General features: G+C 47.8%; 5 protein-coding genes and 1 pseudogene across 10 annotated transcripts; 3 read left to right on the forward strand and 3 right to left on the reverse strand.

Annotated features, from left to right (window-relative positions):
• Positions 1 to 29,445: 29,445 nt before the first annotated feature.
• CERS4 (ceramide synthase 4) lies at positions 29,446 to 57,607 on the forward strand. Of its 3 annotated transcripts, none has more exons than XM_081090723.1 (12): positions 29,446 to 29,655; positions 48,495 to 48,588; positions 48,677 to 48,850; positions 50,867 to 50,984; positions 51,797 to 51,915; positions 52,005 to 52,062; positions 52,720 to 52,770; positions 53,092 to 53,184; positions 53,379 to 53,507; positions 53,911 to 54,017; positions 55,635 to 55,791; positions 55,870 to 57,607. In XM_081090723.1, the coding sequence occupies exons 3-12, from the start codon at positions 48,678 to 48,680 to the stop codon at positions 56,035 to 56,037; spliced, it is 1,173 nt and encodes a 390-aa protein (XP_080946849.1). In that variant the 5' UTR covers positions 29,446 to 29,655; positions 48,495 to 48,588; position 48,677; the 3' UTR covers positions 56,038 to 57,607. The 3 variants fall into 3 exon arrangements, 2 of the variants coding, with proteins under 2 accessions (XP_080946849.1, XP_080946848.1); XM_081090722.1 differs by having other exon boundaries at positions 29,571 to 30,145; XR_013995967.1 differs by lacking the exon at positions 29,446 to 29,655 and adding an exon at positions 29,804 to 30,145 and having other exon boundaries at positions 53,379 to 53,596.
• Positions 57,608 to 72,347: 14,740 nt separating this feature from the next.
• Positions 72,348 to 86,858, forward strand: LOC308519332 (ras-related protein Rab-11A-like; annotated as a pseudogene). Its single transcript has 2 exons — positions 72,348 to 72,357; positions 86,226 to 86,858. The product of its transcript is annotated as a ras-related protein Rab-11A-like (transcript).
• Positions 86,859 to 90,307: 3,449 nt separating this feature from the next.
• Positions 90,308 to 94,587, reverse strand: CD320 (CD320 molecule). Of its 2 annotated transcripts, none has more exons than XM_081093190.1 (5): positions 93,869 to 94,587; positions 91,847 to 91,954; positions 91,358 to 91,591; positions 90,917 to 91,066; positions 90,308 to 90,741 (listed from the first exon to the last, which is right to left on the reverse strand). In XM_081093190.1, exons 1-5 carry the CDS (start codon positions 93,885 to 93,887, stop codon positions 90,614 to 90,616), a joined length of 639 nt encoding a protein of 212 aa, XP_080949316.1. In that variant the 5' UTR covers positions 93,888 to 94,587; the 3' UTR covers positions 90,308 to 90,613. The 2 variants fall into 2 exon arrangements, with proteins under 2 accessions (XP_080949316.1, XP_080949315.1); XM_081093189.1 differs by having other exon boundaries at positions 94,396 to 94,581.
• A 2,973-nt stretch (positions 94,588 to 97,560) lies between these two features.
• Positions 97,561 to 104,839, reverse strand: NDUFA7 (NADH:ubiquinone oxidoreductase subunit A7). The gene is made up of 4 exons (XM_081090629.1): positions 104,751 to 104,839; positions 104,314 to 104,363; positions 99,520 to 99,669; positions 97,561 to 98,233 (listed from the first exon to the last, which is right to left on the reverse strand). Exons 1-4 carry the CDS (start codon positions 104,799 to 104,801, stop codon positions 98,143 to 98,145), a joined length of 342 nt encoding a protein of 113 aa, XP_080946755.1. The 5' UTR covers positions 104,802 to 104,839; the 3' UTR covers positions 97,561 to 98,142.
• Positions 104,840 to 104,918: 79 nt separating this feature from the next.
• RPS28 (ribosomal protein S28) lies at positions 104,919 to 105,946 on the forward strand. The gene is made up of 4 exons (XM_081090630.1): positions 104,919 to 104,999; positions 105,086 to 105,133; positions 105,545 to 105,678; positions 105,869 to 105,946. The coding sequence occupies exons 1-3, from the start codon at positions 104,961 to 104,963 to the stop codon at positions 105,665 to 105,667; spliced, it is 210 nt and encodes a 69-aa protein (XP_080946756.1). The 5' UTR covers positions 104,919 to 104,960; the 3' UTR covers positions 105,668 to 105,678; positions 105,869 to 105,946.
• A 161-nt stretch (positions 105,947 to 106,107) lies between these two features.
• Positions 106,108 to 116,165, reverse strand: KANK3 (KN motif and ankyrin repeat domains 3). 2 transcript variants are annotated; one of them, XM_081090679.1, is made up of 12 exons: positions 116,128 to 116,165; positions 113,745 to 113,810; positions 112,862 to 112,923; positions 110,905 to 112,173; positions 110,726 to 110,825; positions 110,354 to 110,551; positions 110,168 to 110,252; positions 109,542 to 109,758; positions 107,414 to 107,553; positions 107,123 to 107,323; positions 106,943 to 107,041; positions 106,108 to 106,270 (listed from the first exon to the last, which is right to left on the reverse strand). In XM_081090679.1, the coding sequence occupies exons 3-12, from the start codon at positions 112,893 to 112,895 to the stop codon at positions 106,193 to 106,195; spliced, it is 2,421 nt and encodes an 806-aa protein (XP_080946805.1). In that variant the 5' UTR covers positions 112,896 to 112,923; positions 113,745 to 113,810; positions 116,128 to 116,165; the 3' UTR covers positions 106,108 to 106,192. The 2 variants fall into 2 exon arrangements, with proteins under 2 accessions (XP_080946805.1, XP_080946804.1); XM_081090678.1 differs by lacking the exon at positions 113,745 to 113,810 and having other exon boundaries at positions 116,128 to 116,159.
• Positions 116,166 to 127,348: the final 11,183 nt, after the last annotated feature.

Below are 127,348 nucleotides of genomic sequence, written 5' to 3' on the forward strand. Positions count from 1 at the left end.
TCCTTGTCCCGACTCTCCAGGTAACTATGTTTTGGGTGCTATTAATTATAGGAAATTGGGGAGGGGGAAGCAGGGGAACAGGTGGTCAGTGAAGGTGGAGTCTGCCATGTTCCAGCCAAGACAGAAAAGGCAGGGGTAAGCTTGAGTCCTTCATTCTCTATTCTAACTTTCCTGCTTCAATAACAATGTGTCAATGTAGGGTCACGGATTGTAACAAATGCACCACTCTGGTGGCGATGTGGTTAGTGGGGAGGCTGTTGTACTGGTAGGGCAGGAGGGGTATGAGAAATCTCAGCACTTTCTGCTCAGCTTTGCTGTGAACCTACAACTGCTCTAATAAAGTCTATTGAAAAAGTAAAATCCTGTTGCCCTTATGCTGAATGAGGCTACACACTGTGTGATTCCATTTATGCGAGTCTCAGAAAGACTAGACCAGTGGTCGGCAAACTGCGGCTCGCAAGCCACCTGCGGCTCTTTGGCCCCTTGAGTGTGGCTCTTCCACAAAATACCACGTGCGGGCGTACAGTGCGATTGAAACTTCGTGGCCCGTGCGCAGCAGTCGGTTTTCGGCCTGGGTGAGTCTATTTTGAAGAAGTGGCGTTAGAAGGAGTGGGGGGTGTCGGTCGGTCGGTCGGTTGGTCGATGGGAGGCAGGCCGCAGGAGACGCAGTGGGGGCGGGCGGGGGGGGGAGGGGGTACATTGTTTTGAGGTACGTTCGCTGAGGTCGACCCCTTCCAACTCTCCCATCCACACTCGTCTATCTGAAACAAGTATACAAGACGCGTGTGGATGGGAGAGTTGGAAGGAAGGGGTCGACCTCAGCGAACGTACCTCAATCAGATTGAGGACGTTTTTAGCAAAGGCCAGCTTAGGAGTACCCTAATTAAGTTAATAACAATGTACCTACCTATATAGTTAAAGTTTAAAAAATTTGGCTCTCAAAAGAAATTTCAATCGTTGTACTGTTGATATTTGGCTCTGTTGACTAATGAGTTTGCCGACCACTGGACTAGACTCCAGAGACAGAGGACAGAGTTGCCAGGGGAGGGAGTGGGGTGAGATGATAAAGGTATAGTGTGAGGGAGTTTTGGGGGGGTTGATGGAACTGTTCTATATCCATTGTCATGATTACATGAATCTATGCATATGTTAAAATTCACAGAGCTACATAACAAAGGTAAAATGTTAATTTTACTTTATGATATACTTTTTTTGGAGGGGGAGGAGAGTAATTCTCGCCCGAGGATATTTTCTCCATTGATTATTTTAGGGAGAGTGGAAGGGAGGGAGGAAAGAGAGAGAGACATTGATGTGAGAGAGACACATTATTGGTTGTTTCCTGCACATGCCCCGACCTGGGCTGGGGATCAAACCTGCAACCCAGGTACATACCCTTGACAGGGAATCGAACCTGCAACCCTTTGGTCCAGGGGTCTACACTCTAACCACTGAGCCAAACCGGCCATGGCGGATATACTTTTTAAAATTTTAATGTAAAAAAGAAAATTCTGTTGCCAGATCCTCAGCTAGTCCACAGGACCCTGTTGGGTTTTGTGCTCTGAATCAAGGATTGGCATGTCTGGACCTGCAGTAAGCTGCAGATGCTCAGAACACACACACAAAGTTGCACATCTTGCTAACGATGTCTGGGGTCTTCAGACCACCCAGGCGCCCTTCCCTACAAGCCCTACTTTGTCCTTGGCACCCCAGGACAAATTCTAGTGACTCCTCAGATCCACCAACACCTCCCTCATCTGCAGGCCCTCCCATGATCCCACCAGAGCATGGCCCCATCAGTCACCTGGCACGTAGAATCATTCTCCAGTCCTTCCTCTCTCTCTCCTCCAGTCAGTCACCCAAGTCTGCTGACCTTACCTCCTGAATACCTCCCCAAATCTCTTCCAAAAGGTCTTCTATAGAAATCTCTGGCAAAACACTTTGCCCAGCATATATAAGGAGTTCCTACAAATCAAAAAGAAAAAGGCAGAAACCCCACAGAAAAAAAATGGGCTTTTTATAAAAAGAGATCTCCAAATGGCCATTAAATGAAAATGCCTGATATCATGACTCATAGTGGAAACTCAAATTAAAACCAAAATGCCATGGCACTCTACACCTACCAGAATGGCTAACAGGAGAACAACAATATCAAGTCATGCTGTGCTGCTGGTAGAAGTGTACAATGGCACATTGCTTTTGAAAACTGTTTGCAGTATTCATAAAGTTGAACAAACACCTACACTATGACTCTGAGGAATAAACTAAAAGGAAATGCATATTTATGTTCATAAAAATTCTATAAAAATTTTCATAACACCTCTCCTTGTAATACCCCAAAATTGGAAACAATTTAAATACCCGACAAAAAAGATGGGTCAATAAGTGCAGTGACATCACAAAATGGAATACTTTATAGCAGTGATTCTCAACCAGGGGTGATTCCCAACCTAAGGGGACATTTGTGGGTGTCATAATGTGGAGGGTGTGCTACTGTCATCTCATGGGGACAATGCTTAACATCTTACAATGCATAGGACAGACACACAAAGAATTATCCAGCCCCAGATGTCATTAGTGATTGAGCAGCCCTGCTGTACAACAATGACAAAAAACACTTATCCAATCTAGAACAATTTGGATAATGCTCACCAGCCTAACGCTGTGCAAAGGAAGCCAGACATGAAAGAGAAAATGATTCTATGCTGTTGAAAGTCAAGTTAGTGGTTCCCATGGGTGGGAATGAATGAAAGGAGGCACAGTGGAGACTTCCGGGGGCTGGTGAAGGTATGTCGTTGTCCTGGGTGCTGGCCACACAAGCATGCTCACATTGTGAAAACTTTGTACTGTACCGTTGTGACTTGTGCGCTTTTTCTGTTTGTGTGCTATATTTGAATAAAAGGTTCTAAAGTTAAAAACTCTCCCCCTTCCCTCCACCCCTTTGCCCTGTTCGGGCCTTATCAACTTTGCACTGAGCAACTACCCTCACCTCTCCCCTGCTTGTCCTCCAGACAGCAGCCAGGGGATCTCTAGGATCCCTTCCTGCTCTAAAACCTTTCATGGCTCCCTATTGTCCCCAAGATCGGATCCAAGTCTTTAAAGACTTCCTTGGTGCTTCTTTTGCAGTTTCATCTCTACCTACCCTCTCTGCTCCTTGCACCATGAAATTAACCTTCATCCCAGAACACACTGCTTGAAACCTCCAGTCCTTTGCACCTGCTGTCCTCTTTGCCTGACTGCCCAGACACACTCTTGCCCTTTTAGGTTCAGCTCCAGTGTCCCTGCGCTGGAACTCACCCGCCCACCTTTCCTCTGCCCCAGCTCAGATCTCCAGACAAGAAGCTTTGGGATCATAGCTGATTTTCTTATAGTCAACACTCTCTCTCTCTCTCTCTCTCTCTCTCTCTCTCTCTCTCTCTCTCTCTCTCTCTCTTTTGCAAAATGCAAGAGAAAGTATTGAGTAATATGCAAAAGTTTAGCCACTCACCCTAGGATCCTTTCTTTCAGGACCCCCACCACCACCACCACCACCAGCCTCTGCCTAAAGACTGCGCCCTACCCCAGTGGGGGAGGACAAGGCAGAGATTCCAAAGGTCCTGAGCTTGAACACTGCCCCTCTGCTTTCCTGACAGGCCCTTCCTGTGTCCCCCAACCCCACATCTCCAGGCCCCTCCCCCAGCTCTGCCTATCCATCCCTGGCTACCTCCTCCCACCTCTCGAATTCCAGAGAATTCTCCCCCTTCTCCCCCCACCTCCCCAGCTTGCAGCTGTTGCTAACGGGGAAGAGGTTGGGAAGGAGGTTCCAGGGAAGTGGGGTTAGGTTGGTCCCCCCTCCAGCTCACACCCCCAGTGACAGGCTTCAATCAGAGCCAAACTTTGCCCAGAAAATGGGCTCCGTCAGTCCACCTTCCACTGACTCACTGCCAGTAGAGCAGAAACACAGCCCAGGGATTCACTTCCAGCTCAGCTGCTCTGTGACCTTGGGACAGTGCCCTAACCTCTCTATGTGTCTGGTTCCTCAGCTAAAAAAAAAAAAAAATACCCACCTCACAGGGCTATTGAGAGATTGTATTTAAAATAGTGTCTGGATGCTCCCAGGAACAAGCTGGAATTACAAATGAAATATGGAAAGGCTTCCTGAATAATCAATGGAAAACGCACAGGAGAGAACCCTGATACCCAAGGACCGAAGATGAAAACAGCATAGAGACTGGTAAGAGGGGCAGAGGTGTGAAAGGGCTGGCAAGGTGTCCACAGATGGCAACTGAAGTCCTGGAGAGGTATCTCAGCTGTTGGGGGGGGGGGGGGTGCCACTGAGAACTCTGGGATCTAATACCCAAGCTGGGCTCCCCAGCAGAGAGCACTAAATCTGAGGAGGGTACCCAGATAACATCTAGCTGTGAAAAGCAGTGGGGTGCTATCTGCTAGGGAGTGGCAGCTAAAAGTTCAGACACCCTCTTGAAGGGCCAATGCACAAAAATTCCATGTGGAACCACCCACCATGTGCTCTGGCAGAGGGAGGGTGAAGTAGACTGGAGCTGTGAGAGCAGAACCCAGGACTGGGGACTCGGCACATAGAGTTCAGAAGGTAGATACCCCAAGTTTCCTGGGATAAGTCGTTCCCTCACGCAGCAAAGGACATCTTTCCCACATAGACATTTGCCCTGCCTGGGGAGAAGACAGTCAGCACACCCTATTGGAAAACACCTTGCCTGGAGGCCACTTAAGAGATTAAAAGTAACAATTAGCCTCCAGGCTGAAGCAACTGCCCCACCCTGTTGAAAAAACTCTCACTACACCTGAGGATGATTGCTTGGGGGGCAATTTAAGTCAGAATCATATTATTCTGTAGACAGAGGTGGTCTCTGGAGGCTTTGAGTCTTTGCCTGATCCAATTAGTTAGAAACAGCCTTTAAAACCATCCTGCACTAGAGATTGAGAGGTGTAGAGGACCTACCAAAACATAGTCACAAACCCAAACAGACAACCAAAATGAGAAGACAAAGAAACAACCCCCATGTGGGAAACCGTTTATTGTCTTCACTAGCTGATAAGTGTAGACAGAGACCCCCCCCCCCCCTCCCCAAGGTTGGGTGCCTTTGAAGCCCTAGCAAAGGTTGGAGCTAGGTGCCACCTCTGTTTGTCCAGACAGTGGTAGCTGAAACAACATCCCCATTTATTATTATGTAAATCCTTGCTGATGGGCTAGTCTTCCTGTTGCCAGGGGTCGCCTGCCTGAGGGCTATGCTATGGGTGTATCCCAGATCAATAAAAGCTTGGTGAGGCCTGAGCACCTGGGGAAGTCCTTCCTCCTGAGTTGGACTTACTCGCCTGGTCCCCCAATATTTCCAAATTATCTCTTGTCTTTTCTCTTTCATTTGTTTGCGGCTCCACTTCCAGGTCCTGAACCCTGATCCACACGAGATGTGGGAAGGAAACACTCAACACCCACAAATGAAAGAACAAGAGAATTCTCCAGAAGAGATAAATGAAGCAGAGACAAGAAATTTATCTGAGCCCTGGCTGGTTTTGCTCAGTGGATAGAGCATCGGCCTGCAGACTGAAAGGCCCCAGGTTCGATTCCAGTCAAGGGTATGTACCATGGTTGCAGGCACATCCCCAGTAGGGAGTGTGCAGGAGGCAGCTGATCGATGTTTCTCTCTCATTGATGTTTCTAACTCTCTATCCCTCTCCCTTCCTCTCTGTAAAATATCAATAAAAATATATTTTTTTAAAAAAGAAATTAAAAAAAAAAGAAATTTATCTGAAACAGAGTTCAGAGTAATGATGGTAAAAATGCTCAACAGGATGAAAAAAGATATAGTAACTATGAAAAAAGAACAGTCTGAGATAAAGAATGACATAACACAAATAAAGAAAACATTGGAAGAAACACAGCAGATTAGGGGAAGCTGAGGATTGAATCAGTGAATTAGAAGACAGAGTTGAAAATATCACTCAATCAGAGAACCAAAAAGAAAAAAACAATTAAAAAACAGAAGGACTTAATGGGGCTGTGGGACAACGTGAAACATAACAATATTAGAATAGCAGGTGTGCCAGAAGAGGCAGAAAGGGAGAAAGAAATAGAGAAAGTGTTTGAAGAAATAATGGCAGAAAACTTCCCTAACCTGGTAAAGGAAAAAGTCACACAGTTCAGGAGGCACAGAGAACCCTAAACAAGAACCACGCCTACACACATCATAATTAAAATGCCAAAAATTAAAGACAAAGAGAGAATCTTAAAGGCAGCAAGAGAAAAGAAAACTGTTACCTACAAAGGAGCACCATAAGGCTGACACTGGATTTCTCATCAGAAACTCTACAGGCCAGAAGGGAATGCATGAAGTACTCAAGGTAATGGAAAGCAAGGATCAGAGACCAAGCTTACTATATCCAGCAAGGCTCTCATTCAAAATTCAAAATAGATGGTCAAATAAAGAGTTTCTCAGACAAAAAAAAAAAAAAAAGCTAAAGGAATTCATCACCACCAAGCCGGCATTACAAGAAATGCTAAAGGGATTGCTGTAAGGGACTGCTGAGAAGAAACAGAGAGAGAAACCTAGCCATACAGGATTAAAATGGCTATAAATAAGTACCTCTCAATAATAACCCTAAATGTAAATGGATTAAATGCTCCAATCAAAAGGCAAAGGGTAGCTGAATGGATACAAAAACATGACCCAACTATATGCTATGTACAAGAGACACACCTCAAAACAAAAGACACACACAGGATGAAAGTGAAGGGATGGAAAAATATTTTCCATGCAAATGGAAAACAAAAAAAAAAATCTGGAGTAGCAATAGTCATATCCGACAAAATAGATCTCAAAATGAAGGCCATCATAAGAGACAACAAAGGTCACTACATAATACTAAAGGGATTGATCCAACAAGAGGATATAACCCTGGTAAGCATATATGCACCCAATATACTGGTAGGTGCACCTAAATATATTTTAAAACTTCTAGAGGACTTTAATGGAGAGATTGACAACAATACAGTCATAGTAGGGGACTTTAACACCTCTCTGACTTCACTGGATGGATATTCCAGACAAAAACTTAACAAGAAAACAGAGACTCTAAAGGATACACTGGACCAGATGGACTTAATAGACATTTATAGAACATTTCACCCCAAAGTTGCAGAATATACATTCTTCTCAAGTGTACATGGGTCATTCTCAAAGATAGACCACATATTAGGACACAACACAAGTCTCTACAAGTTCAAGAAGACTGAAATCATATCAAGCATCTTCTCAGATCACAGTGGAATGAAATTAGAAATCAACTACAGTAAAAACACCCCAAAATATTCAAACACATGGAGGCTAAATAGCCTGTTATTAAACAATGAATGGGTTACCAATGAGATCAAGAAAGAAAGAAAAAACTTCCTGGAAACAAATGAAAATGAACACACAACAACCCCAAATCCCTGGGACAAACTTATAGCCAACATCATACTCAATTGGCAAAAACTAAAACCATTTCCTCTGAGAACAGGAACAAGACAGGGATGCCTACTTTCACCACTCCTGTTCGACATAGTACTGGAAGTGCTAGCCATAGTGATCAGACAATAAGAAGAAATAATAGGCACCCAAATTGGAAAAGAATAAGTAAAACTGTCATTATTCGCAGATGACATGATATTGTACATAGAAAACTCCAAAGATTCCATCAAAAAACTACTAGACTTGTCCTAGCCGGTTTGGCTCAGTGGTAGAGCATTGACCTGTGGACCAAAGGGTCCCAGGTTCGATTACGGTCAAGGGCACATGCCCGGGTTGCGGGCTTGGTCCCCAGTGGGGAGCGTGCAGGAGGCAGCTTATCGATGACTCTCTCTCATCATTGATGTTTCTATCTCTCTCTCCCTCTTCCATCCTCTCTGAAATAATAAAAAAAAATACTACTAGACTTAATAAATGAATTTGGCAATGTAGCAGGATACAAAATTAACACCCAGAAATCTGAGGCTTTTTTATACACCAATAATGAACTCACAGAAAGAGAAACAAACAAACAAACAAAAAACAACAACAAAAAACCCCAAAACAATCCCATTAACCATTGCACCAAAAAAATTAAGATACCTAGGAATAAACTTAACTAAGAAGGTAAAAGACCTATACTCAGAAAACGACAGGACATTGAAAAAAACAGATAGAGGAAGACATAAATAAATGGAAGAATATACCATGTTCATGGATTGGTAGAATCAACATCATTAAAATGTCCATATTACCCAAACCAATTTATAGATTCAATGCAATCCCCATTAAGACACCAATGGAATATTCACAGACCTAGAACAAACTCTCCAGAAATTCATCTGGAATAAAAAAGACCCCGAATAGCTGCAGCAATCCTGAGAAAGAAGAACAAAGTTGGAGGGACCATAATACCAGATATCAAGCTATATTAAAAAGCCACTGTTCTCAAAACGGCCTGGTATTGGCTCAAGAACAGACATATAGACCAATGGGACAGAACAGAGAACCCAAAAATTGACCCAAGCCATTATGCTCAATTGTTATTTGACAAAGGAGGCATGAGCATACAATGGAGTCAAGTTAGTCTCTTCAATAAATGATGTTGGGAAAATTGGACAGATACATGCAAAAAAAATGAAGTTAGACTACCAACTGACACCATACACAAGAAAAACTCAAAGTGCATAAAGGACTTAAACGTAAGACAGAAAATCATAAAAATCTTAGAAAAAGCCATAGGCAGCAAAATATCAGATATATGTCATAGCAATATCTTTATTGATACAGCTCCTAGGGCAATGGAAACTAAAGAGAAAATAAACAAATGGGACTACATCAAAATAAAAAGCTGCACAGCAAAAGAAACCATCAATAAAACAACAACAAAAAAAACACTGCATGCCGAAACCGGTTTGGCTCAGTGGATAGAGTGTCGGCCTGTGGACTGAAAGGTCCCAGGTTCGATTCCGGTCAGGGGCATGTACCTGGGTTGCGGGCACTTCCCCAGTGGGCGATGTGCAGGAGGCAGCTGATCGATGTTTCTCTCTCATCGATGTTTCTAACTCTCTATCTCTCTCCCTTCTTCTCTGTAAAAAATCAATAAAATATAAAACAAAACAAACAAAAAAAAAAACAACACTGCACAGGAGAACATATTTGCCAATGTTATCTCTGATAAGGGTTTAATCTCCAAAATTTACAGGGAACTCATACAACTTAACAAAAGAAAGATAAACAACCCAATCAAAAAAAGGGCAAAGGACTTAGACACTTTTCAAAAGAGGACATACAGAAGGTCAAGAGACATATGAAAACATGCTCAAAGTCACTAATCATCCGAGAGATACAAATCAAAACGACAATGAGGTACCATCTCACACCTGTCAGAATGGCTATCATCAACAAATCGACAAATGACAAGGGCTGGCGAGGATGCGGGGAAAAGGGAACCCTTCTGCACTGCTGGTGGCAATGCAAACTGGTGCAGCCACTGTGGCGAACAGTATGGAGTTTCCTCAAAAAACTAAAAATGGAACTCCCATTTGACCCAGTGATCCCACTTTTAGGAATATATCCCAAGAAATCAGAAACCCCAAGCAGGAAGAATATATGCACCCCTATGTTCATAGCAGCACAATTTACAATAGCTAAGATTTGGAAACAGCCTAAGTGCCCATCAGCAAATGAGTGAATTAAAAAACTGTGGTGCATCTACACAATGGAATACTATGCTGCTGTAAAAAAGGAGTTCTTACCATTTGCAACAGCATGAATGGAACTGGAGAGCATTATGTTAAGTGAAATAAGCCAGTCAGAGAAAGATAAATATCACATGATCTCACTCACTTGTGGAATATAATGAACAACATAAACTGATGAACAAAAGTAGAGCCAGGAGAAAAAAAATATTTTAGACAATAATAGAAGTAATCCTGTTATTTGCAGATTTTTAATATTTCCTAAAACTTTTGTGATATCATACTATGTTAGTACAGTTTTGGTAATATTATTATACTTAAAATCCTTTTTTTCTTGAAATATTAATGTTTATTGCATGTAATATTATTATATTTAAGATCGTTTTTCTTGAATAATTGGTGTTTATTGCATGTAACATTATTATATTTAAAATAGTTTTTCTTGAGATATTAATGTTTATCGCATGTAACATTATATTTAAAGTCGTTTTTCTTGAAATATTAATGTTTTTTCCATGTAACTTTATTATATTTAAAGTCATTTTTCTTGAAATATAAAAATAAAATAGTGTCTGGCACATGAGCACCCTGTGACAATTGTCCCTGTTGTTATTTTTACTGGGCAAGAGGTTAGGATACGCCCTGTGTTTGGTAAATGGTCAGTAAATGCAATAAGTGCTACTTCCCCCCATCCTGCTCCTCCTTTCTGATTGTCTCCATGCAGCTCCTGCCCCATGGTGGTCTGGAGTTCCAAGTTCAAGGTCTTGAAACCAGGCAACCATGGGATCCGGGTTGCCTGTCACTACCAGAGCCAATTAAGCAGAGACAGAGTTGAATCACATAGGAGCATTTACTCCAGTAATGCTGGCAGTTCTGCCTCTCCCCATAAACTAGCTGCTTATATTGTGTAGAAGGAAAAAGATTACACAGGAAAGTAGGAATTACAGGCATGGGGGAGTAGGTCCGGTATACTGGCTACAGGTTACAGGCAATGTGGGTTGGGGGGTGGGTCGCAGAGGGTGCCTCCAAGGCCAGACGGTTTCCGCAATGAGGTTGTTAATCTTTCCGTGAAGATAGGCAGTTCTTGGAAAAGGAGGAGGGACTGCATTCCAGGGTTAACTCCCATGTCCCAGGGCGTACAACTCTCAGCCAAGTTAGAATGTGCTTTCTTTGATCAGAACAGAATAAGCATGGTTAACGGAGCATAATTAATATTTCTTATAACTATAGCTAGTTCCCATTATTCTATTTCTGCCCCTAACAGTCTGGATTGGTCTTCCAGTCTCATCTGCCCAGCAAAGCTGCTGGGTGGCCTCCTCTGCCTGGATGCTGAGGGTGGCCCTGCAGCCGGCATGAGGAGGACGTGGGGACAAGCACCAGGCAGACGTCCCCCTTGCAGTTAGGCCGAGCCTCCCCCATACTCCTTCCTCTTGGCCTCGCCCACAGAGGCTGCCACCCATGGGCACTGCATTTCCAGCTCAAACAGACACAGTGGGCTTCCAGCTCATGTCTTCCAGGACATCTGGGCCCCTCCCATCCAGCCTAGCACCTGCCTCCAAATCTGCTGGCACCCTGTGCTGCCCACCAGTCAGCACAGCCAGAGAGGGACATCGTGCTAAGTGCACAGTCCAGCCGCGCACGTGAGACCTCCCTCCCACCTCCCTCTCCTGCTTCCCCTGGTCCTACCAGTGCCAAGGGCCCTCGTTGTGGAGACAGGGCTTGGGCCTTTCTGTTCCCCCTGACACCTCCCACAATGTGGCCCTGTGACCCCTGTGATTGCAAACCAGAGCATGGCACTCTCTGTAAAAACCTGATAGTGGTCCCATGAAGTCTGAGCCTGGATCCCAGAGGCCTGAGTGGACAGTCTGCTTCACACGGCCCTCAGGTCACACTGGGCTTTCTGCTTCAATGGAGCCCTGTCTCCCTGGCACCCCCATCCCTGCCCAACTGCCCCTTCAGCTGAGGGGCATTCCATCCTTGAGAAGGTCACCCCTACCTCATACCCACGTCCTGAACATTCTGTTCCCCACACCCCCCCATCACTCACCCAGCAGCACACTGACACGGAATGACAAACGGGCCTCCTCGTGACCTTTGGATCACTGGTCGCAGAGAAAAGGCGCTCCAAAACACAGGCACCAAACCCAGAGGAGAAAATGAGAGGCTCGGTTGGAAGGAGCTATGTCTTTCAAAAACAGTGTCCAAATTATGCCAAAGAATTCATTCCGCTTTATAGTGACCAAGATGAAGGCTAGAATGGAAATTACAGGCTAATTCTCTAAACAAAAAAGGAAATGAATTCACTGGGTTTTTTGCCCCTAAAATTTTATATTTAATTATTCAGATGCTATATTTCAATAGGGTTCTGACACCACACAGTCATTTAGGGGGAGAGGAACAGATGCACACACACAAAGAAAATAAACAAAAAGTGCTTGGAAGGTATTTTAGATCAAATGATGTCCCCTCGAAAGATCAGTTAAAATCCTGATGCCTAGTATTTTGCCTAGTATTTGGAAATGTGATCATATTTGGAAATACAGCAGGTCCTTGAATAAAGTCGTGTCAGTCATTTTGTTATAACCTTGATGAGAATGGAACTCTTGCTTATATCAATTAGCTTTTGATAAAATTAGTTTTGTTATAAATCATTTTGCTTAAAGTCATAGAACTTATTGCATTGAGGAGTTTACTATAGGGTCTTTGCAGATGGAAGCAAGTTAAGAAGAGGTCCCCTGGAGTAGAATGGGCCCGAACCAAATGGCTGGTGACCTTATAAGATAAATTTGGACACAGAGATGGAAGATGGCCATGTGGATATAGACCTAGAAATCGGTGGGGTGTGTTTTAGAAGCCAAAGAATGCCAAGGAGTGCCAGCAGCACCAGAAGCTGGAAAGGGGCAGGAAAGTCTTCCCTAGAGCCTTTGGAGGGAGCATGGACCTGCCAACTCCTTGATTTTGAATTTTGAACTCTCAGAACTGGGAGAGAATAAATTTCTGTTGTTAAGCCACCCAATTTGTGGGACTTGGTTCCGGTGGCTCCGGAAACCATACATATGTCCTGGTCTGACTCATGTGATGTTCTGGTCTCTCCTCCTGGAGCACCCCCTCCTTCTTCACCAGTGGCCATTCTCCCCATGATCAATTATTCTTTGGACTGACCACCAAGCCTTCCTTTGTCAATAACTCATAGGCATTTTCATTTCCTCTCCACAGTCACTTCCTTCCATCACATAAAATCCCACCAAGTTGCAAGATTTGTCCTATCATTGTGTCAACATTATTTTTATGGATTATCTACAGCATCCCACAACCAGAGAACAGCTGATTAAAAAAAATCGCATGCCGGGGGTGCAGTTGGCACTGTAAAACTTGGAGGACTGTTCTTCTTAATCATCAATGTAGTAGTAAGCAGTTTCCATGTTGTAAAACCCTAATTTCTCTCCACACTCAGAACTACCCTCCTTGCAGCTGTGACATCCCTAGGGACCTTCCCAAAACTGCACATCAAAAAGATGAATGATGCAATAAATGCTTTTGGGACAACTAGGGAAGTAAAAGGGAAATCCATAGCTCACAATTGATCTCAGTATAAGTTTCTGACAGATCAAAGTATCACATGTGCAAAATAAAATCATAAAAGTGCTAGGGGAAAAAAACCACATGGGGGCCTTTTAAAAATAACAATTTGAGCCCTGACCAATGTGGCTCAGTTAGTTGAAGTGTTGTCCCATGCACCGAAGGATCAAGGGTTCGATTCCCAGTCAGGGCACATATCCAGGTTGTGGGTTAGATCTCCCGTGGGGAGCATATAGGAGGCAACTGATCAATGTTTCTCTCTCTCCCTTTCCCTTCCTCCCTCTACACTCAATTTTTTTAAAAAGAGCTTCTCTGTGTATTTTACCATCGTTTTTTAAAAAGAGCCTCTATAAATAAATGTTGAGAAGTCTGACAGCTAAAAAAAATTTCCCAGGAAAATAATAGCAATCATCTTTTTTTAAAGAGTGAGAGATGCTCAGCTTCATCCTGTTGTGCAAAGAGCCAAGGTCCAGAAGGCTTCAGTGTATAGTGGAACCTCGGTTCTCAAACTTAGTTCGTTTGGAAGGCTGTTCAAAAACCAAATCACTTTTCCCCATTAGAAATAATATACATTTAATTAATCCATTCCAGACTCTCAAATGATTCCCTGTTCTAACCTTTCTTATGCATGGTACATGTCTAATGTACTGTTTAATCTGTAAATAAACACTTTAACAAAAAGGATGTGAAATGAAATTTTAACAAAAAGGAAATGAAATATATGGTAAAAAATGAAAATTTAATAATAATAAGCAGCAACCAAAGCAAAAAAAACCACAAAAATATTCACAGCACAATTTTCTGATGTTAACAATGTGGGGTTTAGTGGTAAACTAACTCATACTGGCACATTCTCTCCTTTGTTCGTTGCCTGAGAGACACATGACTGGTCATACAGGTATCAGCATAAAAGTGTTGTCGGGTTGAGAAGTGAATTGTTCAAGATGGGAGACAGTAGAGAACTGAGGTTTGACTGTTATTTCTTGATGATAAAAAAACAAAAACAAAAAACAACAACAAAAAAAAAAACCTCAGAGGACTGGCTGCGAAAGACATGAGTTTATTAGGACCTACATGCACAGGAGGGGAGGGGAGGGCAGCCTACTGGTGAAGTCTCTGCAACACAGACTTTCTCGCTACAGGATTATATAGAGTACAAAAAACAAAGTGACCAGAGTAATAATGTTTACAATCCAGGCTCACATCCAGAAAGTTTCTTTTTGGTGATTTCTTGAATGAGGAGCTGGCCAGGCTCCCAAGGTTCCACAGGACACTCACAGACGGCCTTCATTATTCAGCACGCCCAAAGGGTGGGCGGGGGAGTTGGAACCTGGGAAAGGGCTTATGTTCTCACATATTCACATATCACATACTCCATCCCAACATGGGTACCATTCTTCTCCACTCCATATAACCTGCCCATTACCTCTTCCACAAACCTTGGAGAGGGACAAAAATGGGTGAGGCATTGTATCTATATACCACAGCAACAATATACAGCAAAAGAATAACAGAATTATACATATCAGTATCAGAGTATATAAAGCTGATCATCAGCCCCCAAACAAGTTTCCAAACCATGTTGAGATAGGATCACTGACTGGATTTGTTTTCCAAAACAGCCCAGCAGTAGAGGAGGGGGGGAATCTCCAAATATACCCAAAAATCCAAAACATTGGACCGGAGATCCTCTTCTTCAACCCATCTCACAAAGCTGTCAGCCCGCACTAAACTAAGGAGAATAAGACAAATGCTTAGCAGGCGTCAACAGAGGCATGTCAGCACCAGCGGGCAGTACAAAGACTGTTGCTCTGTCCTATTTATCCTTGTTCAGGTGGTCTCCCTGGTCTCCTACACCCTAACTTTTACTGGTGACATCCCCTGGCCTAGAGTGCGAGCTGTGAGAGGAAAAGTCTGAATCTGCCAGATGGAAATAATTAAGGTACCGACTCAAATAAGTTTCTTAGGGTTATTTACTTGAATAGTAGTTGGCCATTTACCAGTTACGGTAGGTTGTATAAGCAAGTCCTGGGGAAGACTCTCCCCCCATGGGGTTGCGAGAGTGCACCAAAGGGTCCAAGTTTGAGTTTCCCAAGGCCAGGCTAATACATTAGCTCCATAGTGTATGTCCTGGGTGCTGGCACAACAGGTTATTCTTCATTCCCCAGGAAGGTCTTACCTCAGGATCCATTATTCAAACTTGCACTTTCAATAGAGATGCCCATGTCTACTGTAGCATCTGGAATGCTACAGGTCAATCTGGTAGGGCCTTTTTATTTACTTATGTTAATCCTCACCCAACGATATTTTCCCATTGATTTTTAGAGAGACTGATAGGGAGGGAGAGAGACAGAGAAAAAAACATTGATGTGAGAGAGACACATCAATTGGTGGGTGGCCTCATGCATGCTCCATGACCAGGGCTGAGGACCAAGGTTGAGATTTGAGCCTGCAACCAAGGTACACTGTGGAGGTCAGTTCTTTCAGGCAGACAATTGCTATCCTGGTGGTATTTGGCTTGGGATAAGACAGTTGACTCACCCTATTGGAAAACACCTTGCACCTTGGTGTGGAGTTGGTGAGGCCCATTAAGAGACTGATAATAACAATTAGCCTCCAGGCAGAAGCAACTGCCCCACCCTATTCAAAAAACTCTCGCCACACCTGTGGAAAATTACCTGAAGGCTATTCAAGACTAAATCCAGCTCAGCCCACATGGCACAGTGGTTGAGCATCAACCCCTGAACCAGGAGATCATGGTTCAATTCCCAGTTAGGGAACATGCCTGGGTTGTGGGCTCGTCCACAGTGTGGGGCATACAAGTGGCAGCTGATCAGTGCTTCTCTCTCATCATTGGTGTTTCTATCTCTCCCTCTTCCTTCCTTTTTGATATCAATAACAATTTATTTTTTTTAAAAAAGAAAAAAAGACTGAATCCAACCAGTCTTCAGGCAGAGGCAGATCTCTGGACACTTGGAGTCTTTGCCTGATCTAATTAGTCCAAAACATCTTTTGCCACTATCCTGCACTAGATATTGAGAGGTGCAGATCTACCTAATACATAGTCACAAACCCTAACAGGCAGCCAAAATGAGGAGACAAAAAAACATCCCCAAATGAAAGAACAAGAGAATTCTCCAGAAGAGAAGATAAATGAAATGGAGATAAGAAATTTATCTGATATAGCATTCAGAATAATGATAGTAAACATGTGCAACAGCATGAGAAAAGGTATAGTAACTATGAAAACAGAACAGTCAAAAATAAAGAATTACATAGCACAAATAAAGTAATACATAGCAGATTATGAGATTAAAGGATTTAATCAGTGACTTAGAAGACAGGGTAGAAAAAAATTAGTTGATCATGGAACCATAAAGAAAAACCAATTAAAAAACAGGAGGACAGGTTAAGAAAGTTGTGGGACAACATGAAATATAACAATATTTGCATAGTAAGTGTACCAGAAGAGGAAGAAAGGTAGAAAGAGATAGAGAAAGTTTTTGAAGAAATTATTGCAGAAAACTTCCTTAACCTGATGAAAGAAAACGTCACACAAGTTCAGGATGTACAGAGAACCCCAAGCAAGATGAACCTAAAGAGGCCCACTCCCACACACATCATAATTAAAATGCCAAAAATTAAATACAAAGAAAGAATCTTAAAGGAAGCAAGAGAAAAGCAAATCGTTAATTACATAGGAGCTTCCATAAGGCTGACACAGGATTTCTCATCAGAAACTCAAAAAGCCAGAATGGAATGGCATGAAGTATTTAAGGTAATGGAAAGCAAGGATATGAGACCAAGATTACTATATCTAGCAAGGCTGTCATTCAAAATAGACAGTGAAATAAGACAGTGAAAAAAAGGCTAAAGAAGTTCATCACTTGAGAGTATGAGTGGGGGGGAGGCATTATGGGGGGATGAGGTCACATATGTAATACCTTAATCAATAAAGAAATTAAAGATTGGAAAAAAAAAGAAGTTCATCACTGCCAAGCCAGTACTACAAGAAATGCTAAAGGGAATGCTGTAATGAGAAGAAAAAATAGAGAAAAAATGTAGGCATACAGAATTAAAATGGCAATAAACAAGTACCTATCAATAATAACCTTAAATGTAAATGGATTAAATGCTCTAATCAATAGACATAGGGTAGCTGAATGGATACAAAAACATGACCCAACTATATGCTGTCTACAAGAGACCCACCTCAGAACAAAAGACACACACAGGATGAGAGTGAAAGGGTGGAAAATGTTTCTATGTAAATGGAAAAGAAAAAACAGCTGGGGTAGCAATACTCATATCCAACAAAATAGGCCATCACAAGAGACAACAAAGGTCACTACATAAAGGGATCAATCCAACAAGAGGCTACCACCCTGGTAAATATATATGCATCCAATATAGGAGCACCTAAGTATATAAAAAATACTTCAAGTGACTTTGAGAGATTGACAACAATACAGTCATAGTAGGGGACTTTAACACCCTGCTAACTGCACTGGATAGATCTTCCAGACAAAAATTTAACAAGTAAACTGTGACTCTAAAAGACACACTGGATTAAATGGATTTAATTGACATTTATAGAACATTTCACCCCAAAGCTGCAGAATATACATTCTTCTCAAGTGCACATGGGTCATTCTCAAAAATAGATCACATGTTAGGACACAAAACAAGTCTCTACAAATTCAAGAAAATTGAAATCATATCAAACATCTTCTCAAATCACAGTAGAATGAAATTAGAAATCAACTACAGTAAAAAGACACCCAAAAACATTCAAATACCTGGAAGCAAAATAGCATGTCACTACTGGTAAACAATGAATGGGTTACCAATGAGATCAAGAAAGAAATAAAAAAAACTTCCTAGAAACAAATGAACACAAAACAACCTCAAATCTCTGGGACACAGCAAAAGCAGTCCTGAGAGGGAAGTTCATAGCACTATAGGCATACCTCAAAAAACAAGAAAAATTAATAATGAACTATTTAACCTTACAACTTAAAGAATTAGAAAGAGAACAATAAGAAAAGCCCAGAGTAAGTAGAAGGAAGGAAATAAAGATTACAGCAGAAATAAATGACAGAGACTTTAAAAAATACAATACAATAAAATAAATGAAACTAAGAGCTGGTTTTTTGAAAGGATAAACAAGATTGATGAACCATTAGCCACACTCATCAAGAGTGACTTGTCAACAAGTATGTGGAGCAGCCTCCCCTGCAGACAGAGATGCAGATCTTTGTGAAGACCCTGACTAGCAAGACCATCATCCTTGAGGTTGAGCTTAGTGACACCATTGAGAATGTCAACGCTAAAATCAAAGACAAGGATGGCATCCTGGCTGACCAATACCATCTGATTTTTGTGAGCAAACAGCTAGAGGATGGCCACACTCTCTCAGACTACAATATTCAGAAAGAGTCCACCTGCACTAGGTGCTTCATCTGAGGGGTGGCATCATCAAACCCTCCCTCCACCAGCTCAAACAAAAGTACAACTGCAGGATCTGGAACCAAGATGGCGGCATAGGTTAACGCCGGAGTTTGCTGCCTTGAACAACTACTTCAAAAGTGAAACTAAAAGACGGAACGGACATCACCCAGAACCACAGGAACGCTGGCTGAGTGGAAGTCCTACAACTAGGAGGAAAGAGAAACGCATACAGACACTCAGAGGAGGCGCAGTGCTGAAGTCAAATTCTGAGGTGCAGAGTGCGCAGAGCGGGCTGGCGGCGGAGGGCGCGGTTGGCACTTTCAATCCGGAGGGAGTCGCAGACTCTGAGCTCCAGATATGGGCGAGCCTTTAGGGACCCAGACTCAAACGGGAGAAGCGGGACTGTCTGGCTTCAGTCAGAGCGAGTGCAGCTTTCTCTCCAAGGTTTGCAGCGGTCGCTGGGACTCAGAGAGGCAGAGCCCCTGGGGACAGGACTGAGAGCCGCCATAACTGCTCTCTCCGGCCCACCCTGTTGATCCTGTGCGACCCGCCCCGCCCAAGCCCTGCACAGAGGCATTTGCCAGATAGCCTCAGGCAAAAGCTAGATTAGCACCTCCCTAGAGGACAGAAGTTCTCTCACTGCAGACAGCTGATTCTCACAGCCACTTGGCCTGGAGGTCAAACCCTCCCTGGTATTAGCTTCAACAATCAAGGCTTAACTACAAGACTGCACACAAAGACCACTAGGGGGTGCACCAAGAAAGCATAACAAAATGCGGAGACAAAGAAACAGGACAAAATTGTCAATGGAAGATATAGAGTTCAGAACCACACTTTTAAGGTCTCTCAAGAACTGTTTAGAAGCCGCCGATAAACTTAATGAGATCTAAAAGAAAACTAATGAGACCCTCGATGTTATGTTGGGGAACCAACTAGAAATTAAGCATACACGGACTGAAACAACGAATATTATACAGACTCCCGACAGCAGACCAGAGGAGCGCAAGAATCAAGTCAATGATCTGAAATGCGAGGAAGCAAAAAACACCCAACCGGAGGGGCGGAATGAAAAAAGAATTCAAAAATGCGAGGATAGTGTAAGGAGCCTCTGGGACAGCTGCAAGCGTACCAACATCAGAATTATAGGGGTGCCAGAAGATGAGAGAGAGCAAGATATTGAAAACCTATTTGAAGAAATAATGGCAGAAAACTTCCCCCACCTGGTGAAAGAAATGGACTTACAGGTCCAAGAAGCACGGAGAACCCCAAACAAAAGGAATCCAAAGAGGACCACACCAAGACACATCATAATTAAAATGCCAAGAGCAAAAGACAAAGAGAGAATCTTAAAAACAGCAAGAGAAAGAAACTCAGTTACCTACAAAGGAATACCCATACGACTGTCAGCTGATTTCTCAACAGAAACTTTGCAGGCCAGAAGGGAGTGGCAAGAAATATTCAAAGTGATGAAGACCAAGAACCTACAACCAAGATTACTTTATCCAGCAAAGCTATCATTCAGAATTGAAGGTCAGATAAAGAGCTTCACAGATAAGGAAAAGCTAAAGGAGTTCATCACCACCAAACCAGGATTATATGAAATGCTGAAAGGTATCCTTTAAGAAGAGGAAGAGGAAGAAAAAGGTAAAGATACAAATTATGAACAACAAATATGCATCTATCAACAAGTGAATCTAAGAATCAAGTGAATAAATAATCTGATGAACAGAATGAACTGGTGATTATAATAAAATCAGGGACATAGAAAGGGGATGGACTGACTATTCTTGGGGGGGAGAGGGGTGTGGGAGATGGGGGAAGAGACTGGACAAAAATCGTGCACCTATGGATGAGGACAGTGGGTGGGGAGTGAGGGTGGAGGGTGGGGCGGGAACTGGGAGGAGGGGAGTTATGGGGGGGAAAAAGAGGAGCAAATGTAATAATCTGAACAATAAAGATTTAATTAAATAAAAAGTACAACTGCAACAAGATGATCTTCCACAAGTGTTACACCCACCAGCACCCCCACACTGTCAACTGCCTCAAGAAGAAGTGCGGCCACACCAACAACCTGCACCCCAAGAAGAAGGTTAAATAAAGCCCCTCCACTAACTCCTTGGGTCCACAGGGCAGCCTGAACCTATCTGAACCTTGTGACCCTGGGGCCTCAATAAAGTTTCTCTTTTGTTGACTGGAGCAGTAGAAGAAGAAGAAGAAGAAAAAGAAGAAGAAGAAGAAGAAGAAGAAGAAGAAGAAGAAGAAGAAGAAGGAGGAGGAGGAGGAGGAGGAGGAGGAGGAGGAGGAGGAGGAGGAGGAGGAGGAGGAAGGAGAAGGAGGAGGAGAAGGAGGAGGAGGAGGAGGAGGAGGAGGAGGAGGAGGAGGAGGAGGAGGAGGAGAATTAGAAGAAGAAGAAAAAAAGAAACAAAGTGAGAGGACCCAAATAAATAAAATAAGAAATGAAGGCAGAGAAGTAACCACTGACACCACAAAAATATAAAGGACTGTAAGAAAATACTATGAAAAACTATATGCCAACAAGCTGGACAATGTGGATAAAATGGACAAATTCCTAGAAAAATACAATCTCCCAAAACTAAATCAGGAAGAATCAGAAAACCTGAATAAGCTTATAACAACTGTGGAAATAGAAGCAGTGACTAAAAAAACAACAAACAAACAAAAACAAAACAAAACAAACAAAAAAATACCTCCCAGCAAACAAAAGCTCGGGTCTGGATGGCTTCACAGGGGAGTTTTACCAAACATTCAAAGAAGAACTAACACCTATATCCTCAAACTATTACAAAAAATCTAAGAGGAAAAAACACTTCTAAGTTCTTTTTATGAGGCCAGCATTATCTTAATTCCAAAACCAGATATAGACACTACAAAGAAAGAGAATTACAGGCCAATATCCCTGATGAACATAGTTGCTAAAATCCTCAACAAAATATTAGCAAATCACATCCAGCAATATATTGAAAGGGGTGCAGGATCGTTCACCATGTCCAAGTGAGATTTATTCCAGGCTCATGGCTGGTGAACACAGTGGCAGTGGCAGGAGCCTCTCCCACCTCAGCAGTAGCAGCGCTAAGGATGTCCACCTACCGGCTTATGCCATCAGTTAGACATCCCCCAAGGGCTCCCGAACTAGGAGAGGGCACAGGCCAGGCTGAGGAACCCTCCCCCCAGTGCCTGAATTTCGTGCACCAGGCCTCTAGTATCAAAATTAAAAGCTTCTGCACAACAACAACAAAAATCAACAAAATGAAAAAGAATGCCACTAAATAGGAGAACATATTTGGCAATGATACATCTGATAAGGGGTTAATAACCAAAATATATAAGACTAGAGGCCCGGTGCATGAAATTTGTGCAGGGGGGGCTGTCCCTCAGCCCAGCCTGCACCCTCTCCAATCTGGGACCCCTCAAGGGATATCTGACTGCCCATTTACTCTCACAGTCCAGGACTGCTGGCTCCCAACCGCTTGCCTGTCTGCCTGATCACCACCTAACCACTCCTCTGCCAGCCTGATCAATGCCTAACTGCCCCCCTGTTGGCCCGATTGCCCCTAACTGCCCTTCCCTGCTGGCCTTGCCACCCCTAACTGCCCTCCCATGCCAGCCTGGTTGTCCCTAACTGTTCTCCCCTGCAGGCCTGGTCTCCCCCAACTGCCCTCCCCTGCCAGCCTGGTCACCCCCCAACTGCCCTCCCCTGCAGGCCTGGGTCCCCCCCCCAACTGCCCTCCCCTGCTGGTCTGACTGCCCACAACTGTGCTCCCCTACTGACCATCTTGTGTCCACATGGGAGCGGCCATCTTGTGTGTTAGAATGATGGTCAATTTGCATATTACCTCTTTATTATATAGGATATTCATACAACTTAACAAAAGGAAGACAAACAATCCAATCAAAAAATGGGCAAAAGGCCCTGGCCAGTTTGGCTCAGTGGATAGAGCATCGGCCTGTGGACTCAAGGGTCCCAGGTTCGATTCCAGTCAAGGTCATGTACCTTGGTTGCGGGCACATCCCCAGTGGGGAGTGTGCAGGAGGTGGCTGATCGATGTTTCTCTCTCATCGATGTTTCTAACTCTCTATCCCTCTCCCTTCCTCTCTGTAAAAAAATCAATAAAATATATATATATTTTTAAATGGGCAAAAGGCCTAAATAGATACCTCTCCAAAGTGGACATACAGATGGCCAAGAGACATGAAAAAATGCTCAAAGTCATTGATAATCAGAGAGATGCAAATTAAAATGATAATGAGGTATCACTTCATACCTATCAGAATGGCTACCATCAATAAATCAACAAATGACAAGTGCTGGTGAGGATGTGGAGAAAAGGGAACCCTAGTACACTGCTGGTGGGAATGCAGACTGGTGCAGTTATTATGGGAAACAGTATGGAGTTTCCTAAAAAAACTAAATATGAAACTGCCATTTGACCCCATGATCATACTTCTAGGAATATCTCCTAAGAAACCCAACACACCAATCAGAATGAATGTATGCACCCCTATGTTCATAGCAGCATGATTGACAATTGCTAAGATCTGGAAACAGCCCAAGTGTCCATCAGTAGATGAGTGAATAAAAGAGCTGTGGTACATTTATACCAAGGAACACTATGCAGCAGTAAAAGTTAACAATTTGTTACCCTTTGAGACAGCATGGAGGGACCTGGAGAGTATCATGCTAAGTGAAATAAGTCAGTCAAGCAAGACAAGTATTACATGATCACACTCATATGTGGAATCTAATTAACAAAATAAACTGATGATGGGAGTGGATCCAGAGACATGGATGCATGGAACAGAATGAGGAATCTCAGAGGGAAGGCAGGGAAGGAAAGTGGGAGGGAGGGGATCAACCAAAGAACTTGTATGCATATATGTGTAACCCACAGACAATAAGGGTGGTGAAGGTCTGAGGCCGAGGGGGAGGAGTGCAGGAGCAGGCTAGAGAGGGTTATTGGGGGGGAGGGGGGAAGAGGACATATGCAATACTTTCAACAATAAAGATTTTTTTAAAAAAAGAACAGAGACATGAGCTGAACCAATGGTGCAAAATATCTGGACACTAGTCCTATTTCTGGGCCTGATGAAGACAAGATAGGACTCTTGTCACATTGGCGAGAGACAGACCAACAAACACACAAAGAAAAGAGATACCCTAATCCCGTGGTCGGAAAACTGCGGCTCTCGAGCCACATGCAGCTTTTTGGCCCCTTGAGTGTGGCTCTTCTTAAGCCTTAGGAGTACCCTAATTAAGTTAATAACAATGTACCTACCTATATAGTTTAAGTTTAAAAAATTTGGCTCTCAAAAGAAATTTCAATCGTTGTACTGTTGATATTTGGCTCTGTTGACTAATGAGTTTGCCGACCACTGCCCTAACCGGTTTGGCTCACTGATAGAGCGTTGGCCTGCAGACGGAAGGGTTCCAGGTTCGATTCCAGTCAAGAGCATGTACCTTGGTTGCGGGCACATCCCCAGTAGTGGGTGTGCAGGAGGCAGCTGATCGATGTTTCTCTCTCATCAATGTTTCTAACTCTCTATCCCTCTCCTTTCCTCTCTGTAAAAAAATCAATAAAATATATTTTTAAAAAAAGAAAAAGAAAAGAAGAGGCATACAGATAGACACACAGGGATACTCCAGAGTCAGGCAGACACTTCCATACACAGGCACACATGCACCTAGAATAGATACACACCCAGACAATTACAGAGACATAAAGACACAGAATACAGAGAAACACACAGAGACCCAGCAGGCAGACAGACACATAGACACTCAGCAAGCCCTCTTTCTGAAACCTTTTTCCAACAATCCCTATTTCTTGTCTTGTCTATCTCATCGTCTCTGCCCCTAATAGATATTTACGAAGCACCCACTGTGCAGTGGGCCCTGTTCTAGGTGTTAGCATCACAGGCAATCAAAGCAGAGACCCTGCCCTTGGGGGACAGACACTGTCCAGGGAGGCTGCCAGTGCAAGGATCAATACTGAGCAAGAGGGTCCTGGCCAGGTTTTCTCAGTGGTTGCAGTTGCAGGTTCAATTCCTGGTTAAGGGCATATACCTGGGTTGCAGGTTTGATCCCTGACCCAGGTTGGGGACGCATGTGGATGGCAACCAATCAACGTGTCTCTCTCACATCGATGTTTCTCTCTCTCTCTCTCTCTCTCTCCCTCTCTCTCTCTCTCTCTCTCTCTCTCTCCCTCCTTCCCTCCCTCCCTCCTTCCCTTCTACTCTCGCTAAATAAATCAATAGGAAAAATATCCTCATGTGAGGGTTAGGGTTAAGTAAACAAATTTTAAAAAATACTGAACAAGAGGCAGGAGGACTGGGGAGCCATCATGGGGATGGCAAGATGGAGGAGCTGGGGGCCTTTGACTAAAGGCCCAAGGAAGTGAGTGAGGGGACTTTGCAGGCATGCAGGAAGAGCGTTCCAGGCCGAGGGAACAGCCAGTGCCGAGGCCTTTCCAGTCCCCATTCTTTCCCTCTAATCCCCTCCCCTAGTTTCTACTCAGGCCATTTAGAAGGGGAAGGGACAGGACAGGCAAATGGAGAAAGTGATCCCTCCAGGTGTCAGCCCCCTGGTGGGCCTGGTCACCTTCCATTCCACAGATGGAACACCACAGGCTCAGAGAGGCTGTGTGACACACTTGAGGTCACAGCACAAATGGGGCCCAGGTCTATCCGAACTGGGGGCCTCTGACTTCAGGGAGTAGATTCACCCCTATTGAGGGCAGGAATTTTTTTTTCCAATTACAGTTGACATTCAATATTATATTAGTTTCAGGTGTACATCATAGTGGTTAGACATTTATATAACTTACAAAGTGATCCCCCAATAAGTCTAGTACCCACCTGGCACCATAAATTGTTATTATGATATTATTGACTATATTTCCTATGCTATATATTATATTCCTATGAGTATTTTTAACTACTAATTTATACTCTTTAATCTCTTTACCTTTTTCACCCAGTCCCCAGTCCCCCACCCATCTGGCAACCATCAAACTGTTTTCTGTATCTGTGAGTTTGTTTCTGTTCTGTTTGTTCATTTATTTTACTCTTTAGATTCCAAGGGCAGGAATCTTGATTGGCAAAGTCTGGGATAGACAGGATAGGCCATGGGACAGCAGACACTTGCCCTGCATGATGCACTGGAGTGTGAGTTACTTAACTGGATAGATACTGCAGGGCCCAGAGAGGCAGTAACAGACAGACATTCAGGGCTTCAGTCCCCAACCCTCCAGAACAGGAGAGCATCAGCCCTGGAGAGGGGGCCAGCCCAGAGCGGTGATAATTTGGAAAATGAGTCAACTTGGGAAGGGAGAGGGGTCTGATAGTAGAAGCAGGACTGTGAATAGGGGCCTCAGCTTCTGTATGAGTCTCCTATGGCTACAATAACAATCATCACAATGTGTTATCTAATAGTTCTAGAGATCAGAGGTTCAACAGGGGTCTCACTGAGATAAAAATCAAGCTGTCTGCAGGCTTTGGTCCTTCTGGCGGCTCGAGGGGAGAACAGTCTGTGCCTCTTGCAGCTTCTAGAGCAGTGGTTCTCAACCTTCCTAATGCCGCGGCCCTTTCAAACAGCTCCTCATGTTGTGACCCAACCATAAAATTATTTTCATTGCTACTTCATAACTGTAATTTTGCTACTGTTATGAATCGTAATGTAAATATCTGATATGCAGGATGTATTTTCATTGTTACAAACTGAACATAATTAAAGCATAGTGATTAATCACAAAAACAATATGTAATTATATATGTGTCTTCTGATGGTCTTAGGTGACCCCTGTGAAAGGGTCGTTCGACTCCCCATAGGGGTCTCGACCCACAGGTTGAGAACCGCTGTTCTAGAGGCTTCCTGCATGCCGTGGCTCATGGTCCCTTCCTTCATTTTCAAAGTCAGCAGCATAGCATCTTCTAGTCTCTCTAACCCTCCTGCCTCTCTGTCATAGGACATGGGCCCATCTGGATAATCCAAGATCATCTCCCCATCTCCAGATCCTTAAAATCAAATCTGCAAAGACCCTTTTGCCATATAAGGTCACATAGTCACAGGTTCCAGGCATTAGGACTCATGGACATCACTGGGTAGCTATTTTCCACCTATCATAGGGTCGGAGTCCACAGTCCAGCTTCCAGGCCTGGCCATGATGGCCCCAGGGTCTGAAAATGGACCATGTGGCTGGGACAAGCGGACTGACAAGCAGTAGGGACAAGGAGATCTTCTGGGAGCCACCTGGATCCAGGCCATCAGCCTCCTCCATCCCCCCTCCTTGTTCCTGTGAAGCCCTGGGAGGGAGGAAGAGGAGGCAAGGAGCTCATTCTCTCCCCTCAGGTCTGAGCTCTGGGCTTTCCTAGGTCCCCTCCCACAACACCCCACACTGAGCTGGCCGGGCCAGCTTAGAAACAGCCCCATTTCCCCATTCCCACTAACCAGGCCCTGGCCTTCCCTGAATTCCCCCAAACCCTGACCATTTTATCTTTAAATCCCTCTGGCGTCCCTCCTTTCATTCTGTCTGCAACCTCCATATCAGGCCCCAGCTGCTCTCACTGCCCACTCATTTTAAATCTGACCTGCCTGAGTCTAATTTTAAATTGTGCCTCGCCCTAGCCAATTTGACTCAGCGGTTCTCAACCTGTGGGTCGCGAACAATGAAAATACATCCTGCATATCAGATATTTACATTACGATTCATAACAGTAGCAAAATTACAGTTATGAAGTAGCAACAAAAATAATTTTATGGTTGGGGGTCACCATAACATGAGGAACTGTATTAAAGGGTCGCGGCATGAGGAAGGTTGAGAACCACTGACCCTCCAATCCAGCTTCTCTCAGAGAGTCGGCCTGCGGACTGAAAGGTCCCGGGTTTGATTCCAGTCAAGGGCACATGCCTGGGTTGCAAGCTTGATCCCCAGTAGGGGGCGTGCAGGAGGCAGCCAGTCAATGGTTCTCTCTCATCATTGATGTTTCTATCTCTATCTCCCTGTCCCTTCCTCTCTGAAATCAATAAAAATATGTTAAATAAATAAATAAATTGTGCCTCTCCAGAGAGAGCCTTTGAGGGCCTTTCAACACTGGCCCCAGCCTACTGTCCTCTCCTCATTCACTTCCAGACCCTGACTCAGCTTAATCCCTACCTACTCATTTCTCTGAGGTCACCTCCTCCTCCAGGAAGCACGCTCATGGAAGGGGGATGGGGGACCAGGAAAAGGAGAGTACCTCCCACCTGAAATCTTCCCCTGGCTCTGGCTCACCCCATCCTCTTTGGAGGGCCTCTCGCTGCACTTCACCCAGAATCTGCCACTTGTCCCCATTCAGGGGAGTCATCCACATGACCGTCCTGTTCTGAGCAGCCCTGTGCAAGGCATGTGGTACAGGACAGTTCCTAGGGGCCACAACTGAGAACAGTTTCCTTGCAAAGACGTTCTTGGCTGGAGGGGAAGAGAATGAGTGCAAGTGGAGGGTGGGGCAGAAGTGGAGGTGGGGGGTCTTTGGAGGGGACTGAGGCCTGAGGGGGATAGTGAAGGGGGCAGCAAATGCAAGGCCAGAAGCTGGATTGGAGGGCCGGGTTCTTCCAAGGCCTCTGCACCACCCCCCTCCACTTTCTATGTGTGGAAATCAAATATCAGCGACCCAAAGCAACTTGCCTAGGGGCCCCACAGCCCAGAAAATGAGGATTCCCCCCCACCTCCCGGGATCTGCTTCAGGGAGAGGCTTTTGTCCAAAGGTGAGGCTACTTCCCCAGATAACGCGGGCTGGCCAGCGGCTCTGGAACCCCCTGGCCTCCAACTGGCAACAGCTGGACCCTGAGTGCCAGGTGAGCCTCAGGTGTGCAGAGAAAACTGGATTGTCCTCCATTCACACTTTAGCTTCCAGCTGCCAAGAGGGGGCCCAGCACCTTCCTCTGTTGCCCTCTGCTGGGCTACCTGACCCTTACACCCCACCCAACCGCGACCTTTTATTTTTTTCTCAAACTTCTTAAATTTATTGAGACTTGTTTTGTGTCCTAACATGTGGTCTATCCTAGAAAATGTTCCGTGTGCACTTGAAAAGAATGTATATTCTCCTGCTTTGGGGTGGAATGCTCTGCCGATATCAGTTTAGTCCATCTGATCTAGTGTGTTATTTAAGGCTGCTGGTTCCTTGCTGAGTTTATGTCTGGAAGATCTATCCACTGAGGGCAATGGGGTGATCAAATCTCCTACTGTGACTCCAACCCGTAGACTTTGCCCGGCTGCCCTCCACGCCTCCCAGCCTCTAGAATGGCCTCTGGGCGCGCCTGGGCCGCACGCGCCACGAACTGGACCCACATGGCCTGCGAGCTGGGACAGGACCCTAGACTCCAGGTACCGAGGCGGCCTCTGAGGCCGGAGGCGGCGTCTGGGCCTCCTCTGCAGCGCCCAGTCGCGCGCTTCGGCAGATCAGGGCGCCTCCGAGTGTTGGCAGGTGCACGGGTCAGAGCCGGGCCAGAGCGGGCTCCGGCGGGGGCCGGGGTACGAGTGGCGGACGCAGGAGAAGCAGGGGGCCAGGCTGAGCGCGCGGCGTACTGGGCCGTATTCAGAGGCGAGCGGCAGGTTCCGGCGAGAAATCTGAGGCTGGACCGCAGCCAAGAAAGCCTCGGGGCGGGGCCGGCGGCGGGGAGGGTCTGCGGCCGCCCGCGGGCGGGAGGGAAGTGGCCGGTTGCCGAGAGGGAGCCGAGCGCCGCCAGGATCCAGCGTCCCGCCGCCCCCGCCCCCAGCCCCGCCCTTCCAGGCCCCGCCCCGCACCCCCTCCAGCCTTTTCCCGCGGCCCCAGCCGGCGCCGTGCCGAGTCCGGCTACCTGGTGCTCCCTGCGTGTTTCTCTGTTTGGCGTGCGGACCCCAACCCGGTGAGCTCGGCCGCCCGCCCCCCAGGTAAGCGAACCTCCCGCGCCCAGAACGCCGTCCCAAACGCCACCCTCGCGGCCAGCGCCCGCCCCTCCTCCACAGCCATGGCGGCCCCGGCCCGGCCCCCACGTGACTCAGTTCGGCCCCCCAGCGCCCTGCCCGGACGGCCTCTTGGGGCTTCCCATCTGGTCCCAGGCCCGGGCTGCCTCCCCGAGAGAGCCCTGCTCCCTGGAGGGCCCCGGCGCCGCGCGCTCCCGGGGATGCGGCTGCGACGCGGGCGGGAAGGACTGGGGCAGCCTGGCACCGTGACGCCAGGGAATCGCTGTGGACGCGGGGAGCGCTGCGCGAGTGTCGGTCCCTCCCCCGCGAACCCATCCGGAGCGACTCCCGGGTGCCCCCGACGTGCCCGAGTTGGGGGTGCAGCCGGGGCCGCAGAGGCTGCTAGGAGCCGCGTAAACAGATACCGACCGTTCTGGCCCCTGCTGAGTGCGGGGAAGACTACGCATCAGGCGATGGGGTAAGTCAGGTCAGGGAGGGCTTCTCGGAGCAGGTACCGTCCGGGCCGGAGCAACCAGCCACGAGGGCTTCTTGGGCCCAGGAAACGGCAAGATTCTGAGGTAGGGCCCAGCCTGGTGTGTCTGCAGGGCGGAACAGAGCCAGCGTGGCTGAAGCGCGGGGATTGCAAGTGGGAGAGGTTGGCCCGGGCCTCGAAGATGGGTGGCAGGAGTGTGTGGTTTCCATTTTCAAGCCTGTGGGGTCCCCAGAAGGCTTAGAACAAAGTGGGTGCGGTAGTCTTAAGAAGATCCAGCAGCTGCTGTGGGCAGAACAGAGGGGAGGAGGCTGCTGCTTGCGGCCGGGCTGGCAGGGTGGTGGAAACTAGGTGAATTGGGGGTTAATTTTGTCAGAACATCATTATCTCCTCCCTGCTCAGAAGTGGGGCATGAAGGAAAGTGCCCAGAGGAGATTGCTGGCTTGGGCAGCTGGGAGTGCGGAGGGGCCTTTCATGGCTGGGATGGGGAAACTGAGGGGAAAACGTGTGTGGGGGTGGAGGAGGGGCCTGTTTTGGCCAAGGCTGATTTGCAAAACCTATGAGAATGCCACCTGATGGGGGAGCCCAGGCAAGGTCCCAAGCAACTGAGCCCCAGCTGGCCCCATGGAGGCGGCCTGGATCTGTTGCATGGGGCCATCTGAGTTAGAAATTCTAGAGGATGGGGCTGTCTTTGAAGCTCCTTGCATCCCCACCTCAACTCAGTCCCCTTCCAAGAGCAGCTGCTGTGAATAAACCAGTGAGTGCCCTAGAGCCTCACTCAACACACCTGGGTACCACAGGCCTGGGCAGACTGCAGGGAGGAGGCTCTCAGGACCTTCCTTGCCTGCCCTCCTAGCTCCCAGCAAAGACATCTTAGTGGAGAGGGAAGAGGCAGTGAAAATAAGCTGGGAGCCTTGGTCCTTGAACTGGCCTTTTGGCCACAGGGAAAGTTTCTGAGCTTCAGTTTGCCCATCTGCAAAATGGGTCAGCAGTTCCTATCCCTGGGAGGGTCGGAGGTCAAAGGAAGCCTTGGCTAGGAAAGGGCTTGGCCATCCCAGTGGCAGCCTCATGACTAGGGGGAGATGGGGAAGACTCCAGTGCCAGTGGAAGTTCACAGCCCTATGAGCCTCCATTTCTTGTTCTGAGAAATGGGAGTGGGAGTTCGTAACTGCACCCATCTCCAGACCCAGGGCCATTTGCAGATTGAGTCAGGCATGCAAAGTGTTTAGTTGGCCCAGTGCCTGGCATGGAGTGAACACTGGCACAGGAGCTGCTAGGATGACTGTAGTTGGTGGGGGTGGGGGGTTGGGGGAGCAGGCCTTGGTTCACTCCTCCCACCTCCCACTACCCCTGGGACACCCACAGGAAAGCAGGCATGGGGTGGCGAGGCAAGGTTCTCTCTTATCCAGGCACTGCAGGCTGTCCCCTTTCCTGCTGTGGTTGTCTGGAAGTTGCCACAGACCAGGTCCTGCCAGTTTGAGGTCAATGCCCTCAGGCTAGTGACTTCACTTCCTTTGTGCTTCAGTTTCTTCCTTGCAAAATGGGAATAATAACAATCATCACTTCAGAGATGAGCACATTGTCCAGCTCATAGGCCATAAGCATCTGATAAAATAGAATGCCTGGGGGTAGGGGACCAGAGGAGTGAGCTGATTCAGCCTGGGGAGGGGTCAGGAAAGGCTTCTTGGAGGAGGTGGCTGTTGGACTCATTAGTAAGGATGATTAAGAGTTAATGGGAAGAGCCGAACCGGTTTGGCTCAGTGGATAGAGCATCGGCCTGGGCCTTCGGACTCAAAGGTCCCGGGTTCGATTCCGGTCAAGGGCATGTACCCTGGTTGCAGGCACATCCCCAGTGGGGGGCGTGCAGGAGGCAGCTGATCAATCTCTCTCATCAATGTTTCTAACTCTGTCCCTCTCCCTTCTTCTCTGTAAAAAAATCAATAAAATATATTTAAAAAAAAAAAAGAGAGTTAATGGGAAGAGGGAGAGAAAAAAAAAGAAGAGTTAATGGGCAGAGACCAGTGAGCTAAGTTGTGGAGGGGAGGAACTGCAGGGTACATGGGAGTTGCTGCCTGCAGGAGCCAGCATGGAGGCAGGCACGCTGCACTGGTCCAGATCATGATGGAGCTGGACCAGGTGGAAGCGTGGCTGTGTGAGAAGTAAGTGGGTGGGTCCAGGGCAGATTTGCAGTTGGATAGGATGCAGAAGCTGCTGCGTGGGAAGCAGGTTCAGGTACAAGTTAGCAATCTGTTTCTGTGGTGCTACTGGCGGTCCAGGTGGAGGTGAGATGCGGCTGGGTGCAGGCAGGCTTTGGAGAAGCAAGCCTGGAGCTTGGGACACATACCCACCTTGGGTGGGGGCGTGGAGTTTGGGGAGAGGGTGGAAGGAAATCAGGAGTGGGTGACAAGTCAAAAGCCAAAGGAGCCCTCGCTGGTTTGGCTCAGTGGATAGAGCGTCAGCCTGTGGGCACATGCCCGGGGTGCGGGCTCGATCCCCAGTAGGGGCCTGCAGCAGGCAGCCAATCAATGATTCTCTCTCATCACTGATGTTTCTATCTCTCTCCCTCTCCCTTCTTCTCTGAAATCAATAAAAATATATTTAAAAAATAAAGCCGAAGGAGCAAGGGCTTCAAAAAGGAGAACGAGCCGGCCGGTGTGGCTCAGTGGTTGAGCATTGAGTAGGAGTTCACAGTTGGATTCCCGGTTAGGGCACGTACCGGGTTTTCTGGCTGGATCCAGTGGGGGCGTGTGGGAGGCAGCCGATTAGCGATTTCATCATTGCTGTTTCTCTCTCTCTCTCTCCCTTCCTCTCTCTGAAATCACTAAAAAAAAATTTTTTTAAAGGACGAAGCCATGTTTCTCAATCCCCTGCTTCTAATCCCTCCCTTGGCAGGGTCTTACTCCCTTATTTGTTTGCCTTTTTTACCCCCTCCCCCCCCCCCCAAGCCTTTCAGAATGGGCTTTTTATTGCCACCCTTGAAGCTGCACCTGAATCTGCACCTCAGACCCAATCTCTCTCTGACCGCAGTGGCAAAGAGGAGGCCTTGCCCCTCCCTATCTTGATTTTATACCCTTGTTATATGATGCCCTCACACCAGTTCAGTGCGGACTGAACCAGCAGGAGTTTGGCTTTTTCCCCGCCCTCCTGGGCTTTCAAAACCATATTTTGGCCCAAGTCCTAGTATGTGTATCTGAGTACGGGTCCCCTGCCAGCCATGCCTGGCTTTCTCCCCCTCCCACCTTCATTCAGCCTATACTTCGAAAGTCCCTGCACTGGGAGACAGTGGAGACTAGTAGTGAACAAAGTAAAATCTCCCCCCTCCCATGGAACTGATGTTCTGGGAGGACGGAAGGAGGAAGATGGTAAGAAGAGACCTGAAGGATGAGAAGGAGCCAGTCAGATTGGGGATGGGTGGGCATCTGAAGGAAGAGCATTCAGGCAGAGGGACCAGCATGGTCAAAGTTCCGAGGCAGGACCAGGCCTGGCATGTTAGAGGTAGTGAGGGGGCTGGTGTGGCCGGAGCAGAGTGAGCGAGGGGGAGAGTGGAGCAGATGAAGAGACAGGCTCTCGGGTGCAACAGCAGACCCTGGAGTGTCCTTGCTCCAGGACTGCTTTGCGGTTTGCAGGGAGGGGGTATTGCTTTGGTACTTTGTCCCTTGTGTGCACTGGTCATTCTGCTCTGAAGTCCTGGAACCCTGCAGGCTGAGGGGACTGACAGGAGGGAAGCCCACCCCCTTCTCCCTGCACTTGTGGGGCTCAGCTGACCTGGGAGACCCTGGAGGGGCTAGAGGGAGTGGAGGAAAGTAGCCAGGGGAGGGTAATGATGGGGGACGTGGGGGGCTGGGGCGCCGGCACTGGTGGCTGGCCTGCAGGCCAGGCGGGTTGTACAGGGCTCAGAGCTGGGTGTTAAGGTAGGATGCTCTCAAAAAGGTGATCAGAGCCCTAAGGGACACAGGGATGACAGGCAGGGGTCTGACTGCGCCTTCAGGACAAGCAGCAAAAACCGAGGCAGGCCCTGAGGATGGCCCTGCCACCAGCCCAATCACTCCCTTTCCAGGTTGAGGAAAAGGGCACCCTTCCCCCCCTCAACCCACACTCACACACAGACCCTATGAAAGGCCTGGTCATCTGGGCCTGGTGACCCTCCACACTCCCATCCGTCACCCAGATATTCCCCAAACCCCTCCGGCTTCAGAGGCTTTGGACACATGGACCCTGGAACCTTAATCGGAGCCAAGACACACCATGGTTGGGACTATTCCCTCCACCACCCCCATCACCCTCCAAAATGGGGATGGGTGCACCTAAGAGCAGCTCCCTTGGGCCCTGGCTCAGCCATGGCAGTGATCCTGGCAGGTGCCATGGGACCACAGTTGGGGCAAGGAGGTCAGGCTAAACTATTGAGATGGCAGGGTACAGGGAGCTTGAGTGACAGGAGAGAGCAGGCAGGACAAGCTCTGGAGATGTCTGCCTCTGAGTCTCATTTCTCCATCTGAGATATTGCTTAGATATTGGCTGTCACTTCCCTACCTTCACCTCGCCTCTTCCCCTTCTCTCCTCTGTTCCAGCCCCATCACTCAGGGCCTTTGCACAAGCTGTTCTAGCTGCCTAGAATGTTCTGTCCCCGTGGCTTCCTTCCTCGCCTCTTTCGTTCAAATATCTTGTCAGAGAGGCCTTCCTGACCTTCCTGTTTAACATTGCAGCCCTTACTGATCAACTCCTGGTCCTTTTTCCTTCCTTATTTTTCTCTCTACTACCTGACATCATGAAACAAATTAATAAAATATATGTTGTTTGCCATCTCCACTCCCACCCTTTAGAGCTGAGGTTCTGGATGTGGTGGGAATCCTGTGGTAGTCAGTACCCTGCTGGCCCCCCAGTGTACAGCCAGCACCTGGCACACAGTCCGCACCCAGTACATGTTTGTGAAAGGATGACAGGCCTCCCGGGTACCTCCTGAGAGGCTTGGCTTGGAAGGGGAGGGACTCGGGGGAGGGTGCGTAGGGTGTCAGGCTCTGGAGACAGGTGGGCTTAGATTCAAATCCCAGCTTTCCACTTTCCAGCCTGTGTCTCAGTTTCCCCATCTGCAAAATACACACTACAGAAACTCCTGGCACTGGACACCTGCTGTAGCTCTCTGGGGTCCTGGCTGGAGATTGGAAAAAGCTGGGGGCAAGTCAGACCAGGGAGAGGACACTTCATACATTCCCACATAGTCCTAGGATTTTCAAGACATGTGTTGAGAGTAGGGGGGTTACTTTAGGTAGTCTGAGCCTCTCTGAGGAGGTCATATGTATGTTGTTGTTGTTTTCTCTTCATAGATTGTTTATCTTTTGCTTTTGGATACAAAGGAAACGTTTCATAGACCATTTTCCAGGACAAATGCATGGACCTTTAGGATGTGAGATAGCAGTACCATTTTCCAAATGGCTTATTTCTGATGATCAAGTCCAGTTTCCCCTCCACTGTGGAGTGCCCGGTTTTCTCAGGCGCTAAGAGCCTCTGGACTGCAAGATCATATGGTGGTTCTTGGAGGAGGGGTCAGGTTGCTCACACACATGCCTCCTCGGTGTAGTTCTTCTCGTTGCCAAAGTAGCCATTCTGAATTTTGAAACTTGCCCTTTTTCACACCACAAAATTCACATGACTCTATAGAAGTATTCAAATTGGTGGAGTAGTATGTGTTTATTGGATCTAAGAGCCTTATCTCAGTAACACAGAAAAAGACCTCTTCCTTGCGGCCTGGGTTGTTCCTGGATTTAAAGCTGGCTCTGAGGGTTCAGGGTTTCCAGAACATTCTCCAGGGATACAGGAAGAGTATTGATGCAATAAGAGAGATGCTTGCAGTGATGTCTGCATTGAGACAGGAGTGAGACAGAAGGGCTGTAACTGTTCACCTGGGTCAACCATATTCATCCAGGACTCAAGTGAGCATAGCCCATTGAAATTTTAGAAATAGGTATAAAAACTATGCCTCAGGACCTTCAGAATTTAGCCAGGAATGAATGTCATCTTGTTTTCACTATGTTTTATGCCCACTGTCTGCACATGACACTACGGCTGGCTTTCTCTTAGCGTGTGTGGGGCAATCTGAAAATGAATGTACTTGAAGAAAAAAGTGAGCCTTTGGGGCCCTGGCTGGTGTACTCAGTGGTTAGAGCATCAGGCCATGGACCAAAGGGTTGCAGGTTCAATTTCCGGTCAAGAGCACGTGCCTGGGTTGCGGGTTCAACCCCCTATCCCAGTCAGAGTGTGTGGGAGGCAACCAATCGATGTGTCTCTCCCCTCTCCCTCTCCACTCTCTCTAAAAACAAATGGAATTAGGAAAAAAAAGTGAGCCTTTGGAAGGAGATTGGTGGGTGTGTAATCACACAGGTGGGGCAGGGATGGGAGAAGTGGGGAGGATTGAGACGAGCTAAGTTGCGTTCCAAGGCCCGGGGGGCTGCAACCAGTCAGCGTCTCAGCTTAGCCTTTTTTCTTTCAGTCTTTGGTGGCCAGCTTCTGGGCACCTGTCCTGTGTCAGGTGCTGGGGACATGGAGAGGTCAGGCCCCATCACCAGGCTACTGGGGAAGAGACAGAGTTGCCCCAAAATTTCTGAGAAAGGTGGTAGGAGAAGCCACGGTAACGGCCCCTAGCCCAGTGTGAGGGCATCTGGCAGGCTTCCTGGAAGACGTGTGTAGAACATTCTTGAAGAACCAGAGGGATTTGGCAGGCAGAAAGGGAGGGCATTATTGATGGGGGAGATGGGAACCCATACTACTCCACCAATCTGAGTACTCCTATAGAGTCATGTGAATTTTGTGGTGTGAAAAAGGCAACAGTTTCAAAATTCAGAATGACGACTTTGGCAACTAGAAGAACTACACTCATTCATGCAAAGGCCTAAAGATGTGCCTGAGTGCATAAAGCCAGGTCGGTGGGAGCACTTTCAGGGTTTAAAGCTGAGGGGGTCTGGTATGCATGGTAGAAGGATGGCATGGATGCTGACGGAGGGTGGTGGCTGAGGCCAAACCCTAGGCGGGGAGAGCTGGGCAGAGGCCACAGTGATTGCGATGGAGAGAGGCGGCCTCAGCAGGGCAGGGACTTCCTCAACAGTAACTAGGGGCGTGGGTACAACTGCAGGCCTTGAGTAGCTGAGTGTCCGGGGGGTGTGGAGGGGCCTGGGCTGGAAGGTGGGATCTTGGCCAAGAAGCTTCAGGGGAAAGAAAGCATGTTCAGTGGGTGGGGAACGACTTGAGTGTGACAGAGCTAAAAGCCCACACGCAACTGTATTTCAAATATTGTATTTTTCAGTTTTAGAATTTCTGTTGGTTCATTTTTATAGTTTCTGCTTCTCTGCTGAGGTGTCTTATTTGCTCATTCATTAGGAGGTCATTTTTCTTCACATCCTTGACTATACTAAGTATAATAGCTGCTTCGAAGTCCTTATTTGCTCATTACAACATCTGGGTTACCTCAGGGTCAGTCCCCGTTGATTTTCTTCTTTCTTGAGTATGGGTCATGTTTTCCTGTTTCTTCATGTGGCAAGGATTTTGGATTGTATTCTGGACATTGTGAAAGATATGTTGCTGAGACTCTGGATTCTGTTGTTCCTCTGAAGACCATTGATTTTTTTTTTTTAATTTTATCAGGCAATTAACCTATCTGGATTCAAGCTCCAAAGTCTGTTTTGACACGGTGGTGACAGGTGAAATTTCACCCTTTCTTTTTAGCCTCAGTTGGGCTGGTTGGAGTCTGCCCGGTACATGTATGGTTCAGGTTTTACAGTTTTTGTACAGAACCTGGAGCTGCTTTTTTTTTTTTTGTCTCATTTTTTTACATATTCCATCTATTGTTGAGCTGTCATGGTCTCTGTGGGCTCTGTCTTCTCATTTTTCAAGCCAGTTTCTATTTCCAGTAAATAACAATAAAAAATAGGAAACTCATCCCATACTGTTCCCTTGTTCCAGGTATGGACTCCCATCCACCTTCTCCGTTAATGGTGAGCAGTGCTGCTCAGTAGGATTGTGTGCACGATGAGAATGTTCCGTTTGCACTGCCCATGGAGTAGACATGTTTCTGGTGCAACTGAGGAACTGAATTTTAAATTATATTTAATTTTTAATTTTAATTAATTGAAATGTAAATAGTCACATATTAAGGCTAGTGGCTCCCACATTGGACATTGCAGCACCAGAGCATTCGGGTACAGTAAGTCCTCACTTAACATTGATCGGTTCTGTGACTTTAAGTGAAATGACGAATACCAAAGCCAATTTACCAAAGCCTAATTGATGTAAACAGAGTTAAGTTCCTACAGCATTTCATCAACATTATACTGAAATGACGTTATTTGAGGACTTGCTATCGTTGTTTTTTAATATTTAGTCCAGCATTTGTCATCTCTAAGAGGACTGGTCTGATGTGGCTAACTCCACTGTTACCAGAAGCAGAAGTCTTGGTGGTTGTCCATTTCATAATCTATGTGTCAGGCCATCAGTGTGTCTCTGCTTTTATTTTTTTAGTTCGATGATCTCCCAAGTCAGTGAACATAGCTTGTCCTCTTCTTTCCCCCTCCCTTGATAATTTTTTTAAATTACAAAATGTTTTTAATTGTGGTAAAAAAAAATAACAAAAATTGACCATCTTGGCCATGTTTAAGTGCACAGTTCAGTATTGTTGAGATGTTCACATTGTTATGCAACCTATCTCCACAACTTTTTTATCTTGCAAAACTGAAACTCTTATTACATTAAACAATAACTTCCCATTGCTTTGACTCCCCTAAGGACCTCCTGTGTGGTGTCCTGTAGTATTTGTCATTTTGTGATTGGCTTATTGTCCTCAAGGTTCATAATGTCCTCAAGGTTCATCCATGTGTCTTCACTCTTTTTAACGCATACCTAATATTTCATCGTGTGGAGTGCTGAGGCTCCTGATTCCCAAATGTTGGACATCAAAGTTCCTTCCAGTTTTCACTGGAAGGGCAAGATGGAGGCCTCTGAAGGGGCACAAGGAAACTTAGGAAGTGATGGTGACCCTTGAACAATACAGAGTCAGGGACCCTAACCCCATTTGACAATATGTCATATATATATATATATATATATATATATATATATATATATATATATATATATATATAAATTGATTTCAGAGAGGAAGGAGGGAGAGGGAGAGAGAGACAGAAACATCAATGATGAGAATCATTGATCGGATGCCTCCTGCACGCCCCCTACTGGGGATCAAGCCTGCAACCCGGCCATGTGCCCTTGACAGGAATTGAACCTGGGATCCTTCCATCCACAGGCTGATGCTCTATCCCAGTGATTCTCAACCTTCTGGCCCTTTAAATACAGTTCCTCATGTTGTGACCCAACCATGAAATTATTTTCATTGCTACTTCATAACTGTAATGTTGCTACTGTTATGAATCGTAATGTAAATATCTGATATGCAGGATGGTCTTAGGCGACCCTTGAAAGGGTCATTCAACCGCCAAAGGGGTCGCAACCCACAGGTTGAGAACCGCTGCATTGAGCCAAACCAGCTAGGGCTGTCTTTAACTTTTGACTTCCCCAAAACTTAACTACTAATAGCCTACTATTGACTGGAAATCTTTCTGATAACATAAACAGTTGACAAATGCATACTGTGTTTTTACAGTAAACTAAGCTAAATAAAAGATAATGGTATGAAGAAAATCATTAAGAAGAGAATGCATTTTTAGTACTCTATATGTTTATCAATATGTAAGCTTGTCATCTGTTTACAAGATTTGAAAAATCTGCATATAGTGTGGACCAACGTAGATCAAACCCGTATTGTTTAAGGGTCAGTTGTATTCAATATCTTGATTGAAGTGATGATTTCATGGTTGTGCGTATATGTCAAAATACATTGGATCACATACTTTAAACATGCCATTTCTTACATGTCAATGATCCTCAATGAAGCTATGTTGTTATTTTAATTGTAGTCCTGTAGGGCTGCCTTATACCCTCACCTGTATTCCTGACCCCACCCTGGGCAGGTATCCATCAGATCCTGCTGCCCCACCTCTGCCTGCCTTTGAGGCTGGGGACTGCTCATTTCCCCCCTCAAACCTCCAGAGACCTGATCCTCCCTCAGTCCTTGAAAGCTCCCTGACTGACCCCCAACACATACCCACACTAGGTGATGCTGGGGACCCCAGACATCTCTTTCCCTGTTGCTCACTGTTGAGGGAGACTCAGAGCTACCTAGCTCTCTAAGCTCCATGGGGTCTGGCCAGGGCCAAAACACAGTTCTTCAGAAAGGCTTGAGGCCCTAGTGCAGTGGTTCTCAACCTTCCTAATGCCATGACCCTTTAATACATTTCCTCATGTTGTGGTGACCTCCAACCATAAAATTATTTTCGTTGCTACTTCATAACTGTAATTTTGCTACTGTTATGAATCGTAATGTAAATATCTGATATGCAGGATGTATTTTCATTGTTACACATTGAACATAATTAAAGCATAGTGATTAATCACAAAAACAATATGTAATTATATATGTGTTTTCCGATGGTCTTAGGCGACCTCTGTGAAAGGGTTGTTCAACCCCCAAAGGGGTCGCGACCCACAGGCTGAGAACCTCTGCCCTAGTGGGTTTGGCTCAGTGGCTAGAGCATCGGCCTGTGGACCCAAAGGTCCAGGCCGGGGTTTGATTCCGGTCAAGGGCACGTACCTCAGTCGCCGGCTCCTCCCTGGCCTGGGCCCTAACTGGGCCTTGTACAGGAGGCAATCAAGTGTTTCTCTCACATCGATGTTTCTCTCATCTTTCCCTCTCTCCGCCACTCTCTCTAAAAATCAATGGGAAAATATCCTCAGGTGAGGATTGAAAAGAAAGAAAGAAAGAAAGAAAGAAGGAAGGAAGGAAGGAAGGAAGGAAGGAAGGAAGGAAGGAAGAAAGAAAAGGCTTGAGGAGGGGGTTCTGCTGAGAGTGGGAAGGGCAGAGAAGGGAAGTTAATCTGATCGGGTCTTGAAAGGCTAGCAGGAACTGGCCCAGTGAAGGGGGTGGAAGCATTTCTGGCAAAAGGCTCATAAAGACCCTGGAGGCTGGACCACCAGGGGAAGCCCTTGAGCATCCTAGGACCTGGGTGTTGTTGGGGGGTGGGGTACTGGATGGAGCTGTTGGAGGGAGGGAGCAGTGCTAGGAGAGCAGGCCTGCCAGGCAGCTGTAGAGCAGCAACTTTATGGCCCCACTGTTGGTTGTTTGATTGGGGGGGTGGGGGGCCACCAGGGGTGTGGGTGGGATGGATGAGGTCATGAAGGGTGGCTAGTGGGCTGGGGATACCAGGGTACCTGACTCAGCTCACCCAGGCCCCTGAGCTTGCCAGGAAACCTTGATAAGCAGAAGCAGGACTGTAGAGGCCTCCACAGGGTCCTGTGAGTCCTGATCCCCCTGAGGGAGTTTCCAACCCTGGCTTCCTCCTTTGCTGGCTGGGTGACCTATTTCTAGTAGCTTCTGGCTTTGAGCCTCAGGCTTCCCAGTTTATAGGGAGACAGTACACCTACTTAGTGGGGATCAAGCTGACCTTGCCTGTTATAGAAAGTGGCATATTTTTCTAGGAAGTTTGAGCACCTGACATGAAGTCTTCATGTCCACCCACTTGTCAATGTGTCTGTTCTGTCCACTCATTCATCTACTCATTAGATGGTACCTAATGTGCCAGGCCCTTTCTGAGGAAAATGCAGTGACTAAAACAACATCCATGCCTTCATGAGGCTTATGCCTTGTATTGAGGCAGACAAACAAGTGAATAAAAAAACAGATCAACTGAGATGACGGGGCTAAAGGAACGAAACAGGGTAAAGAGATGGACTAATAACGTAGCTTTGTTGGTAGCCTGAGAAGGCTTCTCTGAGGAGGTGATGGGTGAGCTGAGAAGAATGATGGATGAAGGCAGCCCTGGCTGGTGTCGCTCAGTTGGTTGGGCGTCATTCTGGGCACCGAAAGGTTTTGCTCAGGTTGTGGGCTCAATCCCCGGTAGGGGGCGTGTAGGATGCAGCTGATCGATGTTCTACTCACACATCCATGGTTCCCTTTCTCCTTCTCCCTTCCTCTCTCTCTAAAAGGCAATAAAAATATTTTTAAAAAATAAAATAGGCTGGGGCAATGTAGAACCCTGGGCTTGGGGGCCCTTCTTTAGATCTTTGCAGGGAGCAATATGGTAGTGTCTCCTGGACTGGCTGCATCATTGGTTATTAGCACCCCTCGGACACCCTGTTCAGAGAGGTCCAGAGTGGGGGAGCCAGGGCCATCTGGAGGGCACAGCCAGGGCCCAGTACAGGGGCAACTATAGTTATCGACAAACAATCCCCACTTAGCACATCATGTGTTCTTTGCCAGGGCCTCCAGCTGGAGGAGTCAGGTGACTCCAGGCAGCAGGCCAGCTATAGGGGCTGGGTGATTGTGTGTGTGTGCGTGTCTGTGTCTGTCGTGTGTCTGTCTTTCCCTGGGCTGGACCTGGATATCTGGAGTCTGAATTGATTTCCTATTTCAATTAGAAAACTCAGGCTGGTCCTATTTCCAGTCAGATTGAAAATAAGACAAACTTGTGTGCACAGTCCTGCTCTGGTGGGACATTTGAGGGTTCAGGGGAATAATAGGACTAGGCGAGGTCTTTCAGACCCCTGAGGCAGACCAGGGATCCTCTGCTCTCCTGCCCCCTCCTCATGTCAGCGCAAGCCCTAATCTCTCTCCCCGTCCCCCAATCTGGGGATATTTTTAGCCACTAAGAAGGATTATCAGAGTCTAGCTCCAGGTGGCAGAGGCAGGGCTGGGAATAAGGCCAAAGAGGCTTCAAAATGCAGCCGGACTGATGGTGATGGAGATGAAGGCTCAGGCTGGCCCCGCCACCCACATGGTCATTCTCCAAATGACCCCTCTGTGGCCCTGGCTGAGCCCAGCCTGAGTTCATTAGGTACAGCTTTAAGGTCAGAGCCTGTTCTGGAAGAACCACCTAGAACCTGCCACCCCTCCTTTCCAGAACATTCTCCAGCCCACCCCTCTCCACTGCTGACAATTGTGCCCACTCCTCTCCTGGTGTCTTTCCAGCTACCTCATGTGAAAGGGCCTGTGGTTACTCCATTTTATAGATGAGGAAATGGAGGCATAGAGCAGCCAGGTCAGTAGCCCGAGGAAATGGGTGAGGCAGGAGCGCAGTGTGTGGCAATACCGGCATGCAGGGTGTGTGGTAAAGCAGGAGACCTGACTGTACGCATTTCTCAGACAGGGTAGCGGATGCCCAAGGAGGCAGAGGGTCACAGTGCAGGCGTCCAAAAGAGGAAAGGTGAAGACTGAGGAGGAGTGCCACCCAGCACCCCACTTCCTCCCGTCCTTGGGGAAGAGGGCATCCGGGGGGGGGGGGGGATCGGGAGTGAAAGAGAAGTTCAGGCCTTGCTCACTATAGATGCTTGTTCACAGCCGCCCCTGAGCCCACCCTGTGTGTCAGGCACCTGGCCCACCAAAGGTGGGTGAGGAAATGGAGGCCCCTGGACTGGGAGCAGTGGACCTGGGACTTGGCCGCTTTGCTGGGCTCCGGACCCTGTTCTCTTCCCAAACTGATGTCTCTTCTCTATCGAGAGGGTGAGGGAGGGGGTGGGGGGACGACAAACATTGGGGTTAGGAGAGGTGGGACTTCCAGGGCCGAGACCTCTGCAGTCAGGTAGGGTATGAAGCCACCTCGGAGCGCTCTCTGGTTTGGAACGTACTTTTTCAAAATGGCTCTGGGGCCAGAACGGGCTGGGCCTGCTTCACCTGAGGGGATGGGTTTAAGGCTGGTTCTCCTTCTTCACCTCTCACCGCCTCTGAAAGACTGCCTGGCTAGCTCCCAACACCACAGTGAGCCAGGCAGGGCTTGGCGAGGTTCTTTAAGTGGATCCAAGGTTGGGGTAGTCGGGCGGTGCCTCCAGGAGGAAGTGACAACTAAACAACCTGCAAGGACAGAGACCTTGCCCTCTTTCCCCACCGTTTTATGTCCTCAGCACCCAGCCTGGGGCAATAAACATTCTATGGGCCTTCCAGGCAGAGGGCAGCATTTGTAAAGCTGGGTGTGTGGAATTTTACAGTGTGATGGGAGCAAAGGGTCAGGCAGTGAGTGGTGGACTTTGAGGCCGCACACATCAGCAGAGGCCTGAGGTTATGAGATGCCGTTGTTGTGTGCTTTCCCTTATCTCTGAAGCACCCTGGCTTCCGTGGACCCCATCTGGCCCCCTTGGGTGGGGGAAGAACATGGGGCTGGGGACCTGGACTCCTAGCCCACTCCCATCTGCTCTTGGTGGGGGGTGTCTTATCGGATGGTTGTGACAGCTCCTGAGGAAGAGGCTGGAGATGTCCTGCAGTGGATGTGTGAGGCCAGGAAGTCCAGGAAGGGTGTGTGCCCTGTGCCCCAGTGGGTACATGGGATCAGCCAGCTTTCCTGCTAGTGAAGATGGTTTCTTTGCTAGAGATCAACCACCTGGACTAGGGGTCCTCAAACTACAGCCCGCGGGCCACATGCAAATACAAATATTGTATTTGTTCCCATTTTGTTTTTTTACTTCAAAATAAGATATGTGCAGTGTGCATAGGAATTTGTTCATAGTTTTTTTTTAAACTATAGTCCAGCCCTCCAACGGTCTGAGGGACAGTGAACTGGCCCCCTGTTTAAAAAGTTTGAGGACCCCTGACCTGGACAAAAGTCCTTGCAGGTGCCTTTCCGTCTGTCTGTCCTGTCTGGATTATCTGAGGCTCGTGGGTCGGAACTGTCACTGCGCCCAGCGGCGTGGCTCAGTGACTGAGCATCGACCTATGAACCAGGAAGTCGTGGTTCGATTCCATGCCCAGGTTGTGGGCTCGATCCCCAATAGGGGTCGTGCAGGAGGCAGCCAACCATTGATTCTCATCATTGATGTTTCTCACTCTCCCTCTCCCTTCCTCTCTGAAATAAAAAATATATTAAAAATAAAAAAATAATAAATAAAATGCAAGTTTCAGGAAGGTAATTCTAAAAAATAATAGTAAAAAACAAACTAGTCAGTGCCACACATCCTTGGTTGTTTTCCAGGCGACTGCCTTCTAGCACCCCTCCCCCACCAGCATCCAGTGGCAGTGGTCACTGCTAATCCCTCGCTGAAGACTGAATGCTGGGTGCCTCGGTGTGGTCGGGGCTGCTCCTTATCCACACCCTGTCTCGCACACGTGCAATTCCTTCCATGCCCATAGATTTAAACATCGGCCACGCACTCATGAGTCCTGCCTGGCCTTCTCCCACCCCTACCCAGCTTGTCTTCACACTGAACCCAACTACCCCCAAATCCTCTCACCCATCCTGGTTCACTCACTTCCTCAGGCTCTTAAGAATTTTTATTTTTTCTGTATTTCACTTGTGAGACTGTGATTAATAATAATAAATACAAATTTGGTCTTTGTCACCAGTCCTGGCACAGAGCTCCTAACACTGTGGGAATTGACATGGATAAAGTTATCTTATTATGTTAACGAGGTGACTTTTGGAAAGCCCCTTAGTCACCTAAGGATGGGGGCTGGTTGTCAGGGGACCCAACTATGTGTCAGTCCCACCCCAGGACCTCCCAGGAGGGGAGAGAGGCTAAAGGTTGAATCAATCACCAATAGCCAATGAGTTAATCAATCATGCCTGTGTAGTAAAGATTCCATTAAAAAAAAAAAAACAATAGGACAGGGTTCAGAGAGCTTCCAGGCTGTGAACAAATGGAGATTTGGGGGTGGTGATGCCTGGAGGGGGCATGGAACTCTGTGCCCTTTCCCCATACCTGGCCCCACACATCTCTTCCATCTGGCTGCCCCTGAGCTATATCCTTTACAAACCAGTGATCTAGCAAGTAAACTGTCTCTCTGAGTTCTGTGAGCCATTCTAGCAAATACATCAAACCCGAGAATGGGATGGTGGCAACCTCTGATATGTAGTCCCTTGTCAGTCAGAAGCCCAGGTGAAGTCAGGAGAGGCAGTCTTGCAGGACAGAGTCCATACCTGTGGGATCTGACATTGTCTCCAGTTAGGTGGTGTCAGATTTGCTTGCTGGTGGGGGTAGAAAACCCACATGTCAGACCTAAAATCAGATTTGTAGACTTTTTAAATATATCTACACTAATAAAAGACAAAGACGCTAATTGACCATACCTTCGCTACACCCAAGCCACATCCACCAGCCAATCAGAGCGACTATATGCAAATTAACCCAACCAAAATGGCGGCCGGCAGCCACGGAGCTAGAACAAGCTGGAGGCTTGGTTGCCCTGGCGATGGAGGAAGCCAAGCTTCCTGCCTGCCCTGGCCGGCTGAGGCCTCCGCTCAAGGCAACAAAGTTTCAATTATAGAAGATAAATAAATACCAGAGACCTGCTTCCAGCCAGCCTCCACTGGGAGCTTGGGTGGCTGGGGGCTGTGGCCAGCCTGCAAACAGCCATCAGCCCCTCACCCAGGATGGCCACACCCTCATGGGGTGAGGGTCCCTGTTAGGGGGCTTGGCCAGCCTGCAAACAGCCATCAGCCCCTCACCCAGGCTAGCCACACACTCATGGGGTGAGGGTCCCTGCTGGGGGCCTTGGCCAGCCTGCAAACAGCCATCAGCCCCTCACCCAGGCTGGCCAGGCACCCCAGCAGGACCACATCCCCCCCCCCCCCTCCCTGAAGGGGGTGTGGCCAGTCTGAAAACAGCCCTTAGCCCCTCACCCAGGCTGGCCAGGCACCCCAGCAGGACCCCCACCCTGATCTGGGACACCCTTCAGGGCAAACCAGCTGGCTCCCACCCATGCACCAGGCCTCTGTCCTATATAATAAAGGGGTAATATGCAAATTGACCCTACCAGCAGATCGACTGGGAATCACTGGTCACTATGACACACACTGGCCACCAGGGGCAGACACTCAATGCAGGAGCTGCCCCCTGGTGGTCAGTGTGCTCCCACAGGGGGAGCTCTGCTCAGCCAGAAGCCAGGCTGATGGCTGCCAGTGCAGCGGTGGTGGTGGGAGCCTCTCCCGCCCCCTCAGCAGTGCTAAGGATGTCCGATTGCAGCTAGGCCTGCTCCCCGCTGGCAAGTGGACATCCCCTGAGGGCTCCCTGGCTGCTAGAGGGATGTCTGACTGCCAGCTTAGACCCAATCCCCCAGGGAGCAGGCCTAAGCCAGCAGGTGGTCATCCCCCCGAGGGGTCCCAGACTGCAAGAGGGCACAGGCCAGGCTGAGGGACCCTCCCGAGTGCACAAATTTTTGTGCACCGGGCCTTTAGTGTATATATAATTTTTTATTTCAGAGATGAAGGGATAGGGAGAAAAAGATAGAAACATCAATGATGAGAGAGAATCATTGACTGGCTGCTTCCCATACACCCCCTACTGGGGATCAAACCGGCAACCTGGGCATGTGCCCTGGCTGGAAATCAAACCATGACCTCCTGGTTCATAGGTTGACTCTCAACCATTGAGCCACGCCAGGTGGGCAGAACTGTATGGACTTTTAAAATACAAGTGTTTTCATTTGCATAGAGAAAAGGGCCGACATCATACACGCACAGCTCAGTGAATTTTCTTAACTGAGGGCTGAACCTTCCAGCTCTCTGCAGGCCCCTCTGGTCACTACCTGTCCCTAAGAGCCACCACTCTCCTGATGGCCGGCTATGTGGCTGGCAGAACAGCACCCCTTGAAGATGTCCATGTCCTAATCCCTAGACCTGGGAGCATGTTACCTCACATAGCAAAGGGGAGTTAGTTTGCAGAAGGAATTAAGGTTACTAACAGGCTAACCTTGAGATGAGAGATGACCCTGGACTCCCTATGGGTCCCAAAGTAACCTCAGGGGTCCTTACAAGAGGGAGGCAGGAGGATCTTGAGAAAGGGAGAAACTGTGAGCTATTCAAGATGGCGGGGTTTGCAGATGGGGCTGGTCCCGTGATAGCCCCTGGTGGAAAGCTGACTCACCTTAGTTACTGCTCCGTTAACCCAGGAAGCTCGGTCTTGCTGTTGGTTCTCTCGCCCAGCTGCCACCGTAGTTTGGGATAGCGAATGAGACAGTGACATTCATACCTCATGGGGAGTCCACATTGGGAAGGGAAGCCAGCGAGGGAGTTACAGATTTCCTTAAATTTTTGGTGTTTGGGCTGCATCCAAAACACTTTTCCGGGCATTTGACAACATGAGGTCGTGACCCTACTTCCTTAACTTCTGGCCATCATCGTCTTGTCTGTCAAGTGCAGAATAATAACTGCTGTCATGAGCCGTGTTGTTAAAGGTCAGGAGGCGCCAGGCTGAGCACTTTGTGTACCTAACCAGGCCCAGCTGAGAGGTGGGTATTACTGTCCCTGTTTTACAGATGAACTTGAGGTTCGGAGAGATCGAGTCATTTGTCTGAAGACGCACAGACCAAGTTACTCCTAACACTGGCTGTAATAAACTCCGGACTGCAGGTGCTGGGGGCATGAGGGTCGGGTGATGGGCCTTCCAGCTTCACCCACCCTACCGGTGAGCTCCCCCTAACCTACCGTCTGTCCGCAGGATGTGGTCTAGTCTGAACGAGTGGCTGTGGCAGGACCGCTTCTGGCTACCTCCCAATAACTCATGGGCTGACCTAGAGGACCGGGATGGCCTGGTCTATGCCCACCCCCAGGACTTGCTGGCAGCCCTGCCCCTGGCACTGGTCCTGGTAGTCATGCGCTTCGCCTTTGAGAGGTGAGTGTCTTGTGGTCCTGTGCTACCACCCTGTGCGGGGCTTTGTCCTGAAGTGTCTCTGGCTTTGAACCAAATTGCCCCTTACTCCATCCTGCCCCTGGCTGCCACCACTCACGTTTCTTCTGGTCTCTGATGGCTGTTTTGTCGCAATACTGACTGCAGCTCTAGTCTGGCTATGCCAGCATCTTCAGAAAACGGGTGGGCATATGCCCAACTTGCTGACCAAGGACACGTCTGCAGAGGCCAGACAGTCAGAGAAACCCCTGTCCACTCCCTCCTCCTCTTCCTCTGTAGGCAAGCCAGTCCCTCACCCTGACCAGTTCTCTCTGGTTCCCCATTGCTCCTTCTATCACCCCTCCCCCTACTCCCCTTTTTAGCCAAAGGAAGGAGCGTGGGCCTCCCCTGGCCTCCCCTGGCCTCCCCTTTGGGATTCCCTCCACTCACCCCCAGTCTCCTGCAGCCGGCACTAGCCCCTCCCGGTTGCCAAACCCTGTAGATTTTCAGTCATCTCTCAGATGACCCAGACGCTGCTCAGAATTGGGTTTCTTCCTCTTTCCCTGGGTGTCCTTCTCCTGGGCTCCCTCCCCCTATCCCAGGTGGTCCCGCCCTTTCCCGTGTGACCAGTGCTGTGATCACAACTAGACCTGCCTTGCCAGGGGAGGGTCCCTCTCTCCCCTTTCTCCACATGCACTTGCTCCACTTCTCACACCCATTCCTGGTTTGCACACACTCCTTTGCAGTTCCTTTAAGGCTGGGTCCCAAGGAAGTCTGCCCTGCCCCTCCCACCACAGAGCCCTAACTCCCTTCAGCCACTCTGGTCTCCACCTCTGTCTAGCCCTGACCACAGGGACATGGAGACATCCTGCATCTCGCTTTCTCTCTTCTACGCATAAGGAGCTTCCTGGATACGGGCTTCTTGGACACGGGGGACCCACTGATGCATTTATCTTACAGGCACCCTTTGAGCACTTACTCTGTGCCAACCGCTGCTCTAAGCAGTTGTGTCTTAACCCACTTTGCCCTCAATGCAGCCCTGAGAGGTGGTACTGTTATTATCATCCCCATCTTACAGAAGAAATGGAGGCACAGAGAGGTCAGGTGACCTGCTTGAGGTCACACAGTGGGTTGGCCAGTGGAGACTGAGGCTCCACCTGAGGGATTCTGGGAGGCACAATTAGCCAGTCCTTGATGGGTGGTCTGCTTTCCCACAGGGGTGGGAAGTGCCGGAGGGGTGTGCCCAGGTTCGCTACTGGACCCCAAGGGAGGTTTGCATATTTAACTGAGGGCCCCAACTGAGGTGAAAGTGTTATCCCCGTCCCAAAGGCGTCAATTGCTGCCAAAGGGCAGTTGGAGTGGGGGGAAGGCAGGCTTTTCCCCTTCAGTAAGGGAAGGTGAGCCCTGGATTTGAATTCCAGGTGTTCCACCCACTGTGTCACCTCAGCACATTTCCGACCTCTCTGAGCCTTTGTCCATCAGGACACAGGATGACGACAATAGGGTTAAGTGCGTGTGCTTGGCAGATCGTAAGCACTCAGCACATGGCAGCCCTTGCAGGGCTGCTCTGAGCCTGTTTCCTCAATGAAGCCTCGATATTAGAATGATAGGTATGAAATTCAGTCCCGACTCCTGGCTTAGGAGCCCCTTTGTGGGCAATGTGATGATTGATGAGAGTCCAGCTCCTCCAAGTGTCCACCCTGGAGTGGGAGAGGGGGGATAGCCCCAGCCTGGTGGGGGCCAGACCAGGATGAGGCCACCATGAGACAGGCAGTGAGGGGACTCTGACCCCTGGTTTGGGGTTAGATTGAATGAAGGTGATTTGGTACCCCCAAAATTGACCACACCCCGATTCTGAAGACCAGTCCAGCTACTTTTCTTATGTTCAGTTTAATGCAGCAGCCAAGCTATCCTCCAGGGTCCCAGGGGAAGACCTGCCCCTTCCGAGCCTCAGTTTCCCTGCCTGTAGCATGTATATCCCTTCTCACCTGGACTGACAAGCCCTGTGTCCCCTGCACCCAGACTCATCGGCCTGCCCTTGAGCCGGTGGCTGGGAGTGCGGCATCAGGCCAGGAGGCCAGTAGAACCCAACGCCACACTGGAGAAACACTTCCTCATGGAAGGATGGAGACCCGACAAGGTGAGGACCCCTGATACCCTCTTCCGTCCCCATCTGCCTGGGTGGCTGCAGTGTGGATGGGGCTAGGAATGGTATGTAGCCCACTTCTTGGGGACAGAAAGCCCAGGGCAGCCCCGCCCGCCCCCCCACCCCAGTGCCTCACCTACTCCCACTCCATCCAGTCCCTTATCAGTGAGCTCAGCTGACCAGTGGGCAGCTCCTGGGCCTGGAGAGGGTGAGGGGAGGGGAGTTTCTCTCTTGTTCTGGGGAAGAGTGGAAGGGCTGACTGTTCTGGGGGTTCTGCAGTCATGACTCTTCCTCAGTTCCTGCCCATGGCATAGCTGCCCCTGGACAGGGTCTGGGCTGGGTCCTGAGGGGGAAGAGGGAAGGGAGAGGTCTTCCTACCCTGGGGGGAGGAGGGGGTTCAGCTCCTGCAGAATAGAGAGCCTTGTGACCCCAGCCCCCCTCTGCACGTAGGGGTCAGGACTAGGTCTTAACTGCCCGCCTGGAGTAGGGCTGAGAACGCTCTCTTCTATAGGGAGGGGTACAGGAAAACCTCTGTGGAGAGCTGCTCTCATACCCCAGCCCCTTCCTTAATCCCAGTCCCCATCCGTCATCTGCCTGTCCTGTGAGCAGGGCTGGGTTCTCATAGGCCTGACTGTTTGGGGGGCCCTACCCCATACCCCACAACTCCCGTATCTCCATAGGTAGACAGCCCCACAGGTGAGGTCTGGAGCTGCAGGGGAGGGAATAGCAAAGCTGGATCCCACCTTTCCTGGGACAGGAATGGGACGCCATCTCTCTGACCCTGGCCCCCATCACCCCTTTCCCAGCCTCGGATGGCTGTCCTGGCCACGCAGTGTGGCCTCACGCTTCGGCAGACCCAACGCTGGTTCCGAAAACGCCGAAACCAGGACCGACCTTGCCTGACCAAGAAGTTCTGTGAAGCCAGGTCAGCCCGGGGTAGGGCTTGGGGGGTTTGGGGGAGGGGGGGGTCTGCTGTGTCAGCAGCTGCCTCAGGGGCTTCCTGTCTGTCTGCAGCTGGAGGTTTCTCTTCTATCTGTGCTCCTTCATTGGTGGCCTCTCCGTCCTCTACCACGTGAGTGTTCTGACTGCTTCCTGTCCCTCCACCTGTCCCACAAGCACCTACTGTGCACTGGGCCTGGCCTGGGGGTGAGGGGGTGTGGAGGGGTGTGAGCAGTGGGGAAGGCTTGTGCACAGGAGAGGGAGGGAGAACTTGGCTCACATCATGGTAGATGTTCCCTCAACAGGAGTCTGTTGGGACCTACTGTGGTTGGGGCTGGGATCCGGCAGTGAGTGAGGCCCTGGTTTAGAGTGAGAGCAGAGAGGTAGCCAGGTGGGAAAGATCAGAGCTGAGTAGCCTGGCTGGGGTTGCTCGCTGGTTGGGCATCGTTCCATGCACCAAGGGTTTGTTGGTTTGACTCCGGTCAGGGCACATGCCTAGGTTGCAGGCTCAATTCCCTGCAGGAGGTGTGTGTGCAGGAAGCAGCCAGCCAACCCCATGTTCCACTTTCACATCAATGTTTCTCTTTCTCTTCCCCCTCTTGTCTCTAAAAGTCAATAAAAATATTTTTTTTAAAAGAAAAAAAGATCAGAGCTGAGTGACAGCAGTATCTCAAGGGCCAAGGAGGTCCCAGGCCTGGGGTGGTGAGCTGGGGTCTGATCTTTGGGCAGCTTCAGATGTCTGTGTGTGTGTCTCTCCCCACCCCCACCCGCCCCCTTCCCCACCTCCCAGGAGTCATGGCTGTGGAGGCCAGCAATGTGCTGGGACAATTACCCAAACCAGGTGAGTGGCAGGGGTGCCTGGGGGCTGGAGAGGGGATTGGGGTAGTCAGAGTCCCTGTGGCCAAAGGCAGCAGAACCACACCTGGACACGACAGTACGCTCCCCCTCCAAGCCTGTCTGTCTATTTCTGCCTCCCCTGCAGAATGCAGAGGGGCTAGGAGGCAGGAAACTTGGAGCAGGAGGTGCCCTTGGTTATCTCCAGGGATACGGATCTCACACCTCTTCGCTCATTGGGATTCAAGGGTCCTGGTTTTGAGCAAATTGGGGAGGGCCCTGAGGGCGTTCTCCCTCAGCTAACCCTGTCCCACTCACCCTGCCTCAGCCCCTGAAGCCAGCCCTGTACTGTTGGTACCTCCTCGAGCTGAGTTTCTACATCTCACTGCTGATGACATTGCCCTTCGACATCAGGCGCAAGGTGAGGGCCGGCCAAGGTTCCCGCTGGGGAAGCGAAGTCCTGGGGGAACCGGGATCCAGCTCAGTTGGGGGGATGGCCTCCCCCGACCTGGAGACCCTCTGGTACCTCAGGCAGGAAGCATGGTGCCAACCAGTCCCCGAGAGGGCCCTCTGGCCACCCAGCCTTGTCCCAGGGTCACCCACTGTCTCTCGTAGGATTTCAAGGAACAGGTGGCGCACCACCTCGTGACCATCATCCTCATCACCTTCTCCTACAGCGCAAACCTGCTGCGCATTGGCTCTCTGGTGCTGCTGCTGCATGACTCCGCAGACTACCTGCTGGAGGTGGGCCCAGCCCACCCCTCTCAGCAGTCCTTCCCCACCCTCCCAGGTGCCCCTGGAGATGGGGCCCTGCCCCTCAGCCTTCCGGCGAGGTGAGGCCCCGCCCCCTCAGCTTTCCGGGGAGAGGAGACCCCGCCCTACCCAGGCTTCCTCGGAATCGTGTCCCTGACCCTCTCTGTCTTCCTAGGAGGTGAGGGCCACCCCCTAAGATTCCTGGAAGGTGAGGCCCCACCCTCTTTCAGGTAGTTGAAGCTTCTCGCCCAGAGACCCACTCTGTACCTTTCTAGGCAGTTCCTGGAGATAAGGCTCTGCCCCACGGCACCTTTTCCTTGAGAAGAGGCCTCACCCCTTCCTACCTGGTTCCCCTCCCTACCACCCGCCTGAGTCCTCTCTGCTGTCTCCCCAGGCCTGTAAGATGTTCAACTACACGCACCAGCGGCGAGTGTGCAACACTCTCTTCCTCATCTTCTCCTTGGTCTTCTTCTACACTCGCCTCGTGCTCTTCCCCACCCAGTGAGTCAGACCTCTAGTGGGGGGCTGGGGAGGTGGGTGGGCGCAGCCGGGATCCAGGCCTGCCTCACCCCGTTCCAGACCCAGGGAGCAGGGGGTGTTGGCAGGGAGACTTCCCTGAGGAGACAAAGAAGGGTGTTGTGTTCCCAGCCCCAGGCACAGCACGTGCTAAGGGCCAGAGGCAAAAGAGACCAACACTGGGCTCAGTCCTCATCCCCCGTGTGCCTGGAACCTGGAACAGATGGCAGGGTCTGTCACCAGCTCACTCAAGGCTGCCCAGTGTATTTGCTGAGCCTCTCCCAGCAGAGGGAGCAGTCTAAAGATCTCTGCTCACGTGGAGCTGACTTTGGGGGGAAAAATAAAGAAGGCAAACCAGTAGACAAGAAAGAGAAAGTAAAGTCAGGCACGGAAGTGTGTGGGTCGTTGGACGGTCAGGGGTCACTGGCAGCGCTCATGCAGGAAGACTGGAGGGAGGGAGGGAGGGAGGGAGCGGCCGTGCTGACCACAGCAGAAGAGCGCTCCAGGCAGTGGGAACAACACAGGCAGAAGCCCTGAGGCTGGACTGGGCCTGAGCAGCAAGGAGGCCCCTGTGACAGGAGCAGAGTGAGCTAGACACCGAGAGGGAGGCTGTGAGGGCAGGTAGGGGACTAGACAGGTTGTGCAGGGCCTTATGGGCCACTGGGAAAGACGGGTTTTATCCCAAGTGAAATGAGGGATTCTGAGTAGAGGAGGGAGGGGACCTGACTCAGATGCTCACAGGCACCCTCTGGTGGCTGCGGAGAGAACAGCTGTTGAGAGCCCCGGAACCAACACCCTGACCCCTACCCCCCATCCCAATCCTGGCCCAGGAGCCTGGGAGCCAGGGCAGAGGCCACTGCCCTGATCCAAGTGAGCGATGATGGGACCGGACCAGCGCAGGTGAAGTGGGTGGACTCAGGGATGACTCGGGGTCATGAGATGGTTATGAGCTCAGAGTTGTCATGTCAGGATTAGGAGCTCAGCTCTGGCTGTGTTGGGGTTGAGGGGCCTCCAAGGACCCCCAGAAAATACGTGAGGAAACAGTGGGCACACCAACTGGGAGAGAGATGAATATTCAGTGTTTGCCCCCATGAGACTGGACAGGGTCATCCAGGGACCAGGTATGGACAGAGAGTCCCAATGCTGGAGCCCCTGGTGTTTGCCGGTCAAGGGGAGCCTGCAAGGGAGATGCCAAGGGAGCAGCATGGGGGGGGGGGGAGTATGGGTCCCTGAAGGTATTTGAGGAAAGGGTACCAGGGAGAAGGAGGAGCCAGGCAGATCTCCTTACGGCTGACCTGGGTGAGGGTGGCGGTGGGTGAAAGCCTGGGGACGGGGGGCGGGAAGGGGGGGGAAGGGGCCTGAGAAGAGAAGGAAAGATGTGCAAAGACCACCAGCAGAGCAGTGGGAATACAAAGTGCTGCTCCCTTGGGGCTCATGGTTGTGCACAGGCCAGTTGGTAAACTTGTGTGACCTGCTCACAACCAAGTGAGGGGGGGCATTTAAATGCCCTGGGGACAACGGGGAGCCATCAAAGGTTCTGGAGTAGGGAAGGTCACACAAGTTAGAGATTCTCCCTCCTGCCTGCCTACCTGCCTGCCCCAGGATCCTCTATACCACGTACTACGAGTCCATTGCCAACTCGGGCCCCTTCTTCGGCTATTACTTCTTCAACTCGCTTCTGGTGATACTGCAGCTGCTGCATGTGTTCTGGTCTTGCCTCATCCTTCGTATGATCCACAGCTTCATAAAGAAAGGCCAGGTAGGGCCGAGCAAGGGTGGGCTCCTGTGTGCCACCCTGGAGCCCCCCCGAGCCTTGTGCCCACTCCTTGTTCCCTAGATGGAGAAGGACATTCGCAGTGATGTGGAGGAGTCGGCCTCGAGCGAAGGGGAGGAGCTTCCGCAGCTCAAGAATGGAGCAGCTCAAGGCCCCCAGGCAGTCCCCACTGATGGCCCTCGGAGCCGGGCAGCGGGGCGGCTGGCCAATGGGCACATGTTGGCCTCATAGCTGGCTGAGGATTGGCTGTGAGGGCTGCCCCAGTGCCTTGGATTTGTGGGGTGCCTGGACTGGTGGCCTTTGGGCCAGCTCTGTGGAGACAGAGAGGGCCCCACCCCAGGGTGGGAGGAGGGCTGATGATCTGTCTCCAGCCCCTTCCTTCTGCCTCCCCTCCCGCCTCCCCTCGGGCCACTAGACAGAGCTGGGGGTGGGCAGCAGCAGGGTGCTGCAGCCCACCAGAGCCATCCCCAGGCAGTAAGGGGTACAATAAAACTTGAACAGAGCCAAATCCTCTGCCTCAGAGTTTGTGTCCCTGTCACAGCTCCTCAAAGGCCTGGGGAATCCAGGACTCTGTTTACATACCCCACTGACAGGACACTCGCTGCCACCTCAAGACACACGCCCAGTCCCACGAGACCAGACAACAGGCAGCTTGTGAGCGGAAGCCACCTCCTGCCACCAGAGCAGCCCTCAGCTAGCTGCTCACCCAGCTTACAGCTGGAGGTCACAGAGGTCAGAGGCCAAGCTAAAGGGCGAAGGGGAGGCTCATCCCTATCCTTGCAGCTCTTGCTCAGTGCTGGCAGAACCCCACCCTCATGGTCCTCTGGGCCTCCTTGGAGACAGGAAAATAGGGCCCGTGAGTGGGGCTTCCCATGGGCTTCCCCAGGGTTAACCTGGGTGAGGTCACTTTCTCTTTCAGAGCTCTGCAGGAAGGTGCCCCGTCTTCCCCAGCGGAGGCAGGCTGACTGTCCCAGACCCCGAAATCATAGCCAGCCCGGCCCCATGCAGGACCAGAACACGCTGCCCTCAGGAGAACAACAAAAAGGAAGAGTTGTAGAAACTAAAGTAGGAAATGGCAGAGGAGGGCACTGCGTGGGGACAAGGGGGAGAGGAAGGGGTTAGAGACGGAGGACACGTCATTGAGGGGAAGCAGAGAGGAGCAGATCTGAGAGAGGAAATGGCAGGAGCGGTGGCCGTGGGAGAGGACACAAGGGGCCAGAGAAGACACCCTGTCAGGATGGCCGAGGGGCAGGAGCGGGAGGCAGAAGAGAAGGCATGCAGGTCTTCTGTGCAGACCAGCAGGCGAGAATGGAGTGGGGACAGACACATGGCGGAGGAGGAAGGTCTCTGCTTTGTCTCCACTGAGAGAGGGTAGAGGGAGAGGAAAGAGATTCAAGAGAAAGGGTGTTTAGGATGCTGGAAAGAGGAGCTAGAAAGATGGGAGGGGGCAGAACAGAGAGAGGAGCGAGGCAGGTAGTAGGGGAGCAAGGGACATTGGGGTAATGGGAGGGAAAGGCCCTGGAGAGAGAGTGGGCTGACAGCGGAGCTCAGAGGATGAAGTGTCAGATTTGTGAGGTGGAAGGACTTTGTTGGGGGAAAGGGAGAGAAGATTGAGAAATGGCAAAGAGGGGAAAAACGGAGTATAAAAGGGTTATCAAATGGGAATGTTACGGTAAATATTGAGAGAGAAAAGCAGATCCTCAGAGGAGGGAGCTATGGGAAGATGAGCAGGTTACTCAGGGGAAAGGTGCAGTTTGGCCTTGAAGCAAATAAAAAAGATGCTCAACATGTTTTTAAATGCAAATGAAAATGACAAATTGTTTCTCACCAGCTATCCTGGCAAAAGTGCCGGTGACGGCGCCCTCTGGTGGTGGTGTTTGCAGGGAAGGGGAGCTGCTGTGGCACAGGCGGTGAGGGGCGCTGGGCTTTCACTGGCAGGACCGGTGATTTCATCTTTGTCTCTAGAGACATCTAGCGCTCCCTAGTACGCCTACAAGTCAGTAAAGAAAGCAGAAACCTAAAGAGAGAATAGGGGAAAAGACACAATGCACACTTACAGAAGAGAAGACATTTATGACCAATAAACACATGAAGACACACTCAATCTCATTCATGATCGGGATAATGCCAAGCAAGGCAGATACCATTTTAGACCCATTCAGTTGGCAAAAATAAATACATTGGACAAAGCAAGTGGGATCAATAAGAATCAGGTATTACTGGGGACAGTGTAAACTGGTACAATCTTTTGGAAAACCATCATGTAAAATTGTTGACAATTTTATAAAGTTCAGAGCATCTCAAAATGATGTATTGTTTAGGCATAAATTTCTGTCTAGTAGAACTACAGTAGTCCCCCCTTATACAAGATCCTCAGCAGATGGCCTGAAGCCACCGATTGTACCAAATCCTATGTTTATGTTCCCCCAAAACATATACACTTTGAATATTTATAAAGGCTGTGTTTATTAAAATGCATTTCATTTTCAAAATTGAGCTATCAGCTATTAGTGTGTATACATTTTGGGGGAATACCCTGTATACTATGTTTTGTTTATTTCTGGAGTTTTACATTTAATATTTTTGTGCAGCAGTTGACCACAGGTAACAGACCTCAGAAAGCGTGGCTAGGGAGACACTACTGCATTTATTTAGTAAGCAAAATATAGACAGAAAATTCAGAAGACTGATATGTTACCTTTGATCTGGGGAAGCAGAGGAATTGGATTCAGGTAGATATAAATTACTGTCACTATTCTAGTTTTTGAAGTTGTGAGGTGTGGTGACAGATATATTATTAATAAATACAATTTGAAAGGGATATGCAGACTTCACTCGTGTGGGATCTAAAACTGAAAGCATCTGCCCTAGCTGGTTTGGCTCAGTGGATAGAGCATCAGCCTGTGGACTGAAGGTTCCTGGGTTCGATTCTGGTCAAGGGCACATGCCTAGGTTGTGGACTTGATCCCCAGTAGGGGGCGTGCAGGAGGCAGCAAATCAGTGATTATCATCATTGATGTTTCTCTCCCTTCCTCTCTGAAATAAAATATATATATATTTAAAAAATAAAACTGAAAGCATCAAATGAACTAATAAGATAAAACTCATAGACACAACAGTATGGTGGTTACCAGAAGGAAAGAGAGATGAGCGGGTGGTGAAGGGTAGAGGGGGTGGGGTGTATGGTGGCAGAAGGAGACTTGACTTTGGGTGGTGGACATAATGCAATATACAGATGATGTATCATAGAATTATACACTTGAAATCTATACAGTTGTATTAACAAATTAAACCCCAATAAATTTAATTTTTAAAAAGTATTTTAAAGGCGATATGCAAAAAGACAACATGCAACCCGGGAGAAAGTATTTGCAAGCCATATATCTGAAAAAGGCCCAGTATCCAGAATATGTAAAGAACTCTTACAGTTCAAGAACAACAAAAAGGATAGGCAAAGGACTTGACATTTCTCCAGAGAAGATATACAAATAGTTAACAAGCACATAAAAAGATGTCCAACAAATGATGTTCAATGTAAATCAAAACCACAAGATACCACTTCACATCCATAAGGATGGATGTGGCAAAAAATAAAATAGCCAGTGTTGGTGAAGATGGGGAAAAACTGGAACAACCTCATACATTGCTGGGAACATAAGATGGTTAACACTGGAGCACAATTTGGCAGCTCCTCAAAAAGTTAAATAGTTACATATAACTCCGTTGAAAACAGGGACTCAAAATATTTTGCATGAATGTTCACAGCAGTACCCTTCATAATAGCCAAAAGATGGAAACCACCCCAAGGTCCATCAACAGGTGAATAGACAGACTGTGGTCCATCCACACAATGGAATATTATTCAGCCATAAAAAAGAGATACAGCCCTGACCTAGTGGCTCGGTTGGTTGGAATGTCACCCCATACACCTAAAGTTTTCAGGTTGGATCGCAGGTCGGGGTGCCTATGGGAGGAAATGATTCTCTCTCTCTCTCTCTCTCTTCTTTCTCTCCCTCTCTATTAAAAAAACAAACACAAAAGCACCACATGCTACTACATGGAATAACTGTTTAATGGGTAGGGAGATTTTTGGGAGTGAGCCTTAAGAAAGAACTCCCATACTCGCTTTGGTAGCACCTACTAAAATTGGAATACAGAGAAGATTGGTGTGGTTCCTGCAAAAGGATGACACGCAAATTTGCAAAGCATTCCATTACAAAACAAAACAAAAAAAACCCTCCCAAATATCAGCAAGAAAAAGAGCCAACCAAAAGTAAAGGGACAAACAGGATACGAACAGGCAAGTTACAGGAATGAAATTTTAAGAATAGTTAAATACAATGGAATTAATCAGTCTTAAAAAGGAAGGAAATTCTGACACAGGCTATGACTTGGATAAATTTTGAGGACATTATGCTAAATGAAATAAGCCAGGCACAAAAAGACGAATATTGTGTGATTGCACTTATATGAGGTCCCTACAGGACTCAAGTTTGTAGAAACAGAAAATAGAATGGTGGGTGCCTGGGGCTGGAGGAGGAAGAAATGGAAAGTTATTTAATTGTTTCAGTTTTGCAAAATGAAGAGTTCTGGAGATTGATTACACAGCAATGTGAATATTCTTAACCCTACTAAAATGTACACTTAAAAATAAGTTGGTGCCTGCTTGGTGTGGTTCAGTTGGTTGAGCATTGTCCCATGCTCAGGATGTCATGGTTCGATTCCCAGTCAGGGCACATGCCTGGGTTTGGGGCTTGATCCCCAGTAGAGGGCGTGTAGGAGGCAGCTGATTGATGTTTCTCACTGATGTTTCTCTCTCCCTCTCCCTTTCTCTCTCTGAAATCAATGAAAACATATTTTAAAAATTAGTTAAGATGGTAATTTTATGTTATGTGTATTTTTACTACAATTTAAAAAAATGGGAAAAGTCAGTAAATTAGATATAGAGGTGAACTTACTCAACTTGATAAAGAACATCTACCCAAAACACTCGACAGCTAGCATCATACTTAATGGTGAGAAACTCAAACTTCCCACTAAGATCAGAAACAAGGCAAAGAAGTCCCCTCTCACCTCTCCTTTCCAGTTCCTACTTAAGGTCTAAACAAGAAAAGGGAAAGAATACAGATTTAGAAGGAAGAAATAAAACTTTGCTCCTAGATGATATGATTGTCTATGTAGAAAATTCAAAAAAATTTTTGACCAAAAGAACCTGTTGGAATTAATAAACCATTATAGCAACATTGCAAGAAACAAGGTTAATATATAAAAGTCCATCACTTCCCTATGTACCAGCAATTAAAAAGTGGAATTTGAAATTAAAAACACAATACCAGTTGCATTAGCATCCCTCCCCCAAATTAAATACTTTGTATAAATCTAATAAAATATGTACAAGTTCTACATCAGGAAAACTATAAACTCTGATGAAGGAAGTAAAAAAAACACTAAATAAATGGAGACATATTCTGCCCTGGCCTACTAGCTCAGCTGGTTAGAGCATAGTCCCCACACACCAAGGTTTCGGGTTCATCCCAGGGCAGGGCACATACAAGAATCAGCTGATGAATACATAAATAAGTAAAATGACAAATCAATGTTTTTATCTCTCTCCCTTCCTCTCTCTCTAAAATCAATTTTTTAAAAAAAAAAAAATTAAAGAAATATTCAGCCCGGCAATGTGACTCAGTGGTTGAGCATCACCCCATGAATCAGAAGGTCATCAGTTCAACTCCTGGTCAGGGCACATGCCCAGGCTTAGGGTTCTATCCCCAGGAACGGGGTGGGGGTGGGGGGGCAGCAGGGGAAGGGAGTGGTGGTGGTTCAGGAGGCAGCCGATCGATGATGTTTCTCTCTCATCGATGTTTCTATCTTTCTATCCTCTCCCTCTCTCTCTAAAAATCAATAAAAATCATATTTTGTGTGTATGTTTTTGTTGTTAATCCTCACTGGAGGATATTTTTCCATTGATTTTTAGAGAGAGTGGAAGGGAGGGAGAGAAACAGAGAGAGAGAAACATCAATGTGAGAGAGACACTGATTGGTTGCCTCCTGCATACACCTCAACCGTGGTCAGGGATCGAGCTTGCAATCCAGGTACATGCCCTTGACAGGAACTGAACCCATGACCTTTCGATCCTCATGCTGATGGTCTATCCACTGAGCCAAATCAGCTAGGGCAATAAAACGTGTTTGTTTTTCTTTAATTTTTGAAGAAATATTCCATGTTCATGGATAAGGCTTGATACTGACAAGATGTTAGTTCTTCCCAAGGTGATCTATAGATCTAATGCAATTCCAATCAAAATCCCTAAAACTTATTTTGTGGATATTAGCAAACTGATTCTCAAGTTTATAAGGAGAGACAATGACCCAAAATAGCTAACACAATATTGAAGGAAAAGAACAAAGTTGGACTGACAGTATACAATTTCAAGACTTATTATAAAGCTACAGTAATCAAGACAGTGTGACACTGGCAAATGTACAGACAAATAGATCAATGGTACTGAGAGAGCACCAAGAAACAGACAGATGTAATTATAATCAACTGATCTGTGACAAAGGATCAAAGACCACACAATGAGGGGAAAATAGTTTTTTCAACAAATGGTACTAGAACAACTGGGCATCCACAGGCCAAAAAAAATTAAAAAATGAATCTAGATACAGACCTTACACCCTGCACAAATGAACTCAAAATGGACCACAAACCTAAAAGCAAAACGCAAAACTGTAAAACTCCAAGAAGATAACAGAGAAGAAAATATAGGTGGACTTGGGTTTGGCAATGACTTTTTAAATATAACACCAAAGGCACAATCCATGAGAGAAAGAATTGATAGCTCCACTTTATTAATATTAATTTTTTCTGCTCTGTGAAAGACATTATCCAGAGAGAGAGAGAGAAGAAGAGAGAAAAGATAATAGAAGTTTCAAACTAGGAGAAAAATTTGCAAAACACCTTGATAAAGGACTGTTATCTAAGATATACTGGTACAAAGAACTCTTAAAACTCAACAATAAGAAAACAAACAACCCAACTGGAAAATGGGCCAAAGATCATTAAAGATATGCAGATTGCAAATAAGCATTTGAAAACACATATGTCATCACACATCATATGCCATTAGGGAAATAAATGTAAATTAAAAACCAGGAGGTTGTCACAGTTCAATTCCCAGGCAGGGCACATGAGCTCTGGTGGATGGAGCTCCACCAGGTTGCGGGCTCCATCCCCAGTGGAGGGCATGCAAGAGCAGCTGATCAATGATTCTCTCTCATCATTGATGTTTCTCTCCCTCTCCCTTCCTCTCTGAAATCAATAAAAATATTTTTGAGGCCGAGACCGGTTTGGCTTAGTGGATAGAGCGTCGGCCTGAGGACAGAAGGGTCCCAGGTTCGATTCCGGTCAAGGGCATGTACCTGGGTTGCGCGCACATCCCCAGTAGGAGATGTGCAAGAGGCAGATGATCGATGTTTCTCTCTCATCGATGTTTCTGACTCTCTATCTCTCTCCCTTTCTCTCTGTAAAAAATCAATAAAATATATTTTAAAAAATATATTTTTAAGAAACACACAATGAGATGCCTCTACACACCTATCAGAATAGCTCAAAATCCAGAACACTGACAACACCAAATGCTGGCAAAGATGTAGAGCAAACATGTCAAACTCATGGCCCTTAGGCAGCATGCGGCCCACAACGAATATTTTTGTGGCCCAGCCAATATAACGGTATGTAAGAGACGTTTTAATAAAAATGTCATAACTTAATTTTTACAATATCCTGTTATACATAACTAGAGGCCTGATGCACAAAATTTGTGCAAGAGTAGGCCTTCCTTCCCCCAGCTGCCGACACCAGCTTCCCTCTGGCACCCAGGATCCTGGCTTCATCTGGAAGGTCTTGGGAAGGACATCAGTCTAATTAGCATATTACACTTTTATTATATAGGACTAGAAGCCCGTTGCACAAAGATTCGTGCAATAGGCCTTCCTTCCCCTGGCTGCCGGCACCGGTTTTCCTCCAGCACCCAGGACCCAGGCCTTTGGTCCGGCCGCAGCGGAGAAGCCAAGCCTCTTCAGTCTTCAGTCTTCAGTCTTCGCTCCGTGCCTGGGTATGCAAATTAACCCCATCTTTGTTGGGTTAATTTGCATAGTCGCTCTGATTGGCTGATGGGCATAGCAGAGTGACACCAATTTGCATGTTTCTCTTTTATTAGTGTAGATTATTAATAACAAACTACAACATTCGCTAATGACATTACTATAATCATGTTGCATTCATTTCCCTTACATACCTTATGCAAAGGCACACCATTTCTCTCCACGAATATGAGCAGCAAATATTTTAGCAGCCAAATGCCATGTCATTAGTCTTGTACTGACTTGGTTGGTGTGCGCAACAGGAAATATTTCACTTTCGGAGAACAAGAAAAATAAGTTTATTTGTGTTACACTAATTAATTTATGCAGTTATTCAGTTTCTGATAAGTTAATGTTCAAGAAAAAATATGAATTTTTATTAAAATGTTCTATTATTTTGTGTTAACGATTACTCATTTATTTCAGCTCTTTGTATTCAGCATGTCTTCATTGAAATAAACCTATGTTTCTATGAAAATTGAAGTTTTGTGTTGTTGTTTTTTTGAGGCCACATAAACTTAAACCTTGCTTATTCGGCCTGTGTTAGCCTTTGAGTTTGACATGCTTGCTGCAGAGCAACAGGACCTCTCACTCATTGGGTGGGAACGCACAATGGCATAGCCATTCTGGGAGGTCGTTTGGTGATTTCTTTCTTTTTTAAAAAAAAATATCTTTTTTTTTAGTTCCCCCCCCCCCCTTGAATCTAGAGAGGAGCAGGAAGAGGAAAGAAGAAAGAAAGAAGAAAGAAAGAAAGAAAGAAAGAAAGAAAGAAAGAAGGAAGGAAGGAAGGAAGGAAGGAAGGAAGGAAGGAAGGAAGGAAGAAAGAAAGAAGAAAGAAAGAAAGAAGAAAGAAAGAAAGAAAGAAAGAAAGAAAGAAAGAAAGAAAGAAAGAAAGAAAAGAAAGAAAGGAAGAAAGAAAGAAAGAAAGAAAGAAAGAAAGAAAGAAAGAAAGAAAGAAAGAAAAGAAAGAAAGGAAGAAAGAAAGGAGGGAGGGAGGGAGGGAGGGAGGGAGGGAGGGAGGGAGGGAGGAAGAGAAAGAGAGAAACATTGATTTGTTGTTCCACTTACTTACACATTTCTTGGTTGATTCTTGTATGTGCCTGACCAGGGACTGAACTCACAACCTTGGCATATTAGGATGAAGTTCTAACCAACTGAGCTACCAAGCCAGCCTAGTTTGGTGTTTTCTTACAAAATTAAACATACTCTTATGATATGATCCAACAGCTAAGCTCCTTGGCATTTACCCAAAGGAGTTGAAAATTTACATCCACACAAAAACCTGTGCATGAATGTTTATGGCAACTTTAGTAATAATTTTCTAAAGAAATGAGCTATCTAACCATGAAAAGACACAGAGGAAAGTTAAATGACTATTATTTAATGAAAGAAGCCCATCTGAAAAGCCTACATAATGGATGGTTCCAACTGTATGACATTCTGAAAAAGGTAAAACTATGGAAACAATAAAAAGATCCATGGTTCTTTTTGGCTGGAACTGCCATCTTCCAGCAGGCCCTGCACATGGCTCTCAGTGACCGTGGTTCAACAGGCTAATTCGCCAAAATGACTAACACAAAGGGAAAGAGGAGAGGCACCCACTATATGTTCTCTAGGCTTTTTAGAAAACATGGAGTTGTTCCTTTGGCCACATACATGAGAATCCACAAGAAAGGTGATATTGTGGACATGGAGGGAATGGGCACTGTTCAATACGGAATGCCCCACAAATGTTACCGTGGCAAAACTGGAAGAGTCTACAGTGTCACCCAGCATGCTGGGGGCATTGTTGTGAACAAGCAAGGCAAGGGCAAGATTCTTGCCAAGAGAATGAATGTGCGTATTGAGCATATTAAGCTCTCTAAGAGCTGAGATCGCTTCTCGTGTGAAGGAAACACGTGAAGGACAATGATCAGAGAAAGAAGGAGCCAAAGAGAAAGGTACCTGGTTCAACTGAAGCGTCAGCCTGCTCCACCCAGAGAAGCACAGTGAGAACCAAAGGAACGGAGCCTGAGCTGCTGCAACCCATTCCCTATGATTCATGGCACAATAAGCGGGAAAAATAAAAAAGACTTCTGTGCTGATAAGAATGTTTCTCTTAATTGAGTGGAAGTGTGGCATCCCTTCCCCCCAAAGAATAACTAAAGAAAACTTTGTGTCCTAAAAAATAAAAAAGTAAATGGTTTACACTTCTTCCCAACCAGAGTAGCTTAAATCACCCTACTCGGGGAAATAGCAGAAAACCAGTTAGTGCCATTTGCCAACCACACCCAAGGACAGCTGAAGCTGAGGGATTAAATCTCATTTTGGCATGTCAGCATAAAACTAATGCATATTCTATTGAGATCCTCCCCCAAATCACCCCTAAAACCCCAGCCTTTACAAACACTCAAAAACCAGGTCCCTGAGTGCATGGTCTCCTTCCCAGGAGCACCCCTCTCCTTTCCCTTCCTCCTCTTCTCCCCCCACAGGCGTGCGTCTCCTAAACTCTAAGGGACCCCATGAAGTTTACAATCAGGGAGCAATGGGCAGCAGCAGCTCATCCCGGGCTAACCCCCTGACCTTGTCCCCAAAACCCCCTTTTCTCTGACACCTTCGTGATTGGGGGGGGGGGGGGGCTCATAATCTAATAGATAGAGCACCTGAGTTAATCTAAAAGATAATCATAAAAGATAATCTGAAATACGTGTGGGAACAGAGGATTAAGGTTTTTTTCTTCTAAGTTTCATTTCTCAGGCCAGTGCACCTGCGCACTCCCTTGGATCCTGAACAACGTGATGGAGGAGGTGATTCAACTGCGGACAATGTATACTGTACCCAACAGGCAAGCAGAACTGCTAAGCATGACCAGGCGGACCCCACCAGGAGCCAAGCCGTCATCTCATTGCCTGACAACCAAGAACAATGGTTGATGTCTGCTGACATGCAGGATTGCATGCAATTGCATTCTGTCCCCAACCTCACCCCGGCCCATGTTTCCTATATAATCCTGTCCCCTGCACTTTACTGTCAAGACAGGTTTTGGATGCTTGTAAGCTCCCTGTCTTCTTGGTTGGCTGGCCTTCTCAATAAACGCCTTATATGATTCAACCCTGCCTTTGTTATTGAACATTGCGACAGGCAGGTTGAGCCTGTCCCCCCCCCCGCCCCCCCCCCCCCCGTAACATTAGTGAGCCACACAGCCCCGGCTCATTCCCCTCCTAGTCCCTCTTCTATTCTAGGCCCTTCCTTCTTGCACTGTCCCCAGTTTTAAAAATTACCTGGACTCGTTTTGTGAAATCTTTCCTGCACAAAGTCAATAACCTACAAACTACTGGCTAGCCATAGGCAGACTTGCTCAGGGCCAGGTCCCCTTTCCAGCAACAGTGTGGGGGCAGGGGGACATGAGAACAGTTTGCTGTGAACCCAAAACTGCACTAGAAAATAAAATCTATTTAACATTTTTAAAAAGAGTTCCCTAGTAATCAAGAAAATGCCCACTGAAATATTCACAAGATTTATTTTCCAACTATTAGGTTGGGAAAAAAAAATTTAAGTTTGATAATATCAAATGTTAATGAGATTGTGGGGAAAATTCTATTCTCCTTGGAGGGGGCAGTATGGCATGGGCATTGACACAAATAATTTTGGAACACACTAGGCACTAACTGAAAAAAGGGAAAACACGCTGACCCCACACACAGCACTGCCTGTGGATGCAGAGGCGTGTTCTAGTGGGAAAAAGGGAAAACTGCCCAAAAAGCCATTAATATGGACATGTACTAATAAAATGCACGTTCAATACTACATATCACTATGAATGACATTCATATTATCAATATGAATAGAACCAAAAACATTGTTTCTTTAAAATCTATTTTTATTGATTTCAGAGAGAAAGGGAGAAAGAGATAGAAACTTCAATGATGAGAGAGAATCATCAATTGGCTGCCTCCTGCATGCCCCACACTAGAATGGAGCCTGTAACCCGGGCATGTGCCCCAACCAGGAATTGAACCTTGACCTCCTGATTCTTGGGCCCATGCTCAACCACTGAGCCACACCAAAAACATTGAGTAAAAAGCATTGTCATGAGCTCTGGTCAGGGAGTGTGCAGGAGACAATCATTGTGTCTCACATCATATTCTCTCTCTCTCTCTTTCTCTTTCTCTTTCCCCCCTCCCTCCTCCCTCCCTCCCACTCTCTCTAAAAATCAATGGAGAAAATATCCTCGGGTAAGGATTAACAAAAAACAAAACAAAAACCTAGAGGATTTAACCATCAAGTTTTATCAGATTCTCAAGTAGCAGATAATTCCTGTTTTATTCAGGGTGACACCAAGAATAGAAAAAAGGGATTGAGATTCAGAGAACACCCAACTTCTTTGAAAGGGATAGTATATAACCTACAAACCAAAACCAGATAGGATTACAACAAGGATGAGCCTTGAAAACAGATTCTCAACCAAAGAAGCCAGACACGCAAAGCCACACAGTGTAAAATTCGGTTTTCCACAGACAGGAAGATTAAGAGTTACCAGGGGTGGGGTAGGAGTTATGGGAGCAATGTTTAATGAATCAGGAGGGGGTGGGTTCCTTTAGGGGAGAGGAAATGTTTTGGAATGAGAGGGTGGTGGTTGCACAGCACTGTGAATGTTCTAAACGGCACTGAATTGTTCACTTTCAAATGGTTCATTTCATTATGTAAATTTCACCTCAATAAAAACAAAAATAGCCGAAACCGGTTTGGCTCAGTGGATAGAGCGTAGGCCTGCGGACTGAAAGGTCCCAGGTTCGATTCCGGTCAAGGGCATGTACCTTGGTTGCGGGCGCATCCCCGGTGGGGAGTGTGCAGGAGGCAGGTGGTCGATGTTTCTCTCTCATCGATGTTTCTAACTCTCTATCTCTCTCCCTTCCTCTCTGTAAAAACTCAATAAAATATATTTAAAAAACAAACAAACAAAAAAACAAACAAAAAAACAAACAAACAAAAAAAAATAGATAAAGAGCATGAAGCAAGATAGAAAAATTTAGGCCAATTTGCAACAATGTCCATAGACACAAAAGTCCTAAATAAAGTGCTGCCACCCAAATCTTGCAGATTGGGGTGATTCCATCATGACCAAGCACAACTGGGCCAGAAAAGCACAGAAGAGTCAACCTCAGAAAATCAGGGAATCTGCTGACGGGATTCCTTCTGATATAGGCACTTGTTGCCACGATCAGACCTGAGAAAGGGGTTCGTCCAGACACATGGCAGGGGCAGCCACTCAAAACCCGTGCCGTCTGTAAGCAGAGCACCAACAAAAGCAGAAAGGAGCTTGAGAAAATACTAGCACATTTCTCTTATGTGCAAATAATAAATATGGGAATAGGAATTCACCTTTAAAAATAGAAGTTCAGCCCTGGCCGGTTTGGCTCAGTGGATAGAGCGTTGGCCTGCGGACCAAAAGGTCCCCGGTTCAATTCCGGTCAAGGGCATGTACCTTGGTTGCGGGCACATCCCCAGTAGGAGGTGTGCAGGAGACAACTGATGGATGTTTCTCTCTCATCGATGTTTCTAACTCTCTATCCCTCTCCCTTTCTCTCTGTAAAAAAACAATAAAATATATTTAAAAAAAATAAAAATAGAAGTTCAGCCCAGCCGGGTGTAGCTCAGCGGTTGAGCATTGATCCAGAAACCAAGAGGTCACCGGTTCGATTCTCGGTCAGGGCACATGCCGGGTTGTGGGCTCGATCCCCAGTGTGGGGTGTGCAGGAAGCAGCCAATCAATGATTCTCTCTCATCATTGATGTTTCTATCTCTCCCTTCCTCTCCCTTCCTCTCTGAAATCAATAAGAATATATATATTTTTTAAAAAATAGAAGTTCATCTCATAACACTACACATACCCTAGTCACTCACTTAAAATGTGCAAAGAGCCCACCAGCGTGGCTCAGTGATTGAGCATCAACCTAGGAACCAGAAGGTTATGGTTTGATTCTTGGTCAGGGAATATACCCGGTTGCGGGCTTGATCCCCAGTGTGGGGCATGCAGGAGGCAGCCGATCAATGATTCTCTCTCATCATCGATATTTCTATCTCCCCCCTCTCTCTCCCTTCCTTTTTGAAATTAATAAAATTAGCCCTAGCCAGTTTTCTCAATGGGTAGAGAGTTGGCCTGTGGACTGAAGAGTCTTGGGTTCAATTCCAGTCAAGAGCACATGCCCAGGTTGCGGGCTCAATTCCCAGTATGGGGTGTGCAAGAGGCAACGGATCAATGATTCTCTCTCATTACTGATGTTTCTATCTCTCTCTCCCTCTCCCTCTTTCCTCTCTGAAATCAATAAAAACATATTTAAAAATAAAATAAAAATATATTTAAAAAATAAAATGTACGACGAGTGTTTAGTATATTCGTAGATAGTACAACCATCCCCTTGATCAATTTTAGAGCATTTTCATCACCACACAGAGAAACCTGCATCCTTTAGCTATTACTGCCTATCCTGCTATTTCCCCCAGAACCTAAGCAATCTATAATCTTTCTGTCTCTACACATTTACCTATTCTGGACATTTCATATACATGAAATCATATAGTATCTGACCTTTGCTTCTTTCATTTAGATGATGTTTTCAAGTCTCACCTGCGTTGTAGCAGGCATCATACCATTACTCTCTTCAATGGCCAAATTATATCCCAGTGTATGGATGGACCATATTTTGTTTATCCATTCATCCTGTTGATGGACCTTCAGGTGGTTCTATGTTTGGGTCATTACAATGTTCTGAACATTCATGCATAACAAATATACTTTGAAGAAAAAAATAAGAAATATTTTTAATATGCTTTTATTGATTTTTAGAGAGAGAAGGATAGAGAGGTAAAACATCAATGAGAGAGAAACATCAATAGGTTGCCTCCTGCACACCCCCTAATGGGCATAGAGACCATAACCCAGGCATATGCCCTGACCAGGAATTGAACTGGTGACCTGTTGGTTCATGGATTGGCTCTCAACCACTGAGCCACACAGGCCAGGCTAAGGAATATTTAATAACCCAAAGAACTGCATAAAAGTGGAAATTTCAGACTGCGGTAAGACAGTAAGAGAAAGTGTCCGAAAGTCCCCTTTTTCCAAGTATTTTTAAATGCTGCTTTATTTCTGTAAGGCTCTGCTGACATGTAAGATGAGATAATAGCTAATGACAAAAGGTAGAAATGAGGCATCAGCTTCTCTAACCACACTACAAGGACATCCATTACATGTTCACTTTGGTATCATCCCATTCTACTGTAATATAGCAATGTGGATAGAATACAGTGAGTAGGGGATACTGCATCTCAGGAAAGCACTACTTGGACATCTGCCTGTGAGGCTGGTGACACCCCATTCCCCCCGAGATCCAGCTAAGCTCATGAGGAACCATCCTAGGAATCACAGGAGAAGGGGCCTTGGCAGGCCTCTGACACAGCGACGAACAGTAGACGGCTACTCGGTTATAAGGGCTTCGACTTGCTGCTGTGTGGAAGTGTCACATCGGTGTCAGTGACAGTCCTGGCACTGCTCAGCTCCCCCTCTAGAGTGTTATGGCTACTTCTGTAGGGTGATCCAAGACTGCAGGAACATTTAAGGCGGCTAAGGTATTTTATGCAAGTATCCATTCATAAACTACGTTGCTATTAATTAAAACAAAATATTATTAATTAAAAAAAGGAAAGTGGGCCCAGCCAGTGTGGCTCAGTGGGTGAGCGTTCACCCACGAACCAGGAGGTCACCAGTTCAATTCCCAGTCAGGCACATGTCCAGGTTTCAGGCGTGATCCTCAGTAAGGGGTATGCAGGAGGCAGCCATTCAATGTTTCTCTCATCGATATTTCTATCTCTCACTCTCTCTAAAAATCAATAAAAACATCTTTTTTAAAAAGGAAAGCTGCAGCTGGGTTAGTTTGTTAAACTTCCAGAAGTATTCACTATAACAATGGTCCTCTGAAATAGGCTTGTTCTCCCAGATCTGCCTGTACTTTCCACATCCCCACATGTTCCATGTTTGAAAGTAGGTACGTTCAGAAAACACAGCACATAGGGAACTCAAACATTAGTTCAGGTAAAAAGTCAGTTTAAAATCACAGCTAAGTTCAAATGTTAATTTTCTAGAAATTCATATTAATCAACTGAAAGAACACAAAAAAACTTTTATTTATTGATTGATTTTAAAGGGAAGGAGGGAGGGAGAAAGAAGAGAGAGAGAAGCATCAATTTGTTGTTCCACTTATTTATGCATTCATTTTTTGATTCTTGCATATGCCCTGGCCAGGGATCGACCTGCAACCTTGGTGAATTGGGATGATGTTCTAACCAACTGAGTTACCTGACCAGGGCCCAGAAGGGTGTCAGGCCCTCAAGGGGTGGTTTTGATGAGGAAGTTAAACCATGCGTTTCGGTAAGTTATCTTTCTGCTCACAGAACATAGGCTGAGCAAGTTGGAGCAGCCACTGCAACTCTCTGTGTCGTGTGATTACTCAGCGGGTCCCAGCTGAGTCATGAAGAGCATCTCAGTGGAAGCTTTATCTCAGGCTTTTGCTTACATCACTAAGCAGCTAGTTACCACTTTTCTGCTCTATGATAACATGAAGAAGACTTAATCTACTTGGGTGCTCATTTTTTAACTGTAGCCATTGCAAAATTCACTTTGCTTTGGAGCTGCTTTTTGCTAAATCTACTATGAGTAATATTGTAAAATGGGAGAAAAGGTAGAGGGAACAACTTTGAAGAATGCTCTTCCCCTATGGGTGGTGTAGGGCAGAGGGTGAGGACACAAAGAACAAGGCTCAATTCCATTTTATAGGATAGGAGCCCCTGTCACTTCACAGCTTTTTGGCACAAGCGGAGCAATGCACTTGGTTCTGGTGGGAAACAAAGTGCCCGTTGGCCAGATTCATGAGCATTGTTTGCAGTAGAAGCAGCCGTCGTGCCAGGGTTGTCCTTCAGAGGCCTGTACCAAGCACAGTGACGGGGTTCTACATCCAGCTCTTCTTGGCCACAAAGTTTGTGTAGCGACCCCGCAGGAATGCTGGTCCTCCGCTGCCCAGCCACCTTCTCACAGAAGGCGACACACAAAGCGCCCGGCGGTTTCAGTGTGCCTCTTCAAGAAATGGGTCTCCACCTGGCCCCCCAGTGCCTCCTAAATTCATATTTCTTGTCTAGTGTTTCCATTTGTGCGTCATCCCCTTCTTCAGATCCTGAACCCTAGCCGTGCAGGTCACGGCGTTCTGGCGCCTCGAACAGGATACTGGAGGAGATTTGCCAGAGCAGAAAACGAAGTGAAAAAGGAAAAGTGGAAATTCACCGGAAAGGTGGGAACTTCACCGCACACAAAGCCCGTGCCAGCTTCGGAGCTGCGAACATAAGTGGACAAGAACGTCTTCATTCGGCCAGGTTATAATGGGGCAGAATTTGAGTAAAGGGGGAAAATATTATTGTAGACTTTTTTAAAAATATATATATATTTTATTGGTTTTTTTTAGAGAGGAAGGGAGAGGGATAGAGAGTTAGAAACATCGATGAGAGAGAAACATCGATCAGCTGCCTCCTGCACATCTCCTACTGGGGATGTGCCCGCAACCCAGGTACATGCCCTTGACCGGAATCGAACCTGGGACCCTTCAGTCCGCAGGCTGACGCTCCATCCACTGAGCCAAACCGGTTTCGGCTTATTGTAGACTTTTGGCTTGCATGCTCAAGCATAAAGGAATTAAGGTGTCAGAAGGTCTTTTCTTACAGTTTTTGCATATTATAGAACATAATCCTTGGTTTCCTGACGAGGGTACATTAGATGTTGAATGTTGGGAAAGAGTAGGTCAGAACTTGAATAAAGCTCATCAGCAGGGAAAAACTTGCCTCCGTGTTGTTTCTCCTTGTGGAGCGCAGTATTGCACTTGCTAGAACCTTTTAGAGAGGCTAGAGAGGATAAACCTCCTCCCCTTGCACCCTCCACTCCTCAAGAGGAGCAGAAAGAAAAATTGGAGGAGTGCCCTTCCTGCCCCCCTCCACCTCCGTGTTCTGATCCTGAAATATTTAATTCGCCGCTAATAGAATCAACTGCGCAAGGATTAAAGGACGTGAAGATGGAGGAGAGACTTGCTTTTTCTATTATACCCACATTACCCAAATCAAATAATAAGATAGCGTGACAAATTTGACTTTAAGATGATAAAGGCCTTCCTTGCATGAGAGCATCATACAAAATGGTCCTACCACTCCATTTACCGGAGAAATTATGACTAACATTTCTGAAGCATTCCTATCTCCTTTTGATTGGTACTGTTTAGCTCGTGCAGCCCTGGATGGAGGAGATTACTTACTATGGAAGGGAGAATTTTTAGAGAGATGTCAAGAGCAGGCGCATACTAATTGCGGGCAGAATGTTCAAATAACTTTTGAAACGTTAGCAGGCAAGGACAACACAATCAGCTATAGTGTGTGCAACAAGCTTATGAGCAGATTAGACTTTGTGGGAGAAAAGCCTGGTGGGCTTTACCAACTAAAGGGGATCCTGAGGGAGCTTTCAGTAAGTGTATGCAGGGACCACGGAATCAGACAAATACAACATGAAACAGCAGGAGACAGCCCTAACCGGTTTGGCTCAGTGGATAGAGCGTCGGCCTGTGGCCTGTGGACTTAAGGGTCCCAGGTTCGGTTCCGGTCAGGGGCATGTACCTTGGTTGCAGGCACATACCCAGTAGGGAGTGTGCAGGAGGCAGCTGATTGATGTTTCTCTCTCATCGATGTTTCTAACTCTCTATCTCTCTCCCTTCCTCTCTGTAAAAAATCAATAAAATATATATATTTTTTAAAAACACAGCAGGAGACATTTTAATTCAACAATTAGCCTAGGACAGTGGTCGGCAAACTGCAGCCCCTTGAGTGTGGCTCTTCCACAAAATACCACGTGCGGGCACGCACGTACAGTGCAATTGAAACTTCATGGCCACACTCAAGGGGCCAAAGAGCTGCATGTGGCTCGCGAGCCACAGTTTGCCGACCACTGGCCTAGGAAAATGCCAATGCTGATTGCAAGAAATGTCTGATGCCGCTAAGAAAAAATGGTACCATTACAGAAATAATTCGAGCATGTCAGGATGTGGGATCAGGCATTGTTCAAGCAAACTTACTAGCTGCCGCTGTAACAGTGGGGAGTAAAAAAAATGTTTTAATTGTGGAAAGCCAGGACATTTCAAAAGAGAATGTATGCAACCAAAAAGGATTCAGGGTGGCGCCCAAGGGAAAGGAGTGAGCATTCCGTCTCCCAATTCAAACAACACAGATTCAAGCTCTTTATGGCCTAGATGTCAAAAAGGAAATCACTGGGCTAGTCAGTGTAGATCTAAATTTAATAGAAATGGGCAGCCATTAAATTGAGACATAGGGAATGGCCAGCTGCAGGGAAACGGGAAGAGGGGCTTCCTCCAGCCCCGTAAACAACAAGGGGTTTAAGCCCTGTGAGGCCCACAGTGGATTCCCTCATCTGAGCCACTCCAGGGAGTGCAGACCTAGATCTCAACAGCACGTAGGGGTCACTCTGACCCCTGATATGGCTCTGCAAGCTGTTCCTACAGGAATTTTGAGGCCTGTACCACTGGGAATGTTAGGATTAGTCTTAGGAAGAAGTGCAAACACTCTGAAAGGACTAACTGTTTTGCCTGGAGTCATAGATTCAGACTATGAGGGAGAAATCAAGGTCATAGTAGAATACAAACATATTATGCAAATTACTCCAGGACAAAGAATTGCTCAGCTCCTACTTCTACCTTATATTCAGCAGGGTGAAGCTATAAATAGGAAAAGAGGAACACAAGGATTTGGAAGTTCAGATATCTATTGGATACATGAAATTAGCAAAACCTGTCCTACGATCAATTTAAGAATAGAGGAACAACTGTTTAAGGGTTTAGTAGACACTGAAGCGGATGTCAGTGTTATTAGTAAAGAATTCTGGCCTCCAAGTTGGTCCATGGTAGAAGCTATGGGCTCTAGTACGGGGGTTGGAGTTCCTGATAATATGCAACATAGTGCTGCAGTGTTAAAGTGGCAAGATGAGGCCCTAACCGGTTTGGCTCAGTGGATAGAGCGTCGGCCTGCGGACTGAAAGGTCCCAGGTTCGATTCTAGTCAAGGGCATGTACCTTGGTTGCGGGCACATCCCCAGTAGGAGGTGTGCAGGAGGCAGCTGATCGATGTTTCTCTCTCATCAATGTTTCTCTCTATTCCTCTCCCTTCCACTCTGTAAAAAATCAATAAAATATATTTTAAAAAATTAAAAATAAAGTGGCAAGATGAGGAAGGACAAACAGGATGGTTTCAGCCCTACATAGTCTCTGGAATTGCAGTCAACTTATGGGGCCAGGATTTTTTAAAAGGTTTATTAGCTTGTATTATTACCAGCAAGGGACAGCAGTTAATAACTCAGATGGGATATCAAGCTGGTCAAGGCTTAGGGAAAAATAAACAGGGAATTAAAGAACCCATTCAAGCCAAAGGAAACCCAAGAAGATGAGGATTAGGATACTAGCCATTTTAGGAATGGTCACTGCTCAGTCTCCTCGCCCCCATGCTGATCCTATACAATGGAAAGATGGTAGACCTATATGGGTGGATCAGTGGCCCTTAACCAAGGAGAAATTAGGTCATATTCATGAATTAATACAGGAACAAGTAGAGGCTGGCCACATGAAGCCTACCAATATTCCTTGGATTACTCCTATATTTACAATACCTAAGAAGACGATAGGAAAGTGGCAACTGTTGCATGATCTTAGAGCGGTTAACGCTACTATGCATACCATGGGAGCTTTACAGCCTGGACTCCCAGCACCTTCACAAATACCTCTAGATTGGTCTCTTATTGTAGTAGATCTCAAGGACTGTTTCTTCACCATTCCCTTGGCACCTCAAGATAAACAAAGATTTGCCTTTTCAGTGCCATCTATTAATAATATAGAGCCTATGAAAACATATCAATGTTTTGCCTCAAGGAATGGCCCATAGCCCCACCTTATGTCAAAAATATGTAGCTCAAGCTATTCAATCTTTAAGGGACAAATATTCCTAATATTACATTATCCATTACATGGATGACTTGCTCCTAGCGAGTCCACGGGAAGAGCAGACTTTAGCAATGTCTTCCCAATTAGAAAATGAACTCCCTAAATGGGGCTTAAGGATTGCTCCAGAAAAGGTACAGAGAGAAACGCCCTTCAAATATCTAGGAACCATAATTGAAAACCAGTGTATTAGGCCTCAAAAGGTGGAAATACAAAAGGATTGCCTTAAGACCTTAAATGACTTTTAGAAATTATTAGAGGACATTAATTAGTTAAGACCTTATCTAAAAATCTCTATGGGAGAAATGACAAATTTATTCAATATACTTAGGGGTGACTCTAATCTTTTCTCTCCCCAAACATTAACAGATAAAGCTAGGAAGGAGTTACTAAGAATTGAGCAGGCAATCTCCTCAGTCCAAGTAGCACAAGTACAGCCTGAATTACCTTTATTAGGGCAGATTAATCCTATTTCAAATAGTCCCACTGGAGTCATCTTCCAAAATAAAAACTCTCCTACTATTATTGAGTGGGTCCACCTAGGGCCGTGGTCGGCAAACTGCGGCTCACGAGCCACATGTGACTCTTTGGCCCCTTGACTGTGGCTCTTCCACAAAATACCACGTGCGGGCGTGCACATACAGTGAGATTGAAACTTTGTGGCCCATTCGCAGAAGTCGGTATTTTGTGGAAGAGCCGGTATTTTGTGGAAGAGCCACACTCAAGGGGCCAAAGAGCCACATGTGGCTTGCGAGCTGCGGTTTGCCGAGCCACAGTTTGCCGACCACTGACCTAGGGCATCGATCCTCTAAAACTGTTTACATGTATAGAACTCATGGCACAGTTAATATCTCAACTCAGAAAGCGCTGCAGGCAGCTTAGAGGAGAAGAACCCCAATGCATCTATCTTCCCCTTACTGGGAAGCAATTAGAAATGTTATTTCAGACTGATTTGAATTGGCAAAATGGACTAAGTGGATATTCAGGGGAGGTTAGTTGTCACCTACTAAAAAACAAATTCCTACAATTTTTATATTACACCCCTATTATTATACCAAAAAATACTAGGCAGGAACCTATTCCTGGAGCATTAACTGTTTTTACTGATGGTTCATCTAATGGTAAAGCTGCTTATCATGCAATGAATTCAGACTGAGTCATCCAGACCAGTCATACTTCTGTGAAAAGAATTGAATTAGAAGCTATCAAGGCTGCATTGCAGGATTTCCAAGAGCCTCTTAATATTATTTCTGATTCTGCCTATGTTGCTGGCCTGGTAAATAGAATTGAGACTGCTCGATTAAAATGGCTCAGTAACCAAAGTCTATTTATACTATATAAACAGGTCCAGCAAATTGTACAGCAAAGGCAATATCCCTTTTATATTACTCATATCAGGGCTCATACCACCCTGCCTGGTACTTTAACAAAAGGAAATACATATGCCAATCAATTGGTTGCTTTATTAAAACAGGACACAAAATCTCATCAGCTTTTATATCAGCCTGCCAAAATGTTGTCTAAACAATTCTCAATCACTTGACAGCAGGCAAAACAAATTATCAAGGAATGTCCCACTTATATTTTACATCTGCCTCAAAGGCTTAATACAGGAATTAACCCTGGAGGATTAATAAGGGACCATATCTGGCAAATGGATATAACACATTATACTCCTTTTGGACGCCATTGGGCTTTGCATGTCTCTGTAGACACTTTTTCAAAGGTCATATGGGCCACTGCATCTACAGGGGAAACAGTGAAACAGGTCATTAATCATTGACTAGCTACTTTTGCCATCAGAGGAATTCCAAAAATTATTAAAACTGATAATGGACCTGTATACACAAGCTGTCATTTCCAGCAATTTTGTAAAAAGTGGAAAATTCAGCACATTATGGGAATACCATACCATTCCCAAGGACAGGCAATTATAGAACGCCAATATCAGCAGCTAAAATCCCAACTTGAAAAACAAAAAGGGGGAATAGTGGTGAAATCTCCTGTAAGTAGACTACACCAAGCCTTAATTACTTTAAATTTTTTCACTTGTAACCCTGATGGCACAACACCTATGGAATTACACTGGTGTCAGAATAAGCCAAAGGAAAATGGTTTGGTTAACTATAAAAGGCTAAGTTGATTCGCACATGCGCGAGACATATAAAGCTCTCACTGGCGCCAATCACACGTGTGTGTTTCCATCTGTCATTGTTGATCGTGAATTTGGTTGACACTTCTATTATAGAGAAAGGGCGAATAGTGATATTAAAATATTTCTTCTAATTAATTTCCTTTCTTTGTGCACAAATTCGTGCACTGGGTCACTAGTTTAATATAAAAAGAGTGACCCATCTTTCCCCAACCCAGCATGCCCTTCCCTCCTACTTTGATTTTGGTCCCTGGAATTTAGCACCACCTGACCAGTTTATTAGCTGGTCATCTGCCTCCTCTCCCCTTCCACATCATGGGGGAGGGGCTTTGTTGTCTTTCAGGCACCATCTCTAACACTTACAGCAATGCCTGGCACACAGTCCATGCTCAATGAATGTTTGTGCTCCTCTACAAATTAACTTACAAACACAATGCAATCCCAATCAAAGTCCCAACTTGATCTTTTGTGGAATGCAACAAACTCATTAAAAGATTCTTGTACTCCTACAGATGGAGGTTGCACAACATTATGAATGTACTAGATGCCATTGAATTGTCACTTTAAAATGGTTAATTTTCGCCTGGCCGGTGTGGCTCAGAGATTGAGTGTTGACCTGTGAACCAGGAGGTCATGGTTTGATTCCTGGACATAAGCCCAGCTCGCAGGCTCCATCCCCAGCAGGGGGGTGCAGGAGGCAGCAGACTAATGATTCTTTCTCAACATTGATGTTTCTATCTCTTTCCCTCTCCCTTCCTTTTTGAAATCAATAAAAATATTTTTTAAAATAAAATGGTTAATTTTCTGTTATGTGAATTTAATTTTTTAAAAAACAGTATAATAAAGAAAAAATAAAAATAAATAAAATAAAAAACAGTATAATACCATTACACATCTATTAGAATAACTAAAATTGCAAAAACTGACGATAGCAGGTGATGCAGGGTATGAGGGAATGAGAACATTTACATTGTTGGGAGAGAAAAAGAGTACAACCACTTTGGAAAACATTTTGAAATTTCTTTAAAATTAAATATATACTTCCCATCTGAGGCAAGCATTCCCTCCTGGGAATTTACCCAAAAAAAATAAAAGCATAAATGTTCATAGCATCTCTGTCTGTAATAATAAAAAACTGGAAACAACCCAATTATCTATCAACAGATGCATTGGTAAATGAATTGTGGGCTAGCTATACAATGGATTACAGCTCAGCAATAAAAATGAGTTAACTTTTAAGTCATGCAACAATATGGATATGTCTTAAAATAATTGTTAGGTAAAAACGGCCAGAAAAAAAAGGATATATACTATATGATTCTAGAAATGCAAATAGTCTATAGTGTCAGAAGCCAACCAGTAGTTATTTGGGTAATGGGGGCGGGGAGTTGTCATAAAATGGGAAATGAGGAAACTTTGGGGGAAGAACCTTGAAAACATGAGCTCAGTGAGAGAAGCCAGACACAAGGCCACAGTGTGTGATTCAATTTATATGAACTGTCAGAACAGGCAAGCCTACAGAGACAAGATGTGGATTAGTGTTGGGGCTGGGGGGGCATAGGGGGCAGACAGAGGGGAGGGGGAAGTGACTGCTGATGGGGAGGGGTTCCCTTTTGAGACAATGAAGATGTCCTGGAAATAGATGGAGGTGGGGGTTGCACAGCATTTCAGATGTGAACTATCCACTTTAAAATGATTAATGGTTAATTTTATGTTATATGAATGTTCCTTGATAAAAAAAAAAAAAAATAGAATGAATGGTGAGAGTTGGACAAAACACATATATGCCCATCCACCCCCTTCCCCATGTTTAACACTTCTCCCTCCGGGCTACCTTCTCTGGCCCACCAGAATTTCACCAGGTACTGGGACCTATACCTACCCTGTCCACACACCCCTCCTAGTGGGCCCCCAAACACCCCTCCCTTTTATGCCTGGACTCCCCTGGAGGTTCACTGGGCTTGCTGCACAGGTTCACTGGCTGGCAGTCAGAAGGAGCCCTGCTTGAAGGAACAAAGAGTTGACACCTTTGTTAATGAACAAAGGGCATGCTCACAGGGCGAGGAGGTGGAGGGAGTGGACCCTGTGACTGCCTTAGTGTACAGATGACAAAGCTATCTGCCCAGGGCTCATCAGCTGGCTCACTGGATGGAAAGTTCCTCTCCCCCCACCCGGGTCTGCCCCTTTGTGACAGCTGGTCTGCAAGGATAGCCCCACAAACTGGGCCCTCCCAGTGTTCGTGCCCCCTCTAGCCCACCTCCCCTCCCCGACTCCCCCTCCCCTCCCGCGCCCCCCCCGTCCCCCCCCCGCGCCCCCCCACCCCCCCCCCCGCACCACACACACACACACACACACATCCACTGAACCAGCAGAATGGGGCAGAAAGTGATGCTGGCCCAGTTCCTGGAGGGTCTGAGCTTTTGAAGTTTCAGCTGCTTCAGCTCTGTACTTAGGGGAGCCTTGAGTTGCCATGAAAGACAAGTGGCCATCTGCTTAGGTGGCCATGTGGAAAGGCTACTCGGAGAGGCACGTGGAGAGGGGGAGGCCCATTATCCCAGCTGTCCCCCTAAGGCACCAGACGTGACAGAGACATTCCTGATGGTAATGTCAAGCTAGCCCAGCCCCCAAAGGACAGCAGCCACCATCAAGTGGAACAAAGAGCCGGTAGCCATACTGGCATACAGACACCTAGATCAATGGAACAGAATAGAGAGCCCAGAAATAAACCTACACCTTTATGGTCAATTGATTAATGACAAAGGAGGCAAGAACATACAATGGGGTAAAGATAACCTATTCAATAAATGGTGTTGGGAAAACTGGACAGGTTCATAGAAAAAAATGAAACTAGGCCACTTTCTTACACTATGTTGAAGAATAAGCTCAAAATTGATTAAAAACTTAAATGTAAAACCTGAAATCATAAAACTCCTAAAAGAAAATATAAACAGTAAAATCTCTGGCATAGCTCTTAGTAATATATTTTTTTAGATATGTCCCCTCAGGCAAGGGAAACAAAAGAAAAAATTAAACAAATGGGACTACATCAAACTAAAAAGGTTTTGCACAGCAAAGGAAACCATCAACAAAAGGAAAGGCAATATACTGAATGGGTGAAGATACCAATGATACATTTGATAAAGAGTTAATATACAAAATATATAAGAAACTCATACAACTTAACACCCAAAACAAGCAATTTATTTAAAAATGGGCAGAGGACCTGAATAGTATTTCTCCAAGGAAGACATATAAAAAAGATGCTCAACATCACTAATCATCAGAGAAATGCAAATTAAAACCACAAGGAGATACCACCTCACACCTATCAAAATGCCTATCATCAACAAATCAATAAACAACAAGTGGTGTGAGAATGTGAAGAAAAGGGAAGCCTTATTTATGCATTGTTGGCAGGAATGCAGACTGGTGCAGCCATTATGGAAAACAGTATGGAGGGTCCTCAAAAAATTAAAATAGAACTATTATATGACCCAGTAATCCCACTTCTAGGAATTTATCTGAAGAAAACAAAAACACTAATTTGAATCAGAGGCATGGAAACATGGAACAAACTGACAAATCTCAGAGGGAAGGGGAATGGAGAGAGATTAACTAAAGATCTTATATGCATACATGCATTACCTATAGACACAGACAATAGGGTGGTGAAGGCCTGGGGTGGGGCAGGAACCAGGTGAAGAAGGACAATGGGGGAAAATAGGAGAACATCTATAATACTCTCAACAATAAAGATTTAAAAAATTTTAAAAAACATATTAAAACTTAAAAAACAAAAACACTAATTTGAAAAGATATATGAACCCTATGTTTACTGTAACATTATTTACAATAGCCAACATATGGAAACAGCCTAGGTGCCCATTGATAGATGAGTAGATAAAAAAACTATGTTATGGCCGGAACCGGTTTGGCTCAGTGGATAGAGCATCGGCCTGCAGACTGAAAGGTCCCGGGTTCGATTCCGGGCAAGGGCATGTACCTTGGTTGCGGGCACATCCCCAGTGGGGAGTGTGCAGGAAGCAGCTAATCGATGTTTCTCTCTCATCGATGTTTCTAACTCTCTATCCCTCTCCCTTCTTCTCTGTAAAAAATCAATAAAATATATAAAATAAAATAAAACTGTGTTATGGAGGAATCACAATACCAGATTTCAAGTTATACTACAAAGCTACCATAATCAAAACAGCTGGTACTGGCACAAGAACAGGCATATAGACCAATGGAACAGAACTGAGAACCCAGAAATCGACCCAAGTCATAATGCTTACTTAATATTTTATAAAGGAGGCAAAAGCATACAATGGAGTCAAGATAGTCTCTTCAATAATGGTGTTGGGAAAACTGGATAGATACATGCAAAAAAATGAAACTAGACCACCAACTTACACCATATACAAAAATAAACTCAAAATGGATAAAGGACTTAAATATAAGACATGAAACCATAAAAATCCTAGAAGAAACCATTGGCAGCAAAATCTCAGACATTTCTTGTAGGAACATGTTTACAGATACATCTCCTAGGACAATGGAATTAAGGAGAAAATAAACAAATGGGACTACATCAAAATAAAGAGCTTCTGCACAGCAAAAGAAACCATCAATAAAATAACAAGAATGCCCACTCCATGGGAGAACATATTTCCCAATGATAGTTCGATAAGGGGTTAATCTCCAAAATCTATAGGGAATTCATACAACTTAATAAAAGGAAAATAAACAATCCAATAAAAAATGGGCAAAGGATCTCAATAGACACTTCTCCAAAATGGACATACAGAAGGCCAAAAGGCATATGAAAAAGTGCTCAAAGTTACTGATCATCCAAGAAATGCAAATCAAAACAACAATGAGGTACCACCTCACACCTGTAAGAATGGCTATCATTAATAAATCAACAAACGACAAGTGCTGGTGAGGATGTGGAGAAAAGGGAACCCTCATGCACTGCTGGTGGGAATGCAGACTGGTGCAGTCACTGTGGTAAACAGTACGGAGTTTCCTCAAAAAATTTAAAATGGAACTCCCATTTGACCCAGTGATCTCACTTCTAGGAATATAACCCAAGAACTCAGAGACACCCATCAGAAAGGATATATGCATCCCTCTGTTCATAGCAGCACAATTTACAATAGCTAAGATTTGGGAACAGCCTAAGTGCCCATCAGCAGATGAGTGGATTAAAAACCTGTGGTACATCTACACAATGGAATACTATACTGCTTTAAAGACTCTTATAATTTGCAACAGCATGGATGGACTGGAGAGCATTATGCTAAGTGAAATAAGCCAGTTGGAGAAAGATAAATATCACATGATCTCACTCATATGTGGAATCTAATGACCAACATAAACTGATGAACAAAAATAGACCCAGAGACATAGAAACATTGAACAGACTGTCAAACCTCAGAGGTAAGGCAGGGGAGGGTGGAGCGGGGGAAGAGATCAACCAATAAACTCATATGTATATATGCATAATCCAAGGACACAGACAGTGGGTGGTGAAGGCTTGGGAGGAGGGGGGTGGGAGAGGACAATGGGGGGAAAAGGGGACAATGTAATACTTTCAACAATAAAGATTTATTTAAAAAATTTTAAATAAAATAAACTGTGGTACATATGTACAATGGAATATACTTAGCCATAGAAAGGAATGAAACTTTGCCATTTGCAGTAACATGGATGGACCTAAAGAGTAATAAGCTCAGTGAAAAAAGTCAGGCAGAGAGACAAATTCCATATGATTTCACTTATATGTGGAATCTAAAAACAAAATAAATGAACAAACAAAATAGAAACAAACTCACTGATAGAGAACAACTGATGATTGCCAGATGGGAAGGGGTTGGGGAATGAGTAAAAAAGGGAAAATAGATTAAGAAGTACGAATTGCAGTTATAAAGTAATCAATCACAGGGATGTAAGTATGGCATAAGGAATATATGGTAGTCAACTGTATGGTATCAGGTGGGTCCCAGACTTATGGAGGGACTGCTTCATAAGTTATATAAATGTCTGACACCTGAAACTAATATATGCTGGGGTCCAACCCCAGCAGGTCCAGGGGTTCCCAAAGGTGTGGACGGAGTCGGCGAGGAAGGAATGACACGGAGACAGCGTTCAGTTGATCAGCAGCCTAGCCAGGATCTCCAGCCAAGTTCTGGTCTCGATCTCCAGAGAGGTTCTGCTTAGGATCTCCAGCCAGGTTCTGTGTCCATGTTCTCTTGCTAGGTTCTCCAACCAGGTTCTGTACTCATGTTCCCTCACTAGGTTCTCCAGCCAGGTTCTGTCCAGGTTCTCCAGCCAGGTTCAGTCACCAGGTTCTAGTCAGGTTCTCTTGCCAATTTCTGTAGTCAGGTTCAGTCCAGGATCTTTTGCCATGTTCTCTCCAGCGAAGTTCTTCTGTCTCTAGAGAATGTTCTGTGTAGGTTCTGTGCCAATTTCTGTCTCTCTCTCTCTCTCTCTCTCTCTCTCTCTCTCTCTCTCTCTCTCTCTGTCTCCTAAGTTCTGTCTGCTGTTGTCTTGTTTCAACTGTATTTATACCAGTTGATTCCAATCCTATCAATCTCTATTACAAAGGTTAGGGCGTTTCTTATCTCCATTCCAGGGAGTAAAGATTATGTAGCTTAAGCATGATTATTCGTAGTTAAAGTGATTAATTACCCGCCTGGCACTTAGTTAAGGGATTTTATTCCCTCCCTAACTTCAGGGGAAAATCCCTACTTGGGGAAACAACCTTTCTCAGAGAGGCGACCTTGGTTAAAACACATAGTGCCAAGAAGGTGAGCAAACATATTAAGAACAGTATGCCATATATGCCAGGTCCCTTGAAACAGCAAGCATGGACCGGCTCCCGGCAAATATAATATTGAATGTCAACTGTAATTGAAAAATGTTTCTAAACTTGAAAAAAATAAAATGATAGTAACATTAAAAGGGGGGGGGGGACCCCCTGCAGCAACCTCCCCCTGGTCCCACCCATTCCATTGCTACTTCTACCCCTTCACTCCTTGCTATGGGCGCCCACGAGACAAATACGTCAACCTCTTCAAAGTTGTCCTTATCAGAGATTCCAGTGTTGGAAAGAATAATCTCTTGTCTCAATTTACTTGAAACAAGTTTAATCTTGAAAGCAAGAGCACCACTGGAGTAGAGTTTGCAACATGAAGCATCCAGGTTGATGGGAAAACAATAAAGGCACCGATATGGGACACAGCTGCGCAAGAGCGATTTTGAGCTATCACATCAGCATACTATCATGTTGCAGGCTGTAGGTGCCTTAATGGTTGGTGACATTGCTAAACATCTCACGTATGAAAATGTAGAGCGATGGCTGAAAGAACGGAGAGATCATACTGACAGTAACACTGTCATCATGCGTGTGGGCAATAAGAGTGATGTGCGTCATCTCAGGGCAGTTCCTACGCATGAAGCAAGAATTTTTGCCGAAAAGAATAGTTTGTCATTCATTGGGACATCAGCTCTAGACTCTGCAAATGCAGAAGCTGCTTTTCAGAGAGTTCTGGCAGAGATATACCACACTGTTTCCCAGAAGCAAATGTCAGACGTGAAAATAACGTCTCCACGCAACAATGTGGTTCCTATTCATGTTCCACCAACCACTGAAAATAAGCCGTAGGTGCAGTGCTGTCAGAACACGTAAGGAGTTTCTCTTCTCCAGAGAAGGCTGTGAACAGTCCATTTCCCAGGTCTGCGATTTAAACATATTTTTAATTATTGTGGTCACTTTTGTGTTTTATTACTTAATCATACTTAATGAATTTTCCATGTTTTAAGTCTTTTTTATTTTAACTTTATAAAATCATCCATTTGTCTCAAATGACTGTAGCTTTTCTTTCCTTTTTCTCCAAAATATATTTTTATTTCAGAGAGGAAGAGAGAAATAGAAACATCAATGATGAGAGAGAATCATCGATCGGCTTCCTCCTGCATGCCCCCCACTGGCATATGCCCTTGACCGGAATTGAACCCAGGACCTTTCAGTCCACAGGCCAACGTTCTATCCACTGAGCCAAACTAGCTAGGGCGACTACAGCTTTTCTTCATGCTATGGCTTCACCAGGCTTAGTTTAATAAACTGAACATTTGGATTCCTCAAAAAACAAAACAAAACAAAACAAAACAAAAAATGGGGGAGCAGCCAGCTTAGTGAACCCAGAACCATGAGAGTATATCGACGATTGTGGGGAGCTCCTAGGCGTGCAGTGATTGGCTTCCCTGATAACTGAAAACCCAAGTGACATCTCAGAAAGATCCAAATCCTAGGCCTCTGCTTAGGCAGCGTGTGACACCTGCAGCCAGCCTCATAGCCCCTGGCCCACTGCAGCTGACCATGCCTGAGCAAAGGAGAAAACCCCAGAACCTAAAAACAAGAAAACCCTGCTCTCAGTCCTGGCCAGGTAGTTCAGTTGGTTAGAGTGTCCCCCTGAAACACCAAGGTTGTGGGTTTGATCCCTAGTCAGGGCACATACAAGAATCAACCAAGGAATGCATAAATAAGTGGAACAACAAATCAATGTTTCTCTCTCTCCCTTTCTCTCTCTCTCTCTCTCTCTCTCTCTCTCTCTCTCTCTCTCATCAAAGAATTTAAAAAAGAAAACACGTCTGTGATAACTCCTTCCTGTCAACTACCATGGTTCCATCTCTTTGACAGGACGTCTTGGCCAGCTCGGGTGCACCCACAGGGTGCAGAGGGAAGGCCTTGTACCCCAGAAGGTAGGGCACCCTCTGCTCCACTGTCAGTCAAGGCCCCCCTATCCTGGCAGCAGCCCACCTCCCAAGCCTCAACCCCCTCTGCCCCACAGAGAACTCAGCCCCCAACATGCTGCCTAAGGCCTAGACTCCAAAACCCCCCTCAACCACTTTCTCCCAGTGGGGGCAGGGTCCCAAAACCAAGCTTTACCACCTCCTGGAAGCCCTCCTGGTGCACCCACCCGCTTCATCCCCTCCAAACATCTTATATCAGGAGCCAGCTTCCTGCCAGCCAGACATGGGAGCCCCGAGACCCTGTATAGGACCCTGCATGGGGCCCTGGTATTGCCCAGCACTGGGTGGCATGAAGCCAGCTGATGACGAATATCCAGACCACCTACAAGGATGTCAGTGATGTCAGTGAGGTCACTGCCCCACAAAGAGGCTATCAGGGCCCTGGCCACCCCATTCAGTGATGAGGAAAGAGGGTCAGAGAAGAGCCTTGTTCTCCTCACCTAGCAGTTAGGATGTATATTAATTATATTTTCTGTATTCTTTTTTTAAAAATATATTTTTATTGATTTCAGAGAATGGGGAGGGAGACAGAAACATCCATGATGATGAGATTCATTGATCAGCTGCCTCCTGCACACCCCACACTGGGGATTGAGCCCGAAACCCAGGCATATGCCCTGACCTTGAATCAAACTGTGACCTCCTGGTTCATAGGTCAATGCTCAACCACAGAGCCACACCAGCTGGTCTATATTTTCTGCATTCTTGATGCTCTGGCAACTGGGGTCTCCCTAACCAGGGAGGGACTGTTCCTCAGGGTTAGCTAGTTCCTGGAGATAGCAAACAACTCAACTTTAATGTGCAAACCAACCAATCCAGAGCCATTATACCCTTGCCCTGATCACCCCAGGACCAGGTGCCAAGTAGGGACAGTATAGTCTAAGTGCCTGACAATAAGCTTTTGATGGCTGAGGCATCCATTTCAAAAGACATCCAGCTTGAATAAACATAATGCCAGTCTACCAGCAAGACAACCCAGATAGGAATCACGCTGCTCCCACACATAAAGGACCCTCTTTCAGAAAGCCCGGGTGACCTAGATAACTGGCCACTTGAGTGACCTTGCTCCTCCCTCCTGCGCCCTTATTCCTGCTCTTATGCTTTAAATATACCAACAGAGAACCCAGGCAACCCTAGATGACTCACCCTCCGTCCCTAATAAAGGCAGAACCCCCAGGTCCGTGCCATCCCTCACTCCCCAATCACGACGAGTGGCCCTGAGCCTGCCATGTAAGCTCCAGGACCCATGAGTAATAAATCTTGTTCCTTGAAGTTCCCTGGTGGTTGCTGCTGAGGTGCATCCTGGGATCATACTAAGAACAAGGGCCCGGCAAGCCACAACGCTGGCTCTGGTCAGGGAAATGTGTTGATAGCACACAAGACCCAGGTGTGTCTCAGGCCTTCCTAGCTTGTGCGTCACTGTCAACAGGCTGACGCAAAATAGACAGTGCCTGTGCCGAGCCCACTGAAACTATTCAAACTAGCAGTCCAAGCCTGCTAACCCTGCCTCACCCATTCCTCTGGTGGGAACCACCGTCAAGGCTTTGGCCCCTTTCTCTCCTACCCTCTGCCTCCTGACTGCAGAGGTGGGCCCCCTCCTTTTAGGGAGTTATATTTCTTTTCTTTGTTAATCCTCACTCAAGGATATTTTTTCCACTGATTTTTGGAGAGTGGAAGGGAGGGGGAGAGAGGGAGAAACATCAATGTGAAAGAGACATATGGATTGGTTGCCTCCTGCTCTACCCTGACCAGGGCCAGGGATTGAACCTGTAACCCAGGTATGTGCCCTTGACCGAGAATCAAACCCACAACCTTTTGGTGTACGGTCCAATGCTCTAACCACTGGTAAAACAGTGGCCAGGACACAATGTGTCTTTTCTTTTTTTATTGATTTCAGAGAGGAAAAAAGAGATAGAAACCTCAATGAGAGATAACCATTGATCAGCCACCTCCTGCATGTCCCCTACTGGGGATTGAGCCTGCAACCTGGGCATGTGCCAACTGGGAATCAAACTGTGATCTCTTGATTCATACGTCAATGCTCAACCTCTGAGCCACATACCTGGATAATAAAACCTACATTTTAAAATGCGTTGGAGCAGAAACCAGCCTCCATTTCAAAGAGGCAGCCATGATAGACAGGGATCCTCTGGACTCCAGGAGGCAATGCCCAAGCTCTGCTCTCCTTGAAGAAGCCTGTGGGTAATGCAGACTGCCCAACCGCCCCTGCTCTGGGTCCCAGGAAGCAAGAAGCAGAATGGCCACAGAGGTGGGCTGCTGCCCAGACTGCCCGGGCAGAGGGAGACAGAGGCCCAGAAGCAGGCAGATGATGCAAAATAACTTTAATCACCACCCTCAGATGGGGCAGGGCAGGAGCAGTGTCTATGCACAGGCCACCCTGGAGCGGCCTGGGGCCAACCCCAGGGGGGGGCATGTTCCGATCCAGGCTCCTCACATTCAGGGGCTGGGTCAGGCACATCCAGTCTCCAGGGTCAAGTCCACAGGAACTCAGGTCTGCAGGACTATGGTCAGAAGAACCCACATCTGAGGCCTGGTGTGCCAGCAGCCACATGCATGTCCCCACAGCTGCCACACTCAGGGCCCCAGCAACATGATGGCAAGAGCTCATCCTCAGAGCGGTGAGGTCTTCCTCTCTGGCAGCAGTAGGGACTCCTTCATGACCACCAGCAGCCCTGGCGGGTACAGGAGCCGGGACAACACAAGCAGAGTGGCGGCAACCAAACCTGCACTTAGCACCACTGTGGGGAACAGAAAGATGGATTGGGTGAGGGAGTGCAAGGAGCCCCCACACCCACAAACATCCTAAAGCATGGGGACTGGGGTCTGCAGCCTGGCCCCTCCCCAAGCCCCAGCTCCTAGGAGCAGCTGCCCCAGGCCCAGGGAAGTAGAAGTGGGAGGGCCTATGCATCATACCAGCAGCTGCAATAACCCCATAGGCACTTCGATTTCCAGACTGGACTGAGTCCTGGTTCCTGACAAAGGTGGCTGTGGCATTCCCGAAATAGGTGACACTCTCCAGGGTCACAGGGGTCACAGACATGCCTTCCTGGAGGGTCTCAGTTCCTGCAATAAATCCAGGCGTTCATTAGCTGGGGAAGGGGTGTGTGGGGGTGTGAACAGGTGTTCCATGTGCCTGAGGGAGACCTTGAGGCTCATCCTCCATCCCAGACTGAGTGAGGTTGGTGAGCACTGGTGCTAGGAGTGACCTCTCACTGCCCCCACAGGTATGCAGACAAGAGCAAATGCACAAGCCCACACTCGCAGCCTGGTCACACTCGGAAGGTGTCAGACATCTTCCTCTAACGACCAGCCCTCCCCACTGCTACAACCAGGATGAGGTCCCATGGCACATACCACAGCCAAGCTCATCACTGGAGTCAGGACAGTCTGGGTGGCCATCACAGAGCCAGGTATGTGGGATACAGGTGCTGCCCAGCAGGCAGTGGAGCTCCCCTGCCGGGCAGGGCTGGCGGCTACAGTTGAGCATGATCTTGTCGATGCCATCGGGGCAGTCACCGATGCTGTCACAAGAGCAAAGGCTGCCCTCGGGCGGTGAGCACTGCCCATCCTGGGTGCACGGCTCTGTCTCTGGAGTACAGAGTCAGTCAGGTCCCTAACGCCCCCACAACAGGGCCCAGGTACTCCCCACAGCCCATCCTCTTGCAAGCCTCTGGGTCCAAGACCACACTAACTCCACCTCCCTGTAAACTCACCTCTTCTCTTACAGCGCCCCCGCCCACAGGCCCTATCCCACTGTGGCCCCTGAAAGCCACAACCCTTCCACAAGCATCACCTCCTGTGGCCCCATCCCTGCCAACCCCACCCCAAGGTGTGACCACTCACTGCACTCCTCCTCATCGCTGCCATCAGGGCAGTCCTCTTCACCATCGCAATGCCAGAGGAGGGGCACATAGTGGCCGCTGATGCGGCACTGGAAGCCTGTGGGTGCGCCTGCAAGATGAACACAGGTGAGGCCTGGGAGGCCTGGACCCTCTCCAGAAGTCTAGTAGTCACAGGCTGCGAACACCAGGGGACAGGCCAGGTCCCAGGGCGCTGGAACTATATTGGTGGTCACCCTTTGCTGAGGACCCACTATATGTGGGGCTTGAAGCCAAAGAGTTCACAGCCTCACCACAAGCCTACTGGGCAGGTTCTACTGCGATCCCCATTCTAAAGAAAACACTGAGGAGATGTAAGGCCAGAAGCAGCAGAACTGGTGGCAGAGTCAGGGTTGGAACCCAGGTCTCACTGATACTGGAGTCATTACCAAGCTCCAAATGGTCAGATGGTCTCCCCAGGACTCTCTCCAAACCGCATGGTTAAACAGACTTGGGGAGGCGCCATCTCTGAACCTGCCCTGGATCAGGCCCATGGTCAGGGTCAGCAGGGCCCATGACATCCCACCTACTTAAGAAAGGGGTAAACGATCAGCTTAGTCACCAAGCTCTGTCATCTCAGCTCCTAAATTCCTCCAGATCTGACCACGTTTCTATCCTGAATGTGCTACCTCGCCAGGCCCCCAACCTCATCTCCATTTGGACACTGGAGACCCCTCAGAGTCCCATCATTTGGTAACCCACTTCACCTGTCCTCTGCTCAAAGCCGTCTCCTGGCCCACCAAGCCTCTCACAACCGAATCCTACCTCCTCCATGTGACCCACAAGGCCTAGCTCAGCCCTGAACCCTTCCTGGAACCTGGCTTCCTCCCACGTTTTCCTCTTCACAAAGCTCCCTCTGTCATGGCCTCCTCACTGCTTCACCAAGAAGCCTGGCTTGTTCCACCTCAGTGCCTTGTCTGTGCTGTTTCTTGGCCCAGTATGCCCTTTCCTCCCTCCACTCTGTACCTGGAGATTGCCTCCTCAGCCCTCAGATCTCAATCTATTTCCTGGGAGGGGTCTCCTGTCCCTCTCAGAGACTCCTGAGGTTCTGCATCCCACTTACAACAACCCTGACAGGGTTAAACTGACAGGGACTAGACTGGACACTCAGTGTGCCAGGACCATGACCTTGTGACCGAAAGCCCAGGGGGGGCCTGACAATAAGTGAACACAGGTCACACTCCGGTGAGATCTGAGCCTTCCTGGACCCCTGACAGCAGGGTTGGGCTGTATGCTGATCAGGAGGAGCACAAAAGGAACTGGAACCTGAGTTTGAGGGACAGAGCAAGAGAGAGACTTTTAGGGCTTCCTCCTAGATGTAGCAAGATGGGTGGCAAATCCCTGGCTTGGCCCCAGCCTAACCCAATTGATGCTGGTCCACTTGCCCCTTCCATGTTTACTCACAGGGGCCTGAGCCTCCAAACACCCCACTCTCCACAGCTGGCTCCTCTGCAGACCTCCAGGCCCAACGGCAGCTGTCGGCCACCCAGTCCTTGGACTCGGGGGAGGCGGGGAAGAGCTGTAGACAGCCTGGAGCTGGCTTCCTTCCCTGCCCATGGGGGACTGTCGGCACCCAGCCCAGCTTCCTCCCCGGCCTAGCCCGTCTTGGTCTGGACAAGCAACAACATCTCTCCCTGGCCTGCTGGAGTGTGTGTCCCCATGTAAAGTGGGCAGCAGAGCAGAGCTGGCCCACCTCATTAGGTTGGGGGACCAGACCAGTGACTCCGCCCACCTGTAAATGGGGCAGTTAGGAGTCCCTGCCTCAGTGTCCCGGGGAGACTGCTTGTATGTAAAGGTTTGGTACTTGGTTAACATGAGTCCTGCCTTCCTTAAGGAACCTTTAGCCTGGACAGGCAGGGACTCTGGGTTGAGGTAGAGGACCAGATCAGAGGGGAGCCCACGTGTGAACTGGAGCTCACAGCTGAAAGTCAGGGGCACCTTCGCACACACGGAGGCCACCCTAACCCTCCCAGCTGCCTCTGGGAACCTGAGACCGCCGCCAACATCACATCGGCCGGGGCCACGGGAGGGAGGCCTTTCGTTCTCCAAGGCTAGAGGAGAAAAGTGCAGAGATTGGGTGCGAGGATGGCCACCGAGGAAACAGCCACAAGGCCTCAGCTCAGGCGGGAGGGTTTGGAAGGCGCTGCTGCTGCTGCGGAAGGTACCAGGTACCAGGTGACCGGCCCCGCGGCCTTAGAGGTCGGACAACCAGGGCCTGCGGCGAGCCCGCGCCGGGCTGAAGGGCTGAAGGACGGACGGCTTGGAGGTAACAATGGGTGACGATAAAGCAGAGCAGGTGCGGGGTGTGAGCAGGGCCAGAGCACGGTAGTTAAAGGCAGGCAGTGAACTCTTCATTGGTGAGGACTCGCACAGTTTCCCAGCTAAAGAGGCAAGAGCCACATGCAGGAGGAGTGTCCGACGGAGTGCGGCGCAGCCAATGGCGAGGCGGTGCCGGCAGGGACGAAGCTAGGCGGCTGGCCAGGCGGGCGCACGGGCAGCGCGGAGCTCACTCACCTATGGTCTGGGCCCGGGACCGGGTCGGGGCTGCCTCCAGGCCCAGCACGAAGCCGAGCAGCAGCTGCAGCGTCAGGCCCAGAGCCGCGGTCCGCTGCGCTCCTCCCAGTGCCATCCAACCGCCTAACGCGCCTCCACGCCCGGCGCCGGCCCGCGCGGTCTGGCTCTGGAGGAGCTCAGATTCCCGCGCACGCGCGCACCCGCCGGGGGCGGGGCCGAGCACAGAGGTCTGGCCGCTAAGCCTACCGTAAATGTCCGAATGCGAGGGGACCCGCCATTTGACTCTTTCGCACCTTTTCCTGCGATAAGGTACAGCGAAAGGTATGGAGGGATGGAAACCAACTTGTTGACGTCTACTTACAACATGTAACGTTCGAGTACATGCCGCAGTGTATGTACTACCTATCATATTTAATATGGCAGCCACTCCCCTCAGACACGCCCCATCCTCGCCTTCTAATCTTTTGTGCACCTGACACCCTCTTTACTGTATTTCTTTCGTGCACCCGACACATTATATATTTACTTATTTTGGTTTAGTGTCCGATTCCCAACTGAAATGTCAGGCCTAGGAGCTCAGGAATGCTGTTCTTGCGTCCCCAGTGCCTACCACCTAGTGGGCTTTTAAATATAAACATCCTGGCCCTAACCGGTTTGGCTCAGTGGATAGAGCGACGGCCTGCGGACCCAAGGGTCTCAGGTTCGATTCCAGTCAAGGGCATGTACCTTGGTTGCGGGCACATCCCCACTAGGGAGTGTGCAGGAAGCAGCTGATGGATGTTTCTAACTCTCTATCCCTCTCCTTTCCTCTCTGTAAAAATTCAGTAAAATATATTTGAAAAAATAAATATAAACATCATGGCTGGTGCCATTTGGGGGCTCAGCCCATCTGGTTATCTAGATGACCTAATAAACTTATAATTCCTTAAGAAAATAAATATAGCCGAAACCGGTTTGGCTCAGTGGATAGAGCGTCGGCCTTTGGACTGAAGGGTCCCAGGTTCGATTCCGGTCAAGGGCATGTATCTAGGTTGCAGGCACATCCCCAGTGGGAGATGTGCAGGAGGCAGCTGATCGATGTTTCTCTCTCATCGATGTTTCTAACTTTCTATCTCTCTCCCTTCCTCTCTGTGAAAAAATCAATAAAATATATTTAAAAAAAATAAATAAATATAAACATCCTGTCCCTGGCACCTGGGTGCGCTCATGCTGTCTCATTTAGTCCCCATGTACCCAATAGGGAAGTATTATTCTTCACTTCTGGAACAAGATCTGTGAAGGCAATCCTTGGGTGTTCACTTCTCACACTCACCCAGAAGGCACATAACAAGCCTTCTGCAAGCTTTCTAGCATATCTGGTTTCTGTGTTCTCTTCTAGAAAATATTTTCACCTACAGCTCTGTCTTCAGAAGCAGCAAGTCCCATTGCTAGCAAGACCTCATCCAAGCAAATCCCTGTCCTTCAGCATTATGCCGGATATGCAAGTATTGACCTCCCTGTTTCCTGTGAGGCTACACTATAGCATACAGATTTTCACAGAAAGGGTTCTATTTGCCAGTTGAGGGCACACTTCCCTATTTGAAAATGTCAGAGGTTATAGCTGCTTTTGGAGTAGTTATACTTTCTGATAATAATCTCCCAGGGGAAATGGGTAAGAAGCAAAGATGCAAGGGTGCAGAAGCAGGTGGACTGGTAGCAAATAGGACTGGGGGTCAGGGAGGAGAGGGGAGGGGTAGGAGTGCCTGGCTTTAAAGGCTGTTGGAGGCTTGACAACAGTGGTGACCTCACAGGATCAAAGGAGCTGAGATCATGGATAGGAAGCATTCAGAACTGTACCTAGCACACAGAAAGAGCTCAGGTGTCAGACCTTCCCTATTTTACTCCCTTGCCAAATCTCAAGTCTGGGTCATAAAACTATTCTGAAACCTTCAATGGCACATCTTGCCTGGCGTCTTCTGAAGCCCTCCAGGGTTGCCCTCCTTGTAGCTTCCACATACCCTGCTCAGCCTTCCTTTCCCTCCTGACCTTCCTGAATCTGATTTATCATTTACCCCAACCAAAACCCCACCTCCTCCAGGAAGTCTTCCCAGGTTTTTCAGCCTGTGGGGCTCCCTACCTCTAATGAGCTTTTAGCATTTGAGATGCCCACACTGAGCCACTTATACCTCCTGCCTGGAACTGTGACCCTTTCCTGCTTCCTGCCTTGCTCTCCACTTCCACTCCCCTGGCACACAGCTGATCTTAAGCTTTGGAAAGGCTGCAGGGTTCTTTCATGGGGCAGCCATGCCACTCCCCCACTTGAGGTCACTGTGTTGCTCCCCGTCACTCCTGCAGCCAGACTGGGGCCACTTTGTCTTGGCTTTTACTCTCCTGCTCATTCCTCCACAGGCACAAGCCCCTTACTTCCCTTGGCTGACTCTGCCTCACCCCCTGTACCTCGACGCCCTGAGCAGAAAGGCTTCTGGCTCAGGGAGGCCTTTCCTCAACTGTCCTGGGTGAGCTTTACCTGTGAGCCACCTTGAGGTCCTCTGCCTTCCCTGCTGAGCTGCAAGGTGGTCAAAGTAAGGCAGGGGCCACAGTGGGAGGGTACCAGCCAATGTCCACATGAAGCTCTTGAGAGAGGTAAGTGAGCAGTATGTCTTCGGCCCTGCTGTCTTCTCAGTCAGAGCCTCCCCAACCCCCACAGGCCCTGGAATCCAGCCCACCACTCTCAGGGATAGAGCCAGACCCTGGGAGAAGGGATGGGGTATCTCTGGGCCCCTGTACCATGTCATCTATGTCTGTGACATCACCCTGGAGCCCGAGAACTATTCCTCTCTGTCCCTGGAGCACTGACAGAGTTAAGAGATTTGGCACCAACTTCACCCCAAAATCCAAGTAAACCCAGTGTCACTTTATTTTTTAAAAAATGTATTTTTTTATTGATTTTTTTTACAGAGAGAAAGGGAGAGGGATAGAGTTAGAAACATCGATGAGAGAGAAACATCGATCAGCTGCTTCCTGCACACCCCCTACTGGGGATGTGCCCACAACCAAGGTACATGCCCTTGACCGGAATCGAACCTGGGAACTTTCAGTCTGCAGGCCGACGCTCTATCCACTGAGCCAAACCGGTTACGGCTTTTTTTTTTTTTTTTTAAATATATTTTTTTATTGATTTTTTTTACAGAGAGAAAGTGAGAGGGATAGTTAGAAACATTGATGAGAGAGAAACATCGATCAGCAGTGTCACTTTAAAAGTGAAAATGGCCCAGCCAGCATGGCTCAGTGATTGAGTGTTGACCTATGAAACAGGTCACGGCATATAAGCATAACCAATGGACATAAGACACTGGGGGATAGGGGAGGCTAGGGGACTGTCAAGGGCGGGGGGGAAAAAAAGGACACATATGTAATACCCTTTGTAATACTTTAAGCAATAAAAAATAAATAAATAAAACAAAAAAAAAAAAACAGGTCACGGTTCAATTCCTGGTCAGGGCACATACCCAGGTTGTACACTTGTACACTTGGTCCCCAGTAGGGGGCATGCAGGAGGTAGCCAATCATCATTGATGTTTCTATCTCTCTCTCTCTTTCCTTTCTTCTCTGAAATCAATACACACATACACACACACACTTTTTTTTTTTTTTAAGTAAAAATGAAGTGATACTAGAGAGCACAATATAATATATTTGTCATAAGTCAGGTCATGTTCTCCCAGAATGGAAGACAAGGAGGGCACAGTCAGGTGGCCCAGAGCAGTATCACAGATAAGGCTGGTCCTGGGACAGCTCCCACTTCTGTATGGGAGGAGCTGGTGTCACCGCCTTCTTCTCAGTGGCTGCCAAAGCTGAGCTGGAAGAGGAATGATATCTTACCATTTGCAACAACATGGATGGACCTGGGCTAGAAGGTATTAAGCTCAGTAAAATAAGTCAGACAGAGAAAGACAAGTACCATATGACCTCACTTATATGTGGAATCTAAAAAACAAACAATAAAAGGTACAAACTTCTATTTATTAAATAAGTAAGTCCTGGGGGTGTAATCTACAACATGGTGACTATCCTAGATAATAAAAGACTAATATGCAAATTGTCCCCTCCACTGGGAGTTGGACTAGAGGGCGGGGCCGGCTGGCCAACCAACCACCCACGGCCCCTCCCACCAGCCAGCCCCACCCCTGATCCCCCCACCCTGATTGGAGGCAGGGCTGGCGGGACCCCATCCATGCACGAATTCGTGCACCAGGCCTCTAGTTAATAATACTGTATTGTATATTTGAAAGTTGCTAAGAGAGAAGATGTTAAAAGTTTACTACAGCCCTAACGGGTTTGGCTCAGTGAATAGAGCGTTGGCCTACAGACTGAAAGGTCCCAGGTTCAATTCAGGTCAAGGACATGTACTTTGGTTGCCGGCACATCCCCAGTAGGAGGTGTACAGGATGCAGATGGTTGATGTTTCTAACTCTCTATCTCTCTCCTTCTCCCTCTCCCTTACTCTCTGTAAAAAAATCAATAAAATACAGTGGGGCCTTGACTTACGAGTTTAATTCGTTCCGTGATGGAGCACATAACTCAAATTACTCTTATTACTCTTATGTCAAATCTTAAAGTGAACGAGTGAGACATGTGATGCTGGACTGATGTTGTGGTGTTCACTGTGACGTTAGCTGTGCCAACTAGCAGTGGGGAATCTGAAGCTGGCTCCTAACCCGAATTTTAGCTCACAACTCAAAGAAAAAAATCGGCCGAGAGACGGCTTGTATCTCGAAAAACTCGTTAGTCGGGACACTCGTAAGTCAAGGCCCCACTGTATATATATTTTTAAAAAGTTCTCATTACAAAAAAAATTTGTAATTACGTAAAATGACGAACACTAACATTTGCAATCTATATAGATATCAAATCATTATACTGTACACCTGAAACTAAAGGACCCTGGAATCTTATCTGATTTGCAGGAAACCCACCCCTGCCTTCGGCCCTAACCCCTACACTGGGATAGGTGGGGATTAAATGCGTTTGCAGATGAAAAGCTCCTGGCCGCATGGTTCCAACACAGCTGATGCTAGGTAAATGGGACCTTGAAAAGCAGAAGCGAGAGAACAGGCTGGCTGTAGGAGTGTGTGGCATCCTCACCTTTCTGCTGGCTTGCCTGACACCAGCGCCTTCTGTGAGGACATGACAATGGAAGGTGGCGTGGCTTCCCTGCGGCCGTCACGAGTACAGTAGTAATTGTTGGAGAGCTTGTGGCTGGGGCCCACAGGGAGCTTGGGAGGAGGCTGAGTTCTGAGGAAAAAGGACATCAGCATTAAAGCAAAGCCATAGTGCTCTCACTGCCTGGCTGGGCAGGGCTGGTCACCTGTGTCACTGGGACAGGCTGCAGGCCAGGGGTATCCCTTGGTACACTGTCATGGAGGGACATGCCTGGAAAGGGTCCAGAGCTGAGAAGCAGGTGGCAGCCCAGGCTTTGGATGTGAGAGCTGGGTCTGCTCCATTGCAGGTCCCCTACCTGCCCCAAATGGATGAATGACCTTTTGTGAAACCCATGGAAGGGGTAGGCCCAGTCTAAACACCTGGGACTGTTCCCACCCTCCCCATGACCCAGAGCTTGGCATCTGGCCTCACTTCCACCTGAAGATGCTCAGGAAATGAAGAAGCCAGGTTGTGAGGCTCTGCCCACTACCTATCCAGTAGTTAATTAGTAAAAGCTTGGGCAACAAGCTCCAAACATAGCTCATTCTGAGGGGCTTCCTTCCCAAAGGCCAGACTACACAACTAGGTTTCCTGCTATTTCAGGAACCCTCTGGAGCAATGGTTGCCAACCAGTGGTCCGTGAGGTCCGAAAGGTTGGCGACCGCTGCTCTGGAGAACCCTGCTGGGATCAAGGCTTGTAACTCAAAGAGCACCTTGTATTCAAAGCCTCCCAGGCCTCTGCATTTCCTGTCACCTCATGGTGGCTGCAGCCAGAAAGGGGGGTGAACAGAGCTCTGTTCTGGGCCTGAGGTGAATTTACAAAGAAGCTGGAAGCCTGAAAAGGAAACCCTAACCTCAAGAGGAGCTTCCCTAGGAAATACAGCAGAGAGGGAGGGCAAAATGATAGGAAAAATCTTTTAAAACTGGGCTTTCCCCGAATAGCTACAGCAATCCTGAAAAAGACCAAAGTAGGTGGGATCTCAATACCAGATATCAAGTTGTATTACAAAGCCACTGTTCTCAAAACTGCCTGGTACTGGCACAAGAATAGGCATATAGATCAATGGAATAGAATAGAGAGCCCAGAAATCGGCCCGAACCAATATGCTCAATTAATATTTGACAAAGGAGGCAAGAACATACAATGGAGCCAAGATAGTCTCTTCAATAAATGGTGTTGGGAAAATTGGACAGATATGTGCAAGAAAATGAAACTAGACCACCAACTTACACCATACACAAAAATAAACTCAAAATGGATAAAGGACTTAAATGTACGACAGGAAACCATAAAAATTCTAGAAGAATTCAAAGGCAACAAAATCTCAGACATATGCCGAAGCAATTTCTTCACTGATACAGCTCCTAGGGCACTTGAAACTAAAGAGAAAATGAACAAATGGGACTACATCAAAATAAAAAGCTTCTGCACAGCAAAAGAAACCATCAACAAAACAACGAGAAAACCCACTGTGTGGGAAAACATATTTGCCAATGTCATATCTGATAAGGGCCTAATCTCCAAAATTTATAGGGAACTCATACAACTCAACAAAAGGAAGATAAACAATCCAATCAAAAATGGGCAAAGGACCTAAATAGATACCTTTCAAAAGAGGACATTCAGAAAGCCAAGAGACATATGAAAACATGCTCAAAGTCACTAATCATCCGAGAGATGCAAATCAAAACAATAATGAGGTACCATCTCACACCTGTCAGACTGGCTATCATCAACAAATCAACAAACGACAAGTGCTGGAGAGGATGTGGAGAAAAAGGAACACTTGTGCACTGCTGGTGGGAATGCAGACTGGTGCAGCCACTATGGGAGACAGTATGGAGTTTCCTTAAAAAACTGAAAATGGAACTCCCATTTGACCCTGTGATCCCACTTCTAGGAATATATCCCAAGAAACCAGAAACACCAATCAGAAAGGATATATGCACCCCTATGTTCATAGCAGCACAATTCACCATAGCTAAGATCTGGAAACAGCCTAAGTGCCCATCAGTAGATGAATGGATTAGAAAACTGTGGTACATCTACACGATGGAATACTATGCTGCTCTAAAAAGGAAGGAACTCTTACCATTTGCAACGTCATGGATGGAACTGGAGAGCATTATGCTAAGTGAAATAAGCCAGTCAATGAAGGAAAAATACCACATGATCTCACTCATTCATGGATAATAGAGACCATTATAAACTTATGAACAATAACAGATACAGAGGCAGAGCTGCCTCAAACAGACTGTCAAACTGCAGCGGGAAGGCCGGGGAGGGTTGGGGGGCAGTAGGTAGGTGGGTAAGAGATCAACCGAAGGACTTGTATGCATGCATATAAGCATAACCAGTGGACATAAGACATTGGGGGATAGGGGAGGCTAGGGGACTGTCTAGGGCGGGGGGATAAAATGGACACATATGTAATACCCTTTGTAATACTTTAAGCAATAAATTAAAAAAATAAATAAATAAATAAGTAAATAAATAAATGAAAAAAGAAAAACAAAAAAAAAAACTGGGCTTTCATTCAACCATGTTTTTAAACAAACTTTTTGTCTGGCAATCATTTTGCCAGGATTTAAATTTTTTCTTAATACAAGTGATAGTCATTGTGTATTGTTTTTTTAAATAAATACAGATAAATTTTAAAAATTTAACATTCAAAATAATGTCCTGTGTGGAAGTTAGAATTTGCTCAGGCCCTGGAGTAGAGATGATCTCTGTAGGAATGGCCATAGTTTTCTGCAACCTAACACAGAAAAAATATAACCAGTGTTGGCCCTAGCTGCTATGGCTCAGTGGATAGAGCGTCGGCCTACAGACTGAAAGGTCCTGGGTTCGATTCTGACCAGTGATTCTCTCCATTGATGTTTCTTTCTTCCTCTTTATTTTTTTAAAATTGATTTCAGAGAGCAAGGGAGGAGAGGACGATAGAAACATCAATGATGACAGAGAATCACTGATCGGCTGCCTCCTGCACTCCCCTCACTGGGGATTGAGCCCACAACCCGGGGATGTGCCCTGACTGGAAATCGAACGGTGACTTCCTGGTTCATACCGAGCCACGCCAGCCGGGCTCATAGATGTTTCTTTCTCTCTCTTCCTCTCCTTTCCTCTCTGAAACAAAAAAAAAACCAAAAACACAGTGCTGAAAGGAAAATCCCAAATGGATCACTAGGGGGCGCCATTACCCTAAAGACACTGAAAATTTTACAAGTTTCCTCAATTAGCCCAAACCCTGGATGGAAAAGCAATTTAAACTTTTGATATTAGCAATTAATCACACCATTTAGGCATTTACATAAATTTGGTTACTTTAATGCTATTTTTTCTTCCTTCACTGCCAACCCTCCAAGACTGCCTTACCTTTGCCTGCCACTGACTTCATTTTATACCGCTATCCCCCTTTCCTACCTGTGTCTGTCACACTGGCCTCCTTCCTACTTCTGGCTCGGTTGGGCCTTACAGTCTTGGTGCTTACTGTTCTCTCTGCCCAGGTTTCTTCAATAATTATCCTTTGGCTCTTTCTCATCATTTAGGCCAGTGGTTCTCAACCTTGGCTGCACATGAGAATCACCTGGGAATCTTTTTAAAATCCTGATTTCTGGGCCTCATCCTCCAGAAATTCTGTTTCTTTGTTACTAATGTTGTGGCCCCACCCCATAACAAAGAAACAGAATTTCTGGAGGATGAGGCCCAGAAATCAGGATTTTAAAAAGATTCCCAGGTGATTCTAATGTGCAGCCAAGGTTGAGAACCGCAGATTTAGGTGAATCAAATGTCAATCCCTGAAAAGAAACTTTTCCTGACCCACATGACCCAAGGTAGTAACCCTCCAGATTACTCTCATTTATCTTTGGAGCATTCCAGAATAACGTTTTTTTTTGCCTGCTGTGTTTTTTCTCTACGTTTTTCTCTTCCTAGGATATGAAGGAATGAGGACCAGAACTTTCCTTGTTTGCACTGGTCTCCCCAAGGCTGAGGACACACAAGGGCTTGTAAGTACCAAGCATTTTTTGGACATCAATGAGTTGAAATCAAGACACGTCTGAGTTCAAGTCCCAGGTGCCACTTCCTAGCTTCTGAGTGGCTTTCCGCAAGTGACTTAGTCTCTCCACACCTCAGTTTTGTTTCCCCCCCATCGATTGCTTGGGAATGATGCCACCAGCAGGCAACTGAGGACTGCAAATCACAATGACCCCCAACCAGAGTTCACGCCCAATCGGCTGTTTCCAAGAGCAAGTCTACGGCATAGTCCGGCAAGTTTAAAAGCAAACGTGCCTTCACCTGTCAGGAAGCTAGAGGCAGGATTTTGGCCAGGGCTTCAGGGTCTAAAGCAGTGGTTCTCAACCTTCCTGATGCCACGACCCTTTAATACAGTTCCTCATGTTGTGGTGACCCCCAACCATAAAATTATTTTCGTTGCTACTTCATAACTGTAATGTTGCTACTGTTATGAATCGTCAGGTAAATATCTGATATGCAGGATGTATTTTCATTGTTACAAATTGAACATAATTAAAGCATAGTGATTAATCACAAAAACAATATGTAATTATATATGTGTTTTCCGATGGTCTTAGGCGACCCCTGTGAAAGGGTCGTTCGACCCCCAAAGGGGTCGCGACCCACAGGTTGAGAACCGCTGGTCTAAAGGAACACGGTTTTGTCTTTGGTGGAAGGACAGAACAGGGCGGGGGCTTGAGCAGCGAGCGGGGCCTGCTCACCGCTTGGCGATCTCCTGGTAGCGCAGCTGCAGCTTCGCCTGCAGGTCTTGCTGCGGGAGGAGGAAAGGAAGGTCAGCCAGCAGGGCACGCCGGGAGGGGAGAGGGACGGCCAGGGACGGACATGAAGGGAAGGCGAGAGACGGGCCTGTGGAGACAGGGGTGTGGGCCCTGTGGAAGGGAAGGTCGGGCCGGCCCACCCGACCAAGGCTAACGCGGTCAGGCACTAGGGAGACGCAGGTCTCCGGCCAAAGGGGGGAGTGGAGGTGGGTGTGTCCCGGGCTCCGGCCTCACGGGGTCCCGGGCGGAGCGCGGGCCTGGCCCCGGGCGACCTTGGCCCCGAGGCTGCCGGACCCAGGGCACAGGAGAGGGCCAGAGCGGCCCGGGCGCACGGAGCGCGCAGCCCCACCCCCGCCCAGCGCGGCCCCCCGCCCGCGCACCCCGGAGGCCCAGTTCCGCAGCGACTGGATGAGCCGGGTGGCCGACGCCATCTCCCCTCCGCGCTGAAGGACGCCGGCAGCAGCGCCGCGGCGGGGGCTGTTGGGAAATATGTGTGTAATCTCGCGAGAGGGGGGGGGCGGGGCTAGGACGGCGTATAAAGACGCTCCCCCAAACACGTGACTCCTTTCCGCCCGACTGTTACCGCCATCATGGACACGAGTCGTGTGCAGCCTATTAAGCTAGCCCGGGTGAGAAGGGCGCCGGCGGGGCCGAAGGGAGGCCGGTGGGGTGGGGCTCCGGGCCCGGCGGTGCTGACCCAGCTTCTCTCCACCAGGTCACCAAGGTGCTGGGCAGGACCGGTTCCCAGGGACAGTGCACGCAGGTGAGGCGTGGGGACGCCCCGGGATCGGAACTGCCCCTCGTGGAATCCGAGAACCCTTTGTCCCAGGTTCCTGGAGGTCCGAACCCTCCCCCCCCCCCCCCAAAAGCCCTGCCAGCGGGTCTGAGCTCCAGGGAACCTCTTCCTCTTGGCTCAGCGGGCTCAGTGGGCCCTGTGTGGCTTCACGCCCAGCCGAGTGTGGACCCGTCCGCAACGGGCCCAGAGCGGCAGCCTCCCCCCATGGTGGCAGCTTCTGGCGCTCGGGAGCTTTGTTCGCCAGTCTCCGCCTTTGTGGTTTTCCTCCCGGCCCAGACCTACCTGCCAGCGAGCCCCATCCCCCTTTCTGTTTCCCTGGGCCGGCCCCTTCACGCCCCCTAAATCTAGATCTGCTGCCCACCCCCGTGGGTCCCGTAGGTCCGCGTGGAGTTCATGGACGACACGAGCCGCTCCATCATCCGCAACGTGAAAGGCCCTGTGCGCGAGGGCGACGTGCTCACTCTGCTGGAGTCGGAGCGAGAGGCTCGGAGGCTGCGCTGAACTGGTGCCTGGTGAGTGCGGTACCGGGATGGGGGGACTGAGCCGGCCCGGAACTCCCCCGGCTGGTGGAGGGCGGCTTTGGCAAGCCCTGGGTGAGGGCTCCTGGAGGAGGAGGATGTAGAAACGGGCTGCAAGGCTGGGGAGGGAGTTTGCCAGTTGCTGGGAGGCCTGTCAGCATCTCATGCTTGTGTCTTTTTACAGGGTCCTGGCTGGCTGGGGGAACCACATAGCCCATGGGGAAGATGCTCCACTGTTAATAAAGCGTTTATGTAAATTCGGGTTCTTGTCTGAGGTCACTAGGCTTACAATACCTCCTGGTGGGTCACTGGCCCCTTTGCATTCTGGAAACCTGAGGGAGGGAGGGAGGCTCTACCCCAACAAGGCATTTTCTTTTTGAAGAAAGGAAACCAAGTGTCTACAGGTGCTCCTAAAAAATGATACAAGTTCAGTAGAAATGTTTTATTTGTTAGGAAAGGTCACCCCTTCGCCACCCTGCCCCTATCCAGGTCTCTGGTGCGAGTCCGCTCACTGAGGCTGGGGGTCCTCTCCATTATCACTGCTTCCTCTTCGACCTGGCATGGCCGTGGGAGAGTCAGGGGGTGACTGGTGAGAAAGGTGGTGGAGGTCATGTCACAGTCTCTTGTGGACTTCAGATGCCACAGACTCAAGGATGCTTAACTTAGTGGAAGTCTTGTTCCTCTCCATTATGGGCATGTCTGAGGAAAAACTCCTTCACAGGAGCCAGGCTGCCTAGGTTTGAATCCTGTCTTTACCCCATCTGACCTGGAAGAGGCACTTAACCATGCCTCCTATCTCTATTGGAAAGAGGATGGGCGAGCTGATTGAGCCTTGAGTGTTACCTCTCTCCCCTTGGAGGGACACACTGGGTGTTCCCTGCCTGCCGGCTGCTGGCAAACTGATCTAGTCTCCGGTTCTGAAGCTCCTCCTTGCAGGGGGCCTGCATCCTCTTCCCCAACCAGGCTTAACTACAAAGGGTCCTAAACTCCTTTGCTATGAGCCTCTTTGAGGGCAATAACTGACAGAAACTCTACCAGGCCTCCTCTGATCATAGATCAGGTCCCTTTCCCTTTGCAGGCCTCAGTCTCAATCTATAAACTGGAGGAAGTGTCCCTCCCACATAGGAGATGAAGCCCCCCAGATCCCCATCCCACTATTTTGAGGGAGTAGGAAGGGGAGACTTTCCTAGAGCATGCTGGGTATCCTTGCACAGTGCAGCTGTAAAGTTTTGTTGCTTGAGGTTAGAGCTACACTCACCGAGGGACCAGGCTGTCCTGAACTCAGGTGGGCATGCAGCAGAGCAGCCACCTCATCCTGCTCAGCCTCCAGAGCCATGGCCAGGGCACTGGTGCCCTCCTGAAGAAAAACGGACAGTTAGGTCACTGAACCAAGGCATGGGTACCTGCCTGCCCAACCAGCCCATCCACAGTAGCTCACATTATCTAGGAGGGCAGGATCGCAGCCTGGCTGGGCCAGTAGCAGCCGGACAGTTTCCAGGTGCCCGTACTCGCTGGCAAACATCAGTGCTGTGGCTCCGTCCACATCTTGCACATTGACATCTGCCCCACATGCTAGCAGGGCTGCTACCATGTCCTGTCGGCCATGGCTGATGGCCAGCATGAGGGCTGTCTGTCCTGTCTGTGGAGTGGGGAAGACAGGACTGGGTGGGCTTTAGGGGATGGGAGGTAAAAGTCAGGGTTGGTTCCTGAATTGTAAGTATCCACGCACCTGGCTAGCCTTGGCATTGATGTTGCCCATTTGGAAGAGTCTTTGGACCACAGGGATGTCCTCGTGCCCAACAGAGGTGAGTGCAGCTAACATAAGGGCTGAGTAGCCTGCTTGATTCTGGCAGTCAACCTTGCAGACTCCTAAGAGTAAGGAGGGGATCAGTCAACTAAGCTACACCCTGGCCCAACCTGGTTCACTCACCTCTCCCAGTCTCGGGTTCATCTATGTTACAGGTGGTCCCCATGGGCCATGAATTGACTCCCCTTTGCCTACAAGGTTCTACCAAGAACCATGTGGCTCCTCTCACGTTCAGTGTTCTGCCCTCTCTACCTTGCACTCAATAAGGGATGTTTATTTTTATGGCTACAAGCACCATCATTGTTCCCCCAGAGAACTGTGCCAACTATTTCACCTTGATCCAAGTCCCCCCTCGTTTCCTTCCAGCAGCCAGGAGTAGATCAAAGGAATTTGGTCCAGTCTATTTAAAACCTTCCTGTTTAACTCCTGGAATAAATGCTATTGTCCACCATGACCTATGAAGCTGTTAACTTATGTTCTCTGGAATCCACCCCTTCCCCAAGCCTGTTACAAATTGAATGTGTCCTCCAAAACATGTTGAAGAACCATAAATGTGACCTTACTTGGAAACAGGCTCTTTGCAGATGTAACAAAATGAGGTCATTATGGTAGGCCCTAATCCTGTATAACTGGTATCCAAGGAGATGGGTTGGGGACCATTGATAATGGTCCCCTAAGATTGAGGATTGTTAAGAGTTAAGGAATGGGAGAGGAAGCTGAGACCTCAGGGAGGTGAAAGTTGAGAAGAAGGGGTTAGGGAGTAAGGTTATGGAGGAGGTGACATCAGGGTTTTAAGGTGACCTTTCAAGTGTAAGGCTGATACATCAAGGTGAAGGGAGAGGAGCAGGTCAAGGAACTGAGAAGGCAAGTTGGAGGGATGAAAGGAAAGCAACCCCTATATGAGGTTCATTGAGGGCTCAGGGTCCTGGGGGAGGTTGGACCAGGCTGACATGACCGCAAGTGGGTAGGGTATGGGGGATACTGGCAATGACTGATAGGGAGTTGGCTGAATCGGGTTCAATACAGGGTAAAAGGGTCCAAGGAGCCTTGGGTCTCACGAATGACAGCCAATCCCTTTTAAGGTAGAGGATGCCCAGAAAATAACTCAATGTATCACCCCCTCCACAAAGCCCCAGCCTGGTAACCAGCCCAGAGTAGCTGTGACCTTCCTTTGGTCACCAAGACCTGCAGGCCCCCAGAGGTTACTGGTCTTGAGGGAGGGTAGTCAGAAGGGCTCTTGGGCAGTTGGTCCCATGGGCAAAGCAGCATGGGTGGCCCACTCACTACCTGGTACCTAGTATGCTTTCAGTACATGTCTGGGTTCTGCAACACCTGGGACCATCTCTGTTCCTGAGGCAGGGGATGGAAATGTAGGAAGTGGAATTGGAGGATAGGGACAGTCCCAGACCAGGATGGTAGTCTGACCAGTGAGTATCTTCCCTCAAGAGTGGAAAAAGGCAGCTGGCTGGACGTGTGGACTTAGGAAGCACCAGGGCTGGAGCTTCATCCTGCATGCCTGATGCTTCTACAGGTGTTCTAGCTGTCCAGGTAGGGAGATGATGCATCCCCATTTCACAGTTAAGGAAGCGAAGAGATAAAATAACCCCCTAGATTTAGGACAACATAATTCAAAAGCCTGGCCAAAACTGGTTTGGCTCAGTGGATAGAGCGTCGGCCTGCGGACTGAAAGTTCCCAGGTTCGATTCCGGTCAAGGGCATGTACCTGGGTTGCAGGCACATCCCCAGTAGGAGATGTGCAGGAGGTGGCTGATCGATATCGATGTTTCTAACTCTCTCCCTTCCTCTCTGTAAAAAATCAATAAAATATATTTTAAAAAGAATAATTCAAAAGCCTGGAAAGTGAGTTGGGTCAGGGCAGAGCTCAGGTCAGTCCATGTTGGATCCTGAAACACCCAGTGAAGGACCGGTGGTGCCATCTGCCTGGCCAGCCTGTCTACATTTCTTCAGGTTTTCCCAGCTGAGAACTGCCCAGGCCTTTACCTGTCCACCCCATCGCCTAGTACCCTGCCCAACCCTCCTCCATGCTGACCAGTATCCAGCAGCAAACTGGAGATGGCAAGGTTCCCATGGGACACGCTGTAGTGCAGGGCTGTGTTCCCGTTGCCGTCAGCCAGGTTCACCACGTGGGCCAGCAGCTCCTGTCCCAGGCATGCTACCGCCCGCAGGACCCCGGCTACAAGCTCAGCCTGCGAACGGCGCTGGCTGGACACTCGAAACCATTCCAGGGCCACCAGGCGCGCAGCGCCCTGCCGGGGCAGGGAAAAACATCAGCGAAGGTCCCGGTGCCATGGCAGGGAGGGTGCAGAGTTGGGGCTGGGAGTCCAGGCAGGGGAAGGATGGTCACTACTTGTCTGAGGAGGGCCGTGGGGACCATGGGGCCGCACCCCTTTGGAAGAGGGAGTACATTGGGCCCCGAAGGTGGTGAGCGCTTGTCTGGGGAGTCCGAGAGTGGGCCTGGCGCTTGGGGCGGGATCCCTTTAGGGAACCAGGTAAGGATCAGCGCGGTCCTGGGAGATTCCTTTAGAGAGCCTGGGATCGGTGGAGGTCCCTGCGCTAGACGGAACTCCAGACCCTCCCCCAACTCTAGACCACAGGGGAGGTCCTTGGCGGACCCCACGACTTCCTCTGTAAAGGGCTGTCTCCTCGCGCACTCACGCTGTCACGGACGACTCCACGGGGCTGGCTCAGCTGCTGCTGCAGCGCTGCGCACGCCTCCCTCAATCGCGGGCTCAGTTCGCACCTACAGAAGAGGTCGGGAGAGGCTCGGGAGTGGTGGGGGTGGGGGCGCGGGAACTGGAAAGAAAACAACAGTCCCCACTCCAGTGTCCTGGCGCTGCTCACCTCCCCTGCGCACCCGGCTGAGGCTCTGCCTCTGGCTCCGGCTCGGGGTCCCGAACGACTCCGCTGCTGGGCGGGCCGGAGGTGCCCGAGTCAGACCCCTGGCCGCTGTCCTCCCCAGAGCCACAGGAGCTGCTCCTCAGGGGATCGCCGGCACCGTCTTCGCTGTCACTGTCTTCCTCGCTGGATGAGCTCTCGTACCTGGGGGCAGTTAGGGAGGCGTCTGCTGAACCTCCCCTGTGGGCTCGTTCCGGAGTCCTGACAGGTGGGATTGGCTATCCCCATTTCCCAGACGAGGAAACAGGGGCAGAGCTGGAATTCAAACCCCAGTCCATGCTCCCGTAGATGCTGTCATGAGGAGGGGGAAATGCTCACTCTCCGTTGGTGACCCCAACAAACTGCAGGCTCTTGGGTCCGGGGCTGGGTTGGGCGCCAGGTGTTCCGTCTCTCCTCTTCATGATGGATTTGAGGATGCCTGCCAGGGATCAGATAAGGACACTGAATTCGAGACCAGTGGTCATCAAGCCAGGGCTCCGGGAGAGGTTGGGACTCACCTGCGGGCGCTATGGCCCTGTCCCCATCTGTGAGTCCAGACGGGCTCCGCGTCAGGTAAGGGACCTCCGCGGAAGGCTCGGTCTGCGTGGACTTCTCAACACAACGCCATGGGGTCTGGGTTGCAGCCTCGCGCGACTGAGACTGGGCCGCTGCCTCCTCCGTAGCCTCTCGGGCCTCCTCCAACTCTCGCAGCCGGCTCCGCAGGAGCTCGCCCACCCCGCACTGGTGCTCCAGGCTGGTGCGCAGCAGCTCCAGCTCGCGCTCGGCGGCAGCGGGCAGTCCCAGCAGCGCCTCGGTCACCCACGCGTCCGCCTCAAGGGTCTTGGAGACCGCCTGCACGCCGGCTTCCCGGGTCTCCGGCACTGCCTGGGCTTCTGCCTCTTGGGTCCCCAGCACGGCCTGGATTCCAGGCTCCTGCGTCTGGGGAGCCCGGTCCGGGGTCCCCGCCGCCCCGTCAAGGACCTGGAGTGCGCCCTCGCTGCGCCTCAGAGCCTCCTCGTCCAGGCCGTCCGCCCGGGGGCTGGCCCTGGCGCGAACGCCGCGCTCGGAAGTCGCCAGGCGTTCGGTGAGCCGCCGCAGCTGTGCGAGCTTGTCCGGGCGCGCCTCGGCCTCCAGGTCGTCTTCTGGCTGCCGGCGCCCGGCCAGTAGCCTCACCTTCTCCGCACGCAGCACGCGCACCTGCTCCTGCAGCTGGGGCAACGCGCGCGCCTGGTCCTCGAGCTCGCGCAGACGCCGCAGCGCCAGGGCCATTTGCTCACGCACCATCTGCAGTTGCACTGGGCCTGGCGAGGCAGGGGCGGGATTGGGAGCGGAACCTGGGGCTGGGCTGCTGCGGCCCGAACCACGCGGGCTGCGCTCGTGCTCGTGCCCCTGCGCCAGCTCCAGACGTCGGCTGGTCTCCAGGAGCATGTCCTCCACGTGCGGGTTACGCACCGGCACGCGTGGCGACAGCGGCGGCAGCAGGAACCAAGTGGGTGCGCCCGGAGAGAGTGCACCCGACGCTCCCCCTTCATCACTAGCCAGGGACTCGCTAGATGTCCAGGCCCCTGGACTACGCGCGCCCGTGATGCCGACCCGGGGCCCACGGGGACGGCGTGCCAGCTGGGCGCTGGTGGCGCGACGGGCGACAGGGCCGCGCTCCAGCTCCTCCACGTATTTGAGGAAATCCAGGTCCAAGTGGAAGCCATAGGGCGTCTCTACCGTGTAGGACGAACTCGGGCTGCGGGAGCCCCCAATCGGGCCGTGGCACAGGTGAGAGCCGCCCAGGTCTGCAGGCATGACAGGGGCGTGAGGGGTGTCAGGCCAGGGGTACCCCTCCCCACCACAACACACCAGCAGGGCTCCACCTGCACCAAGTTCTGCACCAAGCCATTACACACCCAAAGCTCAATGCCTATATGCACCCAAATAGTCATGCAAACACGTTTATTGAGCTCCTACTACATGTCAAGCACTTTTCTGAGGACAAAGCATCGAACTAGACAAACATCTCTGCCCTCTTGTAGGAGACAGATAGACACAAACATTACAAATAGTGCTTAAGGCAATAATAAGATGAAGTAGAGAATAACTGGAGGAGGCATTACTTGGGCTCTGGTTGTCAGGGCCAAGTGATGAGGGGGAATCAGCTGGGGACAGAAGGTTCCTAAAAGAAAACAGCCCATGCAAAGGTCCTGGAAGGGGAGGGGGGTGGGCACGGTGGGCTGGAATAAAGGGTGAGTTGAGGGTGTCCAGAGCAGAGTAATGGAAGAGATGGGGAGAAGAGTAGGAGAGGTGAACTGATGCCAGACAGAGGGGGTCTCCCGCGCCATCATGAGATGTTAGATTACATTCCACATGTGACAGGGCAGCATAGAGGCCCCTCTGGCCACTATGCAAAGAAGGGAACTGCAGGGTTGTGTCCACACACCAGCACCAAGTGTGGACCTGTGCACACTTACCATTTCGTACACTTACCAGACACGTTCTGATTCAGGGCAAACTTGGCCATGTTTCCTGGAGTAGCCACCAAACACACCCTGAAAAAGTCCCCCAGAGGGGGTAAGGGTGGAGTCAGGCCCTATCCTTCTGGCTATGACTCTAGGGTCAGCCTGGATTCTGAGTGAGTAAACAGACCCAAGAGTTCCTCTCCAGCAACCCACCCCCACACACCAGTGCCCTTTCCTCCATCCTCCCTCAAGAGGCCTTCAAACTTTGGAATGAATGAATGTGGGAACACCCAGGTGCCAGGCCTCAGCCTGCTGGGCAGGAGGAGAAAGGAAGAGCATCAAAAGGAGAGAGGAAAGTAATTCAGAAAACAAGAGAAGCCCAGCTAGTGTGGCTCAGTGGTTGAGCATTGACCTGTGAACCAGGAGGTCATGGTTCAATTCCAGTCAGGACATATGCCCAGGTTATGGGCTCAATCCCCATTAGGGGGCATGCAGGAGGCAGCTGATCAGTGATTGTCTGTCATCATTGATGTTTCTCTCTCTCCCTTCCTCTCTAAAACAAATAAAAAATACATTTTAAAAAGAAAAGATGTCCAGTTGGCATGGCTCAGTGGTTGAACCAGGAGGTCACAGTTTTGAGTCCTGTTCAGGGCACACGCCCGTGTTGCAGGCTCATTCCCCAGTGTGGGGAGTGCAGGAGGCAGCCGATCGATGATTCTCTCTCATCACTGATGTTTCTATCCCTCTCTCCCTCTCCCTTCCTCTCTCTGAAATCAACAAAAAGAAAAAAGGAAAAAGAAAACAAGAGTAGCTGGAGGTGGGAGTGGGTATGGGTGTCATTCCAGATCTGAGTTTTCTGTCAATAGCTGGGGAAAATCAGAAATTAATCATCACAGGGGTGGAATGTGAACCTTCAGAAGAGGAAGGCAAGAACTGGAAGTCCTCATGGGCTCATTAAGAACTCATCTGGTCAGATTCTGCAGATTAAAAAACAACAAAAATACAGAATCACTTAAATGTTTCCCTTAGAGTCTAAATGCAAACAAGATACAACTGTGCATATGAATTTTTACCAAGGTCACTTGTGAGACCTCTTTAGGAAAGACAGAGTTGGGGGCCAGCTGCACAAAAGATGCAAATCAATGGATACCTGTACCCCTGGAATACCCCTAGTGGAGTGCCACAGGGCTTATAAGAGGTTGTAATGGAACCACAAGCACCCAGGTTGTCAGAGCTGAAACTATGCCTGGGGATGGAGGGAGAGTAAGTCAGGGTGTCATGATGGAGGCTCTAAGAAACTGAGGGAGATTGAGACCCATCTAATAATGTGATATTTTACAAGGACAAATATTGAGTCCAGAACTTGGATTCAGAAAGCACAGGGTGAGAAAGATGGGGCTTTAAAGAGCTCACATGAAAGGCCTCAGGGAAGGGCAAGCAAGCTGCCAGTATCAAGTGCCTACTGTATTCCCTGTAATCCTGTGCAATCCTGCAAGGTAGATATCCACATTTTACAGATGGGGAAACTGAGGTGCAAAGCAATTAAGTCAATTGTGGGAAACACCCTCTGCTCATCTTCTGGAGACCCTTGCCTATCAGACCCATATGACCGCTCCCTAACCCACAGCTCATTTGTGCTAAACTAACCGTCTTTCCACTTCCCGCCTTTGTCCAGCCTGGGTCCCTGACCTCCCCCATCCAGAACCTTTTCCTGTCCCAAAGCAGCTGTTTCCTGCCCCTTATAGCAGTTGCAAGGGGTGGACCAGCAGGACAGCTGGTCATCACGCAGGACATCCAGTGCCTCTCAGGACTTGTTTTTAGAAAACTGCCAGAGAGAAGCTTGGCCATGGAAAAGGCCTGGGGGGGGGGGGGCGCGGGGGAGTTGGAAGTCTGGGCCTTTTCACACACGCTCCAAGTGGGACTGAGCTGGGATCAGCCCCCTTCCTCCAGGGACATCTGAGGTGCTGGGAACTCGAAGAATAGCTGTGGGCCATCCCTAAGACCCAACCCCCCTCCGCAGCTGGACCCAGAGGCTGGGTGGGGAAATGGGCGGATTCTCCAAGAATGATAAAGAATGATAAAAACACTCTTTCCATTTTCAATGGACCAGCTTCAATTCTAGGCGATCTGTAGGGATTAACTAAAAAATCCTAGCTAAGCCCTCTAAGGTAGGTTTTCTTACTGTCTTTCTCCTTTATACAGGGGAAGAAACACAGATTAAGTGATGCTCCCAAGGTCACATTCAGGCAGAGGCAGATTTAAACGTAGGCGGCTTTGCCACTGTTTCTGCATTGGCCATTCCACTTGATGGTCTTCTAGAAACAGCCCGTCCCTCCCAGAGGACCCTCATGCCTGTCCCCGCGTGTGTCCCCGATGGCAGGGAGTGGGTTCACCCCCCCCCCCACCACCACCCCCGTGGCTCCAGGGGCTGCAGCCTCACCGGAGTTGGGGAGTGGGGCGTGCAGCTGCCCTCCTCTCTCCTCTGCTCCCGCCTGAGCTGTCAGCTAGATTCGGGTCCTCTGCCTGAGGCCCCCTCATTAGGCCGTCAGAGCTGATGCCAGACGCCCCACTCCAGCCCCAGGGACTATTTCTGGACTCGGTGCTGTGATCACCAAATACCGCAGGCAGTGCAGCTCCTGGTCCTGGGGAGGGGACTCTCCCCCCAGCCCCTCCCCCCGCTTGAGGTCGTGTGGTGGCACCCCCTAAAGTTGGACCGGAACTTGCACACCCCCGAGGTAGGGGTGTTGGATGATGATGGTGTTGGGGGGGAGGTACTCAGGTCAGCACCGACCACTCCCTCACCGCCCCCCGCCCCCCCGCACCCCCCAGACAGCCTCGCAGGGACAGAGCCGTTTCCTAGAGGAAACGCTGCCGGGCGGTTCCATCCGCTACCCATTGTCTGCCGGCGGGGGCCGTCCGCCCCTCCCCAACACCGTTTCCGTCACACCCCCACGCACACCCAGGTCCAGCGCGAGGGGCTCGACCCGGTCCCCAAGCTGTCCGGGGAGATGCGGGGAAAGGCTGGGGAGTCGGCTGGGGAGCTAGGGGGCGAACAAGCCCCGACTTGGCTCCTGAAGGGCGGGAGGAGGGCGATCTCACGAATCCGGAGCTTCCCATTCTGCGCGCTGCCCACTGGGGGCTCTCAGGGTGGGAGGGGTCGCAGCCGGAGGACACGGCGCCCGCCCCGTCGCAGCGCGCGGCCCGCGGAGGGGCTGCAGGCGCAGCGCCACTTCCCGGGGCGCCCCCTTATCCCGCCCCAGATCCGCTTCGGTGGCCCGCAAGCCGGCGATTTACCTGATGCCGCAGCCACATCCGCGCCCGCACCCGAGCCCGCCCCCTCGAAGCTCGAGAACAGGTTATCAATGCCTTGACGCTAATTGACGGTCGCTCCAGCCAACCAACGCCCGACACCCTCTGAACTGCCCAATAGTGAGGTGGAGTGGGCGGCGCCGCGAAGGTGGGAGAGCCTGGGGGCGGGGCCTGGAATGACTATCCCCGAGGGACCGCAGGTCGGAGCCCTGTGGCCAAGTGCTGCCCAGCGAAGGGCTAAGGACCTTGGGTTTGATCCACTGGACATGGGGGAGCCATGGAAGGCTCTGAGCAGGAGATTCACTGGGGGGATTTGTGTGTTTGGAACATCCGTTGGGTGGAAGCTGGAAGGACTGATGCTCAGATCCCAGTGGGTGAGGTACCGGACCCTGGATCTTTCCCACCACAGGGTCTTTGCACATGCTGTTCCACCTTCCTGAACTGTCTTCCCTGCACATATCTGTCCCACTAATGTCAGCACCATAAGGACAGGGAATTGATTTATTTTGGCCACTGCTTTATCCAGTGCCCCTGGCAATAAATGTTTGTTGAACATTTAAAATTACATTTAACATTTTAATCCATTTGGAATATATTATTATCTAAAGCGACTGTACACATTGGTTTTTCCCCTGATTATTTTAGTATTTTTGAGCACCTACTGTGTACCTGGCACTGTGTAGGTCCCTAAGGTGACACAATCCCTGTCATCCTGCACCTCAAAGCTGAGAGGCAGAGGCAGACTCAAGCTAAAGTTTATAGTAAGGGGGTGACGAGTGGGAGCTGGGGTCTATGGGAGGAGAAAATAGGGGCAAAACCCTGACCTGGAGGGTCCTGTGAGGCAGCCTGGAGGTGTGCCATTTAATGAAGGGTGCTCCAAATAGGAGAAAGTGAACGTGCAAAGGGAGGAAGGATGCTCCCTATATCAGGACTTTGACTAGGTCAGTGTGTTGGTAGGAGGGTAACTGAAGGGACCGGCAGAAAAGCACATCTGAAGCTTTCAGGCTTTATCTGATGAGTGGATCCCTGGAGGCGAGTTATTTATTCCAGATCCTCTAAGATGTTGCCCCAGTGCTACTCCACTTCAACTACTGTAGCTTTAGAATGTATTTCAATATCAGGCATTCTTCCTTTTAGAAAATTCCTGGGCTATTTCCACTGTCTTTTTTTCTTGCACATAAACTGTTTGTAGAATTCTGTCAAATTTTCCCATGAACACTTCATTGGAATTTAAAGAATATTTTTTTTTAATTTTTTTTTTATTAATTAAATCTTTATTGTTCAGATTATTACATTTGTTCCTCTTTTTTCCCCCCATAACTCCCCTCCTCCCAGTTCCCACCCCACCCTCCGCCCTCACTCCCCACCCACTGTCCTCATCCATAGGTGCACGATTTTTGTCCAGTCTCTTCCCGCATCTCCCACACCACTTTCCCTCCCAAGAATAGTCAGTCCATTCCCTTTCTATGTCCCTGATTCTATTATAATCACCAGTTCATTCTGTTCATCGGATTATTTATTCACTTGATTCTTAGATTCACTTGTTGATAGATGCATATTTGTTGTTCATAATTTGTATCTTTACCTTTTTCTTCCTCTTCCTCTTCTTAAAGGATACCTTTCAGCATTTCATATAATCCTGGTTTGGTGGTGATGAACTCCTTTAGCTTTTCCTTATCTGTGAAGCTCTTTATCTGACCTTCAATTCTGAACGATAGCTTTGCTGGATAAAGTAATCTTGGTTGTAGGTTCTTGGTATTCATCACTTTGAATACTTCTTGCCACTCCCTTCTGGCCTGCAAAGTTTCTGTTGAGAAATCAGCTGACAGTCGTATGGGTATTCCCTTGTAGGTAACTGAGTTTCTTTCTCTTGCTGTTTTTAAGATTCTCTCTTTATCTTTTGCTCTTGGCATTTTAATTATGATGTGTCTTGGTGTGGTCCTCTTTGGATTCCTTTTGTTTGGGGTTCTCCGCGCTTCTTGGACCTGTAAGTCCATTTCTTTCACCAGGTGGGGGAAGTTTTCTGTCATTATTTCTTCAAATAGGTTTTCAATATCTTGCTCTCTCTCATCTTCTGGCACCCCTATAATTCTGATGTTGGTACGCCTGAAGCTGTCCCAGAGGCTCCTTACACTATCCTCGCATTTTTGGATTCTTTTTTCATTTTGCTTTTCCGGTTGGGTGTTTTTTGATTCCTCGCATTTCAAATCATTGACTTGATTCTTGCGCTCCTCTGTTCTGCTGTCGGGAGTCTGTATAATATTCTTTATTTCAGTCAGTGTATGCTTAATTTCTAGTTGGTTCCCCAATATAACATCGAGGGTCTCATTAGTTTTCTTGTAGATCTCATTAAGTTTATCGGCGGCTTCTAAACAGTTCTTGAGAGACCTTAAAAGTGTGGTTCTGAACTCTAGATCTTCCATTGACAATTTTGTCCTGTTTCTTTGTCTCCGCATTTTGTTATGCTTCCTTGGTGCACCCCCTAGTGGTCTGAACTTCTGTCCTCTAGGGAGGTGCTAATCTAGCCTTTGCCTGAGGCTATCCGGCAAATGCCTCTGTGCAGGGCTTGGGCGGGGTGGGTCGCACAGGATCAATGGGGTGGGCCGGAGAGAGCAGTTATGGTGGCTCTCAGTCCTGTCCCCAGGGGCTCTGCCTCTCTGAGTCCCAGCCCCGCTGCACACCTCGGAGAGAAAGCTGCACTCGCTCTGACCGAGGCCAGACAGTCCCGCTTCTCCCGTTTGAGTCTGGGTCCCTAAAGACTCGCCTGGATCTGGAGCTCAGAGTCTGCGACTCCCTCCCGATTGAAAACGCCAACTGCGTCCTCCGCCGCCAGCCCGCTCCGCGCGCGCACTCCGCACCTCAGAATTTGACTTCAGCACTGCGCCTCCTCTGAGTGTCCGTATGCGTTTCTCTTTCCTCCTAGTTGTAGGACTTCCATTCAGCCAGCGTTCCAGTGGTTTTGGGTGATGTCCGTTCTGTCTTTTAGTTTCACTTTTGAAGTAGTTGTTCAAAGCAGCAAACTCCGGAGTTAACCTATGCCGCCATCTTGGTTCTCGTCCGGTATCTCCCTTCTTGGGTTTATTTTCCCCCCTATCTCCAAGTACTTGCCACCACATAACACACTGTGTATTTTCTTTACTTGTTTATTGTGTGTCCCTCAGACAGTAATTGTGTCAGCTCCATTAGGGCAAGGACTTTTATCCCTAGTACTTGGAACAGGGCCTGGCACACAGTAGGTGATCAATAAATGTTTGATGGAGGAATGAGTGACTTGCTGTTAAATGAGATGGACTAAAAAAAGAAAGTGGAGGAGGGAAGTTGCCGTTCATCATCTCTACATTTCCCCTTTGGCTTCTCTTCTGAATCTCTCATCTAGGACAAGACCTCTAGGCCACTTCGGGTGCCACCTCCTCGCTCAGGAGTCGCCCAAGAGGGGGCATAGCCCCCAAGAGCATTTTCCTTCCCGGAGCCCAGGACCGCGGTAAAGGAGCGAGCAAGGCAGTTCTCATATCCGCCACGAGGGAGCCCTTCTCCTACGGCCAAAGCGCTTGCCCGCAGAACACCTGTGAAGAAATTGTTCTGAAAAACGATGCCACCTTTAGCTTTTTCTTATTGTTATTTTTAAAATTTTCTAAAAATTGCCCTGGCCAGGTAGCTCAATTGGTGAAGTCGTCCCTATAAACCCAGGTTTTGGGTTTGATCTCCAGTCAGGGCACATGCAAGAAACAACTAATGAATGCATAAATAAGTGGAAAAACAAATAGATGTCTCTCTCTCTCTCTCTCTCTCTCTCTCTCTCTCTCTCAACAAATCAACAAAATTTTTTTTTCATTTTCTTTTTTTTAAATATATTTTTTATTGATTAAGACATTACATATGTGTCCTTGTCCCCACGTTACCCTCTACCCCCCCCCCCCCCGCTCATGCCCTCACCCCCCCGTTGTCCGTGTCCATTGGTTAGGCCTATATGCTTGCATATAAGTCCTTTGGTTGATCTTTCCCCCTTACCCCTACCCTCCCCTACCTTCCCTCCAAAGCCCGACAGGCCAATCAATGCCTCTCCGTCTCTGGATCAGTCCTTGTTCATCAGTTTATGTTGTTCATTATATTCCACAAATGAGTGAGATCCTGTGGTATTTATCCTCTCTCCAGTTCCATCCATGCTGTGGAAAATGGTAGGAGTTCCTTTTTTCTTCTTCCTCTTCTTAAAGAATACCTTTCAGCATTTCATATAATGCTGGTTTGGTAGTGATGAACTCCTTTAGCTTTTTCTTATCCGTGAAGCTCTTTATCTGACCTTCTATTCTAAATGATAGCTTTGCTGGATAAAGTAATCTTGGTTGAAGGTTCTTGCTATTCATCACTTTGAATATTTCTTGCCACTCTCTTCTGGCCTGCATGGTTTCTGTTGAGAAATCAGCTGACAGTCGTATGGGTACTCCCTTGTAGGTAACTGACTGTCTTTCTCTTGCTGCTTTTAAGATTCTCTCTTTATCTTTTGCTCTTGGCATTTTAATTATGATGTGTCTTGGTGTGGTCCTCTTCGGATTCCTTTTGTTTGGGGTTCTCTGCGCTTCCTGGACTTGTAAGTCTATTTCTTTCACCAGGTAGGGGAAGTTTTCTGTCATTATTTCTTCAAAAAGGTTTTCAATATCTTGCCCTCTCTCTCCTTCTGGTACCCCTATAATTCTGATGTTGGTATGCTTGAAGTTGTCCCAGAGGCTCCTTACACTATCTTCATATTTTTGGAATCTCTTTTCTTTTTTCTTTTTTGGTTGGGTATTTTTTGTTTCTTTGTATTTCAAATCTTTGACTTGATTCTTGGGATCCTCTTGTCTGCTGTTGGATCTCTGTAAATTATTCTTTATTTCAGTCAGTGTATGCTTAATTTCTAGTTGGTCCTTTTTCATGTCCTCCATGGTCTCACTATACTCCTTGAGGGATTCATTAAATTTATCGGCGGTTTCCATAAAATTCTTGAAAAACCTTATAAACGTGGCCTTGAACTCTATATCCAGTCATTTGCTTTCCTCCATTGCTGTCCTTTGTGACCTGTTTCTTTGTCTCCGCATTTTGGCTGCTTCCCTGTGTTGATAGAGTGGCCCTGCACGCCAAGTGTCCTGTAGGGCCCAGTGGCTCAGCCTCCCCAGTTACCTGAGGTGGACACTCTTGGTGCACTCTTGGTGCCTTGGTTGTTGTAGGATCACTGGGAGGAATTGACCTCCAGGCCAATTGGCTGTGAGAATCAGCTGTGTCTGAAGTGGGAGAACTTCTGTGCTGAAGACACCCATCTGGGGCAAGACTTGCTTCAGTGGGGCTTTGGTGCTCACTGAGTCTGCTCCCTGAGTGTGTCCCTTATGGATCTGAGGAGTTGCAATCTGGATGGTCCCCCTCTGACTACCGGGTACAGTGGCTCCTGGATCTAAGGAGGTGCTAATTCAGCCTCTGCCTGAGGCCACACAGCAGGAGCCACGAAGAGGCTCAGCTGTGAAGCAATGCAAGCCGCTGCGGGGCCTTGGGCCTTCTCTTGGAAGTTCCGGGTCTGCCTGGCTCAGCTGCAGTTAGGTCCATTCACATGCAAAAGCCTCTGCCGCAGCCTGGGTGGGGCGGGGTCTCAGGGAGTCAAAGGGCGGAGCAAGCAGCTATGGCTGATTCTCCGCCAAGCCCTAAGGAATCGCGCGTCTCAGTGACCCGATAATTGCTTAATTGCTGCAAGCACCTCTGAGGGAAAGCCGCCCTCAAGTTCGCCCGCTGCCCGACAGTCCAGCTTCTCCCCGTATGAGTCCTGGGTCCCCAGAGACTTCCCGGAACCAGAGTTCAGAGCAGTCAGGAGCTTGTGATTCAAAAAAACAGCCGCGTCCTCAGGTGCCACCCCCTTTCCGCGCGCGCGCGCGCGCGCGAGCTGCCATACCTCTGCACTTCACCTCCGCAGCTCCTCTGGCTCTCAGCGTGCTTTTCTTTCCTTCTAGTTGTAGAATTTACACTCATCCAGCCTTCCTGTTGTTCTGGATGATGTCCGCTCTGTCCTTTGCGGTATTTTTCAATTGTTGTGGGAGGCAGCAATTTCCCGGTGTTTATCTATGCCACCATCTTAGTTTTCTTCTCTAAGAAAATTTTTTTAATCTCTAAAAATTAGTATATTAATTATAGAATTTTAAGAAACTAAAGGGATAAATGAAAATCACTGCACTAGCCCACCTAGGAACTCAATTTATCTACATGTTTTATTTTATCACCATTTACTCATTCACACAATTTTTATTTCAACCTTTTATTTTGGACAATTTTTAACAAAAAAGGTAGAGAAATATACTAATGCCACTAAACTGTACACTAGAAAATAGTTAAAATTATAAACTTCAGACCTAGCCTATTTGGCTCAGTGGATAGAGCCTCAGCCTGGCAATGAAGAGTCTTGGGTTTGATTCTGGTCAAGGGTACATACCTCAGTTGCAGGCTCAATCCCTGGCCCTGGTCCTGAGTGTGTGGGAAACAATTGATGTGTTTCTCTCACATCTCACAGTGCTGTTTCTTTGTCTTTCCTCTGCCCTTCCACTCTTTCTAAAAATCAATGGAAAAATATACTCAGGTAAGGATTAACCAAAAAAAGATAAGTTTTATATGATGTGTACTTTCCACAATGAACAAAAATAGTAGATTATAAATATAGACAATTGCTACGTCAATCCTGTTTCATCTCTTCCTGTGTTCCCACTTCCTTGCCAATTAGATTGTTTTGAAGCATTTGCTTTAAAGCAGATGTTCTATCATCTATAAATATTTTTTAAAATGTATTTTTATTTATTTTAGGGAGGAAGGGAGAGAAAAAGAGAGATAGAAATATCAATGATGAGAATCATTGATCAGCTGCCTCCTGCACGCCTCCTACAAGGGATGGAGCCCGAAACCTGACCATGTGCCCTGACGGGGAATGAAACCACAACCTCTTGGTTTATAGGTCGACGCTCAACCGCTGAGCCACATCTGTAAATATTTTGAATATGTATGCATTCTAGGAGATAAGGACTCTTTATTTTTTAAAATACCCATAATGGCATTATTGCACTTTAAAAACTTAAAATCATCAAATGTCCAGTAAGTGATCAAACTTTTAATTGTCTCAGAAATGTTATAATTTGTTTTGTTTTATTATTTTAGTAAATTAAGACCCCAAGATGTCCATACATTGCATTTGATTAAAATGTTTTTTAAATATTCTTTGATCTAAAAATTTTCTCACCATCCCCCCTCCCCCAATTTATTTGTCAAAGAAAACAGATTTGTCCTGTTGCATCGTCTAGAATTTGGATTTCCTTGCATCCCTGTAGTTTCATTGGTGATGTTTTCCTGTTCTTTGTATTTCCTAAACATTGGAAGACAACTCTAGGCCAGTGTTGAAAGGAAAAACATACTGTGAGCCACAAATGTGAGTCACATGTGTACGTTTAAATTTTCTAGTAGGCACTTTAAAAAGGTAAATAAAAAAGATGAAATTTATTTTAATCATTTAATTTTAAACCAACACATCCAACATTTAATTATTTCAACATGCAATCAATAGTTTATAGAATTAGTCAAGTAGTTTGCATTTTTTTCCCCAAGTCTTCCAAATCTGGTGCATGGTTTTCGTTTAGAGAACATCTCAATACGGACTGGCCACATTTCAAGTGTTTGATAGTCACACGTGACTCATAGCTACTGTTTAGTACATTTTTTGGAGATTGAACCTTTTAGACATTTTATCTGATTCAGGTTTTGTTCATCAGTGGTGATGTGCACTTCCCTGAAGAGATGCATAGCTGCCACTCTTTCGTGATAGAAGCATCAACAAATATATTTTAAATATATATATATATATATATATATATATATATATATATATATATATATATTATTGATTTCAGAGAAGAATGTAAAGGGAGAGAGAGAGAGAGAGAAACATCAATGATGAGAGAGATTGATTGGCTGCCTCCTGCATGCCCCCTAATGGGGATCAAGCCCACAGCCTGGGCATGTGCCCTTGACCAGAATCGAACCAGGGACCCTTCAGTCTTCAGGCTGATGCTCTATCCACTGAGCAAAACCAGCTAGGGCAACAAATACCTTCATGAATGAATGGATGTGCCCAAGGAAACTCAGCGTGAGATTAATCACCAGCCTTTTTCTCATAAACACATTTAGAAAGAAAATTGGAATGCCACTGGATACATAGTTGGATTTCTGTATTTCTAATTCCACACACCCTATATACTTTCCCAGGTCACCAAATGCTTCCTTAAAATAATTTGCAGTTTGAAAGTGTGTTACATCGTATGGCTGTTCCTTATAGTTGAACCGCTTATGTTGTTTCTAGAGCGTCACTATTACAAGTTATTGGTTAGGGAGATGGCCTAGCTGGTTCATTAAGATATTGTGATTTGAATCAAACAATGAAGCATGAAAATGAAACCACATATGTCCCTGGCCAGTGTTTTCCCATGGCTAGAGCATCGACCCTCACATGGAAGGGTTGCAGGTTCCATCCTGGGTCACGGGCACATGCCTGGGTTTTGGGCTGGATCCACGGTAGGGGGCGTGCAGGAGGCAGCTGATGAATGATTCTCTCATTGATGTTTTTCTCATCAGTGATGTTTCTATCTCTCTTTCTCCCTTCCTCTCTGAATCAATAAAAATATTTTTTTCAAAATTTGCACATGAATGTCCATAGCTTTATTTGTAATAACAAAAAACTGGAAACAACCCAAATGTCCTTCAATAGGTAAATAAAGAAACTGTGGTGTATCCCTATCATCATAAAATAAATATGCTGTAGATAATCCAACAGGGATAGTCTCAAAATAATTGTGCTGAGTGAAAGAAGCTAGAAAAAAAAAGAGTATATTCTATGTGATTCTATTTACATTAAGTTCTGGAAAACACAACCTAATCTTTAGTGATGGAAAGCAAGTGATGATTAATTACATGAGGACGGCGGAGAGGACAGTGGAAGGGGTTCCCGAGAGGCACAAAGAAGCGCTTGGGTGGGATCCATTGCCTTGTCTGTGGTGATAGTTTCACAGGCATATGCATATGTCAGTTTATTAAATCATGAGCTGGAGATATGTGCATATCACGGTATGTCACTTAGACTTCCACTTGCTGCTGAAGTGCTTTCCCCACCATTTTTATGTTAGTCAGCTGGGGCCACTGTAACAAAATACCACAGGCTTGGTCCTAAACCACAGACATGTATTTCTCACCATCCTGGAGGCTGGAAAGTCCCAGGTCAAGGTGCAGGCAGTTTCTGGTGAGAGCTTTCCTCCTGGCTTGCAAACAGCAAACCTCTCTGTGCCCTCACCTGGCAGAGAGAGGAAGAGGGTGCCTCTCTTTTTATAAAGCACCAGTCCCATCAAGAGGGCCCATCCTCCCAAAGGCCCCGCCTCCAAACACATCACATTGGAGGGTTAGGGCTTCAACACAGGACTTTAGGGGGACACAGTCAGCCCATAACAATTTTTTTTTCTTTTTTTTAAGATTTTTTTTTAATTTCAGATTTGCTGGGGGGGGGGGGTTGTCTCTCTCTCTCTCTTTTTTTTATTAATTTCAGAGAGCAAGGGAGAGGGAGAGAGAGATAGAAACATCAATGATGAGAGAGAATCATGGATTGGCTGCCTCCTGCATGCCCCCTAGTGGGGATCAAGCCTGCAACCCAGGCCTGTGTCCTTGAACGGAAACAAACCCAGGACCCTTCAGTCTGCAGGCCGAAGCTCTATCCACTGAGCCAAACTAGGTAGGGCTAAGTTTTTGTGGGTTTTTTTTTTGTGGATGCAAAGTTTATTGAGAGAAGCCAGTCCTGGGCACAAGGGAGCACATCCCCCCGAATCCCAGCATGGGGGAGAGGGAGAGGGAGAGGGAGAGGGAGAGGGGGAGAGAGAGAGAGAGAGAGAGAGAGAGAGAGAGAGAGAGAGAGAGAGAGAGAGAAGACGGAGAGAGAAAGGGAGCTAAGATTTTTTAAATTGATTTTTAGAGAGGGAGGAAGGGAGAGGGAGAGAGAAAGAGAGAAACATCGATGTGAGAGCGCATTATCGACCAGCTGCCTCTTGCATGCGCCCCCCCCCCCCCCCAAGGCTTGAGCTGGAAACCCCAGCATGTGCCCTGAGAGGGAATCAAATCAGCAAACTTAAGGTGAATGGGATGATACCCAACCAACTGAATCACACCGGCCAAGGCTATAATTTTTTTTTAAGATATATTTTTATTGATTTCAGAGGGAAAGGGAGACAGAGAGATAGAAACATCATTGAAGAGAATCACTGATGGACAGCCTCCTGCATACCCTGTACTGTGGATTGAACCCACAACCTGGGAATCTAACAGTGATCTCTTGGTTCATAGGTCAATGCTCAACCATTGAGCCACGCCTGCTGGGCCATAACAATTTCTAAAATGAAAATGTTCAAACATACAAAAAACCCTCACAAGTGATTATGAATAAATCTGGATAAACATTCTTTTTTAAAAAATATTTTTTTATTTTCTTTATTGATTAAGGTATTACATATGTGTCCTTATTCCCCCATTGTCTCCCCACTCCCCTGCTATACCCTCATCCCCCTGATGTCTGTGTCCATTGGTTCTGCTGATATGCATGCATACAAATCCTTTGGTTGATCTCTCCCCTTTATCCTCACCCTCCCCCACCTTCCCTCTGAGGTTTGACGGTCTGATCAATGCTTCTCTGTCTCTGGATCTGTTTTTGTTCATCAGTTTATGTTGCTTATTATATTCCACAAATGAGTGAGATTATGTGATATTTATCTTTCTCTGACTGGCTTATTTCGCTTAGCATAATGCTCTTCAGGTCCATCCATGCTGTTGCAAATGGAGTTCCTTCCTTTTTACAGCAGCGTAGTATTACATTGTGTAGATGTACCAGTTTTGTAATCCACTCATCTGCTGATGGGCACTTAAGCTGTTTCCAAATCTTAGCTATTATAAATTGTGCTGCTATGAACGTATGGGTGCATATATCCTTTCTGATTGGCGTTTCTAATTTCTTGGGATATATTCCTAGAAGTGGGATTACTGGGTCAAATGGGAGTTCCATTTTTAGTTTTTTGAGGAAACTCCATACTGTTTTCCACAGTGGCTGCACCAGTCTGCATTCCCACCAGCAGTGAAGGAAGGTTTCTTTTTCTCCACATCCTCACCAGCACTTGTCGTTTGT

This window comes from Myotis nattereri (assembly GCF_964212035.1).
Source record: "Myotis nattereri genome assembly, chromosome: 5".
Lineage (NCBI taxonomy): Eukaryota > Metazoa > Chordata > Mammalia > Chiroptera > Vespertilionidae > Myotis > Myotis nattereri.

Coding starts and splice junctions, on each gene's coding strand:
- CERS4 (XM_081090723.1), top strand. CDS start 48,678: ATGTGGTCTAGTCTGAACGAGTGGCTGTGGCAGGACCGCTTCTGGCTA. Junction 50,985..51,796: donor AAGGATGGAGACCCGACAAG/GTGAGGACCCCT, acceptor CCCCTTTCCCAG/CCTCGGATGGCTGTCCTGGC. Junction 53,185..53,378: donor CCTTCGACATCAGGCGCAAG/GTGAGGGCCGGC, acceptor TGTCTCTCGTAG/GATTTCAAGGAACAGGTGGC.
- NDUFA7 (XM_081090629.1), bottom strand. CDS start 104,801: ATGGCGTCGGCCACCCGGCTCATCCAGTCGCTGCGGAACTGGGCCTCC. Junction 99,670..104,313: donor TACCAGGAGATCGCCAAGCG/GTGAGCAGGCCC, acceptor CTTTTTCCTCAG/AACTCAGCCTCCTCCCAAGC. Junction 98,234..99,519: donor TCAGGCAAGCCAGCAGAAAG/GTGAGGATGCCA, acceptor TTCCTCTTCCAG/CTCAGCTTTGGCAGCCACTG.
- KANK3 (XM_081090679.1), bottom strand. CDS start 112,895: ATGGCCAAGTTTGCCCTGAATCAGAACGTGTCTG. Junction 107,554..109,541: donor CAGTTTGCTGCTGGATACTG/GTCAGCATGGAG, acceptor CCTTACTCTTAG/GAGTCTGCAAGGTTGACTGC. Junction 106,271..106,942: donor CAGGACAGCCTGGTCCCTCG/GTGAGTGTAGCT, acceptor CTTTCTCACCAG/TCACCCCCTGACTCTCCCAC.
- RPS28 (XM_081090630.1), top strand. CDS start 104,961: ATGGACACGAGTCGTGTGCAGCCTATTAAGCTAGCCCGG. Junction 105,000..105,085: donor AGCCTATTAAGCTAGCCCGG/GTGAGAAGGGCG, acceptor TCTCTCCACCAG/GTCACCAAGGTGCTGGGCAG. Junction 105,134..105,544: donor CCCAGGGACAGTGCACGCAG/GTGAGGCGTGGG, acceptor TGGGTCCCGTAG/GTCCGCGTGGAGTTCATGGA.
- CD320 (XM_081093189.1), bottom strand. CDS start 94,510: ATGGCACTGGGAGGAGCGCAGCGGACCGCGGCTCTGGGCCTGACGCTG. Junction 91,955..94,395: donor GTCCCGGGCCCAGACCATAG/GTGAGTGAGCTC, acceptor TTCATCTTGCAG/GCGCACCCACAGGCTTCCAG. Junction 91,067..91,357: donor CAGTGATGAGCTTGGCTGTG/GTATGTGCCATG, acceptor GATTTATTGCAG/GAACTGAGACCCTCCAGGAA.